Source organism: Pelobates fuscus, chromosome 3, assembly GCF_036172605.1.
Source record: "Pelobates fuscus isolate aPelFus1 chromosome 3, aPelFus1.pri, whole genome shotgun sequence".
In the NCBI taxonomy this organism is placed as follows: domain Eukaryota; kingdom Metazoa; phylum Chordata; class Amphibia; order Anura; family Pelobatidae; genus Pelobates; species Pelobates fuscus.
Genome location: NC_086319.1, coordinates 380,941,990 through 381,086,168, shown reverse-complemented (window position 1 = coordinate 381,086,168; position 144,179 = coordinate 380,941,990). Strand labels below are relative to the sequence as shown.

Here is a 144,179-nt window from a genome sequence, read left to right as displayed (position 1 = left end):
CATGACGACAGTTGTGACACTAGATATAACACTCAGTAGGGAGGGCATTTAACTAACCACTTAACACCTAAACCAATTAATTATGTTTACTTGTTGTTATCTTGAATTTCTTTAGTGATGTAATTATGCCTTTATAAGGGTCTGCGCACCCACTTTTTAACAGATGCCATTAAATTTCCTGAAGTTCTTTCATTTAACCTGAACCTCGTGTCAGTGTGAATTTACTTCTGCGTGCACGCAACTTTATTATTTCTAATTTGGACAGGAACAGATAGTCATTCAAACTTATTGGTTTGCTTAAAAGAATCCTTGACACTATCTAGGTTGAATGTGGGGGTTCTGTTCAGTATGATAGGAATTATGTATTTTTATGTGTTTTTAACTGTTTTTGTAAATGGAGATATTTTCTGTATGCTGGAGATAATTGGCTTACCACACCCAAGCCATGCTTACAGTTGGTCAAAAAGGGACTTTCAACTAACTTTTGAACCACTGAGCCAATTTGTATGATTTTGACATATGTTTATATTTGGAGTATGCTGATTCTGAAAATGTAAGTGAATGTGATGCATACTTTTAAAGTTTTGAATATTGTGTAAAATTGTGTATTTTCCTGCCTGTGATAATTACGTTAGCCCATTGTGTTCAGTAATTATATCACAGGTAGAGGGGAGGATTTTGTGTGTAATTGCTGGGAGTGTCTGAGTGTATTGTACGTATTGATTGGTTGTTCTGCAAAACCCTGTGGACAGTACTATTTGTGTAAAATGTGCATAAAAGCAGAGTGTTGGATTAAAGCTTCAGTTCTACTTCACCCTCAATTTAGAGTCATGTCTCTTATTGGGGGAATAGGCTCTTTTAAGAGCTTGTTTCTGTCGTGCTCTCTGAAGGGGTGGTTATGGTGTCGACTGGAGTGCTTGGAGACCTCAGGAAGCGCTAGGAGCATCCTTCAACGGAGGTACCCAGTCGGGGTGCCAGGTGATCCGTTACAGCCTGTAATGACAAATGCCTTTCTGGCATTAACAGAGATGCTACTCAGCAGCCCTGTGCCGGTGTATCTGAATCCTGCGGCATTTTGAAGGACGCCTCCGCTGCGGATCCATTCCAATTTGTAACCCCACGTACTCCCACGTTAATGATGACGTTGACGTGTGTGCGACGTCACGCAAAGGATGCATACGCACGTTCTGGGGTCAAAGGCCGGTTACGGCTAATTGGATCCACAAGAGGGTTATTTAAACTCACCTATTCCCTTAGCTCATTGCCCTGTCGTGGTTTCCCTTAATGGTTGTCCGAGAGTGTGCTCCTGAGCGTTTATTTCTGGTTATTGACTTTGGCTTCGTTTTGACTTCCCTGTATTCTAGTATCCTTGACTTTTGGCTTTCCTTCATCGATGTGTCTCTGACCTCAGTAAGTATTCTGACTATTCTCTGGTACGTTAAGTCCGGCCATTATAAGGATCGGCAAGACATTACCTTTAGTCCTAGGTGTGATACAGTTCTGTGTGCTGGATCAACTAGTAATCCTGACATTACTACATGGCCATAGATCCTGTGTCAGCACATAGCAGCTTGCGAGAGAAAGCTAGAGGAGAATGATCACCATATGCCCAGGCTTTCAGTACGCTTCTTACTCGAACAGCGCATTTACAGCCTGAGGTTTCTCCGACTATGTAAACTCTGCCTAAAGTACCTCCATCTATTGTACCTCCTACTATCTCCATATCTCCTCCCCCGCATTTTGATGGCAATATTCAAGAATGCCGGGGATTTTTGAATCAAATTGAGTACCACTTTAAGGCCTCATTGGGATCTTTTCCCTCGGATAGAGCTAAGATTGGTTACCTAATGAACCAACTAAAAGCTAAAGCTTAGCGTGAGCCAATCCTATATGGGAGAGTAGTAGGAGTATTGCACACAATTACCTGGAATTCCTTAAAATTTGAACCATTAGGCAGGAAGGATGACGCTTCCACTGCCCTAATGCATATCAAACAAAGGAACCGGTCTATCTCAGATTATGCCATAGAATTTCGCACCTTGGCTTCTGAGATAGACAAGACTAATAGCGGGTTAATATCTGCATTTAAAAAAGGATTATCCGAGACTATTCTGGACGAAATTGCTGCCAAAGATCTGCCTAAAGGGTTTAAATGAGTTTATCACATTTGTCATACACATTGATAACAGACTTAGAACCAGAGAAACTACCAGAAATAGAACCAGACGTATGGCTGGCACCTCGTTTCTCAAGACCTGTTGTTCCTGACCTCTCCGTACAGTCCGAACCCGAACCTATGCATTTGGGGGTCACTAGACTGTTAGAGGCAGAAAGACAATATAGGAGAAAAGATGGTCTGTCTATTGTGCGATAAAAAAGTACCATATAAGAAGAGGTGCTTGTCCCATACATCCAGAAAACTTTCGCACCTAAGAACCCTAGGGGGACAGGTCTTATGTGTAATGGATATGTCCTCTGGGAATTACAAAAATAGATTCCTCCTTGATATTACGGCCAATTGTAACCAGAAGAACTTTTCATGCAAAGCCCTGATGGACTCAGGTGCGGCAGGAAACTTCATTGATGTACATAGTGTCAAAACAATTCTATACCTCTCTCTCAACAACTTGATTACCCACAAAACCTTGCCTCCATTGGTGCCTTACATAAGGAAGACATAACATTCCAAATAATTGCTTCTCCTTCATATTAGGATTTCCTTTGCTCATTAAGCACAATCCATATTTACTGGGCAAAGGGGGAAATACTGGAATGGGGTAAAGACTGTACTGAGAGATGTATGTCACCCATTACCAAAAGAGTGGGCATCGTTTCTTTACCCACTACTACGCCTCAGGTCTCCGAAGTTCCCATACAATACTGGGAGGTTAAGGAGGTATTCAATAAGTGTCAGACCGATATTCTACCTCCTCGCAGATCTTATGACTGCTCCATAAATCTGCTACCCGGCGCTATGCCTCCCAAGGGAGCAGTGTATGCCTTATCTCCACAGGAGAGTAGAATAATGGATGAATACATCCAAGATTCCCTAAGTAAGGGCCACATACGTAAATCATCCTCGCCTGCTGGTGCAGGTTTCTTTTTTGTATCTAAAAAAGATGGAGAATTACATCCATGCATTGACTACAGGGCATTAAATTACCATTAAAATTGCATATCCCATTCCCTTCATTTTGAATTGTTTGACAGACTCCAGGGTGCTAAAGTCTTTACTAAACTTGACCTCAGGAGTGCATACAATTTGGTAAGGATTAAGGAAAATCATGAGTGGAAAACAGCATTTAACACTAGAAATGGGCACTATGAGTACCTTGTTATGCCCTTCGGGTTATGCAATGCTCCGGACGTGTTCCAGGACTTTATTAATGATGTACTCAGTGACTATATTTATTCACTTGTCTTCGTTTACCTGGATGATATCCTTATTTATTCCCCTGACCTTCAGACTCACCACAAACATGTCAAACAAGTGTTGCAAACTTTACTTAAAAATAAACTTTATTGCAAACTGGAAAAAATGCATATTTGACCAGACTGAGGTACAGTTTTTTGGGCATAACATTTCTGCCTCTGGTTTTCAGATGGATCCTCATAAACTAGAGGCTGTTCTACATTGGCCATTGCCCAATGGACTAAAAGCCATCCAAAGGTTTATTGGGTTTGCTAGTTATTACAGAAGATTTATTAAAGGGTTCTCTTCTGTGATAGCCCCATCACCAATATGACACACAAGTGGGCTAGCAGTACGATATGGTCTAAGGAAGCTAGAGAAGCTTTTGAACTTCTTAAAAAATATTTAGCTTCAGCCGACATTTTGGTACATCCTGACACTAGCAAAACCTTAATACTGGAGGTTGATGCCTCTGAAACTGGGGAGAGGGCTGTTCTTTCTCAGAGGGAGAGTCACGATACCCCTTTGCATCCATGTGGGTACTTCTCTAGAAAGTTGTCTCCTGCTGAGCGTAATTATGATATTGGCAACAGAGAATTGTTGGCCATTATACTAGCACTTAAAGAGTGGTGACATCTTTTAGAGCAGGGGTTCTCAACCCAGTCCTCAAGGACCCCCGAACTGTCCAGGATTTAGGGATTACCCTGCTGTGTCTAGTGTGTTATTAGGGGGGGGGAGGAGGGACACTTTAGACACAACAGGGTAATCCTTAAATCCTGGACTGGTAGAAGTCCTTGAGGACTGGGTTGAGAACCCCTGTTTTAGAGTGTTCCAAGGACCCCCGGCTGATGATTACTGACCACAAGAATTTGGCTTATATAGGAGATGCTAAACGACTGTCTTCTAGACAGACTAGATGATCTTTGTTCCTGTCTCGCTTCAACTTTTTTACAACTTACAGACTTGGTCCCAAAAATTTGAAAATGGATGCCTTATCTAGACAGTTTGACACTGAATCAGTACAAGAATCACCTGAGTGTATCATTGCTTCCACTGTTCTTTCCTTAACATCCCCTCTGTTTGGTGCTATAATGGAGGCCCAGTCTCAGGCACCATGCAATAAACCACTAGATAAATTATTTGTTCCGTTGACTGAAAGAGAGAATGTCATGAGGGTGTTCCACAACAACGTGACTGCTGGACATCCAGGCATTAATAAATCCATATCCGCGATCCTGAGATCATTTTGGTTGAATTCTCTCAGTAAAGATGTGTAAAGATGTGTCAGGGCTTACCTGAGTTGGGAGTCCGTCAGGCAGAAATGTATGCTCACCCTTGCAAGTAAACACAGGCTGAGGTGGTCAGGCAAGAATTCACCTGGCCTGTGACTCGGTGCACGGGGGCTGTGCAGGATAATTCTCCAAGTCGCAGTACAGGAACGGATAAAGCAGGAGAATCATCGTGGGTAAGCCAGAGGGTGCCAGAAATCAGGATTACCGAGAAGAAAGACGAGGTCAGAGGATGCCAGAAGTCAGGATATAGGGAGTAACAAGCCAAGGTCAGGAATCAGCAGGAGCACACTGGAACACAAACAGCAATACTGAACCAGAGTCAAGGAACTGGCACTGCCTTCTGGGAGAGGCAGTGTTTTATACCTGGCTAACGAGACCATCAACATCAGGTGTACCATGAGAGACAGGAGAAACTTTAATGCATGTCCAGCCCCCAGTACTGGATACTGTCAGGGTATTTATATCGGCAGACATTTTGTGCTATGATAGAAATACAAAGTGTATATTCTGAAGTCAATTTGAACAGACCAGACTCCATTTTCTTATTTTCAAGTTAACAAAAGACACAAGATTTCTATCCCTTCTGTAAAACTGACCGCTTTACCAGAGCTGAATGGAATGTGTAGTATAAACAACCTAGAGATAAGACATGAAGACGGGGGATGGACAGACTGTCTAAAATGCTAATGGAATAGAATACATTCTTAACCCAGACATAGGTGACAGACGATTAAATAATTAATTTTACTTTCTATATGTACAAAGTCCCATTGTGAGTGGAAGTTGAAACTTAGTTCACAAACTGTCATATTAGGAATTACTACAGAAAATGGAGACACATAGACTGAGAAAGACCCTTTGAAGTGAAAGGATAAAATAAAATATAGTAACCATAAAGATAATGAAAATGACGTCAAAATAGCCACCAGGAGGCGTGGTTTGACCGCCAACGAAGATGGCCGCATAGAGCGAGTGCTCCGCACCCCGGCGCTCAAATATAGCACTGTAACCCGCTAATATCCCGACAGAGGAAACATATACCTTGCCCCAAACACCACGACAACTCCACAGGACAAGGGGTCCGGATGTCAAACCGCAGACTGACGAAGAAGAGCTCGAAAGAAGCCATATCAGTGGCGGACATGTTGTCTGCACAGAGGCCTACAGCGCGTGGGGCGCCTGCGGCCGCTAGCCCTAACTCCAGAGACCCCATGGAGCGGACCGGACAGGGGAACCCACCCTCAGAGGCAACATCCAGAGACATATTGCAGTCCCTGGCCGAAGTAAAGGGCTACTTAGCCGAAGAAATAAAACGGACGGCGGCAGAGGTAAAGGCCGAAATTGCTGCCATAGGCGCCCGCACCAGCCACGTGGAGAAAAAACTAGAGGCGGTAGTGGAAGCACATAACACGGCGGCAACCCTAACAAACAAGCTCATGGCACATGTAAATGACCTGGAGCTGGAAGTTGAAGACATCGCAAATAGATCGCGGCGGAACAATCTGCGTGTCCGAGGCCTGCCGGAATCCATTGAAGAAGCAGACCTCGAAAAGACCCTGATTGACTGCTTCAAATTAACGCTGCCAGACATTCCTGACCACCAGTGGGTGGTGGATCGTGTCCACAGAGCGCTCAGGGCCAGAGGCCCGAAGAACAGCCCGCCACGAGATGTCATCATGCGGCTACATTTTTACAAAACCAAGGAGGCCATACTGCGCCACAGCAGAACCCAGGCCTACGAACCTGGAGGACATACAGTTCAGATTTTTCAGGACATTGCACCGGCCACCCTCCTCAGAAGAAAGGCATGGAAACCGGTCACAGACGTACTGAGAAACAACGGTATCCGATTTGCATGGGGATACCCCTTTAAAATCCTTGTTTTCAACGGCCCTAAACCGGCTGTCCTCCACGCAGCGACGAATATTCCCGCCTTTTTTGCAGACCTGGGCATCGAGCCCCCACCGGACTTTCAAGCCCCGCCAACCACCATGGACACACTCGCCCTGTTTGGGGATGATGAGGAGGCAAGGGGATAAATGAGAGCTCTGCCCGAACATGCCGGAGCCAGCCCGGGAGACACACGCAAGTTGCAACTAACTATACATAAACACAGTGTACTTTGCACACTTTGGGGACTTACCAGACTGCATGGTTGATAACGCATAAAACTAATGAACATTTTGGTTCAGTCCAGGTTACCCGAGTTTGGGGAGTAATATGTACGGTAATGGGAAATGCTAATGTGATATGTGGGGTAAGGGGTAGGAGGGAGGGGGGTGACGAATGGGGGTGAGGTGTTACATACTCAAAACACACAAGGTGCCCACACATAGACCGTAATGGCAGGGGCCTGAGTCACCGGTGTTTGGGATCCCTAGGGTGGAGACAGTCGGGGGTGGAAAAAAGACGGGAGGGGAGTAATGTAGCATTACTGAAACTGCCAGTTCACGGGAAGGTAATTCACAATGGAAAGCTGTACGTATAATGATACAGAGAATGTGCCCCTCCACCAGTGCAAACAGGGGCTAAAGTTTTGCTTACACCCCCCCCTTTTTTCTGCATTGTATTAAGTACACCCCCCCCCCCCCAACCCATTAGATGCCAGCGAAGAGTCCCTCTGACTAGGATGGGGACAAATGCGTGGTATCGGTAAAGAGCAATCTGTTTAGGTAATAGGCAGGAGGGAGCAAAGAGGAGTAAGCTGCTATACTTTTAAAAATGACTACAGTTTGGTGCCCTGCAGCAAAACACCGGAGGTAACGCACACACATACCACTAGGGAAGGTCAACACCACCTATGAAAAGAAAATCCCCAAAAGTTAAAGGTTGCTGGAGAGGAGAAAGAATCCGACCTCCAACCCACGTTAACCAGAGGTGTGCCCATACAACATAGTATATGGCTCATTTGCCATGGTAAACCATAGAAAAAGTATGTATGAATAAAACAAAAAAACTTTAATAGATCGTTACATAAAGGTAAACAGACAAGAATAAAAACTGTAAAATACAGTGCTATCCTCTGAGAGTCTAGGTTGTAGATGGGGTCTAGATGCTATTATGCAGATAAATGCAGGAGAGCTTTGAGCAACTTTCTAGTGTAGAAATAATAATAATAATACGGATAGTATAGGGATAAACCCAATTTCTCAGGTAGAGAGTTGCTCCTCAAGGTAGTGGAGACAGAGACAGTGCCCTTCCCGGACTCACTATCCTATGAGATCAGATCGGACGTTAGCTCCTCCCCTCTCTGCTCCGTGGCGGCCTATGATTGGCCGCATGACGTGGGAGAGGTGTGATTAGCCCGTTTAAAGTCCGGCAGGGTCCAGGTATGCCTTTGCTTTTGATAAAGGCGCCACATAGCGCCGAAACGCGCGTCAGCAAGGACGCCAGACTTTAGGCTGTACTAATTTATGATGCCACTTCTAGGCTCTTAGTTAGCCGTTTTTACCTCATTTATTTAGTTTTTTGTTCCACGTTTTGGGTTTTTTTCCTCTCATGGGCTTGGGGTACATGATGGTCTAGTCAGTCCTTATTTGGCATGATCGATTTACAAGCAGATGTATCTATAGTCAGGGGAGTTATGAGACAGGAGAGTTAGGGATTCTACTAGCCTGGTTACCAAAGGTGAACCTCTATCTATTTCTAAGCTAACCTTATTTAACTCTCACTTTAGAGCCACTTACTACAAAGGTGGCTCTCTAGGTACCACTAACTGTTTGCCCATACTAGCCACTCTGTACCAAGGTGGTCTTTAGGGCATGAGTAGCTGACTGTTTATAACCTTCGGACAGGTATAAGGAACTTGACACTCCTTTACCAAGAGTTTAATTTGATTTAATTTAATTTAAACCTTGCATATGTATATATTTTTGAGTTGTCGCCTTTGCCTGACCATCCTATACGGTTTTGTCATCTACTATACTTACCAGTTAGTTGGTCTACTATTGCCACTGTGGCCACAAGTATATGCTTTTCAGGTGTTAGACTGTATGCACTCTAGATTAAAAGTTAACTGATACATTAACATAGTATTAATCTAGGGTTGCCTTCTATATCTGACCCGACTGCGTGTGGGATAGCATGCTTAAGGATACAGCTTAGATTTAGAGGCCCCTATAGGCGCACTCAACTTTGAGACATATACTTCGTGTCTCATATATTATTTCAGGGTTGCCCCCACTACTGGCAGCACCTGTTCTTGTAAGTTGCACTCTACCTATTAGTAGATATCCCGTACTGTCTCTGTCTCCACTACCTTGAGGAGCAACTCTCTACCTGAGAAATTGGGTTTATCCCTATACTATCCGTATTATTATTATTATTTCTACACTAGAAAGTTGCTCAAAGCTCTCCTGCATTTATCTGCATAATAGCATCTAGACCCCATCTACAACCTTGACCCTCAGAGGATAGCACTGTATTTTACAGTTTTTATTCTTGTCTGTTTACCTTTATGTAACGATCTATTAAAGTTTTTTTGTTTTATTCATACATACTTTTTCTATGGTTTACCATGGCAAATGAGCCATATACTATGTTGTATGGGCACACCTCTGGTTAACGTGGGTTGGAGGTCGGATTCTTTCTCCTCTCCAGCAACCTTTAACTTTTGGGGATTTTCTTTTCATTTATCGCTTTGGGTTATGCCCATTTTGTTGCCCATCTAGTCCTATTTCTGTGTCTTTAGGATTGGACTTTTGTCTAATCCTTCAGTCACCTTTTTCTCTCAACACCACCTATCTAGGTAGGATAGAGGCAAGGGTTGAGCACCGGTACAAACTGCCATAAACAGAGGACTTCATGGCTCCCCCTTCCGACGACCTGTTAAATATCTGTATGCTCAGTCGCTACCCATCTCCCCCTATGAACCAAGCTTTAGAATATCCTTGAACGAATGACTTAAAGAACAATATGCGCCCCCCTCTAATGCCTGACATTATTCTCCTTGATTTCTCATAAACTGGAGAACATAACGAGGATGAATTTCTTCCTATAAAGTTCAGGTGATAGCTTGACCACTGCGATAAAAGTCCTCCTCCCAGTAGACTGCACCGCACAGATCACCAGGGATATATAAAGTAAGCCCGAATACAGTGCTCAGTATAGAGTGTCACCATTTACCATGCTAACTCAGGTATTACAACAACTCATACAGCCACACCACCTAGAGAAGAAATGGCAGAAATAGTAGAAAAGACACCTCAGGACTTGACTAGAAGGTTATATTGACGACAGCAAATGCACGTCAATGGTAGTGGGACGATAGGTTGCCCTGCCCCCCCCCCCCCCCCCCCCCCCCGATGTGCGCTAATAATTCAGGATTGGTAAAGCCTCCATATTTGAGTGTTGCCGGGGTGCTCTGCGGCTGAGTTTCCCCCCCGCCAGAGGTGATTCCCTCGGTGCGGTGGATGCCCACCCCCAGATCTCCCGGCGAACAGTAAGACCAGGAGGACTTGAGGTACGAACAAGATATAAGTGTTTGTACCAGTTTAATACTGTACAGTTAATTGTTACGTTATTTTATTTTATTTTGTGTACTTTATTTTGTGTATATAATTGTTGATTGACTCTCAATTCTCCTCCTTAACCTCTCTCTTAACCTTTTTCTCTCCTCTCAAGGGGAACAGAGACCTCCCTTTGGCCTACCTACTCCCCCCCCCCCCCCTCCCCCCCCACAACTGCGAGGTGAAACACCCGGTGGGCCTGCTGCTGGGGACCGCAATCCTTCCCGACTCGCCTTCCCTTTACAGGAGGACGTAACTCAGCGGACGAACAAGGTACACTAGCACCACAACACCAGCATGGAACTAAAAATCACCTCACTTAATGTAAACGGGCTTAATAGCCCAAACAAAAGGAGGCTTCTCTTCCGTGAACTTAGACGACAGAAAACGGATATAGCCTTCATACAGGAATCACACCTGCCCCGCACAGCTACGACACAACTAACTAACCACATATACACTAGAGCATATACGTCCAGAACACTATGTAAAAAGAACGGGGTTGACATTCTTATACACAAAAAATGTCCGATACACGTCACGAAGGTGCAGAGTGACACAGAGGGCCGGTACGTGATTCTGTCAGGCACGCTACATACGAACACCTACCATCTAATTAATGTATATGCACCCAACACCCCGTGCAAAGCATTCTGGTCCAATCTAGAGACATTAATCCAACAGCTCCCTAGAGGGATTTAAATCTTAGGAGGGGACCTCAACGCAACGCCGTGTCCTGCCTCAGATAGAGGATGGGGGAGCACCCTCCCCAGGTCACAAAATAGAGGGGGACAGGATAAACTCCTTCACACTTTCATGACGCAGACAGGCCTACTGGACCCCTGGAGGATCCAACACCCGAGCGAGCGAGATTATACTTTTTATTCCGCGGCGCATGCCACTTACTCCAGAATAGATTTATTCTTAGTTAACCAACTAGCCATGCCAACCGTCAAAACCTCAGAGATAAATCTTATCTCCTGGTCCGACCACGCGGACATCGCACTTACACTTAAGATGCCAGGCCCACGTGCCCCATGGAAATGGAGACTAAACGCCTCCTTACTCAAAAACCCCCAGACTAAAGAAGCCATACACCAAGAGATAACTCGCTACTTTCAGGAAAACTGCTCCCCAGAAATCTCTCCCACAACGTTGTGGGCGGCCCATAAACCAGTGATTAGGGGGATATTGATCAGAACGGCAACTTTCCTAAAAAAGGAAAAAACTAAACAGCTTCTAGCCCTCCAAAAATCACTTAGAAAAACTGAGATGCAACACAAACAACAGGCGACACCTCGCACCGCTGGGGAACTCACTGACATAAGAAGACAGATTAGAGAATTAATGCTGGATGAAGTAAGCAGGGACATGGTCCATACAAAACGTCTATTTTATGAAAAAGCTAATAAAATGGACACATTACTGGCAAGAGCCCTCAGACCAAAAAGGACAGTCACCAACATTACATCCATCAAAGACACACAGGGACAAATTCTGAACAGCCCCACCGACATTAATAGGGAATTCACCACATTCTTCACAGAGATCTATAACCACTCCCCGGCACTCACACGGGACAACAACGCATACATGGCGCAAATTAACGACTTCTTACAGAGTGCCAAACTACCGCACCTGCCGGTAGAGGCCACAGCTCATTTAGGGGAACCTATCGAAATAGCCGAGGTCAGCAGGGCCATAGCGGACCTCAAAGGGGGTAAAGCCCCAGGCCCGGATGGCTTTGATGGCTCCTACTATAAAACGTTCCAGGACCAACTCATACCATATATGGCCGCAATGTACAAAGACTGGACAGAGGGGGACGCACCCAAAGCGGACCTAACCACGGCAGACATAGCCCTCATCCCCAAACCCGACAGAGACAACACCAATGTAGCAAATTACCGCCCCATATCCCTGATAAACTTTGACTTAAAAGTGTATGCAAAAATCCTGGCCATCAGACTCAACTCAGTACTGACTGGACTCGTGCACGCGGATCAGGTGGGATTTGTCCCGACCAGGCAACTTTACGAAAACACAAGACGCGCAGTGGACCTGATATGGTGGGCAAACAAGACCCGAAGGCCTTCTCTGATTCTTTCTCTGGACGCGGAGAAGGCCTTTGACAGAATCCAATGGCCCTACATGTTCGCAGTCCTGGAGAGGCTACAGCTACCCCCTAGATTCATACAGGCCACCCGAGCGCTTTACGCGGCCCCCAGAGACCAAATCTCTCTCCCCGGTACAGCCCCTCGGCCCTTCGATCTTAAAAACGGTACCCGTCAGGGTTGCCCCCTCTCCCCCCTCTTGTTCATACTTGCACTTGAACCCCTACTGCATATGATCAGAACAGAGAGGGGAATTGAGGGCGTCAAAATCGAGGCTGAGGAATTTAAAATCTCGGCATATGCGGATGACGTGCTGCTTACAATCACAGACCCCACAAAATCGATCCCACATCTTATCCGCATCTTAAGTGCGTACCAACTAGTGTCCGGCTTTAAAATAAACATGGAGAAGTCGGTGGGTATGCCCCTGGGCCTCTCCGACGAGGAGATCCGGTGGCTGCGACAAACGACTAACCTAAAAATCAGTACACAAGCCATCAAATACCTGGGAGTCAAACTCACACCAAACTACGCGGACCTATATGCCGAGAACCACCAAAAGTTGCTAAACACCCTAAGACAGGACCTAGATAGGTGGCACGATAGACCCATTTCATGGTTGGGTAGGCTGCACACTATTAAAATGAATCTCATGCCGAGACTGCTGTTCCTTTTCCAGGCGTTGCCAGTGGCAGTCTCAAAAAACAACCTACAACCACTCCAAACAGCAGTAGACAACTTCGTATGGGCAGGGAAAAGACACCGAGTAGCAAGACATACAATGCACACTCCCAAGAGCAAAGGAGGTCTAGGCCTGCCTAACCTCCATCTGTACTACCTTTCGGCTCACCTAGCACAGATAATCGAATGGCACTCACCACCTGACAGACACAGATGGGTGGACATAGAAACGCTCCTAATGAGAACAGACTTGCCGCAATTCTGGATATGGGTACCAAAAGCTGACCAACCCGACTTGCACACTACCTGCCCGGCTATCTTAAACTCCATCAGAATCTGGAACGCCACGGCTCATAAATATGCACTCACATACCCCACATCACCCCTGACCCCATACCTCCGAAACAAAGCGTTCCCCCCAGGAATGTCCCCAAGGGACTTCCGAGGCCTGGAAGACACGGGAATCCAACGCTACTGCCAACTATTTCAGGCTAATGTATTCCGCACAATACGAAAACCTGACAACCCTGGCACCGCTAACCACAAAAGATTACTTTAGATATATGCAGCTTAGGGACTTTGCCAAAACACCTGCGGTGGCACAAGCAGCCAACCTCCGGCCCACCTTCTTTGAAACACTCTGTGTGTCTGATGAATCGCGTACCGGCCTTATCACACGTCTCTATGTCCAATTAAGCGCACCCACAAAGAACACACAAACACCTTCCTACATCCTGCAGTGGGAAGCAGACCTCAATCAAACACTGGAAGCAGGGGAATGGCAGGACATCTGGGAGGCGGCAGCCAAGTCCTCCATCTGTGTGGTACACCAGGAACAGTGTTACAAGACACTCATGAGATGGTACACGACCCCTGTGCAACTGAACAGAATGGGTAAGACACCTACAGACACATGCTGGAGAGGGTGTGGGGAAAAGGGGACCTATCTGCACATGTGGTGGACATGCCCGAGACTTACCCGGTATTGGGATGAGGTGGCCAAACTCTTGACAACAATACTTAAACGACCAATAAGACCAGATCCATGGACATTTCTAATAGCCAAACCGATAGACACACTACCCAACAAAGACCAAAAGCTCCTAAACAAAATAACTCTAGCAGCCAGGAGGGCTTTGGCACTGGTGTGGCTCCAGGCAGACACCCCACACATGGAAAAGGTAATACAAAACATTAAAGAAGCATGTCTCATGGACAGGCTGACAGCTCAGGTCCGGGACACATACCCACGCTTCCTCAAAGTTTGGGAACCGTGGGAAGAATACTCAGACCTACAAAGAGGGACTTGAACCCCCCCCCCCCCCCCCAGCAGCAGAGCCCACTACACCACGAAAGGAGCGCGCCTCTAGCAGCCCATGATTAGGCCTCCCATATCAACAACGGCCCGAGACTATACTCGTACCTCTAGTAGTAAACCCCCCGTGGCAAAAACTCAGCGCGCAGACCCACATACCCAACAGCAAGTGGGATACAGGTGCTAAATATCCCAGTAATTTGTAAAGCCAGGGAGGGTCTCACCCCGTCACCCCCCCCCCTCCCTCCCACCTTAATTTCCTTCCTTTTCTCCTCTCCTACCCAGCTACGTCTTCAACCTTCTCTTTCTCTTTTTTCTTTTTTTTTTTCTTCCTTTCCTGAAAGATGATCAACAAACATGTAAGGAGCAAAAGTTTAATATGAGTTGAACTAATAAATGATAAAAATGTCAGCTGATGGGAGTGCTGGTCGGCATTCATACAAACCGACTGTGCAGACACCAATACTAACTGTCTATATTTGGCTTCTGCGTAAGCAATGAAACTTTGCCATGTAACAACAATACTGTATAAGCAATGGACGGTTTCTGCGCAAACCGATTAAACTGCACAAGACGTGTTCTCGCATTTTCTGACAAACCAAAAATAAAGAATAATAAAAAAAAAAAAAATAGCCACCAGGAAAAGTTAACTCTTTCCTGGATAGGTATGTTTAGTGGGACAAGACTGCCATCTAGAGTCCAAATACTAAAATGGTTATCTAGAAAGGAACCACACCTACAGCGTTGTGATTGGTTCATAAGCCACTGATGAACAGAGAAAATTTACCTTTAAAAAGTTAAGGGGAAAGGGGAGAGAGGTCATTCAAGGATTCTGGAGATTCGGAGAGATGCAGAGAGGGGGCAGATGAATGCAAAGAGTCGGAAGCAGGTTAAGGAAGAAAAGACAGAGAAACATTCCTTGACACTTAGCTACCTGAGAATATCTGATGAGAAAATATCTACTTAACTGGTAAATATACTGACTTCGGGGGCGTGGCCGGACCGTGCATGAGAGCAGACGTGTAGTCTCAGAGCTCCGTGCCCTCGGCCTATACTAACAGCTAACAAAGCCTGCAAAAGAGCCCTCAATGGTCCGAACAAAGAGGCACCTGCTCCTGGGTACCCCTCACACCGGCTCCCCGAGGAACAGTAGAGGTACCTTAGACGATTTTGTGTCCACACCGTCGGACTCTCGCTCCGCCGGGCCTACTGCAAAGATGGCGTCGGCTTCCCCTGATGCAGAAAGCGCGGGAGCCCCCTCCGAAGACGGAGACCAGACAGATGCGCTGACACTGATCCGGCAAGAACTCTCCCGGATCTCGTCCAGCATGCTCACTAAAGCAGACTCTACCGGGATGCAGAAAGAGTTCCGCGCAGCTATGCGGGAAGAGATCGCCTCCATGCGCACCGAGCTGACGGCAGTGGAGGTGAGGGTTGAGGCCCTTGAGACAGAAGCGGAGGCGAGCCGGTCCCAACACAGGTCCGCTGAGGTTGCCGCCACAAGACAAGGTAACCTCTTACTCACACTGAGACGGCAGGTTGAGGACTTAGAGAACCGGAGCCGCCGTCAGAACATCCGCATCCGCGGCCTACCTGAACCGGACTCAACGCCGCTGTCTGAGAAGGTACAGGCCCTGTTTAGGCAGATCCTAGGCCGCAACTGCCCAGAGACTATCCAATTCGACCGGATCCACAGAGCCCTGGGCCCCCCGAGGCAAGATGGGAAACCCAGGGATGTGCTATGCTGCCTACACGCCTATAGCCTGAAAGACGCACTAATGGCGGCCACCAGGGGCTCAGACACCATATCGTTCCAGGGCGCAAACGTGGCGCTGTTCCAGGACCTCTCCGGCCTGACCTTAGACGCTAGGAGAGCACTTCGGCCCATAACGGCTATACTACGGGAGAAAAATGTGCCCTACCGCTGGGGCTTCCCTTTCAGCCTGCAGATTCGACAGGGCAATAACTGGCTGCACATCCGATGGCCGGACGATGTGGCCCCCACACTACGGGCGCTACACATCCCCTTCGTACGCACCCGTAACTGGCTTCTGGAGACACCACTGGCACCCAACCGGAGGCGAGATACGGGCAGCCCACCGCCAGACACGCGGAGAGTGAGAGATTCCCCTGCTCGGATGCTTGGAGGCCCGGCGGGGTCTGAGGAGTGACCTCCTACTAGAGCCCCGAAGAGGACTACTACTGAGGTACCTGGGGTGGGCATCGCGGTTGACCATAGTGGGCAATAGTCAGTAGGTTGGGAGGTGGGACTGAACCTCGGACACTGGCCTAAGGTGACTCTGCTGCTGCCCCCCCCCCCCGTGCTGATCTGCATCACCATGAACTTGGGACGCTATCCAGTAACTAAGCTCACCCCCTCACCCCCCCCCCCCCATATTGATACCTTTGGGTTAGCGTATTTATCAAGCGTCAGCCCCTCCCTGGGATTTGGGTGGGGGACTGGTTTCCAGACAACGCCACCCGGATGGGACTCGGGTGAACTGGCTAAACGATCTAACTTGGATGTTGCTTTTGGGGTGGCTTGGGTAGGGGAAATGAATGAGAGTAAGAGGTAGCAATGGGATCAGTAACATAAGATGTGCTTCGAAGCCCGGGGGGTTGGGGGTTGGAAGACTGGTCAGCTAGCCGTGAGTTAGGCCTCCTGCCCTGTAAAGTGTCAACCGAACCCAGATTAGTACCTAGACCTTAGTCCTAGTTTTGCTCAAATTAGACCGGCCGAGGGCCGGACGTTGCAGTTAACGATACACTAAATTTTTTCTTCACACTGTACCACATTTACACTGAATGTACTGAGTATAACTGTACGGTTTCTGTGTACGACCCCGAGGACAGACTGCGGGTTACAGACGGGAGGACCGCGGGCGACTGAGTCACTTAAAGGGATTGGGGACTCAGACCTGTCGGACGCCTTCCACACAGTCAAGTCCATTCACTTTTGATAGCGGTTAATCCGCTATTCCCTGACCTCCCTCCCTACCTCGCTGACCCCCCCCCCTTCTTCCCCCCCCCCCCTGACAGTTGCCCTACCCTTCCCCCCCCCCTCCCCTGACTGCATTCCTCCCTCCCTCCCCACTCTCTGAACCTACCCCCCCCTCCTTGTCGGCTATGGCGGGGAGCCCGGGTGGGGGTTTCGGCCCGGCCCCCCTGCGCCTCTGGACCAACAATGTGAGGGGCCTGAACACCCCGGAAAGGAGGTCTCATTTGCTCCGGTCCCTGTGGACGGCTCGGGCCTCTATAGCGTTCCTCCAGGAGACCCACTTTAAGGGTGCTGCTCCCCCCCCCCTGGGGGACTCGAGGTTCCCAACTGGGTATTTCGCAAACCACCAGTCAGCGAAGAGAGCAGGTGTGGCAATTCTTTTCGCCCAACACATCCCGTTTTGCTGCCTGGATACGAAAATAGATCCGAACGGGCGCTACTTATTTCTAAAGGGTACAATTGCCGATAAGAAATATACGCTGGCCACGATTTACGCCCCGAACTCGGGACAACACCGATTTCTCTCAAAGACCCTCCAACTCCTAGACCAGTTCCGAGATGGACTACTCATTGTAGCTGGGGACACAAATGTCCCATTAGACCCACGTCTCGACACCTCTAGAGGTTGCAGCTCGCACTCCGGTCTTTGTATCCGGACGGTCGGGAAGGCCCTGCGAGATTCGGGCTTGGCTGACGCTTGGAGAGTGCTCCATCCGGAGGATAGGGACTACTCGTTTTACTCACAGGTCCACCACGGTCACAGCCGCCTGGACTATATCCTGATTGCTCAGGAATACCTGCACCTCCTTCTGACCTGCGACATCCAGACGACAATTTGGTCAGACCATGCCCCGGTTCTAGCCACGCTGCACTCACCCTTGTTTAAACCAAGTGACAGACAATGGAGACTGAATGAACAGGTGCTTGGGGATTCAGTTGTGTGCACAGACACAAGAGAAGTCATTCGGCGCTACTTCCTGGAGAACCCGGCTACAGACACTTCTCCACAAGTTCGATGGGAAGCTCACAAATGTGTCCTCCGCGGCCACTTTATTAAGACCTGCACAAGACGCAAACGGGAACAAGATCACGCACTGAAGGACCTACACAAACATACAGCGCAGCTGGAAATAGTACACAGAGCCGAACCGACTGAAGACAATCTCCGCCCCCTGCTAGAGGCGAGGAGGAACCTACGTTCCCTCTTGTCCCGGAACCTGACGCACACACTCCGCAAATCCAGGAGATTCTTCTATGAGAACTCAAACAAATGCGGTCGCCTGTTGGCCCGCATGCTCCGCAAGAAACGGAGGCAGTCCCGCATTACTCTCCTGCAGAGGGCTAATTCGCCCCCCGAACGGAGGCCACAAGCCATCATGAAAGAATTTGGAGAGTTCTATGCGAAACTGTACAACCTACCGAAGGAGGTAGGAGCGGAGGCAAAACTTCGGAGACGTGCCGACATTCGAGAATACCTGGAACAACATCTCACCCAGAAACTCACGCAGACCCAAGCCGAGGACCTGGACGCCCCCATCACCCTAGAGGAGCTCAAAGGAGCCCTTAAGGCGGCAAAAGCAAACAAGGCCCCGGGTCCTGACGGCTTCCCGGTGGGATATCTGCGGACATTTGAAGAGCTGCTCATGCCCGAACTACTGACAAGCCTTAATTCGTTGCTGGATGGTGGGAGGTTCCCAGAGGATACTTTGATGGCCACAGTAGCGGTGGTCCCCAAAGAGGGTAAGGACCCCACGTCCTGCGCCAGCTATCGCCCTATCTCCCTCCTTAATGCGGACCTTAAGCTTTTCACGAAGATCCTGGCCCGCCGTGTGGGGGAGGTTGCACCAGATCTGGTGCACCCGGACCAAACAGGTTTCATCCCAGGACGCGAGGCGAAAGATAATACGACCAGAGCCCTCAATATTATCCATTCCGCTAAAACCACCTCCCGAGGGGGCCTCCTGCTCTCCACCGACGCCGAGAAGGCTTTTGACAGAGTCGACTGGCAATTCATGGAAGAAACCCTCCAGGCTATGGGTTTCGGCCCCAACATCCGATCATGGATAGCAGCCCTATATACGGCACCGAAGGCCCGCCTGAGGATTAACGGAGCACTATCCCCTGCTTTCCCCATCAGCAATGGCACGCGGCAGGGGTGCCCCCTGTCCCCCCTCCTGTTTGCCCTCACGCTAGAGCCCTTTCTGGCGGCGGTCAGACAGGATGGGGGTATTACGGGAATAATAGTAGCCAAATCGGAACACAAAGTGGCCGCTTATGCGGATGACTTGCTCTTCTTTATCGGCAATCCGATAGTCACGCTTCCCAACCTGCTACGGTCCTTTCAGACGTATGGAGCACTCTCCAACTTGCGCCTGAATACAGAGAAATCCGAGGCTCTGCCCTTGGAGCTCCCCCCCGGCCTAACAACCCATCTGAGAGCTAACTTCCCATTTCGTTGGTGCACGCAACGCATTAAATACCTCGGCATCTGGCTGATGAGTGATCTAGCAAAGATGTACACAGAAAACTTCCTTCCCCTCCTACGGACACTGGCCGCGGACATGAAAAGATGGGGGGGATCCTGTATATCATGGTTCGGGAGGATAAACGCGGTGAAGATGAACCTCCTACCGCGCCTCCTATACTTGTTTCAGACGATCCCCATCAAAATCCCCAAAACCTTCTTCAACGAGATGTCCACGGCCATCAACCGCTTCGTCTGGGCCTCGGGAGTAGCCAGACTCCGATACACGCACCTGATTAGACCAAAACGCCAGGGTGGGGTGGTACTTCCCTCGATTCAAATATACTACCAGGCAGCTCACCTCCTCAGGGTGATAGAATGGCACGTGCTGGACACTGATAAACAATGGGTTAGTCTAGAGCGAGCTGCTTCCAAGGAGCGCCTGCCCTGGATTACCTGGTTGCCAAAACCCGCACAGACTAAAGAAATCCGGTCTCACCCACTCATTGGAGCTACCCTACAGATCTGGGCGACTCTACGGTACAAGCTCGACCTCACCACCAACCCTAATCCGCTGACCCCAGTGATCTTTAATCCAGAGATAGCCGGAGGTTTGGCCCCCGGGGACATCGTCGGCTTGGGTAACCCGAACGCCCCATGTCTTGGCGACTGGTGTGCGGACACACGTCTGAAACCTTTCGAGACACTAACCTCCTCAACACCTCCAACGGTGCTAGCCCGTTTCCGATACCAACAGATCCGACACTACCACAGCTCCCTCCAGGGAAAGCAACTACTATTCAGGAAAAAGACGGGCTTTGAGACCCTTTGTACGGAGAGTCGACATCTTCCACGAGGTATCTCCACGCTGTATTCCATGATATTGCAGGCTACCAGGCTCCCCCCTGCGAGATACCAATCTAAATGGGAACAAGTCACGGGGACTACCCTCTCTGAAATGGAATGGGAGAAAATACACGTCCTCGCCCATCAGGGTACGACCAGTGCGAAACTTCAAGAAACCAATTATAAGCTCATGACGAACTGGTATCGGACCCCCAATAGGCTTTTCCAGATGGGGTTGCTGCCATCGGCTAGGTGCTGGAGATGTGGAGCGGACGATGGCACGGACCTACACATCTGGTGGTCTTGCCCGCCCATCGAGGCATTCTGGCGTCAAGTACACGAGAAACTACGCGAGATCCTTGACTCCGACATACCACTGCAACCCCTACCGATGCTACTCCACCACTCCACAATGCCCCTGGGAGCTTACAAGAGATCTCTTACGCGACACTTCCTAAACGCAGCCAAGAACCTCATTCCCGCCCGCTGGAAATCCACAACAACCCCCACCATAGCTAACTGGATGGAAGCAGTAGAAGAGATATACAGTATGGAGAGCCTCACAGCTGACCTACAGGGGACGGCGGAAAAGTGCGCCCGGCTTTGGGCCCCCTGGATCGAATACATGGCTCGTGTACCGGCGGGTTCCCGGAGACGTGGGGCTGAATAGACGGGAGTGTGGGTGGACTCGGGTTGTTGGGCTATGGGCCGGGGTGTCGCTGGCGGACCCTCCCCCTGGTTTCCTCCCTGCTGCTGCCGACCCTCTCTCCCCCCCCTGTAATCCCTCCCCATCTGCCCTATACTACCTTGCCTAAACAATAGTCCCCCCACTATATGGCCCTCTGACCTAGCTAAGGCTACGGATGTAACATACTGTATACAGACGACGAATCTACCCGCCTTCACTTGAGCTGTATGGACCGAGGTGCCTACCCACTCCACCGGGCACCTAAATGACGTTGACAAGACCTGACAAGGGACCCTTGACCACTCAGACTTACCCCCGACCTGTATCTCTCTCCCTCCCCCCCCCCCTCCCCCCCATAGGGGGACAGACAAAGCCCGACTAGGGACAATATAGTTGCGGAGTTGCGCCGGTTCAGGGCATCTCCAATTAGGGTTTCAGTAAGGTGGCAATACCAACATTGGAATAGGCGATTAGTCGACCAAGCTAACATATACTTGGGCTTAAGTTTGAAATTATCTAAGAAAGCCGAGTTAGGTGGCATATAAGACCTATCAAGCAATCTCTGTGATATAAGTACGACCCCCTAAGCTGAAAAAAAAAGGTCCTGTGTACCCCACCTGACTCTGAGCGACTAAGCTGAGCCTCCCCTTTACAAGACGAGGCTGAAAATCCCCGGTTGGGTCTCCTGTTCCCTCAATGTTGTGGAGAACACCCAACCCGCTTTGTTCACCTATTTCGATGTACTACCCCCACTAAGTATGTATGTTTACTTATTTTCCCTTATAACTGCTTATATGTTTGTAATGTTATAATGTCTTGATAAAATCTAAATAAACACTCAGATTGTCAAAAAAAAAAAAAAAATATACTGACTTCAATTAATTAATTAAAATTAATAGCATGATATATGACTGGATAAAATCACGATCAGATTTCAATATTTAGAAATCTTAATTACTAAAGAATATATATATGGTTATAGCATCCCATCTGCAGCTGGGATTAATAATAGCCATTAATGTATTTATGTGACATATCACATGTTAGCATATCGTGACATTTATCCAGCTGTATTGATTTGCTCTAAAATAAGATAAAATATCTGTTAGACAAATTAATTAAATTCTGCTTATATAACATAGTAAGATTTTCTCTTAATTGGATGGATAAAGGAAGTGGCTAATGGACTGGTTAAATGTTATTTTATTTAAAATTACACAAGAGTAGATCTTAAATCCCTAGAAGAGGTCTAGCCAGCATTGAAAGGGTTATTTCTAACTGCCAGCTAAGTTTTATTGCTTTACGCTGCACTGTTTTCTGTGTGAAACTTTTTCTCTCTCTCTGTGAAAGACAGTCATAAATCTTCTTGACAATTAAGACGGTCTTAGCCATTGGGAAATGTTTTTATGTTACCATTTGTATTGCATACTCATGTTATACTGAATTTCCCTTGATTATTGTTACGCATGTTACTCATTATTATTATTTAAATTGTTAAAAATAAACTATTTTTATAACAATTGTGATTTATTATATGATATACATTTCACTTATAACGATAAATGTTCTTTGGGATCTGAGAATTAAAATAGTGGGTAATTCTCATCTGTTTAATATTATTATCCCATAAATATCCCCACAATACAAGACAGTGCTGGATACTGGCATTACTAAAGCTGAATGGTGGCTCAGAGGTAACATAGCAGCCCCAGGACTGCAAAGTACCCAGGTTCAAATCTGCTGCTGGGCACTCCTGGGGCAACCTCGTTTGGCACTCCGGAAGTTATGGTGGGCACCGTGACAAGATGTTAAGGAATATGTGTAGGCATGTTCAGTTTGCGCAGTTTCTAAAGTATCTCATAAACTTCCATGTGGATTGTTGCATCCTCTTCCAGTACATAGTGTTCCATGGTCACATTTGTCCATTTCATTGTAGGACTTCCTAGTTCTAATGGCTATGCCACCATTCTTGACAGCTTTTCCAAGATGGCTCATTTTATTCCACTCAAAAAACTGCCATCCTCTCAAGACCTGGTTCTTATTTTTATACGAGAAATTGTCCGACTACATGGCATTCCTCACAATATTGTATCTGACAGAGGTTCTCAGTTTGTGTCTCGGTTTTGGAGGGCTTTCAATAAAAAGTTGGGCATTGAATTGTCATTTTCTTCCTCTTACCACCCCCAAACCAATGGCACGGCTGAGAGGGCTAACCAGTTATTAGAGTTATATCTGCGTTGTTTTGTTAATAGCACTCAAGATAATTGGTCCGAATTACTACAATGGGCCGAGTTTACTAGGAACAATGCTAACCATGACTCTTCTGGTCACAGCCCATTCTTTGTTAATAACTGTCGTCATCCTACTGTCCTGACGGCTGTTTTCTCTGACACAGCTATCCCTGCTTTGGATGACCACCTTGCTTCTATTCGTGATACTTGGACCAAAGTTCACTCTGCTCTCAAAACTGCGGCTGATCGTTTCAAGTTTAATTTAGTTTAAGTGGGTGAGTGGATGTGGTTATCATCGCGCAAAGTCAAACTGAAAGTTCCTAGCAGACCAGGTGCATTCATCAGATCTGGCAGCACAAAGGGTACCTACTACCTACACAATATTAGACAATATTAGACAAAAATTGGATACAGCTACAAGCATCTGGAATAAATATAAGAAATACATAGTGTGATACAGTTTACAAAATTAATACTGCGCTATAATATAATGCACTCACAGGAGTTAGGTAGAGAAAGGGCTCCAAAGGTGCCCCCCCCCCTCCCCCACCCCCGATGGGCATGGGGGGCTCCAGAGGTTGCTTTTTTATGCTGTTTGATGCTAACTGTTTATTACTGCTGATACTTTGGTCCCTGAGGAGGTCCCATACACTAGGGATGAAACGCGTAGGACCTACAGCTTATCTCTATTTTATGTTTATCCAGTTTTGTTTTATTCTAGTAGAAAGCTGCTATAAGTGTACCTGTCACCTGGAGTCCAGTTTTTGCCTTGGAGTGGATGGATCCAGTAAGGGCTTGGAGCCCCCATGCCCGTCGAGGGAGGCACCTTTGGAGCGCTTTATCTACCTAACTCTCGTGAGTGCATTATTATAGCGCAGTATTCATTTTGTAAACTGTATCACACAATGTATTTCTTATTTGTATTCCAGATGCTTGCAGCTGCATCCAATTTTTTTGTGTACACATATTGGTTGTCAAGGGGTTACTACCTGGGAAGTAATCCAAGGGAAGCTGTCTAGTGTTAGATAAGTATAATTTATAATGTATTATTTTTATTTGTAACCACCCTAGAACTATTTATTCTGAGTGGAAGTATTATTGGGTTCAAATGTTGTGGCTGATCAGTGTATATTGTACACACAGATAAACACTATATACCCAGACATACATTGCACACACAGATATACACTGTATACCCTGTTATATATTGTACATACAGAAATACACTGTATAATGTATACTCAGCCATACATTGTATGCACAGATACACTATATACACAGACATGCATTATACACACAGATACACACTGTATATCCAGCCTTACATTGTACACACAGATACACACTGTACATTGTATACCCTGTCAGAAATTGTACACACACAGATACACACTATATACCAAGAAATACATTGTATACAGATACACACTGTATACCCATACATACATTGTACACACACAGATAAACACTGTATACCCATACATACATTGTACACACACTGATACACACTGTATACCCATATATACATTGTACACACACAGATTCACACTGTATACCCATACATACATTGTACACACACAGATACACACTGTATACCCAGACATACATTGAACACACAGATTCACAATGTATACCCAGACATACATTGTACACACACATATGCACACTGTATAACCAGACATACATTGTACACACACAGATACACACTGTATACCCAGACATACATTGTACACACACACACACACACACATATATATCCTGTATACACAGACATACATTGTACACACCCAGATACACACTGTATACCCATATATACATTGTACACACACAGATTCACACTGTATACCCATACATACATTGTACACACACAGATACACACTGTATACCCAGACATACATTGAACACACAGATTCACAATGTATACCCAGACATACATTGTACACACACATATGCACACTGTATAACCAGACATACATTGTACACACACAGATACACACTGTATACCCAGACATACATTGTACACACACACACACACACACACACACACACACACATATATATCCTGTATACACAGACATACATTGTACACACCCAGATACACACTGTATACCCATATATACATTGTACACACACAGATTCACAGTGTATACCCATACATACAGTGTACACACAGATATACACTGTATACCCAGACATACATTGAACACACAGATTCACACTGTATACCCAGATACACACTGTATACACACAGATACACACTTTATGCCCAGACATACATTGTACACACACACAGATATACACTGTATACACATACATACACTGTACACACCCAGATACACACTCTATACACATACATACATTGTACACACACAGATACACACTGTATACCCAGACATACACTGAACACACAGATTCACATTGTATACCCATACATACATTGTACACACACAGATACACACTGTATACCCAGACATTCATTGTACACACCCAGATACACACTGTATACCCATATATACATTGTACACACACAGATTCACAGTGTATACCCATACATACAGTGTACACACAGATATACACTGTATACCCAGACATACATTGAACACACAGATTCACACTGTATACCCAGATACACACTGTATACACACAGATACACACTTTATGCCCAGACATACATTGTACACACACACAGATATACACTGTATACACATACATACACTGTACACACCCAGATACACACTCTATACACATACATACATTGTACACACACAGATACACACTGTATACCCAGACATACACTGAACACACAGATTCACATTGTATACCCATACATACATTGTACACACACAGATACACACTGTATACCCAGACATTCATTGTACACACACAGATACACTCTATATACACATACATTCATTGTACACACACAGATACACACTGTATACCCATATATACATTGTACACACACAGATTCACACTGTATACCCATACATACATACATTGTACACATACAGATACACACTGTATACCCAGACATACACTGAACACACAGATTCACACTGTATACCCATACATACATTGTACACACACACTGTATACCCAGACATACATTGTACACACCCAGATACACACTGTATACCCCCAGATGCACACTGTATACCCATTTATACATTGTACACACACAGATACACACTAGATACACAGACATACATTGTACACACACAGATACACACTAGATACACAGACATACATTGTACACACACAGATACACACTGTATACCCAGACATACATTGTACACACACAGATACACACTGTATACCCAGACATACATTGTACACACACAGATACACACTGTATACCCAGACATACATTGTACACACACAGATACACGCTGTATACCCAGACATACATTGTACACACACAGATACACTCTATATACACAGACATACATTGTACACACACAAATATACACTGTATACACAGACATACATTGAACACACAGATGCACACTGTATACCCAGACATACATACACACACACACACACACACACACACTGTATACCCAGACACAGAGAACATAGTGTACACAGATACAAATTGTATAAACAGAGAACTCTCTATACAGTGAATCCTGGTTTCACCCAGTGGAAGTATATCCATTTGGGGTTTATTTTTACATTTACACCCAGCACCAGCGCTATGAAACAGTACGTGGGCTGCGATGATTCTCTCAGTTCTTACTGCTAGGATAACTTAATGAGTACATTTATTGCACTTTAACCGAATCTGCTGCATATCTGCTAATTAAAAATGTATTGGATTCCACATACTTTAAATGCTGTTTACATCATATTCTTTGCAGAAGGACAGTGAGTTATTTGTTAAATAATATATTTCCAATGCTGACCCAAAAACCAATAATGCCCTTTGTACTGTTGGGATTATCTATGGAAGTGCCAAAAAGATTATACAGGGTATTGGTGTTCGTGTCCAGTGACTATGTAACCATTTTATCATCACGCATTGATTTCACCTGGTTTTAGGCAATTTTTGCTGCTAATGGGCAGGGAACAAACGAACGGAAGCCGGAGACCTCCTTTCGTTATGGAATTCGTAGTCTGCAATAATGACTAACGTTGCATGTTTCTGAACTACATTTCCCAAAATGCTTAGCCAGCCTAATGTTCATGTACAGCTGGTGGGACAGATTTCACCCTGATAATGCTGATTCTGCGTATAATTTCCATTCGTGGACCAAGTTTAAACATGATGGAATTCAATAAATAATGTATTTAGACGGTCACATGTGCATGACAGATGTCGCCCACAGAGCTGACCTGTGATCACGTGATCAGCATCCACCCATGCATTTAACATATATTGGATAGTGCACAGCAAGTTCTGTAGGGGAACGTTCTGTTCCTCCACACTCTCTGTATTGTTCCTCTCTATATATTACGGAGTGAGAAAATACAAAGTGTATGTGCAGAAAGCTGTGAAATAAAACACAAAAACCCACTTGTGTTTATATTGTCCTTCTATACACTGGGAAAAAAATGCAAACAGCAAATCTTACAAATTGTGTTTTAAAGCATAGTATTGTGTTACCAAGTAACTCTTGAAATCAATAAATTATATATACCAACGTATTTATCTTAATGTGCTAATACTGCAAATTAACATGAAAACCGAGATTTAATACAAAAATAAAATAACATGCGACCCTCTCCATCAAATGAGAAGTCTATTTACCTCCAATCTTGCTCCACCTGTCTGCCCTACCTAGTACATCCTACCCTCCATCTCGGGGTCAGTGACGCCCTCTGCAGACCTACACCTCCTCAACACAGTAAAGGAGGAGACTATATTTAAAAGAAGAAAAACTACCACAACAAGAGTACATTAAATTAGAGGGGCAAAGGTTTAAAAATAATATCAGGAAGTATTACTGACGTGGTAGAGGTTAACACAGTGAGAGAGATGCTTGGGATAGGCATAATGCTATCCTAGCTATAAGATAAGGCCAGGGACTAATGAAAGTATATAGAAAATTGGGCAGACTAGATGGGCCGAATGGTTCTTATCTGACGTCACATTCTATGTTTCTATGATGGGGCAGCAGCTTTCTGCACACAGAGCATTATTGGCACACCCTGTGCAAGCCCTGGATACACTCACTCCCATAACACCACCAGCTGGCTCACCCATTTTCTGGTGGGGTTAAATATATGTATTCTTGTGCCTTTTGAGTACCCTGGAAGCTTTGTTTCCAGCACAAGAAACCATCACTAGCCCCTAGCAATGTGAGCAGTGGCAGGAGTTACAGTAGGCTTCTTAAGCTCCTACACAGGGCATGGATGTTTACCAACATCAGGGCATGATGAGACCCCCTTATTCTCCTGGCCAGAGACCCAAAGTAATAATGGCATATAGCAGGAGAGGATTGATAATATGTCCCAGGGAGGAGGGAGGTATCTGCTACCCACACAGCTTATTCACTGGGACTACACAACTAGGGCTGCCTTGCTAACTGCCTTCCACATACCCGAGAGGAGAGAAGACAAAACATTGCACTCCGAGCATAGTCCTAGCCCAGGATTGAGAGGAGCATAAGAGAATAGCTCAGTGTGTCTGTGGAGCACATATAAAAAGATTCGGAGAACCTATGGCTTGCGTGCCAACAGAGCGGCTTCTGTGTGTCAGCTGTGGAATGCATGTCATAGGTTCGCCATCACTGGTGTATATACAGATGAATAAAATATTAATTTAAAAGCGTGCATTCACAATTAAATCTGACTCTGAATACAGAATCAGGTTGTGTTCCGCCACACCTCTCTGTGATAGGGACTTCACTTTGGGGGATCCTCAAATAAATAAGCAGAATGGAGCAGCAGGCCAAGGGCTATCATAAAACAATATTTAAAAGGCTGTATGGAAGCCTACAAATAAAAATAAAAGCAATTGAAGCAAATATGAAGACGCCACGCAAAGCCTTGAAGACGCGTTTCGCTGCTCCACCACAGCTTTTTAAATCAGCACTTTTGGGTTCCTAAAATGTTCCTCTATTCGGATGTGTAGTGGTCATATTCTCCTTCCCACATATAAAATAACACTGGGACAGAGCAATCCCTAAATTCATTTTTTGTATAGAATGTCGTTAGCTGTTTCAGTGGGTAATTTTTATTTCATTTTTATTTTTATTCTGCATAACAGGAACAATGTAGGAATATTCTCAACAAATATGATAAACACAGTGTGCCAGTACATTTTACCTTACAACATAATGCAAACCTAAAATGACTACAAATCTTTATTTATTAGTGCATAAGGATTGGAGGGGTGGGAATTTTCTTTTTTTTTTTTAATAAGCTTTATTCGTGTTTTAATTAGACCATATCAGCTTCTTTAAAAACAAAATAGAAAAATGAATTATATTAAGTGATATTAGATACTATCTTGTGATCCTTATTCTAAACAAAAGAAATGAAGCAATGAAGACAATATTGACAAAAACAGTCTAAATAACCTGTTTGATGAATGGTTCTAATAGCGTGCTTAATTAATTTTAAACTTTTCTTCTTACATTCTTGTATATAAATAGCTGTCTCCAATATTATTGTGTAACTAACCAGTCTCTTTTCACAAGCCTTTTACATAGATACATGTCAGAAAGTGATATAGTGTGCTTTCATCCAAGATCCATCTCACAGAACACATCCGGTAATACAGAACATACAAAACATGTGTTAGGTAATAATATGTAGATGCAAATACACATCATATAGCATCAGATCACCCTCCTCTCTATTCCACTTGAAAAAATACAACAAATTAAAAATGATCATATACTATTCAGAGAGGCTAGTAAAATACGGTAACCCCAGAGGTGCTGGTCAAGAAATATCATTATTTAAAAAATATATATATATATATATATATATTTATAATGTTCTAACTGTCCCTATGTACAGTGTTGTTTTCTTTCTTTTTTTTAAAAAAAAATATTATTTTAAAAGTTATACATAAGGATAAAAATTGACTTTTTATCCATATCTATGATCTGTAGGTTGGAAAAAGATGTAATACCTTAAAATCTACTGCCATTCGCAAGCTCCATAAACCTCTTGGTACTGTCTAAAACCTAGCTCTTTCCCTCTGACACTGCTACCCCTGCCTCACTATCTTATGGTGGGGGTGGGAATGTTTTAACTAAATTAGGTAGGGTAGGAATGTAGTGAATCTTTAAGTTGGATACACTGAGACCCAATGGCCTAAACGTGGACTTAGAACTTCATAACTTCTTATGAATTCTCTCGATCATGTTTAAAGTTATATATATTAATTTATTATATTGTTTTATTAATGAAAACAATATGATCTATATGGATTATCTGCCCCGTGACCTTTTTCAATGTGTTTATATTACCAACTTTCTATCAACCAATCAACTTGTGTTTTTGTAAAATATATTTCTCATATACATCATGTTTTCAGATACTTCAGAAAAGTGGATCGCAAAAAAGAAACCCTTCCTAAACACTGAAAAAACTGTCACAATGATCTTTGGAACAGTCCTGTCCTAATGTGTTTTATACCCCACCTCCTATAGACTGTAAACTCGTTTGAGCAGGGCCCTCTTCAACCTATCGTTTCTGTAAGTTTTCTTGTAATTGTCCTATTTATAGTTAAATCCTCCCTCTCATAATAGTGTAAAGCGCTACGGAATCTGTTGGCGCTATATAAATGGCAATAATAATAATAATAATACCTAAATTTCACAAATTACACTATTCTCACGTATCCATCAAAACAGTCCACTCTTTCAAATACCTGGGTATGTTGTTAGACCCCATTCTATCTTTTGGCCTCCAAATAGAAAAACTTGCATCTAAACTTTATCCAAAACTAGGTGCCCTGTACAGAAACAAATCCTGCCTAAGCCCTACAGTAAAGGAAAAGATTGTACAGCAAATGCTGATGCCAATCATTGATTATGGGGATGTAGTATATGCACCTGCACCGCAATCCCACATTAATAAATTTAACACATTGTATAACTCGTTCTGACGATTTGTGCTACAATGTAATTACAGGACCCACCATTGTAACATGTTAAAATAACTAAACTGGCTGTTACTGGAATCCTGACGCACCCTTCATCTTTCCAGCCTTGTGTTTAAGAGCTTTTCTGGGAAGCTTCCACCCTACCTTAGCAGAATGCTCTCCTCGGCTGTTCCCACCTCCGACCTATAACCTCCGATCCAGTACCAGCACTTTATTTAGTCTACCTCAATACAAAAAGAAAGCGGCCCGATCCTCCTTCGCCTACAGAGCACCGCAATTATGGAACGACCTCCCGCACACTTTCAAATCTTCCCCAAGCAAGAGATCCCTCTCTACATATCTCAAAACAGAATGCACGTGTCATGGTTGATTATATATTTCCTACCTGTTCTATGTTAAATTTTGTATATATTGTGTATTAATACTGTTTTTGTATTTTATTGTACACTATTGTATCGATGCAATGTTTTGTGGACCCAGGACATACTTGAAAACTAGAGAAATCTCAATGTATCTTTCCTGGTAAAATATTTTATAAATAAATAAAGATAAAATGTGGCATTGGCTCTACCAATGCATCATAACACCGGGAATAGTGTTTTGACATTCCCCTGGCTGACCTCATGTACATTGACACCCCAGAGATCTAAACACAGAAGAATGGAGACAGGACAAACGTTGACTGAAATAGCAAAAATTGCTTCTATTGCTTTTTTTTATTTGCAGGCTTGCATGCCTACAAATTATTTTTGATAGCCCTTTGCCTGCTGATCCAGTCTCCTGCATTTAAGGGGCCGTTACCTTTTAGTCTGCTGTTTTATCACTATCTGTACTATTGGTATATTTCAAAATTTTTTGAGGAACCCCCAATGTGGTTTCAATATCACAGAGAGGTGTGGAGGAACCTCTAAGACACCAACTCCGACTGTATTCACAGAGAGATTTATTTGGCTCTGAAAATTGTGAGTGTACACACATTTATATTTTTTCACCCGCATATGCCGTCTACACTATGTTTTGTATTTTTAAAAAAAAAAGGTTTTACACAATACCATGCTTTTTATTTCAATGTCAGGTTGTGATGTTGTAATTTTCCTCCCAATAATTATTCTGCAATTTATTGACTAAACATATAATGAAAATGTAATAACTTAAATAGTGAATTAACATTAAAAGTAGGGATTGTCAATGGGTAGTTTAAGCCTGGCAAAGCATCTTGGGAGTTGTAGTACTCCAGACTTAAGCTATGGTTCTCGGCCATAGAGACTGTCCTTCCAGCCTCATCAGTGTAAACACTGCCTTTTGTGAAAAAACGTTATGTTTACAATTCTGCCTAACTCCACCTCTAGTGGCTGTCAATCACACATCTAAATGCTTCCAATAGACGTGCATTGACTCGATGTATCTCTGTAAGGAACTGCTGACTGGTGCAGCGACTTGCTGTGTGTGTACACTACTCTCCCAATGCTTCACTATGGGGAGACAGAGGATTGGCTCTGATTATACTTTAGCAACCACTATAGCTCTTAGAATACTTGTTTGCATTCTTAATGCTATATTGTTACTTTAATGGTGTAACGGACCGTTTCAGCAGACAAGGGGTTAAAATCCGTTTAGGCGATATGCCCCTTTCTGAGAGACAGGCACAGCTACTGCAGAACACCAAACTCCTGAACTGGATACAAAATAGCACTCCAAACTGGAACCTCACAAATAGCTGCTAGCAGACGAACAGGAAAAGCAGACATCAGCTTACACTCCTAGCAATCAATCTCCAGCAGCATACAGTGAATCCCCCCAAGAACGAGACAAGGCACACCCAGCCTGGTTTTTATTACGGTTGTGCACATACAGGACACACCAAGGGGGAGGCATAAAATAACCAATCAAGTAACAGTACAACCCACACATCCCCTCCCCTCAGATAAACAGTTAACATAATTATTACATACAGTAAAAATACAGTTTCCACACATACTCTGTAACTTTAAAACCATACATCACATTCACATAAAAAATACATATCCACAATCAATCCATTCAGGGGAACAACATATTAAAAATTGGCATGAATCAGACCAGGGGTTCAAAAGTTAGTAAAAGTATCTTTAGGGCCCTGGCTGGCAGCATGGCAAAATCTGGCTCACACCGGTTTTACAGAGGCCTCTATCCTGGAGACAATGGGGGGAAGTAATCCAATTATCCAGGGATAGAGGCAGACTCAATTGAGCACATGGTTACACAAAGACAGTAAAACACTTTAAAATACATAAAGTTACTTTTTATACATAACACACAGACATGTAACATATCCCCAGATAGCTGGGATCTGAACGCACAAAACTACCGAATAGTGCGCAGATCCTATTCACACAGTTCAATTGCCATGGAGCTAAAGTCTTTCCCATAGTCTTTCATTATATGAATAGGCTCCATGGCATAGCTATCTGGGGGTATCACCGCTCACACAGGGCAAGTACCGAATGGCCCCACTGTGTTTAAAGGGCCAGAATGAGTGACATGCACTCTGTTAGGGCCGAATACGTTTTTTAAAAGGGCCCAATCTCCCAGGGACCATAATCACATGGCAAGAGGCTGGCAAGCAGGGCACTTCGTCACACATCTTCCCTTTGGGGGGAAGACTAAACAGGTACCTGACCTTCTGCTGGTCAGTACCTAGGTTAGTCGGGCAGCCCACCCACAGTAAACAGTTCACAGAGTAACCCCCCCACAATAAATGGTACTGGCCTGTAGGTTCCAGGTTGTAGTGGGACAGTTCAGCCTCCTCGGTCTCCCTGGCACAGCTAGGCAGACAGCTGGGGTTACTTGGGGGGCAGAGGCCAGCGGCGCTCTGCTCTGCTGCCAGCTCTTCCGCTGGGTTAGCCTGCGGTAAATCAGGCTCTGGACCAGGAAAAAAGGGAGGGCAGAGGCTAGCAACACTCTGCCCGGATGCCAGCTCTTCAGCTGGAAGGGGGTCAGTGGGTATCGTAGGCTCATCCACTGCCCCCAGGACCTGGTCGGGATGTAGCAGGGGAGAGGAAGGCTTGCTTACCTCCTCCTGGTATCCCTGCGGGGAAGGTTGGGGATCTGGACCGCCCGTTGAGCATCCCTGTAGGACTGGCACAGAGACTGCGGTCCCATCTGTGCCAGTGTGGTTAGGGTTGTTTTCCCCCTCACCCGGTATCTCCTGCTGCGGTGGGAGGGGGAGGCCGGCTGCCCCCACTCCCCAGGACGCTGGTTGCTGTAAGGTGGAGGGATCCACCATCACCTCCTCCTGGAACTCAGGCTGCCGCTGGGAAGAGAGACCGGTTGTCTCCTCTACCAGTGAGATGCACTGCCGCTGGGGATCTGGGCCGGGTACCCAGCATCTGTAGGGCCGGTGGAGAGACCTCGGTCCCATCTCCACCTGCCATCTGTGTGTGTCTCCAGGACAAATCTATGAGGTCCACTACCTCAGGTACCCATGGCTGGTGGAGGAGAGGGAGGCCGGTTGCCTCCCCTCCCCAGGACGCTGGTTGCTGTAAGGTGGAGGGATCCACCATCACCTCCTCCTGGAAATCAGGCTGCCGCTGGGAAGAGAGAGCGGTTGTCTCCTCTTTGGCTAAACAGCCCGGTCGCTGGGGTGCAGGACCGACCATCCCTACCCCCTGTGCTGTATTTGCAGAGACCACGGTCCCATCTGCACAGTTGTGGGGCTTACTGTCTCCCCCTGGTACATTAAGCTGCCGCTGGGGAAAGGGGGTAACCAGCTCCTCTCCCATACATACTTCCAGCCGCGGGGGAGGGAGACCGACTGTCTCTGCTCCCAATACAGAGTCCTGCTGCTGGGGAAAGGAGACTGGGCTCTCTATTCCCAGTAGGACACTCTGCCGCTGGGGAATGGAGACTGGGCTCCCAATTCCCTGTATATCACACTGCCGCTGGGGATCTGAGCCGACCGCCCAGCATCCCTGTAGCTCACCTTGCCACTGGGAAGGGAGGACGCTGCTCTCCTCTCCCTGCAAGGTACACTGCTGCTGGGGGACAGGACCACTTGTCTCTGCCCCCTGTAACTCAGCCTGCCGCTGGGGAATGGAGCTTGGGCTCCCAATTCCCTGCAATACCGGTGGAGAGACCTTGGTCCCATCTCCACCTGCCGCCTGGGGTTCCTCCCAGTAAATCTCAACAATATCTTCCCAGCTGAATGGGTCTGGAACTGGATCTGTCACCTTGCTGTCCTGCTGAATCTTCTCAATGGAGTGGAAGAGACCTCGGTAGTCCTGCTCCAGTTCCCACTCCATGGTTGCTAGGTGAAGCAGGTCTTGCCCTACCTCATGGGTGTCATCCCAGTCATGCCTAGCCTCCCTTGTGTAGAAAATGTCCTGAAGTCTGGTCTGCGCAGGGCTCCCGAAGTCCGTCTCTGCAAAGGACTCCCATAACAAGCCAGGACCATCAAACTCCTCTCCCTCTGGCTTGTCATGCTCGGCTGTCCAGGGTATATACTGTGCCATATACCACCAGAGTGCCTGGTAGGCATCTTCCAGCCAAATCTCCTGCCATACTCAGAGCTCCAATTCCTTCACCCATTCCTCCAGGGGCTGCTCTCCCAGGAAGGGTATCCGCAGGGCCACTTGCTTCTGCAAACGCTGCTCTTCACTGGGGAGACTCTCACCCCGCTGGTATTGTACATTATCCAGGGCCTGGTACCAGATGCTTTTCCTTAATGCATCCCAGCGATCCAGGTCCTCCTCCTCGTATAACACTGCTGGTTCCATTCTGTTGCTTTTAGAGTCGCTGTACTGGGACATGCGTTGCCCCCACTTGTAAATCCAATGAAATGGTGTTTCCTGTAGCTGTCCTTCTGGCTGTAGGAACGATCCCGCCGCTTGCCACCAATTGTAACGGATCGTTTCAGCAGACAAGGGGTTAAAATCCGTTTAGGCGATATACCCCTTTCTGAGAGACAGGCACAGCTACTGCAGAACACCAAACTCCCGAACTGGATACAAAATAGCACTCCAAACTGGAACCTCACGAATAGCTGCTAGCAGACGAACAGGAAAAGCAGACATCAGCTTACACTCCTAGCAATCAATCTCCAGCAGCATACAGTGAATCCCCCCAAGAACGAGACAAGGCTCCGTGTTGAGGGTCAAGCAGTGGTCTGAGGTGCTGGCACACCCAGCCTGGTTTTTATTACGGTTGTGCACATACAGGACACACCCAGAGGGAGGCATAAAATAACCAATCAAGTAACAGTACAACCCACACATCCCCTCCCCTCAGATAAACAGTTAACATAATTATTACATACAGTAAAAATACAGTTTCCACACATACTCTGTAACTTTAAAACCATACATCACATTCACATAAAAATACATATCCACAATCAATCCATTCAGGGGAACAACATATTAAAAATCACACAGGTTTTACAGAGGCCTCTATCCTGGAGACAATGGGGGGAAGTAATCCAATTATCCAGGGATAGAGGCAGACTCAATTGAGCACATGGTTACACAAAGACAGTAAAACACTTTAAAATACATAAAGTTACTTTTTATACATAACACACAGACATGTAACATATCCCCAGATAGCTGGGATCTGAACGCACAAAACTACCGAATAGCGCGCAGATCCTATTCACACAGTTCAATTGCCATGGAGCTAAAGTCTTTCCCATAGTCTTTCATTATATGAATAGGCTCCATGGCATAGCTATCTGGGGGTATCACCGCTCACACAGGGCAAGTACCAAATGGCCCCACTGTGTTTAAAGGGCCAGAATGAGTGACATGCACTCTGTTAGGGCCGAATACGTTTTTTTAAAAGGGCCCAATCTCCCAGGGACCATAATCACATGGCAAGAGGCTGGCAAGCAGTCCTCTCCAGACCCAAGTGGCGAAAGGCACTCCGTCACAAATGGGTATTGTTTTTGTCCCTTTATCTATTTTAGGTATAAGCGTCTATTCACCCTGCATTGTATCTGTGCCTTTTCTGCATAGTAGATTGTAAGCACTGTAGCAGAGGTGGCTCTCTAATTAGGTGGTTTAGGCGGCCGCCTAAGGAATCGCGCTGGCTGGGCCTTTGTGGCCGCCTAAACCGCCTCAGGGCAGACTGTGTCAGGTCCTTGGTCAATGACCGAGAACCCGACATCAGGAGGGGGCCCGGCGGCTTGCTCAGTATGCTGCCGGCTGCGAGGCCTCTCCTGTCTGCCCGGCCAGCACTCGCAGACACTGGTCTGCAGCTCTGCAATGTGCAGACCATGTGTCTCACGAGAACTGGCCAATCAGAGCATTGCAGCAGGTTACCATGGCCCTTCCCTCTCACCATCACCCCCCCTTCCTCTTACTATCACCCCCTCACTCTCACCATCACCCCCTCCCTCTCACTATAAACCCCCTCTCGTTCACACTGTAACCCCCTTCTCCCTCTCACCGTCACCCCCTTCTCCCTCTCAATGTCACCCCCTCCCTTCCTCACACCACCACCATCCCTACCTCACACCATCACCTACTCACACACAGGATCACCCGCCCACTCACACACAGGATCACCCACCCACCCACACACAGTATCACCCCCTCACACACACAGCCTCCCCGGATACACTGTTAGTATCTCCTCACACTGTCACCCCTCCCCACACTGTCACCCCCACACTGTCACACTGTCACCCCCTGCCCACACATTGCCAACCCTCCCTACACTGTCATCACCCCCATACACTGTCAGCCTCTTCATGCATCCACACTCACATTAAGCCCTCCTAATCCTGTTAATCTCACCCCCTCCAAACTCACCTCTCCTCACTCGTCCCTCCTACCATGCCACAATTGCCCTGACACACTTACCTCCACTCGCTCTGTCACACTCCCTCATCAAACCATGTCATACTCCCTGTCCCTCATTCTCTCTCACAACCCGTTCATTTACCCCCTTAATCCTGTCATGCTCTCCCTGCCACTGGTACCCCTTTACTCACCTTATCACAGTCACCAGCTGAAGACATTCATCATAGACGCACAGTCAGGAAACATAGCTGTGCCATAAACACAATGCACAAAGGCTACAGGCAGACCCCATACATACAACACACTTCAAGCAGCTACCCCATACACATACGGTCCCAGACAAAAACACAAACATACTCACAGAGACATACATTCACACACACACACACACACACAAGGATACTCTCTGTCAGACACACTCTCAGGCACATACACAGGTAGACAGTGCATCAATGTATATGTGACAGTTTGTCTCACTTTTTGTTAGTGGGGCCTCATGTTTGAGTTTTGCCTACGGACTCATAAAGTCTAGAGCCGCCTCTGCTCTCTAGGTCAGGAGTCCTTGTTTCCAAACCCACTGTGATCTCTCTGGGTTGCCATTTCTGCAATGCTAACAGGTCAGATTGTGCATGACTATGACATCCATCAAAACCCTTCTGCATGTAAGCAGTAAAACCTTTTACAGCCTGCTTGGCTAGTGGTTTCAGCCCCCTCCCTGTTTTATATATCCACAGGCCTCTCTTTAGCTAATAAAGGAATTCTTACCCATCACCCCATAATCCATATTGATGTAACCATTTAACAGATGTCAGAGTAAGGGCAACAGACTACAGAGAAAGGGGCAGAGAGCGGGTCGAGAATGGGAATGCATATATGGATATTATGGATATAAACCCTTCATGTGCTTATCGCTTCTAAAAAATGCTGTCTAAACACCCAGCTCTCAAATAGTTAATAGCTGTGCATTTAATAAGGAAATGCCACAATGCTTTATATGCCCCAACAATTGAACATAAAAATAAAATCTATCAAGGATCCAGTGTGTATTACATCACCGATTAACCCCTCGGGGACAAATAATATTTTATACACAATCATCACAATCTGGGACGGAATGTCGGGCCACCTTTTATCAAGCGATACATTGTATTTCGATATAGCATCTTTAAAGTATGGTTTATTATTGGCCAGCTTGATTAAACTTCCAGGATTTTTATTCTTTATTTATTTATTTTTACATTAAATGAGTATTTTTGGGTAAATGAAAGGGGAATTGCACATTTTACCCCAAAGTAGCCGAATTAGAAAATAAGTGGAGTTGGAGATTTTTTGTAATTTTATTTTTTGCAGGTTTGCCCTTTTGGCCTACAATTTGCAATTTCCTTGTCAATCCTCATTCCAGTTAGGTGAATAATTCCCATCTCTGATTATCTGCCTTCCTTGCTCTGTTTCAGTGGCTGCCTATCCCTCCACCTGTGACCTGTACACACCTCTCTCTGTCAGATGTCCCCAGGCTCTGCTTACTGGCCTAATGAATCCCACTACCCCCACACTACCTCCTGCCTCCCCCATCTTCCTTTTATCTCCTCTTTCCCAAATGAATCTTGGTTTCACCCAGCAGTCCTCCCTCGTTCATTTCTCTCTGTCACTACGTCCCGTTTAGCTCTCCTTTCTCCCCTATATTCTCTCTAATTCTCTTGTCCTTGTGTGAAGTCTATAGAGCTGTCCATTCTATCCCCCTCCACCCCCCCCTCTGCCAGGAAAAGGTAGCCCAGCCTCTGCTCTATGTATTAAAGTATAACTGTCTGCCAGTCTCAATCCCCTCCCTCTCTTCTCCTCCCTCCGTCCCTTCCTCCCTCGCTGCATCTCTCCCTTCCCCTCCCTGTCTCATTCTCCCTGTTCTGCGCTCACCATATAACATGGATGATTCGGGGATTATTAGACGCAGGAGGCTGCAGGTACAGTCATTGCTCCTTTTTTCTTTGATCAACTCCTCCTCTCTGTCTTTGTCACCATCCCTCCGTCTTGTGTGTGAAATGTTTTGCAGGGTTTCCTCAATGATCCATCATTACTCTCTCTCAGCATGCCTTTACTGTATCTCTGTATAATGCTAGCACTCCCCTCACCCATACTCTCCTTTCAATTTTTCATTTTTCTCACTCACCCTGTCCTTGCTTCCTTTCACATATTTTATAATAAAAGTGTACATCAGAAAATACTACTGGATCACACCGAACTGAATCGTAATGTATAATGGGAATGACTAGATAGCAGCAATTAGCACTCACTATATGTTTTCCTTTGATATGTCCATTGTGTATAACTGAAATGTATTTGTGTACTACATATATAACTCCTCCTATTACTCCACTTAACCTCGCCATATAACTCCTCCTATTACTCCATATAACCTCTCTCTATAACTCTTCCTATTACTCCATATAACCTCTCCCTATAACTCCTCCTATTACTCCATATAACCTCTCCCTATAACTCCTCCTATTACTCCATATAACCTCTCTCTATAACTGCTCCTATTACTCCATATAACCTCTCTCTATAACTCCTCCTATTACTCCATATAACCTCTCCCTATAACTCCTATTACTCCATATAACCTCTCCCTATAACTCCTCCTATTACTCCATATAACCTCTCCCTATAACTCCTTCTATTACTCCCTATAACCTCTCCCTATAACTCCTCCTATTATTCCATATAACCTCTCTATATACCTCCTCCTATTACTCCATATAACCTCTCCCTATAACTCCTCCTATTACTCCATATAACCTCTCCCTATAACTCCTCCTATTACTCCATATAACCTCTCTCTATAACTCCTCCTATTACTCCATATAACCTCTACCTATAACTCCTCCTATTACTCCATATAACCTCTCTATAACTCCTCCTATTACTCCATATAACCTCTCCCTATAACTCCTCCTATTACTCCATATAACCTCTCTCTATAACTCCTCCTATTACTCCATATAACCTCTCCCTATAACTCCTCCTATTACTCCATATAACCTCTCCCTATAACTCGTCCTATTACTCCATATAACCTCTCCCTATAACTCCTCCTATTAGTCCATATAATATCTCCCTATAACTCCTCCTATTACTCCATATAACATCTCCCTATAACTCCTCCTATTACTCCCTATAACCTCTCCCTATAACTTCTCCTATTACTCCATATAATATCTCTCTATAACTCCTCCTATTACTCCATATAACCTCTCTCTATACCTCCTCCTATTAGTCCATATAACCTCTCCTGCTATGACTCTATATAGCCTCTCCCTATAACTCCTCCTATTATTCCATATAACCTCTCTATATACCTCCTCCTATTATTCCATATAACCTCTCACTATAACACCTCGTATTACTCCATATAACCTCTCTCTATAACTCCTCCTATTACTCCATATAATCTCTCCCTATAATTTCTCCTATTACTGAATATAACCTCTCCCTATAACTCCTCCTATTACTTCATATAACCTCTCTCTATAACTCCTCCTATTACTCTATATAACCTCTCTCTATAACTCCTCCTATTACTCCATATAACCTCTCTCTATAACTCCTCCTATTACTCCATATAACCTCTCTCTATAACTCCTCCTATTACTCCATATAACCTCTCTCTATAACTCCATATAACCTTTCCCTATACCTCCTCCTATTACTCCATATAACCTCTCCCTATAACTCCTCCTATTACTCCATATAACCTCTCTCTATAACTCCATATAACCTTTCCCTATACCTCCTCCTATTACTCCATATAACCTCTCCCTATAACTCCTCCTATTACTCCATATAACCTCTCTCTATAACTCCTCCTATTACTCCATTTAACATATCCCTATAACTCCTCCTATTCCTCCATATAACATCTCTGTATAACTCCATATATCCTCTCCCTACAACTCCTCCTATTACTCCATATAACCTCTCTCTATAACTTCTCCTGTTACTCCATATAACCTCTCTCTATAACTCCTCCTGTTACTCCATATAACCTCTCTCTATAACTCCTCATATTACTCCATATAACATCTCCCTATAACTCGTACTATTACTCCATATAACCTCTCCCTATAACTCCTCCTATTACTCCATATAACCTCTAGCTATACCTCCTTCTATTACTCCATATAACCTCTCCCTATAACTCCTATTACTCCATATAACCTCTCCCTATAACTCCTCCTATTACTCCATATAACCTCTCTCTATAACTCCTCCTATTACTCCATATAACATCTCCCTATAACTCCTCCTATTACTCCATATAACCTCTCGCTATAACTCCATATAACCTCTCCCTATTACTCCATATAACCTCTCTCTATAACTTCTCCTGTTACTCCATATAACCTCTCTCTATAACTCCTCCTATTACTCCATATATCGCCCTATAACTCCTCCTATTACTCCATATAACCTCTCCCTACAACTCCTCCTATTACTCCATATAACCTCTCTCTATAACGTCCTGTTACTCCATAAAACCTCTCCCTATACCTCCTCCTATTACTCCATATAACCTCTCTCTATAACACCTCATATTACTCCATATAACCTCTATCTATAACTCCTCCTATTACTCCATATAACCTCTCCCTATAACTCCTCCTATTACTCCATATAACCTCTCCCTATAACTCTTCCTATTATTCCATATAACCTCTATCTATAACTCCTCCTATTACTCCATATAACCTCTATCTATAACTCCTCCTATTACTCTATATAACCTCTCCCTATAACTCCTCCTATTACTCCATATAACCTCTCTCTATAACTCCTCCTATTACTCCATATAGCCTCTCCCTATAATTCCTCCTATTACTCCATATATAACCTCATATTCCTCTATTAATCATTATAACAGCCTCAGAATTGATAATGCCTTTCTGAGCTCATGCAGGAATATAGTGCTATGTGCACAGATTACCCATTCCACTTCTCCCTCCTTCCTGCATCTGTTGCTAGGATACCATTCCATCATAATATATAGCTCAGAGATACGTCTCTTCCTGTCTGGTGCAGGGCATTCTGGGTCTCATATTTTGTTCTGCATTTGCAGAGAATTATGGCATTTGTTTTGATTTACTCTGCGTATTTGCAAAGGAGTCTGGGATCTGTCAGCTTGACCTTTGTATTAATTTGTGTTTATCATTTATTCCTATATCAGTACAGATTAATTCAGTGTATGTGTGGCATTTAGCAATAAATATACTGGGACTACGAGTATCCATTCGTATGATTATGTCAATCTTTTACCCTACATAGCTATAGCTTCCATCACGCCCAGTCACAATTTGAACGATTGAACATTATTGGAGTTGTAACCAGCAGCAGTAAGATTGACAGAAAATGAGTATTTCGTGCACAAATCATTTTTAAGTTACGCGCTTTTTAAATCTTAAAAGTGAAGATTATTTCTCATTTGTGGTGCATTTAATTACTTTCTATAATTGTTTTTTCTTATGGACCTAGAACCCATTTTAAACTCTAATTGCTAAACAGTACATGGCCATCTTGTTGAACTAGGTGGACAGGTTAGCAGTCAGCTGAAGTAGTTTGTACTAAAAGGTGAACTCTAACGACCACTATAGCTCATTGGCGTAGTATTGTTACCATGAATCTTTGCATGAATATACCTCTATTTTCTGTGAAAACACATTCAAGCACTTATTTTCACCCAAAACCCAGCACGGCTGCCTGTTGTAAATAGCGCAGCATTCCCTTCTGCCTCATTCGTCTAACTCCATCCAATTGATCGATGATAGGCAGTAAGTGCTTATGGAGGGTTATTGATGTCTCAAATTTAAAATAATAAGGTGGATAAGTAGCTACAGAGAGGCTGGGTTTTTGGAGCTATGGAGAGCTATGTTTTGTGAGTGTGAAGACCCAAATATTTATAGCACTTTAAACACCTAAATGAGTTATAGTTGTCATGGTACTTAGAGCATCCCTTACAGGTTTATCAGCAGTAGAGTAAAGGTGTGGATACCAGCGTCAGGTGTAAAGTTCTAATTTTTTCATCGTGTTGATTAACCTTCCACTAAATTCACAGACTAATACATTGCTTGATTACTTTAGGAGTTTTTTTATTTTTATTTCAGTACTTACTTCCTCTCAAGCTTAACAGATCCACCATAAAAGAGGGTTTCCAGTCAATCGTATCTCCTACCCCCTCCTTTGCAATAAGCCTTTCTTAGAAACACTTTCCCCAGTGGGGCAATCCTACTGCATGACATCATCCCACTTGCTTTACTGCCATAGCATCTGTGTCTGAACACAGTGACATTAGTCACTGTTTCTAAACTTCTTTTGAATATGAAACGTTCTTTAATCACAGCAAGCATATAGCATGCAACATAGTTGCTGTGTTGGAGAGCTGGAGATTTGGCCATAGAAGGATTCTCCTGCTCTCACCTGTCACTCATTTGTCAGCATAGCAAGAGATCTATGCTGAGATTTGATTGACAGTTGAGGGATGGGACTAGATTTCTTTTTTTTATTATTATTATAATTTTTGGAAATGCATGTTATCAGTTCTACTAGTAAAATCCATAGATGCATTCTCATCCTCTGTCTTCTAAAACAAGCCCTGTGTACCATGACAGCTGCACTTTAAGATTGGGAGAAAATAGATAACATAATTTGCAAAATAGATAATATAATAAATTGCTAAACGCAATAGGTATAAAGTATAAAACGGTTCAAACATTTCAAAGAAAGCACCGTGGATAAAACAGCAAAAATCTTCAAAGTAAGAGGTTTTAGCTGAAATCTATGGGGCTTGGGGGACATGAAAGAGATATATCATTATCTAAAGCCCCCCTTTCCTTAGCAATGTAATTTTCCTATCTCAGCTTTTGGCTGATGAAGGCACACAAAGCCAAAACGTCTTTAAACTTTTAAAGGACAAGAGACTGCTGGATCACCCAGAGATCTTCTCACTGTGCAGTGGTTGAGGAGATACCTGCTCCTGGTGAACCCATCACTTGTGATGAGGGACAGATAACTGGAAAAGGAAAGATATGGCAAGAAGATTATAGAACCATGTTTTTCAATATTTTGCCTTTAATCATCACATATAATACTGACTGTAACGGATCGCCTGGCACCCCGACTGGGTACCTCCGTTAAAGGATGCTCCTAGCATTTTCTGAGGACTCCAAGCACTCTGGCAGACACCACAATCACCGTATCGGAGAAGCATATGAATCCTCTCAAGCCTCTGAATGCTGTAGACAGTTGAACCATACGAATAGGTTTGCACTCCTAGCAGTCAAACTGGAACAGCATGCAATAAATCCTCCCCCAATAATGAGACGACACTTCACTTTGAGGGTTAAACAGGAACTCTCGACTGGCACATCCAGCCTGGCTTTTATTACAATTGCACACTTACAGGCCACACCCAGGGGAGGCATAAAATAACCAATTACATAGATGTTACCTCCCACACATCTCCTCCACTTAACCCAATTATACAGTACACACGTTTCCCCAATTCCTGGATGTACCCCAAATACATAAGATACACCCCTAAAACAGGTATCCCTGATAGCCCTGATCTGGGTGAGCAACATACTCAAAAATCACCCAGATCGGACCAGGGGTTCGGGAGTCAGGCGCAGGCAAAGATTTGACCGACCGCATGGGTAAAGTATCCGAAAACAGTTCCATGCATTTTGGCCCTGCGGTCGGTCACAGAAAAGGACATAAAAACATACGAATGGCCTGGGTTATGGAGCCTAAGGGGGATTCCAATGAATCCCCTAGTTCATGGGATTCTTTCTACCGAACGGCGGGTCGTTCGGTAGGTTCCACACGAAATACTGGAAGTCTGGAGGTCTCAGCGGTGTTTGCCTAGTCGAGTGTCCGATTTTAGTTCCAGACACTCGACGGCAAAACACCGCTGTTCGGGAGATAAAGATGGCTGCCGCCACGTGTTCGTTTCCCGAATGGCGGCCACCCAGAGGACAAGGACCACACTGCACTGATTGCCAATTACACGTTTGCAACATTGTTGCAAACGGTAATTGGAGGCACACTTATTCCTGGGTGGTATGGCTGTTCGGTAGTTTCACTCAATATAATGGACCGAACAATCAGAGGAATGCTGCATACATATCCCAGGTTAACCGAACACATAAATACACACATAATATTAAAGACAGTATACTGTAATATGCTCCCCAGTCTTAAAGGGACAGTATTCCCAAAAAGTCCCAATATGTCCATGGATGATCCTAAAAGGGCCAGCAGCAGCAATACAGAATACCACATGCCCAAATATAGTCCAAACGTGCCAATTGTCCAGGGGCCATAGTCAGCAGGTAGGAGGCTAGCAACCAGGCTTCTCCAGTCCACAGTGGCGCGGTTGGTTCCGCCACACTGACATTAGTTACTTTCAATTACATTAACACACAATAGGAATATATTCTAGAGCAGGGGTGCCCATAAGGAAAAGCCCCAGATGTTTTAAAAGTACAGTTTCCATGGTGCTTCGTCATTCTAGAGGCATGCAAATACATGCAAAGCATCTAGGGAGTTGTAGTTCTACAACATCTAGGGATCTACATTTTGGGCACCCCTGTTTTAGAGTTTCTATCTGTATGAAAAACTTAGAAGTAGCAGCACCCCTTTTTTATCCTTTAAAGAAGCTTAACTTACTAACTGTTCATTTGTTTTTATCAAAGCACCATAACCACCTATGCTCACAGTGGCTAACACCTGCAGCAATTTACAAAACCCCTATAGCTATAAGTTTGACCCCATCAAACAGATGGTAGAGAGGTTTTACTTCCTCCATGCCATCCAAATGATAACCATGTTCTGAATATGTGGGCAGGGCACGCTGGTCAGATGAGTGCTGCACGAGTTACTAGATCTCTGCAAGTCACGTTAATGTTCATTTGGTGGTTCTGCCAGTTATTGCGTACAGCCTCATTCTTAAAACTATGTAGGCTGATGCCAACCGCATTATGGCTACTACCAGATTAATGAGTGTGGCGGAACCCGCCTCGCCACTGGGCATTGGAGGGGCCTGGCTGCCTGCCTCCTACCTACTGACTATGGCCCCTGGAAAATTGGTACGTTTAAAAAACTATATTTGGGCATGTAATAGTTTATATTACTGCTACTGGGCCTTTAAGGGCCATCCGTGGACCTATTGGGACTTTTGGGATACTGTACCTTTAAGACTGTGGAGCATATTACAGTAATACTGCCTTTAATCCTTTAATATCATGTATGCATTTATGTGTTCAGTTAACCTGGGTTATATGTATGCAGCATTCACTGATTGTTCGGTAGAATCCCTCCATTCAGTATATTGAGTGAAACTACTGAACAACCAGACCACCCAGGAATAAGTGTGCCTCCAATTACCGTTTGCAACAATGTTGCAAACGGGTAATTGGCAATCAGTGTAATGTATTCTTTGTCCTCTGGGTGGCCGCCATTCGGGAAACGAACACGTGGCGGCGGCCATCTTAAACTCCCGAACAGCGGTGTTTTGCCGTCGAGTGTCTGGAACTAAAATCGGACACTCGACTAGGCAAACACCGCTGAGACCTCCATACTTCCAGAAATTCGTATAGAAACTACCGAATGGCCCGCCGTTCGGCAGAAAGAACCCCACAAACAAGGGAATTCATTCAAACCCTCTCCAGGCTCTATAACACAGGCAATTCGTCTGTTTTCATTCCCTTGTCTGTGACCGACTGCAGGGCCAAAATGCATGGAACTGTTTTCGGATACTTTACCCATGCGGTCGGTCAAATCTTTGGAACCCTATATCTCCCGAACCGTTTATCCGAATGAACTGATTTTTGGATATGTTGTCCCCCTGAATAAGGGCTTTAAAGGTGTACCCCCTGTTTTTGGGGTACATCCAGAACCTGGCTAAAAATGTGTACCGTATAATTGGGTTTACTGTTATCTGAGGGGAGGGGATGTGTGGGTGGAACCATGTATGTGATTGGTTATTTTATGCCTCCCCCTGGGTGTGGCCTGTAAGTGTACAAGTGTAATAAAAGCCAGGCTGGATGAGCCAGTCCAGAGTTCCTGCTTAACCCTCAAAGTGAAGTGTCGTCTCATTGTTGGGGGAGGATTTATTGTATGCTGTTCCAGTTTGATTGCTAGGAGTGTAAACCTATTCGCATGGTTTTTCCTATTCGGATGTATACAGCATTCATATGCCTGAGAGCATTCATATGCTTCTCCGATTCGGTGGTTGTGGTGTCTGCCAGAGTGCTTGGAGTCCTCAGGAAACACTAGGAGCATCCTTTAACGGAGGTACTCAGTCGGGGTGCCAGGCGATCCGTTACATTGGTGGCAGCGGTGGGATGGCGTCCTAGTGTGAGGTAAAGCAGCTCAGAGACACTGTTTGGATTTACAAATTGAGGGCAACGCTAGCAGTCGTGCAGCGCCCCTGGGAGCAGACAAGTATGGAAGGTTCTGGCTCTGGAGATGATTGGCTGGCCGAGGTGAGGCAGCGAGTGGCCGAGTATGGGGATGATATACCCATGGAGACACGCCGGGTGATCTGGAACCAGGTCATGGCCGAGCGAAACACAAGGCTGGACCGAGAATTCCGGTTGGCAAAAGAGAGGAAGTATGCTCAGCAGCAGGAGCGTTACAGCAGCCGAGTAGAGGCTGCATCCGAGGAGGTTAGCCGTCTTTCCCTGAGGCGGCGGGAGGAACCCGAAGTGGGGGTCCTCATAGACTGGTCCTGTGAGGAACCACAACAGGCAGGTAGAGATGGGACCAAGGTCTCTCCACCGGGCCCACCGGGATGCTGGGCAGCCGGCCCAGATCCCCAGCAGCAGCCAGAGTTGCCAGGTGGGGAAGCAGGTGGCCCTTACTCACAAATGTTGAGGGGCCTCACGGATTGGTCCTGGGAAGACCCACAGATGGCAGGTGGAGATGGGACTGCTGTCTCTCTACCGGCCCTACAGGGATGCTGGGCAGTCGGTCCAGATCCCCAGCGGCAGTGTGCGTTACAGGGAGCTGAAGGTGCCGTTCTTGCTCCCCAGCGCCAGTCTATGGTGCAGGGAGAGGAGCCTGTTATCCCCTCTCCCCAGCGGCTGAAGGTGTGTAAGGGAGAGGAGTTTGTTATTCCCTCTCCCCAGCGGCAGCGCAGCTCACCAAGGGGAGACAGTAAGCCCCTCACCAGCGCAGATGGGACCGTGGTCTCTGCGCCCAAGTTACAGGGAGCTGAAGGGGCCGCCCTCCCTCCCCAGCGGCAGTGTGATTTGTTGGGAATTGGGAGCCCAGTCTCCATTCCCCAGCAGCAGAGTGTCCAGCAGGGAAGAGAGAGCCCAGTCTCCTTTCCCCAGCAGCAGGACACTGTATTGGGAGTAGAGACAGTCGGTCTCCCTCCACAGAGTATAGAAGTATGTAGGGGAGAGGAGCTTGCTACCACCTATCCCCAGCGGCGGATCAGTAATGTGCAGGGAATAGAGAGCTCAGTCTCCTTTCCCCAGCGGCAGTGTGTCCTGCAAGGAGCAGAGACCGTCAGTCTCACACCCCCGCAGCAGGACAAAATAATGAAAGGGGAGACAGCTGGTCCCCCTCTCCACCAGCAGAGAGAGTGTCCGGGAGAGGAGCCGGCTAACCCCTCTCCCCAGCGGCAGTTTACCGTCCAGAGAGAGGAGCTTGTTACACCTTCTCTCCAGCAGCAGCCTAACCCACCAAGGGAAGATGTTAAGCCCCACAACTGTGCAGATGGGACCGTGGTCTCTGTGCCCAAGTTACAGGGAACTGAAGGGGCCGTCCTTGCTCCCCAGCGGCAGTCTACGATTCAGGGAGAGGAGCCTGTCCTCCCCTCTCCCCAGCGGCAGCTTAGCACACCAAGGGGAGACAGTAAGCCCCACCACCGTGCAGATGGGACCGTAGTCTCTGCACCCACACCACTGGGGATAGGGACAGTCTGCCCTGGTCCCCCACAGCAAGGCAAAGTATTGGAAGGGGGAACAGTCGGTTTTCCCCTACCACAAGAGAGGGTGTCGCAGGGAGAAGAACCTATTACCCCCTCTCCCCAGCGGCTGAAAGTGTGTAAGGGAGAGGAGTTTGTTACCCCCTCTCCCCAGCGGCAGCTTTGTTTAACCAGGGGAGAAGAAACCCTGGGTAATTTTTCCCCAAGCCATGGACCTACAACTGGGCACAAGTGGCAGGGGGCCATCTGGACAACTACACCCTGTGAGAAAGGCCAGCCGACTATCAGAGCCCCAGACCGACTGGAGGTCTGGAGTCTGGATAGTCTTAATGGGAAAGGGGAGAAATGTGGCGGAACCCGCCTCGCCACTGGGCATTGGAGGGGCCTGGCTGCCTGCCTCCTACCTACTGACTATGGCCCCTGGAAAATTGGTACGTTTAAAAAACTATATTTGGGCATGTAATAGTTTATATTACTGCTACTGGGCCTTTAAGGGCCATCCGTGGACCTATTGGGACTTTTGGGATACTGTACCTTTAAGACTGTGGAGCATATTACAGTAATACTGCCTTTAATCCTTTAATATCATGTATGCATTTATGTGTTCAGTTAACCTGGGTTATATGTATGCAGCATTCACTGATTGTTCGGTAGAATCACTCCATTCAGTATATTGAGTGAAACTACTGAACAACCAGACCACCCAGGAATAAGTGTGCCTCCAATTACCGTTTGCAACAATGTTGCAAACGGGTAATTGGCAATCAGTGTAATGTATTCTTTGTCCTCTGGGTGGCCGCCATTCGGGAAACGAACACGTGGCGGCGGCCATCTTAAACTCCCGAACAGCGGTGTTTTGCCGTCGAGTGTCTGGAACTAAAATCGGACACTCGACTAGGCAAACACCGCTGAGACCTCCATACTTCCAGAAATTCGTATAGAAACTACCGAATGGCCTGCCGTTCGGTAGAAAGAACCCCACAAACAAGGGAATTCATTCAAACCCTCTCCAGGCTCTATAACACAGGCAATTCGTCTGTTTTCATTCCCTTGTCTGTGACCGACCGCAGGGCCAAAATGCATGGAACTGTTTTCGGATACTTTACCCATGCGGTCGGTCAAATCTTTGGAACCCTATATCTCCCGAACCGTTTATCCGAATGAACTGATTTTTGGATATGTTGTCCCCCTGAATAAGGGCTTTAAAGGTGTACCCCCTGTTTTTGGGGTACACCCAGAACCTGGCTAAAAATGTGTACCGTATAATTGGGTTTACTGTTATCTGAGGGGAGGGGATGTGTGGGTGGAACCATGTATGTGATTGGTTATTTTATGCCTCCCCCTGGGTGTGGCCTGTAAGTGTACAAGTGTAATAAAAGCCAGGCTGGATGAGCCAGTCCAGAGTTCCTGCTTAACCCTCAAAGTGAAGTGTCGTCTCATTATTGGGGGAGGATTTATTGTATGCTGTTCCAGTTTGATTGCTAGGAGTGTAAACCTATTCGCATGGTTTTTCCTATTCGGCTGTATACAGCATTCATATGCCTGAGAGCATTCATATGCTTCTCCGATTCGGTGGTTGTGGTGTCTGCCAGAGTGCTTGGAGTCCTCAGGAAACACTAGGAGCATCCTTTAACGGAGGTACTCAGTCGGGGTGCCAGGCGATCCGTTACAATGAGCAGTTCCATTCATCAGGTCTGGTCAGTGGAACGTCAGCTGAGAGTGTGTTGCTTAATAATGGCGCTGCTGAAATGGCCATAAAATTATATATTATAAGCCAAAATAAACAGTACCAGGGTCCGCTGGGTGACACTTCCTATCCCTTCCCTTCAGTCCTGAATTCAGAAAGCTGCTATTTAGTGATGTACCGAACTGTTAGTTGGCGAACAGTTCCCGGCGAACATAGCATGTTCGCGTTCGCCACGGCGGGCGAACGCATGCGCGGTTCGATCCGCATCCCTATTAGTCATCATTGAGTAAACTTTGACCCTGTGCCTCACGGTCAGCAGACACATTCCAGCAAATTAGCAGCAGACCCTCCCTCCCAGACCCTCCCACCTCCTGTACAGCATCCATTTTAGATTAATTCTGAAGCTGCATTCTTAGATAGAGGAGGGAAAGTGTAGCTGCTGCTCATTTGATAGGGAAATTGATAGCTAGGCTAGAGTATTCAGCTCACAGTGGATACTGTGCCAACTTGCCCAGTGCCACCACTCATATCTGGTGTCACAATAGCTTGCATTTAAAAACAAACAAATGTTTTCACTGTAATAGATTGAATAGCAGTTAGTTGTCTGCAAGCGTCTGGGTGTCAGGCCTTCAGCGTGTACTCTGCCAACTTCTGCCAGTCCACTTTGCCACTCATATCAGGTGTCACAATAGCGTGCCTTTTCTAAGAAAAAAAGTTTTTCACTGTAAGCTAATAGCAGTCAGTGTCCTTCAAGCGTGTGTCAGGCCTTCAGCGTGTACTCTGCCAACTTCTGCCAGTCCACTTTGCCACTCATATCTGGTGTCACAATAGCGTGCCTTTAAAAAGAAAAAAGTTTTTCACTGTAAGCTAATAGCAGTCGTGTCCTTCAAGCGGGTGTGTCAGACCTTCAGCGTGCACTCTGCCAACCTCTGCCAGTGTACTTTGCCACTCATATCTGGTGTCACAATAGCGTGCATTTAAAACCAAAAAACTTTTTTCACTGTTATAGATTGAATAGCAGTTAGTTGTCTTCAAGCGGGTGTCAGGCCTACAGCGTGTACTCTGCCAACCTAACGCCTTGCCCAGCGTCTGACAGCTGGCTTGTCTGAACTATTAGCCCGCCAGCTTTTACCATACAAGCTGGTGGAGTCTGAGGCGTTCAAAAAAATTGTGGCTATTGGGATACCGCAGTGGAAGGTACCTGGACGAAATTTCTTTGCACAAAAGGCAATCCCCAACCTGTACTCGATTGTGCAAAAGGAAGTAATGGCATGTCTGGCACACAGTGTTGGGGCAAGGGTCCATCTGACCACTGATACCTGGTCTGCAAAGCATGGTCAGGGCAGCTATATCACCTACACTGCGCATTGGGTAAACCTGCTGACGGCTGCCAAGCATGGAATGCGTGGCTCTGCAGAGGAGTTGGTGACACCGCCACGACTTGCAGGCAGGCCTGCTGCTACCTCCTCTACTCCTCCTACTCCATCCTCTTCCATAACCTTCTCGGCTGAGTCCTCTTCTGCTGCTGCGTCTTGCTCCACATCAACGGCACCCCCCCCCAGCTCCCAGGTACTATTCCACATCCCGGATACGGCATTGTCACGCCGTCTTGGGGTTGACTTGCTTGAAAGCAGAGAGTCACACTGGACAAGCACTCCTGTCCGCCCTGAACGCACAGGTGGAAAAGTGTCTGACTCCGCAGCAACTGGATATCGGCAAAGTGGTTTGTGACAACGGAACAAATTTGTTGGCGGCATTGAAGTTGGGCAAGTTGACACATGTGCCGTGCATAAGTACACAGGCTTACAGGATGTCCTGAAGCAGGCCAGGAAGGTGTGTGGCCATTTCAGGCATTCCTACACGGCCATGGCGCACTTTGCAGATATCCAGCGGCGAAACAACATGCCAGTGAGGCGCTTGATTTGCGACAGCCCGACACGTTGGAATTCAACACTCCTAATGTTCGACCGCCTGCTCCAACAAGAAAAAGCCGTTAATTAATATTTGTATGACCGGGGTGCTAGGACAGCCTCTGGGGAGCTGGGAATTTTTGTGCCACGTTACTGGACGCTCATGCGCAATGCCTGTAGGCTCATGCGTCCTTTTGAGGAGGTGACAAACCTAGTCAGTCGCACCGAAGGCACCATCAGCGACATCATACCATTTGTTTTCTTCCTGGAGCGTGCCCTGCGAAGAGTGCTGGATCAGGCCATAGATGAGCGTGAAGAGGAAGAGGAAGAGTTGTGGTCATCATCACCACCAGAAACAGCCTTATCAGCATCGCTTGCTGGACCTGCGGCAACGCTGGAAGAGGATTGTGAGGAAGAGGAGTCAGAGGAGGAATGTGGCTTTGAGGAGGAGGAGGAAGACCAACCACAACAGGCATCCCAGGGTGCTCGTTGTCACCTATCTGGTACCCGTGGTGTTGTACGTGGCTGGGGGGGTAGAACATACCTTCATTGAGATTACTGAGGAGGAGGAACGGGAAATGAGTAGCTCGGCATCCAACCTTGTGCAAATGGGGTCTTTCATGCTGTCCTGCCTGTTGAGGGACCCTCGTATAAAAAGGCTGAAGGAGAACGACCTGTACTGGGTGTCCACGCTACTAGACCCCCGGTATAAGCAGAAAGTGGCTGAAATGTTACCAAATTACAACAAGTCGGAAAGGATGCAGCATTTGCAAAATAAATAAAAAAGTATGCTTTACACAGCGTATAAGGGTGACATCACAGCACAACGGGAATCTAACAGGGGAAGAGGTGAAAGTCATCCTCCTCCTCCCACGACCACGCCGGCAAGGACAGGACGCTTTAAAGACGTGTTGTTGATGGAGGACATGCATAGCTTTTTAAGTCCTACGCATCGCCACAGCCCTTCGGGATCCACCCTCAGAGAACGACTCGACCGACAGGTAGCAGACTACCTCCCCTTAACTGCAGATATCAACACTCTGAGGAGCTATTAACCCCTTGACTACTGGGTGTGCAGGCTTGACCTGTGGCCTGAGCTATCCCAATTTGCGATAGAACTTCTGGCCTGCCCCGCTTCAAGTGTCCTGTCAGAAAGGACCTTCAGTGCAGCAGGAGGTATTGTCACTGAGAAGAGAAGTCACCTAGGTCAAAAAAGTCTAGATTACCTCACCTTTATTAAGATGAATGAGGGATGGATCCTGAAGGGACTGACAGTGGGCGATACATTCGACTAAAAAAGGCCTGATGAGATGAGCTGCCTTGGGCTAAAAATGGTCCACACGCTGCTGTATTTTAGCTCTGAATGCCGGTTGACTTGCGTGACTTAGGGTTCAAGCTGCAATGTTTTAGGGCACTTTCTGCCTGGGAAACAAACATCAATTTTTCTGGCCGCTGCTACAGCAGCGGCTGCAACAATACCTAATTTTTCAGGCATGTGTACATGCCTAATTTTTCGGGCCTCTGGTGCTGCACTGTGACTTCAAAAACCAAACCAAAAAAAAGGCACATAACAGGGATTAAACTGATAGGAATAGTACTACTTAACACACCACTCCTATCTGGTGGCACATTAGATTGCACGCGCAGTGCCCCAAATTTGAAGTAGGAGGACCGACCAAGCATCTTTTTCCATCTCCCGGTTCCTAAAATCGATGCCATTTACACGTCCCCTGATAGGGCGCCAGCTCGTTATTCTCTTGGGCGCCAGCTCGTTATTCTCTTTTTCACTTCACTAGGGACACTTTACTGCACTATGGGCACTTAGACCCACTCTTTGTCTTGCACAGTGTTATTCCTAGCCAGCATCTGTGATGGGAAATCAGGCAGTCATCTAAACGTTTAGATTGAGCTTTAGCTTAGAACACCCTTGAAGGTGTTTAAGGAGATTAGGGCTAGTTTAGAGGATTCTTCTTAGACCTCTCTGAGTCTTTATAGCCCTTCTACCTATCCAGCATTTCTGGAAACTAGCTAAGAGAAAGGGTGGCTGTGTGTCTGTGATACATTTAACTTTCTATCACCTTATTGACACTTTATCACTCCAGTCTCCATATTCTCTGCCTATACCCATCTATTTAGAGGGAATTTCCTTGCCCCTGCCAATATTATATAATAGGTAATAGTATTACCATTATTACACAATTAGCCCCTGTAATACGCGTTTAACTCGCAAGTTGGAATAAACTTGGAATTAATAATAACATTAGGAGTCCACACTCCTTGCTTTCGGCAATTCAATAATATTTATTAAGAGAGGCTAATTAAACAAATAAACAATACATATACATTTGAAATAGGTTAGTATATATTGCTACTAAAAACTAATCATTGACTCAATGGAAAGTAGGCTAAATTAACATAACAAACAGGCATAGACACATGATACAGTTACCACTCCATCAATCAGCAGCTCAGAGTAAGAGAGAGAGGGTGTGTATAGTGGGGAGAGGGGAGAGAGAGAGAAGGTGAGGAGGGTGAATTGAAAAGAGAGAGAAAATGTGCTATTCGCAGGGCTTTAAACAGGTTAGCCCCTCCTTCTGCTGGACACACCTCCCTTAGTCAATCCCTTAGGATGTAACAGAACCAGAGTGCCTCCTGGGGGAAGGGGGATTGCACTGGAAGGGAATGGAGGAGGAGTTTATCAACAACCCAACTGATTTTGCCTGGTGAAAGGCCATGTGCTTCACAGAGGACTCCATTATTGCCTAAGGGTAGAATGGGGGTTTGAATCCCTGTATTAGAACACAATAACACTTCATTGGCATACAGTTTGGCTGTTAATCACATCCCCCCACTTATTAAGGCCCCTATAGGGGAATGAGTATAGTATCCCTTTGTTATTTATAAATGATACAATAAAGACTTTTGGCCATTACTCAATTTACTTTAACAAAGGGTACTAACCACGGTATCAGGAAGCATCACTCTGCTTTCCCTTTCTCCCTCTATTATACACCTATGTTCACTAGGATTTGTAGGTATCACTTTATTATAGTTGTCTAACCTTTTCCTATGCCAGTTTTAGATCTCCTTCTTGGGAGATTTTTTCTTTTTTCAGTTTATTAGCATACTTTCAAGGACCCTTGGTGTTGTACGTGGCTGGGTGGAGGAAGAGACCTTCAATGACATCAGTGAGGACAAGGAACGGACATGGCTAACTTGGTATCCAACCTTGTGCAAATAGGGAGTTTGCGGTTGTGCAAATGGACTGTTTGCGGTTGTTTGCGGTGCGTTAAACGGGGAGTTTGGTCTGTCACTGTGAAGCGGGTGTAACCCTTACACTACCTGATCGATACAACATCATACAGTAGGTCCCCCCCTCATTATTTTTATGGCCCCCACCCACCGCTCACGGGTGGGGGCGGGCGGGAGGACAGTAGCCCCCCCATTGTGATTTATGGCCCCCACCCACCGCGTGAGTATAACAATGTTTGACATTTAGTGAATATTCCCTATTCTGCCCTGTGTCAGTGTGTATCAGGGTCTCTGAGGACAGGTGTCAATCCATATCTGCCAAGTGACCCTATGTAGGGGGAACAGTCCCTATTCTGCTCTGTGTCAGTGTGTATCAGGGATCCTTAGGATAGGTGTCAATCCATATCTGCCAAGTGACCCTATGTAGGAGGAACAGTCCCTATTCTGCTCTGTGTCAGTGTGTATCAGGGTCCCTGAGAACAGGTGTCAATCCATATCTGCCAAGTGACCCTATGTAGGGGGAACAGTCCCTATTCTGCTCTGTGTCAGTGTATATCAGGGTCCCTGAGGACAGGTGTCAATCCATATCTGCCAAGTGAGCCTATGTAGGGGGAACAGTCCCTATTCTGCTCTGTGTCAGTGTGCATCAGGGTTCCTGAGGACAGGTGTCAATCCATATCTGCCATGTGACCCTATGTAGGGGGAACAGTCCCTATTCTGCTCTGTGTCAGTGTGTATCAGGGATCCTTAGGATAGGTGTCAATCCATATCTGCCAAGTGACCCTATGTAGGGGGAACAGTCCCTATTCTGCTCTGTGTCAGTGTGTATCAGGGTCTCTGAGGGCAGGTTTCAATCCATATGTCAAGGTGTCAATATGTCATGTCAGGTGTCAATCCATTTCCATTGTGATTTAGGAATGTTAGGTGATTTATGCCCTTTATGGATTAAAACCAGACTCTGCATCAACTGTGTAATTTTCCATGGGAGTTTTGCCATGGATCCCCCTCCGGCATGCCACAGTCCAGGTTTTAATCCCCTTGAAACAACTTTTCCATCACTATTGTGGCCAGAAAGAGTCCCTGTGGGTTTTAAAATTCGCCTGCCCATTGAAGTCTATGGCGGTTCGCCTGGTTTGCGAACGTTTGCGGAAGTTCATTTGCGAACTGAAAATTTCGTGTTCGCAACATCACTACTGCTATTAGTGTTGTGCAGGGTCAGCTCGTTGGCCAACAAGCCAACAGCAAACAAGCCAAATCCTGCACCATCCGGCTTAGCTCAGACAGAGAGCTTCCAGCTCTCATTGAAGTAGGGATTGGCCTAATGTCTTTACTGAGTGAGTTTTAGTATACACATTGAAATGGACATCATTGTAGCCATTACAACTTAAAGAACCACTCCCAACACTTAAAACACTTTAGCTTGCTGTCAATCACACAACCGTTCTGTTACTTCCTGGTTTGGTTAGCTCAGTGGAGCTAAACTCAAGAGGCAGCAATTGCCCAGAGCACCTGCCTTGCAAAGACTTTTCATTGAGCTGCATTGGGAAGTCTGACATTGTTATAAGTATAAATTCTGCTGTAGCAATGTGGCTGAGAAGGGGACGGTCTAGGAACTGTTATCAGATTTGTCACACAGAGCTGTAATGGTGATACTGCCTAGAATATCACTTTAAAGGCCATGTTGGTTCAGAAAACAACTTTCTGCTTTGTTAGAATCTCCCTGTGCATATTTTACTTTTTATCTTCAGGCAATAATTCCCAAAGGGGGTCAAAACTCCTAGTTTTCTCATGGTTCACAATTAAAATGTAGAAAACCTTTTCTGCTTAGTTTTACATTATGTTAATCATTTTTTTCTGTCTGCAAGTTCTTCCCGAGGAAGTAAAAAAGTGCAGACTTTCCTACTTTTCTTGTTTTGGGCATGACAATGTGCATATCCCTAGCTATAACCCTGATTTTACTGTTTTCATCTTTAAGCGAAACTGTGAGCCGTATAACCTTCACAGCATCTTGTAGTTGTTATGGTGCTGCGAGTCCATGTGTGATATTTCTGATTTTCTGTTAAATTATTCAGAAAAGATTTCACAAAAAAAGTGGCTTTCCTGGTACCTTCTCTGCAGGAATCAGACATCAAAATGATCAGCTCAAATCTTTCCAATCTTGGATGACACGGATTGGCTGAAGAGCACCACCCACGAACAGTTCAGCATTCTCAGCCAATCATTGTCATGCAAGGTTAGACAGATTTGTGACGATAATGCAAAGGTGTCATTTCTGCATTACCAGAGCAGCAGGTGATGGGCCGGGTAATATGTGCCAACTTTATCAAACTGTGCCCATACTAGGTGGTGCCCATAGACCTATAGCACCGCAAGGATTTGTAATATTTTTGATACTTAGAGTTCCCCTTCAAGCTACTCTAGACTTATACCAGATATCATAAAATTGTAACATTTAAATATTTTCATTCTAAAAAGCTTGTGTGTGCAATCTCTTCCAATCGACTAAAAGCAGAGCGTATTCTTGTTTTACGGCCTCTATTCTGCAGAGCGTTTACCCAGATGTCAGGGAGTCTGGAGGTGGCCTGTCTGACTCATACACACAATGCATCAAAGAAATGCTGATTAAACAGTGTTTACAGTCAGTCAGATTATAGAGGAATTGCTTTATAAAAGAAAGCACACACTTTATAAAAGATTTTTATATTATTGCAAATCACCTCCAAAAGTAATGAATGCAGGAAATCTTGGTTTTATGTTAATGGAATAAATATTCCATACTGTAGCCATTTGTGAAGTGAAGGATAATATTTTAAAAATATGGTATTATCCGTGTTATGTCGATTTAGAAACGCTGTAAAGGGGACCTCTTATGAAGCACCATACTCATAGATTTTGTGTTTATGCCGCCACATTTTTTTTAAAAAAAATAGCTTCCTAAACTCTTTTTATGCAAGATAATATTTCAGGGACAAGAAAAAAAGAATCACATAATAAAAGAACATTAGAGGGAGATTCTGGGCATGGTAACATTGTCTTGTAAGGTTTTGTGTGTGTGCCCTGTTTGTAGTATTTATGTGTGTGGCTGTTTGTTGTATTATGCATTTCTATGTGGACAGTTCATGGTATTTGTCCTGGTGTATGTGGGCTGCCTGATGTGTGAAGTCTATGTTTTGCGTGCGTGTTGTCTCTGAATGTATGTGTATGTGAGTTGCTTGTAGTATTTGTGTGTTGTGTGTCTGTGGTGTAGCATGTATATGTTGTCTGTGTGTGGAACTATATGCATATGTGGGCTGTTTGCTGTGTTATGAATGTTTGTGGACTGTCTGAGGTTTTCTGTGTGTGTGCTGTCTGTGACTTTAAGGGTGTGATGCAGGCTGTTTGTGATATTGTGTGTATGTTACCAGCGTATTCTGTTATATTTGTAAGTGGGCTGTTTGATTTATTTTGTGTGTGCTGTGGGTATGCATTTTTACTGCTTATAGTATTTGTGTGTGATGAGGGCTATTTGCGGTGTTGTCTATGTGGGATATTTAAGGTGTTCTGTGTGTAAATGTTGGCTGTCTGTGATGTTTTGTGTATGTGAAGGGTGTTTGTGGGGCTTTGTTTATTACTGTTTGCAAGGATGTTATGGGGGCTATTTATTGAAATACCGAAACCGGCGATCCAGTGGTGGAATTCATAGTCTGCACCATCCATGGGTGCAGACTTTTTTTGTCTCTCTCCTTGTTCTGGTGCTTTACCAGTGAGATGGAACATTGCCATTTTAACCCATGGCAATGCACTGAATCACGAGGAAGTGCCCCTTGTGGTATCTACACCCGGTGGATGTGCACAGCACAGGCTCCCTTGTGCTTGCTGCGCTATTTTGCACTGGGCTGGCTGTGGAAATACTTTGACCGCCTCATCTTGCCCATTAGGATCTGCAGTCTTGTGTGCCGTGCAAAGGCACCCCCATGTGCCATAGGTAGCCGACCCTTGGCCTAGTTCTTTGTTCACAAATCTCACACATCTCAGTGTGGATGGTCCTATTTGCACGGAGGATGTAGTATGTATAGATTTGACGGATTGGGGTTGCTGACATTTGAAGGTGTGACATTCTATATCCTTGCAACCTCCATCAGTATGAGAGCATTCACAGATATCTGTATGATGCAGACTCTATCTCAATGACTCTTTTGTTCCCAATGACAACAGGTATTTTATGAATGTCATGATCACTTTCTTATCTCCCCCTGCGGTCACCGGCAAAAACCTCCGGGGACATTGTGCATACTGTAAGCCAGTAGCCTGGTCAGCCTTAGATACTGCAGTCCACCGCACAATATCTCAACAATATGGAGCAGAATTTATTCAGTAGACATCAAATTGTAGAGAACAGAAACTTGAATTTGAACCTTTAAGCAATAAAAAGTTTAAATAATTATCTACTGCGGCTCTACTATTTTTGCCTGACTTTAGGAAATGTTATTTTATTATATTTTTATAGAATTATAAGCCTATTCCAAAAAGTTCTCTCCATAGTACAGCCGAGTATTCTGTTTCTCTAGCCCTGTCAATGACCCATAAAGATAAAATGGTGAAAGCTTCAGCACTCCTTGAGGAACTGTGAATTGTTATTTTGTTTCATATTCCATGAGTCATGTGCTGCAATATGTTAATGTGTTAGCAAATGCTTCCCATTAGTACAAATCTGTTGTCCATTTTTAAAGTGTATTAATAATGTTTTGAGTGTTAAGGTTTATGCCATTGGTGAGCTAAGAGCTCAATTTGTGGTGTGAAACAAATTCCACACTGGATCACATGCCAAAACACATCCACCCATAGATTCTACTCTGTTCCTCATGTATAATATGACAGCTGTCTGTTTCTACCTGCACTACACGGGCCTATTTAATGTAATTTAACATCTGGTGGAAACAGCTATCTTAAAAATTCCGAACCCTGACAGTAGATGCTGACCAACCTTCTAACCAAACATAAAGATCTGTCCAAGATTCTAACCAAACATAAAGACCTATCCAAGATTCTAACCAAACATAAAGACCTATCCAAGATTCTAACCAAACATAAAGACCTGTCCAACATTCTAACCAAACATAAAGACCTGTCCAAGATTCTAACCAAACATAAAGACCTGTCCAAGATTCTAACCAAACATAAAGACCTGTCCAAGATTCTAACCAAACATAAAGACCTGTCCAAGATTCTAACCAAACATAAAGACCTGTCCAACATTCTAACCAAACATAAAGACTTGCACAACATTTTAACCAAACATAAGCACCTGCACAACATTCTAACCAAACATAAAGACCTGTCCAAGATTCTAACCAAACATAAAGACCTGTCCAAGATTCTAACCAAACATAAAGACCTGTCCAAGATTCTAACCAAACATAAAGACCTGTCCAAGATTCTAACCAAACATAAAGACCTGGCCAACATTCTAACCAAACATAAAGACCTGGCCAACATTCTAACCAAACATAAAGACTTGCACAACATTTTAACCAAACATAAGGACCTGCACAACATTCTAACCAAACATAAAGACCTGTCCAACATTCTAACCAAACAAAGATCTGTCCAACATTCTAACCAAACATAAAGACTTGTCCAAGATTCTAACCAAACATTAAGAACTGTCCAACATTCTAATAAAACATAAAGACCTGTCCAAGATTTGAGCCAAACATAAAGACCTGCCCAACATTCTAACCAAACATAAAGAAATGTGCTGCAGCTCCTGCAAGTTTACGCAAAAACAATTGAATCCTGCTGAACAGAACGTGTGACCTGACTTCTTCTGGATCCTGGGTGAATCGGGACATTGAGCCCCACAAGATGACACCTTTACCGAGGTTTTACGCTTCGGTCCTGACCACCCAGCTAATGAGGCCTACACACGATGCGGACATGGGGGAGACGGTCGCTCTCCCACCGCCCCAATGCACTCTAAGGCACAGCTGGAGCCACCGTTCCCCCCCCTATGGACCGGCGGGGGTTATCCCGGTCCCCACAAACCTGGCACACAAAGCTACATGGCCTGCAACTGATCACCGAAGCTGGGGCCCTGAGTGCGCTGAACCCAGCAATATGGTGGCTACAAAATCTAGGCCCACACTTACACAACCCCAACCTTCAAGCCTGGACCTGATTTTCCAGAAATTTTGGGCACGCCTGGAACAACTCCTCATCAAGTCCTCCCCTGCCCACAGAGCAAAAGAAGAGGTAAAGGTGAAGAGGAGACGGAGCTGACAAATCCAGGGTAAAGCTCACCTACGCCCGAAATGACCGCTGTATACCCACCTAGGCCGGAGGCCCTACAGAGGTTTCCTCCAAAGCTTCAGCCACAACGCCGGAAGCCCGCCCGCCAAACACCAGGGCCACCTGCAGCGCCCACACAGGGAAAGACCCGGCTCACATAGATGCCCGAGTCTGTGGAACGCAGAAGCCGACCCGACATGAGGCCTGGGGCCGGGGAGAGGTCCCTCCTCCCTCACAACCGGTCACCAGCATCTCACAACCTGTCAGCAGCATCTCACAACCTGTCAGCAGCATCTCACAACCTGTCAGCAACATCCAGAGCTTGCACGCTCCGACCGCCACACGAACAGCCAAGGGAATTGGCTGAAGCAGCGCCTCGCACACCGGACCCACACGCAGACATCCGAGCACCTTACTAGGACTGACAAACGGAAAGGACTACAGAATTGCAGCTGAGTATCGTCCATTATACAAGCGGACACTGACTCTTAGTAACCAAGTCACTTGACCCATAGTCGCTACTTACCAAAGCACGCTAAGATTTATATCCTGAGACTCCTCTCCACAACTAGGCTATACTCCTCTCTTTTAGCTCAGGGGAAACTCAGCCTGTTATCTAACCCATTGAAGACCACTTTACCGGTAGTTGCCTCGACTATAATGCCGTGTGGGTGCTCCTAGTTTATAGCACTCAGGTGCACCTAGCCAGCCATACCTTGCAAGCGAGTTATACCTTTGACTATCCTCATGTAAAACTCAATTTCTTATGTTTATGCAGTACTCAGTAGGCAAATGTTTAAATACTCAGAGATAGATCTGTTGCATGCATCACTCGAATTTTGCCTTACATATACATGTGCCAGCACAGTCATTCTCTAGAACCTCTAAGTACTTGTTCTTCTCACAGTCTAGCTAGTTTTAATCTTCTACACTCTCTTTTATTTCATTTAAATCTTCACCAAAACTGTTATGTAATTCCAGAAAACAATCGTTAATCTTTCTACTTAGACTTGTGCATATAATCCCACTATACCTGAGATCCTTCATGTCAGCACATAGACGTACACACAGTATATTGTTGAACCAAACTTGTTATAAATATAAAAATGTGCAAACGCTCATGCCACTACCTAACTCTTGTGAACCTTTGAAACACGCTGTTGTGGCGAATGTGATAACCTGTAACCACCTGCACAATAAAAATAAAGAATTTAAAAAAAAAAAACATAAAGACCTGTCCAAGATTTGAGCCAAACATAAAGACCTTGTTTAACATTCTAACCAAACATAAAGAAATGTGAAAAATTCTAACCAAACATAAAGAGATGTGCAACATTCTAACCAAATACAAAGACTTGTTTAACATTCTAAACCTGGTCAAGTCAGGACAAGAGGAACTGTTTATGCTCTGTGCTGGAAGGAGTAGAGATTTTTAAACTTCTATGGTAGCGAAAAGGTGCAACATTTTTCTTTGGAAGAGGAGTGCTTAGAGGAGCTGTCTACAGTCCTGACTCTGTCACTGCAGGAGACACAGTGTCAAATTGTAAACCATCACAAAATGAGGTACTGTGTACAGTGTTCAAGGAGCTGTCCAAAGTTCTGATCAAGCAGACAGAGAGCTGCTTAATATTGTATACCTTCAATATTCTCAACCAGCAGCCAGGGAGCTCTCCTGAGACTGGAGCCTCCAATAGTGTCCTTTAAATATCTTGAGCTTGCAGCTGGTATGTAGTGATGTCCCGAACGGTTCGCCGGCGAATAGTTCCTCGTGAACATAGCTTGTTCGCGTTCACCACGGATGGCGAACATATGCGATGTTCGGTCCGCCCCCTATTCGTCATCATTGAGTAAACTTTGACCCTGTACCTCAGGGTCAGTGTTTGTGTTTATTATACATTATCCTCCATAGCCAGTAACCTGTGTTTATTATACATTATCCCCCATAGCCAGTAACCTGTGTTTATTATACATTATCCTCCCATAGCCAGTAACCTGTGTTATTATACATTACCCCCCATAGCCAGTAACCTGTGTTTATTATACATTATTCCCCCCATAGCCAGTAACCTGTGTTTATTATACATTATCCCTCCCATAGCCAGTAACCTGTGTTTATTATACATTATCCCTCCCATAGCCAGTAACCTGTGTTTATTATACATTATCCCTCCCATAGCCAGTAACCTGTGTTTATTATACATTATCCCCCCATAGCCAGTAACCTGTGCTTATTATACACTATCCCTCCCATAGCCAGTAACCTGTGTTTATTATACATTATCCTCCCATAGCCAGTAACTTGTGCTTATTATACATTATCCCCCCCATAGCCAGTAACCTGTGTTTATTATACATTATTCTCCCATAGCCAGTAACCTGTGTTTATTATACATTATCCCCCATAGCCAGTAACCTGTGTTTATTATACATTATCCTCCCATAGCCAGTAACCTGTGCTTATTATACATTATCCACCCATAGCCAGTAACCTGTGTTTATTATACATTATCCCCCCATAGCCAGTAACCTGTGTTTATTATACATTATCCCCCCATAGCCAGTAACCTGTGTTTATTATACATTATACTCCCATAGCCAGTAACCTGTTTATTATACATTATCCCCATAGCCAGTAACCTGTGTTTATTATACATTATCCTCCCATAGACAGTAACCTGTGTTTATTATACATTATCCTCCCATAGCCAGTAACCTGTGTTTATTATACATTATCCTACCATAGCCAGTAACCTGTGTTTATTATACATTATCCCCCCATAGCCAGTAACCTGTGTTTATTATACATTATCCTCCCATAGCCAGTAACCTGTGTTTATTATACATTATCCTCCCCATAGCCAGTAACCTGTGCTTATTATACATTATCCCCCCCATAGCTAGTAACCTGTGTTTATTATACATTATCCCCCCATAGCCAGTAACCTGTGTTTATTATACATTATCCCCCATAGCCAGTAACCTGTGTTTATTATACATTATACTCCCATAGCCAGTAACCTGTGCTTATTATACATTATCCCCCCCATAGCCAGTAACCTGTGTTTATTATACATTATCCTCCCATAGCCAGTAACCTGTGTTTATTATACATTATCCCCCATAGCCAGTAACCTGTGTTTATTATACATTATCCTCCCATAGCCAGTAACCTGTGTTTATTATACATTATCCCCCCCCATAGCCAGTAACCTGTGTTTATTATACATTATCCCCCATAGCAAGTAACCTGTGTTTATTATACATTATACTCCCAAAGCCAGTAACCTGTGTTTATTATACATTATCCCCACATAGCCAGTAACCTGTGTTTATTATACATTATCCACCAATTGCCAGTAACCTGTGTTTATTATACATTATCCCCCCCATAGCCAGTAACCTGTGTTTATTATACATTATCCTCCCATAGCTAGTAACCTGTGTTTATTATACATTATCCCCCCCATAGCCAGTAACCTGTGCTTATTATACATTATCTCCCCTATAGCCAGTAACCTGTGTTTATTATACATTATCCCCCCATAGCCAGTAACCTGTGTTTATTATACATTATCCTCCCCATAGCCAGTAACCTGTGTTTATTATACATTATCCTCCCCATAGCCATGGATCCCCCTCCGGCATGCCACAGTCCAGGTGTTAGTCCCCTTGAAACAACTTTTCCATCATTATTGAGGCCAGAAAGAGTCCCTGTGGGTTTTAAAATACGCCTGCCTATTGAAGTCTATGGCGGTTCGCCGGGTTCGCCCGTTCGCGAACATTTGCGGAAGTTCGCGTTCGGAAAATTTTATGTTCGCGACATCACTACTGGGATGCTGTCCTAAGTCCTGATCCTCCAATATTCTAATCATGCAGCTGAGGGATTGTGCTGTGATTTGGGCCAGAGTTAAAGGATATGTTCTGTGTTCTGAGCCAGGAGCTGGAAAGCTGTCCTGATATCGGAGACACCATAGAACACCGGTAGGCAACCTTCGGCACTCCAGATGTTTTGGACTACATCTCCCATAATGCTCGTACAGCCACAATGCTGGCAAAGCATCAAGTCCACAACATCTGGGGTGCCGAAGGTTGCCTACCCCTGCCATAGAAGAACAATGTTCAGCACCATCATTCAAAATATGCAGCAATCAGTGTGTAAAATGATTTTCCTTGAGTGTAATATGATGTTAAAATAAAAAATGGAAATATCTATAAATATATATATATATATATATACAAACCACGATTCCAGCACTCATGGTCCCTGGTCTTTAGAATTCCCCGGTGCTAACTCCAGCCATAATACAGGAATGAAGACGAGTGCACTCTGGGGTCTGTAGAAAGTATAGATGCTTTTATTCAGCACAAATCATACATCGACGTTTCAGTCCAACCGTCTTGAGAAAAGTCCTGTTGGACTGAAACGTCGATGTATGATTTGTGCTGAATAAAAGCGTCTATACTTTCTACAGACCCCAGAGTGCCCTCGCCTTTATACAGGAAGTGCAGAATTATTAGGCAAATGAGTATTTTGACCACATCATCCTCTTTATGCATGTTGTCTTACTCCAAGCTGTATAGGCTCGAAAGCCTACTACCAATTAAGCATATTAGGTGATGTGCATCTCCGTAATGAGAAGGGGTGTGGTCTAATGACATCAACACCCTATATCAGGTGTGCATAATTATTAGGCAACTTCCTTTCCTTTGGCAAAATGGGTCAAAAGAAGGACTTGACAGGCTCAGAAAAGTCAAAAATAGTGAGATATCTTGCAGAGGGATGCAGCACTCTTAAAATTGCAAAGCTTCTGAAGCGTGATCATCGAACAATCAAGCGTTTCATTCAAAATAGTCAACAGGGTCGCAAGAAGCGTGTGGAAAAACCAAGGCGCAAAATAACTGCCCATGAACTGAGAAAAGTCAAGCGTGCAGCTGCCAAGATGCCACTTGCCACCAGTTTGGCCATATTTCAGAGCTGCAACATCACTGGAGTGCCCAAAAGCACAAGGTAAGACATGGCCAAGGTAAGAAAGGCTGAAAGACGACCACCACTGAACAAGACACACAAGCTGAAACGTCAAGACTGGGCCAAGAAATATCTCAAGACTGATTTTTCTAAGGTTTTATGGACTGATGAAATGAGAGTGAGTCTTGATGGGCCAGATGGATGGATTGGTAAAGGGCAGAGAGCTCCAGTCCGACTCAGACACCAGCAAGGTGGAGGTGGAGTACTGGTTTGGGCTGGTATCATCAAAGATGAGCTTGTGGGGCCTTTTCGGGTTGAGGATGGAGTCAAGCTCAACTCCCAGTCCTACTGCCAGTTTCTGGAAGACACCTTCTTCAAGCAGTGGTACAGGAAGAAGTCTGCATCCTTCAAGAAAAACATGATTTTCATGCAGGACAATGCTCCATCACACGCGTCCAAGTACTCCACAGCGTGGCTGGCAAGAAAGGGTATAAAAGAAGGAAATCTAATGACATGGCCTCCTTGTTCACCTGATCTGAACCCCATTGAGAACCTGTGGTCCATCATCAAATGTGAGATTTACAAGGAGGGAAAACAGTACACCTCTATGAACAGTGTCTGGGAGGCTGTGGTTGCTTCTGCACGCAATGTTGATGGTGAACAGATCAAACCACTGACAGAATCCATGGATGGCAGGCTTTTGAGTGTCCTTGCAAAGAAAGGTGGCTATATTGGTCACTGATTTGTTTTTGTTTTGTTTTTGAATGTCAGAAATGTATATTTGTGAATGTTGAGATGTTATATTGGTTTCACTGGTAAAAAATAAATAATTGAAATGGGTATATATTTGTTTTTTGTTAAGTTGCCTTATAATTATGCACAGTAATAGTCACCTGCACACACAGATATCCCCCTAAAATAGCTATATATATGTATATAATGTCAGTGTAAACCAAGAATATAAAATAATCAGCTCACTATCTGTAGATGGATGGTAATAGATTACTATCTGTTCTTTACCTACTTAGATCCACCGTTGAGCTGGCTTTATCTCTTCCCACCGGGGTCTGTTCCTAGTTGAGTTCTGTTACTCTCAATTGCATGTTACTTTCTCTGACATTTGTACTTTGTTTACAGTACTGTCTAACCTAAGTGGCATTTTCAGTGTCAAAACTTAAAGAAATTGAGACCTTTTCTACTACCCCTACCCAGCGGCATTCTGTGCTTCCTGACACTCAGTAAATAAAAGTGAACACATTAACATTGATTTTTTTTTTTTTACCTGGGTAGATGAGAAGGTCCAGAGTTTCCCTGCCAGGCCCAGGTACCAAAGCCTTATGATGTGGTATCCAGAATAAAGTGGAGGGTTCACTCGATTTGTCCTTCCTGCTCCAATCTCCTTTTCTTCTCCTTCATTTGACAGTCTTCTTTTCTTCTGACACTGTCTTCTATATTTGGCTCCTTATGCTCCTTTACCTTTCTGCTTATTTTGCGCCCTCTTGCTCCTTTCTCGTTCTGATTCCTTTCTGCTCCTTGCAGACCCTTTCTGCTCCTTCTTCTACTTTACCTTTGTGCTCCTTCTGATTCTTTCTGCTCCTTTACCTTTGTGCTCCTTCTGTCCCTTTCTGCTCCTTGCAGACCCTTCCTGTCCCTGCTCCTTGCATACCCTTCCTGCTCCTTGCTACCCCTGCTCCTTGCAGACCCTTCCTGCTCCTTGCTGCCCCTGCTCCTTGCTGACTCTTCATTTAGCCCCCCCCCACACCTCACTTGCCTAATCTATAGGCTGCCCCCCCATGCCTCACTCCCCTAATATATATGCTGCTGCCCCCCCTCCATGCCACACTCCCCTAATATATAGGCTGCTGCCCCCCCCCATGCCATACTCCCCTAATATAGAGGCTGCTGCCCCCCCTCCATGCCACACTCCCCTAATATATAGGCTGCTGCCCCCCCATGCCATACTCCCCTAATATATAGGCTGCTGCCCCCCCATGCCATACTCCCCTAATATATAGGCTGCTACCCCCCCATGCCCTACTCCCCTAATATATAGGCTGCTGCCCCCCCATGCCATACTCCCCTAATATATAGGCTGCTGCCCCCCATGCCATACTCCCCTAATATATAGGCTGCTGCCCCCCATGCCATACTCCCCTAATATATAGGCTGCTGCCCCCGCCCCCATGCCTTACTCCCCTAATATATAGGCTGCTGCCCCCCATGCCATACTCCCCTAATATATAGGCTGCTGCCCCCCCATGCCATACTCCCCTAATATATAGGCTGCTGCCCCCCCCATGCCTTACTCCCCTAATATATAGGCTGCTGCCCCCCATGCCATACTCCCCTAATATATAGGCTGCTGCCCCCCCCCATGCCATACTCCCCTAATATATAGGCTGCTGCCCCCCCCATGCCCTACTCCCCTAATATATAGGCTGCTGCCCCCCCATGCCATACTCCCCTAATATATAGGCTGCTGCCCCCGCCCCCATGCCTTACTCCCCTAATATATAGGCTGCTGCCCCCATGCCATACTCCCCTAATATATAGGCTGCTGCCCCCCCATGCCATACTCCCCTAATATAGAGGCTGCTGCCCCCCCATGCCATACTCCCCTAATATATAGGCTGCTGCCCCCCATGCCATACTTCCCTAATATATAGGCTGCTGCCCCCCATGCCATACTCCCCTAATATATAGGCTGCTGCGCCCCCATGCCATACTCCCCTAATATATAGGCTGCTGCCCCCCCATGCCATACTCCCCTAATATATAGGCTTCTGTCCCCCCATGCCACACTCCCCTAATATATAGGCTGCTGCCCCCCATGCCATACTCCCCTAATATATAGGCTGCTGCCCCCCCCCCATGCCATACTCCCCTAATATATAGGCTGCTGCCCCCCCCATGCCATACTCCCCTAATATATAGGCTGCTGCCCCCCCATGCCATACTCCCCTAATATATAGGCTTCTGCCCCCCCCATGCCATACTCCCCTAATATATAGGCTGCTGCCCCCCCATGCCATACTCCCCTAATATATAGGCTTCTGCCCCCCATGCCATACTCCCCTAATATATAGGCTGCTGCCCCCCCAATGCCATACTCCCCTAATATATAGGCTGCTGCCCCCCATGCCATACTCCCCTAATATATAGGCTGATGCCCCCCATGCCATACTCCCCTAATATATAGGCTGCTGCCCCCCCCAATGCCATACTCCCCTAATATATAGGCTGCTGCCCCCCCAATGCCATATTCCCCTAATATATAGGCTGATGCCCCCCATGCCATACTCCCCTAATATATAGGCTGCTGCCCCCCCATGCCATACTCCCCTAATATATAGGCTGCTGCCCCCCCATGCCATACTCCCCTAATATATAGGCTGCTGCCCCCCCCATGCCATACTCCCCTAATATATAGGCTGCTGCCCCCCCATGCCATACTCCCCTAATATATAGGCTTCTGCCCCCCCATGCCATACTCCCCTAATATATAGGCTGCTGCCCCCCCATGCCATACTCCCCTAATATATAGGTTGCTGCCCCCCCATGCCATACTCCCCTAATATATAGGCTGCTGCCCCCCCCCCATGCCATACTCCCCTAATATATAGGCTGCTGCCCCCCATGCCATACTCCCCTAATATATAGGCTTCTGCCCCCCCCCCATGCCATACTCCCCTAATATATAGGCTGCTACCCCCCATGCCATACTCCCCTAATATATAGGCTTCTGCCCCCCATGCCATACTCCCCTAATATATAGGCTGCTGCCCCCCAATGCCATACTCCCCTAATATATAGGCTGCTGCCCCCCATGCCATACTCCCCTAATATATAGGCTGATGCCCCCCATGCCATACTCCCCTAATATATAGGCTGCTGCCCCCCCAATGCCATACTCCCCTAATATATAGGCTGCTGCCCCCCCAATGCCATATTCCCCTCATATATAGGCTGATGCCCCCCATGCCATACTCCCCTAATATATAGGCTGCTGCCCCCCCATGCCATACTCCCCTAATATATAGGCTGCTGCCCCCCCCATGCCATACTCCCCTAATATATAGGCTGCTGCCCCCCCATGCCATACTCCCCTAATATATAGGCTTCTGCCCCCCCATGCCATACTCCCCTAATATATAGGCTGCTGCCCCCCCATGCCATACTCCCCTAATATATAGGCTGCTGCCCCCCCATGCCATACTCCCCTAATATATAGGCTGCTGCCCCCCCCCCATGCCATACTCCCCTAATATATAGGCTGCTGCCCCCCATGCCATACTCCCCTAATATATAGGCTTCTGCCCCCCCCCCCATGCCATACTCCCCTAATATATAGGCTGCTACCCCCCATGCCATACTCCCCTAATATATAGGCTTCTGCCCCCCATGCCATACTCCCCTAATATATAGGCTGCTGCCCCCCCAATGCCATACTCCCCTAATATATAGGCTGCTGCCCCCCATGCCATACTCCCCTAATATATAGGCTGATGCCCCCCATGCCATACTCCCCTAATATATAGGCTGCTGCCCCCCCAATGCCATACTCCCCTAATATATAGGCTGCTGCCCCCCCAATGCCATACTCCCCTAATATATAGGCTGATGCCCCCCATGCCATACTCCCCTAATATATAGGCTGCTGCCCCCCCATGCCATACTCCCCTAATATATAGGCTGATGCCCCCCATGCCATACTCCCCTAATATATAGGCTGCTGCCCCCCCATGCCATACTCCCCTAATATATAGGCTGCTGCCCCCCCATGCCATACTCCCCTAATATATAGGCTGCTGCCCCCCCATGCCATACTCCCCTAATATATAGGCTATTTTTACCCCCACCCCACCCAGGGCCGTCTTTAAGGAGGGGCAAAAGGGGCAGCTGCTCTGGGCCCAGTTACTCCTGGGGGCCCTAGGGCTGCTGCCCCCTGCAGCACCTGAGGTAATCAGGGGCCACAGCCCTTTAATACTGCTCCGGACCAGGCCCTGTAATATGGGGGGGTGGCTGAATACATACTCACAGCTAGACCCCTCACACACTGCCCTGTGATCCCTTTTCTTCTCCGTGGCATGCTGGGAGGAAGTGAGGTCAGATCACTTCCTCCTCAGTGCCGCTGGGGAGGAGGCACACACCACAGGAGGAGAATACAAGCATTGTGGGGGAGAGGGACTGAGAAAGCTGATGGCAGACTCCCATCAGCCTGGGCCAGCAAGCTCTCACTGGACACCAGGGAAGCCACCTTTCTGTACCCAAAAGATAAGGAGACAGGAGGGTGGCTAAATATTGTTTGTTTTTTTGTTTTGCTTATTTCTGATATCCTTTTTATTCAAGTGTTGGTGTTTGTAATGTAACACACAGGGAATAAGTACATGTTAAAAATCCTAGAATAACCTGACAGTTCCCTATTAAATATAAATTTAAAAAGTATTTATTTTAGTGTTATCAAAGGCTGTACACCATTTCCAAATGTCACCTTTGCCAATTCTGGACCAGGGTATGTAAGAACAGAGTTGAGACATTATATTGGCCAAGGTTGCTGGGAGTTGCTGTCCAAGAGCTGCTAGAAGCCAGAGATTAAAATATGTAAATGTACACATATATGTGTGTGTATCTGGCTGTGTTTATGTCCTTATGTGTATCTGGCTGTGTGTCAGTGTTTCTGTGTGTATGTATACCTCTGTATGTGTACGTGTGTCGGAGTGTGTGGTGTCGGAGTGTGTGGTGTCGGTCTGTGTGTGGAGGGGGTGTCGGTCTGTGTGTGGAGGGGGTGTCGGTCTGGTAATGCATACATCCCAGCATTTTAATGCCAACACAAATACACTCCTATATTCCATCTCTAGCACTGTACACATATACACCCCTGCATTTATACCTTTATGTATGTGTGTATCTGAATGTGTGTACATACCTGTCAGTGTGTGTGTATCTCTGTGTGTATCAAAGTGCTTGTATCTGTGTGTCAAAGGGTGTGTATCTGAGTGTGTGTGTATGTGCCAGTATGTGTCAAGGTGTGAGCATGCGTCAGTGTGCTTATGTGTGTATCTGTGTGTTAATGTGTACGTGTATAAGTGTTATAGAAATCACACAACATGCAAACAAAAACATTACATACAAACACACCAGTTTGCTGAAACCCCAATACTACACACAAATGTACATATGCATTTAAAAGACAACAATACATCCAAACACCCCCCTGCATGCAAATACAAACATTACATACAAACACATTCCTGTATTAAAACGCTAAAATTATATACAAACACCAGCTCTACACACAAAAGTACACCTGCATTTAAAAGCCAACACTACAGACAATCACACATCCCTGCATTCAAATACAAATACACCCCTACATGCACATATACACTCTATACAATAACATGCTGACATTCAATTGTACAAACACTGCTCAAAAATACAACCCTGCAAGGATGGTAGATCCCCAGCTGGCATAGCATTGCAGGAGTTATATGACAGATGGAGATCTATCTTTTCTTTACTCTTGTGCTACAGGGCAGGCCTGAAATTTTATTTATTTTTTGCACCAAGGCACTCTCTACATTAGTTTCGCCTCTAGGTTGGGGTGGAGGGAGTGATTGCATGCCCAGGAGGCCCAAGCAGATGCTTGCCCAGGGTCCAATCAATATTAAAGACGGCCCTGACCCCACCCCATCCCTCACTTACCTGATCTGTAGGCTGTCTCTGAAATTAAAAGAAATACAGTATTGCCAGTGGAACACACATATGCTAAAATAAACCAAGAGATTCTTATACACCTTAGTGAGTACCCTTCGCCCTCACAACAAACAGAATATACATACAATATAAGGTGGAGTATCTTCTTGTTTAAAACGAATTTAAAACAACCTAGAGATAAAGCAAAAAAAACACATAATAGTGCAATATTGTCTAAGTCTCCTATAAACGTCAGGGAAGTATGTGGAAATAAACTCACAAGGCAGGAGCCTGTAAAGTAAGGCTCAATCTTCCAGCGTTGTGGGATTTAGGTTCCCACTCCCTTCTTTCTACTGCCCAGAGGTGATGAATAAGGTGATGTCCTCTCACAGGTAAGTTGAAATAGTAAAAAGTGCTTTATTGGTAAAGTGCACAAAAAGTATAAAAATCACAAGACCTTACGGTTAAAGGAAATCTTGTAGAGATTGTCTCTGCCTGCATGTGTTGCTCCCCTGCGGTTAAAGGACCACTCTAGTGCCAGGAAAACATACTCGTTTTCCTGGCACTAGAGTGCCCTGAGGGTGCCCCCACCCTCAGGGACCCACTCCCGCCGGGCTCTGGGGGGAGGAAGGGGTTAAACTTACCTCTTTCTCCAGCGCCGGGCGGGGAGCTCTACTCCTCCTCCTCTTCTTCCTCGCGACGTCATCGGCTGAATGCGCATGCGCGGCAGGAGCCACGCTCGCATTCAGCCGGTCGCATAGGAAAGCATTCATAATGCTTTCCTATGGACGCTTGCGTGCTCTCACTGTGATTTTCACAGTGAGAAGCACGCAAGCGCCTCTAGCGGCTGTCAGTGAGACAGCCACTAGAGGCTCTGGAGGCTGGCTTAACCCTCAGAATAAACATAGCAGTTTCTCTGAAACTGCTATGTTTATAAAAAAAAAGGGTAAAAGCTAGCTGGACCTGGCACCCAGACCACTTCATTAAGCTGAAGTGGTCTGGGTGCCTAGAGTGGTCCTTTAAACTCAGCAGAGAGAAGCAGGGATAGATGCAGCTTCCTGTCCCTGTCTCTCTCCATACACAGCGCCACCTACTAAATAGGGCCCTGGGTTGAGGCACCTGTGACATATATATATATATATATATAATTGCTTATTTGAACCCTATATCCATCCATTAGAGCTGGTAAATATCAGTGACACAGAGCACTGCGTACACACAGCAGGAGTACGGAGAGGGAAAGGTAAATGTTGCCAGGGTTTGTTAGCCAGGAAATTAAAATTACTGTAACTGTGAAAGAAAATTCCATAACCATAGGCAATAGCTGAACTCATCACAAAAGGGTATTGCACAAAGTAATTGCAAAGAAAGATCAAAGACAATAAATCGTGAAATAAATGCCAAAGGAAAAATGTATATTTGGAGGAAAGAACAATATAAATCTCTACCAAACTGGGCTGAGGAAGATGAACGAACGTCTAGTCAATAATGTCCAATAAAAGTGTGTCTTTTGGACCCGGGGATGCATACGCTTTATTATAAAAGAATGGACCTCTGGGCAATGCACATTCTTCAAATGGCGAGTTCTGGTATTGTAGGAGACAACTGAGCAACGCAGAGTAGAGACAGGTGCTGATTGAACTTTACGTCCCTTGATATGTCAGACAAAATGTTATGTTTGTCTCTGAGAAGCAGTGTGACCTATAAAAGAATGCAGTTAAATAGTTTCAGGCATATGTCGACACTTTTGCCTCCTCGAAAGACAGCCCTGGAAGGATGTACCGCATCCTCGGTAATATGGAGAGTCAAACAGCCCTAGGAAGGAACTACAAAGTTATCTTAAACCACTTCATCAATATGGAAAATCGGGGTTTCTCACAGAAAGAAAGCAAATATATTTAACAAAAATTAGATTGTTTTAAAACGTTTAAAGTGAGTAAGAGTCATATCAGTGCTAGGTTTGAATAGGCTCCCCAGTACAATGGTGTATACTTACTATATATTGTATAATGGTGTATATTGTATAATGGTGCAAATTATATAGTGTATAATGGTGTATAGTGTATAATGGTGCAAATTATATAGTGTATAATGGTGTATATTGTATAATGGTGCAAATTATATAGTGTATAATGGTGTATAGTGTATAATGGTGCAAATTATATAGTGTATAATGGTGTATAGTGTATAATGGTGCAAATTATATAGTGTATAATGGTGTATAGTGTATAATGGTGCAAATTATATAGTGTATAATGGTGTATAGTGTTTAATGGTGCATATTATATAGTGTATAATGGTGTATAGTGTTTAATGGTGCATATTATATAGTGTATAATGGTGTATATTGTATATTGTATAATGGTGTATAGTGTATAATGGTGTATAGTGTTTAATGGTGCATATTATATAGTGTATAATGGTGTATATTGTATATTGTATAATGGTGTATAGTGTATAATGGTGTATATTGTATAATTGTGTATATTGTATATTGTATAATGGTGTATAGTGTATATTGCATATTGTATAATGGTGTATATTGTATAATGGTGTATATTGTATATTGTATAATGGTGTATATTGTATATTGTATAATGGTGTATATTGTATATTGTATAATGGTGTATAGTGTATATTGCATATTGTATAATGGTGTATATTGTATATTGTATAATGGTGTATAGTGTATAATGGTGTATATTGTATAATGGTGTATATTGTATATTGTATAATGGTGTATATTGTATATCCTTCAAAATATCATTGAAAATTCACTTCTTCGGGAAAGCATATCAATGAAACTGTTAACTACTTTCCCTCCCTGCGCCCTTATTCAGCTCCTGTAACTGTCAAAAATAACCTACTAAGCCCTCAGTGAATACCTTTCTAGCAATTTACTTTGTTACCCCTACTTTACCCTTTGTGTCACTTTACCCCACTCCCTCTAGCATGTAAGCTCATTGAGCAGGGCCCTCAACCCCTCTGTTCCTGTGCGTCCAACTCGTCTGGTTATAAATACGTATCTGTTAGTCCACCCATTGTACAGCGCTACATAACTTACTGGTGCTTTATAAATAATAAAATAATAATAATAATAATATAGACAAAAAACAGCCACTTTTACCCGAAAGTCAAAATCTGAAAGTCAGCTATACAAGGCTAAAACAGGAACAGAATCTGAAAAGTAACTGGGCCACTAATAAAATTCCCGGGCAAAGTTCAAGAGTAAAACTCCAGAGTAAGCTCCTAGTGCAGCGTGTGTGGGCCAGATCTAAGGATAGAATTTTTCACCAAAGTTCTAGTGTAGAACATCTGGGCAAGGTCCTACTGTAACATTACAAGGGCGATCCCTAGTGAAAATGCTATGCATGACTCCACTGCAGGATGCCAAGGAAAGATTCTACTTAGTGGAAACTGGCATGGGGAGTAGGGGCAGGGGACTGTGACTTGACACATCCGTCTGCTGATTAAAATAACAGGAGGATGTCCATTGGAGTACTGTAGGAGTGAGGAAGCAGGCAGGAATTGTGCATGGCTCTCCCTCGCCCAATATTGTGTAGCCTCTGGCATGGATTGGTGACCCACAATCTCAGTGTCCTTGTACCCTGTGGACAGCAGTATCTGACGTTAAGCAGCCTTCCAGACTATTGTGTATTTGTGTGGCGTCCCTGAAGGTGACTAGAGCTGACCTCACGTGCTGCTTGTCACTTGTGTTAATGAAACTGTGGGAAACAATCTGTGTCTCCTCGGGAGGAACCGATCTCAATGAGCATTCTGCCGCACTGATCAGGTCACACCGAAGGAGGCTGCAGGGATATATGATGTCACACTCACAACGCCTGTAGACTCTATGTAACTAAAACATATATAACGAGTTGTGTGACCAGGGCCATCCACACAGAGATCTGGGATCAGAAAAGCATTTCTTAGTACTTGCCCCCTGGCCAATGGTTGCCAGCTGCCGCTGGTGCAGATTGCCCAGGGAAGATCAAGCACAGATTGTGCCTTTAAACACATATCGATACTTATCTAGGTAACAGTTTGGTACCCAGACATGTGCATGTAGCTTCCATCCAGCGGCATCACTAGTGGGGTGCAGAGGTTGCTGAATGCAGCAGGTGACACCATCAGAGGGGGTGACAGGCATTTCAGTCCTTATGCCCACAAGAAGCCCCGAGCACCGAACCGCTAGTTCTGTGCTGTGCTCTCCATGCCCAGTCTGCTCAATGAGTTTGGGATGGAAGTTGCCAAGATTCAAGGAGCAGATAATGCAATGATAGGAGCACTACATCCCCTACACCAATATACTACATCCCCTACACCAATATACTGCATCCCCTACACCAATATACTGCATCCCCTACACCAACATACTGCATCCCCTAACCCAATATACTGCATCCCCTAACCCAATATACTGCATCCCCTACACCAACATACTACATCCCCTACACCAACATACTACATCCCCTACACCAACATACTACATCCCCTACACCAACATACTACATCCCCTACACCAATATACTGCATCCCCTACACCAACATACTACATCCCCTACACCAATATACTGCATCCCATACACCAATATACTACCTCACCTACACCAATATACTGCATCCCCTACACCAATATACTGCATGCCCTACACCAAGATACTACATCCCCTAATCCAATATACTGCATCTCCTACACCAATATACTACATCCCCTAAACCAACATACTACATCCCCTACACCAATATACTGCATCCCCTACACCAATATACTGCATCCCCTACACCAATATACTGCATCCCCTACACCAACATACTACATCCCCTACACCAATATACTGCATCCCCTACACCAACATACTACATCCCCTACACCAATATACTGCATCCCCTACACCAATATACTGCATCCCCTGCACCAGGGATAGGCAACCTTTAGCACTCCAGATGTTGTGGACTACATCCCCCATAATGCTCTTACACCCATAATACTGACAAAGCATCATGGGAGGTGTAGTCCAAAACATCTGGAGGGCTGAAGGTTGCCTATGCCTGCCCTACACCAATATACTACATCCCCTACACCAATATACTGCCTCCCCTACACCAATATACTGCATCCCCTACACCAATATTCTACATCCCCTACACCAATATACTGCATCCCCTACACCAGGGATAGGCAACCTTTAGCACTCCAGATGTTGTGGACTACATCCCCCATAATGCTCTTACACCCATAATACTGACAAAGCATCATGGGAGGTGTAGTCCAAAACATCTGGAGTGCTGAAGGTTGCCTATGCCTGCCCTACACCAATATACTACATCCCCTACACCAATATACTACCAATATACTACATACACCAATATACTGCATCCCCTACACTGATATACTACATCCCCTACACCAATATACTACATCCCCTACACCAGGGATAGGCAACCTTTAGCACTCCAGATGTTGTGGACTACATCCCCCATAATGCTCTTACACTCATAATACTGACAAAGCATCATGGGAGGTGTAGTCCAAAACATCTGGAGTGCTGAAGGTTGCCTATGCCTGCCCTACACCAATATACTACATCCCCTACACACACTCAATTAATTCCACCTACTCACAAACGTACACTGCCTCCCGTGCACACAAACACTCCATCCCCTACAAACACACTGCATCTCCTGCCTGCTCACTTTACTATTGCTTTTACATTCAGTGATATAACAGAATTATGATCAGCGAGTATCATTAGACACAGATCATTACTGCCACGACTCAGATCATTACTGCTACGGCAGAGATTATTACTGCCATGATTTTAGCAACTTACTTTTCTACCCCTACTTATACCCTTTGTGTTACTATACCCCACTCCCTCTAGCATGTAAGCTCACTGAGCAGGGCCCTTAATCCCTCTGTTCTTTTGCATCCAACTTGTCTGGTTACAATTACGCGTCTGTTAATCCACCCATTGTACAGCGCTATGGAATTTGCTGGCGCTTCATAAATATGCTACATTACTACCTCGGCACCGATCATTACTGCTGCGGCACAAATCATTACTGCAGCTGCATAGATCATTACTGCTATGACAGATCATTACTGCTACGGCACAAATCATTACTGCTGCGGCACAAATCATTACTGCTGCGGCACAAATCATTACTGCAGCTGCATAGATCATTACTGCTATGACAGATCATTACTGCTACGGCACAGATCACTACTGCCACGGTACAGACAGATCATTACTGCCACAGCATAGATCATTACTGCTATGGTACAGATCATAACTGCCACGGTAGAGATCATTACTGCTACGGCACAAATCATTACTGCTCTGGCACAGATAACTACTGCCATGGCACAGATCCTTACTACTACAGCAGAGATCATTACTGCCACGGTACAGACAGATCATTACTGCTATGACACAGATCATTACTGCCACGGTACAGACAGATCATTACTGTTACGGCACAGATCATTACTGCTACGGGTACAGATCATTACTGCTACGGGCACAGATCATTACTGCTACGGGTACAGATCATTACTGCTACGGGCACAGATCATTACTGCTACGGCACAGATCATTACTGTTACGGCACAGATCATTACTGCTACGGCACAGATCATTACTGCTACGGGTACAGATCATTACTGCTACGGGCACAGATCATTACTGTTACGGCACAGATCATTACTGCTACGGCACAGATCATTACTGCTACGGCACAGATCATTACTGCCAAGGCACAGATCATTACTGCTACGGCACAGATCATTACTGTTACGGCACAGATCATTACTGCCAAGGCACAGATCATTACTGCCAAGGCACAGATCATTACTGCTATGGCACAGATCATTACTGTTACGGCACAGATCATTACTGCTACGGCACAGATCATTACTGCCAAGGCACAAATCATTACTGCTACGGCACAGATCATTACTGCTACGGCACAAATCATTACTGCTCTGGCACAGATAACTACTGCCATGGCACAGATCCTTACTACTACAGCACAGATCATTACTGCTACGGTACAGACAGATCATTACTGCTACGGCACAGATCATTACTGCTACGGCACAGATCATTACTGCTACGGCACAGATCATTACTGCCAAGGCACAGATCATTACTGCTACGGCACAGATCATTACTGCTACGGCACAAATCATTACTGCTCTGGCACAGATCATTACTGCCAAGGCACAGATCATTACTGCTACGGCACAGATCATTACTGCTACGGCACAGATCATTACTGCCAAGGCACAGATCATTACTGCTACGGCACAAATCATTACAGCTCTGGCACAGATAACTACTGCCATGGCACAGATCCTTACTACTACAGCACAGATCATTACTGCTACGGTACAGACAGATCATTACTGCTACGGCACAGATCATTACTGCTACGGCACAGATCATTACTGCCAAGGCACAGATCATTACTGTTACGGTACAGATCATTACTGTCACGACACGGATCTCCTTCCTGTATTCCAATGGCACAGAACATTTTTTTAAAAGTACAGAGAGCTTTTCATTAATGGGACATCATTTTCTAAATTAAATATTTTTACTGGTAGTACTTTTACTTATAGAGTTCCAACATAAGAGAAGTTGTGGTTACAGAAAGTATAATATCGAATTTCATAAACTGGCAGCTACGTAATACACTTTTCTATTCTATACGCAGTAATGTGACATGTAAATGACCAGCTTACATGGTGTGACTTGAGACTGTGACCTGTGTGGGTTCCGCATTGAGTATTGGATCACACAGCTTTCTGATTTCTCTCTCTATTTACACTGTATCTTGTATTCTATATTTCTGGGAAGCTCGTACAGCGCTTCCATTTATTTTTTTCCCATCTATCTTTTATCGCCTTAGTAACTGTGCTCTGCCTGCTCTGGAGACTGGGGAATCGGGGAATAGAAGAGAATTATAGAACTCTCATATTGCTGCGTTCGTCACCAAGCAGCGCTAAGCGAGCAGATTAAATTAATATCCCTGCTGGTACGCCAGCCATACTCACTAAATCAATAGGGCTATATTAGAAGCATCAAGCAAAGATTAAACAGTCTGGAATGCAAGTTTTACAAATATATTGCACATAACTGCTTTGATAAAACTGTAGGGGGATAAGTAGAAGCTATTGTGTTTTACATGCAGGTTTTCACATAGGTGTACTTTATGTTTGATAAGTTAGACTGGTATTTATCAAATAGCTTGAATTTGTGGGAGTGGTCAGGGGACATTTAAACTACTCCCACTCTCATTACTCCTGAATGCATTGCTGTCTACTATGGCTTTTCAATTATTCCAGTTATCTCATAGGGCTACCCACTCAATCAGTCGAGGTACCCTCAAACTAAATTGCCCGTGCTTTCTAGATATTGGCCACAAGAGATATATACACACTCGACATGTGCAATTCGTTTTGGTCCGAATTTAAATTCGGACGAATTTCATCAATTCGGACATTTGGATGCTTCCGAATGTCTGAATTGCCGAATTTCGGAAGTGCCGAACTGAACCAAAGAAGTACCGAATTGCCGAAGTCCCAAATTGTCGAAATGCCAAATTTCTGAAGTATCGAACCGAACTGCCGAAATGAAGAATTTCGGAAGTGCCGAACCGAACTGCCGAAGTGCCGAATTTCGGAAGTGCCGAAGTGATTCGGATTTCTGAAAAGTGGCAAAACAGGAGAGGGAGGGAAAAAAAAGGGAATGACGACAGGAAAATATCCCTAACCTTAACCCTACCCCAAACCTAACCCTAAACCTAACCCCAACCCTAACCCTAGTAGGGTTAGGGTTGGGGTTAGGGTTAGGCTTAGGGTTAGGGAATTGCCAAAGTCCAGAATTCCCAAAGTCCTGAAATTTCGAATTTTGGAAGTGACGAACCGAAGTGCCAAATTGCACAAGTCCCGAATTGCTGAAGTCCCAAATTTCGGAAGTGCGAACCGAACCAAATGTTTTGCCCATGCACATCCCTAATACACACCCTAGAACTCGACTACATAATGTATTTGGTCCTGTCTAATCCCAACGTGTGCCGATGCTTTAATGACAAATCCTTTTCTAACTGAACTTTAACATTTAACATTCTAACTGAGGCCTGTAGAGTCTGAGATGTAACTCTTGGTGTTTTTTAAAAAAAATTCTCTGAGCACTGCAAGGTCCGACCGTGGCGTGAATTTGCTGGGACGTCTACTCCTGGGAAGATTGGCAACTGTCTTGTTTTCCATTTTTGAATAATCTTTTTGAATCACGGTAGAATAATGGACTTTAGATTATTTGGAAACCCTTCCCAGTTTGATGGGCAACAACAATTGCTCCTCTAAGATCATTGCTGATGTCTTTCCTCCTTGGTATTGTGAATGCTCCAGATCAGCAAAGTGCTAAAATGTCTGCTTTTATAGAAGTGGTCCCATTTGCTGATAATCAATTAATGAAGAGCATTTGATTAGCAGCACCCATCTGCTACTTTGCCTCCTAATTCCCATGGGAGCAGTAAGAGTGTACTTTGTATCTCAGATACGGCTTCTCAATTTTGGCTTTATTTTTGTTAAATAAATCATGACACAGTGTAATATGTCGTGTTCATCTGAGGTTATATTAACCGAATTTTAAGACCTGCTAAGGAACAGATGATTGTTATCATGTCCTGATATGTAAAACCATAGAATTCAAAGAGTGTTCTGTCTTTTTCCTATGACTGTGGCTTCCTATCCTATATAATACACACAGTCATTATATAACTTCCTATCCTATATAATACACACAGCCATTATTTAACTTCCTATTCTATATAATACAAAGTCTCAGTGCTGATATCACACAGTTACTATATAGCTTCATATTCTAAATAATACAATGTCTCAGTGCTGATATCACACAGGTACTATATAGCTTCCTATTCTATATGATACAATGTCTCAGTGCTAATATCACACAGTTACTATATAGCCTCCTATTCTATGTGATACAATGTCTCTGGGCTGATATCACACAGTTACTATATAGCTGTATAATACAATTTATCTAGGGTAAATTTGAAAAGCTTGTGTTGTGGACTAGATGATATAAGATATGGTCCTTAGAAGTTACTGATCCATATAAGAAAATGTCTCTGTGTGAGATACATACATTTCTTAGATGTTTATCTGTTTTGTTCGATATGATGCAATGTCTATACTGATATACTTTTCCTAGTTATTTATATTCCATATGATAACATTTATCTATGGTGATTTAATACGATTTCCGGACATTGATATCCTATATAAAGTAACATATCTGTGCTGATTTAATATGTTTCTAGGAGTTTATGTCCCATTAGATAAAATATATCTGTGCTGATGTTTTATGGTTTCTAGATGTTAATATACCATATAACGTAATATCTGTATGGTAATATGATATCGTCTCTATATGTTAATATACCATATAATATAATATCTGCATTGTAATATGATATAGTCACTGTATGTTAATATTCCATATAATATAATATCTGTATGGTAATATGATATAGTCTCTATATGTTAAAATACCATATAATATAATATCTGTATGGTAATATGATATAGTCTATGTACGTTAATATACCATATAATAGAATATCTGTATGGTAATATGATATAGTCTCTATATGTTAATATTCCATATAATATAATATCTGTATGGTAATATGATATAGTCTCTATATGTTAATATACCATATAATATCTGTATGGTAATATGATATAGTCTAAGTACGTTAATATACCATATAATATAATATCTGCATGTTAATATGATATAGTCTCTATACGTTAATATATCATATGATATAATATCTGCATGGTAATATGATATAGTCTCTATATGTTAATTTTACATATAATATAATATATTGATCCTGATATGATATGGTCCCCATATTTTAACATTACATATAATATAATATATTGATCCTGATATGATATGGTCTCTATGTGTTAACGTTACATATAATACATTGATCCTGATATGATATGGTCTCTATATGTTAACGTTACATATAATATAATACATTGATCCTGATATGATATGGTCTCTATGTGTTAACGTTACATATAATATAATATTTTGTTCCTGAATTGATATGGTCCCTATATGTTAATATTACATATAATATAATATATTGATCCTGATATGATATGGTCTCTATATGTTAACGTTACATATAATATAATATATTGATCCTGATATGATATGGTCCCTATATGTTAACATTACATATAATATAATATAATATATTGATCCTGATATGATATGGTCCCTATATGTTAACATTACATTACATATAATATATTGATCCTGATATCATATGTTCTCTATACACTGCGTGCAGAATTATTAGGCAAATTAGTATTTTGACCACATCATCCTCTTTATGCATGTTGTCTTACTCCAAGCTGTATAGGCTCGAAAGCCTACTACCAATTAAGCATATTAGGTGATGTGCATCTCTGTAATATGAAGAGGTGTGGTCTAATGACATCAACACCCTATATCAGGTGTGCATAATTATTAGGCAACCTCCTTTCCTTTGGCAAAATGGGTCAAAAGAAGGACTTGACAGGCTCAGAAAAGTTAAAAATAGTGAGATATCTTGCAGAGGGATGCAGCACTCTTAAAATTGCAAAGCTTCTGAAGCGTGATCATCGAACAATCAAGCGTTTCATTCAAAATAGTCAACAGGGTCGCAAGAAGCGTGTGGAGAAACCAAGGCGCAAAATAACTGCCCATGAACTGAGAAAAGTCAAGCGTGCAGCTGCCAAGATGCCACTTGCCACCAGTCTGGCCATATTTCAGAGCTGCAACATCAGTGGAGTGCCCGAAAGCACAAGGTGTGCAATACTCAGAGACATGGCCAAGGTAAGAAAGGCTGAAAGACGACCACCATTGAACAAGACACACAAGCTGAAACGTCAAGACTGGGCCAAGAAATATCTCAAGACTGATTTTTCTAAGGTTTTATGGACTGATGAAATGAGAGTGAGTCTTGATGGGCCAGATGGATGGATTGGTAAAGGGCAGAGAGCTCCAGTCTGACTCAGACGCCAGCAAGGTGGAGGTGGAGTACTGGTTTGGGCTGGTATCATCAAAGATGAGCTTGTGGGGCCTTTTCGGGTTGAGGATGGAGTCAAGCTCAACTCCCAGTTTCTGGAAGACACCTTCTTCAAGCAGTGGTACAGGAAGAAGTCTGCATCCTTCAAGAAAAACATGATTTTCATGCAGGACAATGCTCCATCACACGCGTCCAAGTACTCCACAGCGTGGCTGGCAAGAAAGGGTATAAAAGAAGAAAATCTAATGACATGGCCTCCTTGTTCACCTGATCTGAACCCCATTGAGAACCTGTGGTCCATCATCAAATGTGATATTTACAAGGAGGGAAAACAGTACACCTCTCTGAACAGTGTCTGGGAGGCTGTGGTTGCTGCTGCACGCAATGTTGATGGTGAACAGATCAAAACACTGACAGAATCCATGGATGGCAGGCTTTTGAGTGTCCTTGCAAAGAAAGGTGGCTATATTGGTCACTGATTTGTTTTTGTTTTGTTTTTGAATGTCAGAAATGTATATTTGTGAATGTTGAGATGTTATATTGGTTTCACTGGTAAAAAATAAATAATTGAAATGGGTATATATTTGTTTTTTGTTAAGTTGCCTAATAATTATGCACAGTAATAGTCACCTGCACACACAGATATCCCCCTAAAATAGCTAAAACTAAAAACAAACTAAAAACTACTTCCAAAAATATTCAGCTTTGATATTAATGAGTTTTTTGGGTTCATTGAGAACATGGTTGTTGTTCAATAATAAAATTAATCCTCAAAAATACAACTTGCCTAATAATTCTGCACTCCCTGTATGTTAACATTACATATAATATAATATATTGATCCTGATATCATATATGTTCTCTATATGTTAACATTACATATAATATAATATATTGATCCTGATATGATATGGTCTCTATATGTTAACATTACATATAATATAATATATTGATCCTGATATGATATTGTCCCTATATGTTAACATTACATATAATATAATATATTGATCCTGATATGATATGTTCTCTATATGGTAACGTTACATATAATATAATATATTGATCCTGATATTATATGGTCCCTATATGTTAACATTACATATAATATAATATATTGATCCTGATATGATATGGTCCCTATATGTTAACATTACATATAATATAATATAATATGATATATTGATCCTGATATGATATGGTCCATATATGTTAACATTACATATAATATAATATATTGATCCTGATATGATATTGTCCCTATATGTTAACATTACATATAATATAATATATTGATCCTGATATGATATGGTCTCTATATGTTAACGTTACATATAATATAATATATTGATGTTGATATGATATGGTCTCTATATGTTTACGTTACATATAATATAATATATTGATCCTGATATGATATGGTCCCTATATGTTAACATTACATATAATATAATATAATATGATATATTGATCCTGATATGATATGGTCTCTATATGTTAACATTACATATAATATAATATATTGATCCTGATATGATATGGTCCCTATATGTTAACATTACATATAATATAATATATTGATCCTGATATGATATGGTCCCTATATGTTAACATTACATATAATATAATATAATATATTGATCCTGATATGATATGGTCCCTATATGTTAACATTACATATAATATGATATATTGATCCTGATATGATATGGTCCCTATATGTTAACATTACATATAATATAATATACTGATCCTGATATGATATGGTCTCTATATGTTTACGTTACATATAATATAATATATTGATCCTGATATGATATGGTCTCTATATGTTTACGTTACATATAATATAATATAATATGATATATTGATCCTGATATGATATGGTCTCTATATGTTAACATTACATATAATATAATATATTGATCCTGATATGATATGGTCTCTATATGTTTATGTTACATATAATATAATATATTGATCCTGATATGATATGGTCCCTATATGTTAACATTACATATAATATAATATAATATAATATATTGATCCTGATATGATATTGTCTATATATGTTTATGTTACATATAATATAATATATTGATCCTGATATGATATGGTCCCTATATGTTAACATTACATTACATATAATATATTGATCCTGATATCATATGTTCTCTGTATGTTAACATTACATATAATATAATATATTGATCCTGATATGATATGGTCTCTATATGTTAACATTACATTACATATAATATAATATAATATATTGATCCTGATATGATATTGTCCCTATATGTTAACATTACATTACATATAATATATTGATCCTGATATGATATGTTCTCTATATGTTAACGTTACATATAATATAATATATTGATCCTGATATTATATGGTCCCTATATGTTAACATTACATATCATATAATATAATATAATATATTGATCCTGATATGATATGGTCTCTATATGTTAACGTTACATATAATATAATATAATATGATATATTGATCCTGATATGATATGGTCCCTATATGTTAACATTACATATAATATAATATATTGATCCTGATATGATATGGTCTCTATATGTTTATGTTACATATAATATAATATATTGATCCTGATATGATATGGTCCCTATATGTTAACATTACATATAATATAATATAATATAATATATTGATCCTGATATGATATTGTCTCTATATGTTTATGTTACATATAATATAATATATTGATCCTGATATGATATGGTCCCTATATGTTAACATTACATTACATATAATATATTGATCCTGATATCATATGTTCTCTATATGTTAACATTACATATAATATAATATATTGATCCTGATATGATATGGTCTCTATATGTTAACATTACATATAATATAATATATTGATCCTGATATGATATGTTCTCTATATGTTAACGTTACATATAATATAATATATTGATCCTGATATTATATGGTCCCTATATGTTAACATTACATATAATATAATATAATATAATATATTGATCCTGATATGATATGGTCCCTATATGTTACCATTACATATAATATAATATATTGATCCTGATATGATATGGTCTCTATTTGTTAACGTTACATATAATATAATATATTGATGCTGATATGATATGGTCTCTATATGTTTACGTTACATATAATATAATATATTGATCCTGATATGATATGGTCCCTATATGTTAACATTACATATAATATAATATAATATGATATATTGATCCTGATATGATATGGTCCCTATATGTTAACATTACATATAATATAATATATTGATCCTGATATGATATGGTCTCTATATGTTTATGTTACATATAATATAATATATTGATCCCGATATGATATGGTCCCTATATGTTAACATCACATATAATATAATATAATATAATATACTGATCCTGATATGATATGGTCTCTATATGTTTACGTTACATATAATATAATATATTGATCCTGATATGATATGGTCCCTATATGTTAACATTACATATACTATAATATATTGATCCTGATATGATATGGTCTCCCTCTCTATATGTTAACATTACATATAATATAATATAATATATTGATCCTGATATGATATGGTCTCTATATGTTAACATTACATATAATATAATATAATATATTGATCCTGATATGATATGGTCTCTATGTGTTAATGTTACATATACTATAATATAATATATTGATCCTGATATGATATGGTCTCTATATGTTAACGTTACATATAATATAATTTAATATATTGATCCTGATATGATATGGTTTCTATATGTTAACATTACATATAATATAATATTGATCCTGATATGATCTCTATATGTTAACATTACATATAATATAATATATTGATCCTGATATGATATGGTCTCTATATGTTAACATTACATATAATATAATATATTGATCCTGATATGATATGGTTTCTATATGTTAACGTTACATATAATATAATATATTGATCCTGATATGATATGGTCTCTATGTGTTAATGTTACATATAATATAATATATTGATCCTGATATGATAGGGTTTCTATATGTTAACGTTACATATAATATAATATAATATAATATATTGATCCTGATATGATATGGTCTCTATGTGTTAACGTTACATATAATATAATATATTGATCCTGATATGATATGGTCTCTATGTGTTAATGTTACATATAATATAATATAATATATTGATCCTGATATGATATGGTTTCTATATGTTTACGTTACATATAATATAATATAATATAATATATTGATCCTGATATGATATGGTCTCTATGTGTTAACGTTACATATAATATAATATAATATAATATATTGATCCTGATATGATATGGTTTCTATATGTTAACGTTACATATAATATAATATAATATATATTGATCCTGATATGATATGGTCTCTATATGTTAACGTTACATATAATATAATATATTGATCCTATGATATGGTCTCTATGTGTTAATGTTACATATAATGTAATATCTTTATGTTGCTACGGTTTCTATGGATTTGTTATAATTATAATTGCCCTTTATACATATGTTTCATTTTTTTCAGCAGGACCTGCCTCTGCCAAGAAAAAGTAGTGGGTAAGTACCCCTTGCATGGAGCCAGGTTTGGTTGTGAATGACAGAAGGCCTGAGAGCACCTCTAGGACATAGCGCTCAGCTCCTGTACAGTGTGATACCTGGCACAGTGAGGGCTCGATGCAGGAATTTAGGGCATGTCTTATCCACAGCTTTATATGGAAACAGAGTGAATGACACCTCTGAAGATTGCACTGCAGATATAGCACCTCACACCTCTAGGACGATAACACTCCTACAGGCACATTCATGTGTGGGCTTAGCATAATAACCTGGCAGGACCTCACACCTCTAGGACTAGACATAGAGATAAAACCTCTAGTACAGACATGGCTTAGAGATAGTTAATTACTATTATGTTGTTTGGTTGGCTTCTGTCCAAAGAGCTTAAAATGGCTGCCCCCTACAGAGATAGGGCAACCCAGGAGATTCAATGAAAACACGTTTACCTATATGCACGCTTTACAAAACAATATACAACACATGTAGTCTTTTACGTTAAAGAATTGCAGGTCATTGTGGGTATTGTAGTTACGTAGTTTAGCAGCTGGCGGACTTAGCTTTTTGTGGCTAGTGGTGTGGTATTTCTAGGGCTGGAAACTGTGGTACAGAAACTGCTTCCTGAATAACCTCATACATAGCAAACCCTCATAACATGTACCCAGAGTGAAGCAGCTTAACTTGTTTAAAAATAAAAAAAAACACTTAAATGATAATTTAGAAGGGAAATAAGATCATATTCACAGATAATCAGATTGCCTGTGAGGGCACATGAGTGAAAACCAAACAAATCGATAGGCAATGTCCCGGGAGTGCAAACAGAACCTACTAAAAATATAGAGACAAACACACAACCTCAGTGTTTTATGAAGGATACAGGTACTTATCGAATTTAACCCCTTAAGGACACATGACATGTGTGACATGTCATGATTCACTTTTATTCCAGAAGTTTGGTCCTTAAGGGGTTAAATAGGTATTTGGTGAGTAGTTTACCTACCCTTATCGGTGATGGCTGAATGTTAACCAGTTCTTTATGAACGTCATTTCCTATGAAGCTCAGCCAGCCTTGTAATGACAAACATGTGGGGCCCCAATCTGAGGTTTACTGACATCTGTGTTTTCTCATTGCTATGGGAGTTTCAGTTCCACAACAATTGGGGGTTTACATTTTGGCCATCCCTGCCCTTTAACCACACTGCTGGCAGAGAACCCAGCCAGATACATAAGGTAGTGTCTGGTGCATATGGACCCCTGTATATACTATATATACCACTTGCACATAGATGGGTATATGCATAATGTGTATATATTTCAATTTGCTCACAAATGTAAAGCACCAATAAGACATGCCGAAAAAACATACCTATGCCACATGCAGCACTGAACTACAAGCATGTGAGACATATACATGTATGTGCATGTTGAAATGTATGCAGGCCTCTATACACATGTAAAACGTATATACACATTCATGGAATAAAATGTATGTGTTTGTTTAGTGTTACACTTCTGTTTTCAAATTTGTGGAGTACATAGAGAATATATGGGGATTTATAAAGCAGAAAAGGCACATATGTACGGCCATGAAAATGCACACACACGCCTGATGCACACTAAATAAACACATGTGCTCAAATAAGCAGCAGACAGACTCTAGAAGTCATAGAAAGTCAAATGCAAAAACACTGCACACGCAGGTAGCATCAGAACGATGTAAACATTCATAAACACACAGCACTAGACACGCCTGCACCCTTCTGCAGCGTCACCGTACAAATCAGCAGCAGCACACACATATACACAGAAGTGGGCACAATCACAGCGCCAGACACATTGCATTGTTAAAGTCAAACACAGTAGCTGAGACAGAGACAGAGACACACACACACACACCGGCACACAGAAGAGCACACATCATTGGGCACACAGCTCACTATCTTTCAGGGATTGCTGGCCCCTCCTGTCTGTAGACACACACAGTAGCGGACACGCACAGAGCAGACACACACACACACAGCACACACACACAGCAGCAGACACACACACCTCTCCATTCCTCAGTGACTGCTGGCCCCTCCTGTCTGCGGATGTCCTTCCTCTCATCCCTCGCTCGCTCTCAGATCCTTTTGATCACCTCTACTCATCCCTTTGCTCTTTTTAATGCTTGATTTCCTCTCCCCGTCTTCTCTGGCACCTTGTCTAATTCTGCCTGACTTTGCCTGCTTCTCATCTTGCTCTCTGTCTGTCATCGACCTGGCTCCCCCTCCATTTTCCTACCATCTCCCCCTCCTCTTTCCTTTTTTTTTAACCTTCAGTCTCTGCACAGACTTGTTCTCCATATCTGTCTCTCTCTCCCCATTCTATATTTTATTCCTTCACTCTGCACGATCCTCTGTGTTTGGCTCCATCCCTCCCTCTCTGACCTCTTCTCTCTATCATTCATTATTCTTCCCTTATCTTTAACCCATTCTCTCATTCAACCTTTCCTTTTGTGGTTTCCCCCATTGCGCTGATTCATCCTTTCAATGTATGCTTCTCCTTTTATTTTGATATCTGCATCGTTCTCTTTTTTTCTTTTTACTGTTGTCCCTTATATCTCGAACAGAATTTCGTTTTGCTACTCTTTACCCATCCCTCCCATTCTAGCCTCCATTGATGGTGTTACATGCCGTGTCAGATGCTATCTACTCACCCTCGCTCTCTCTCCACCTCTTACGATAAATATCCTCCTTCCCTCCATCTGTGATCCCTCCTTCTGGTATCTTCCACCTGTCCGAGGTCACAACCATGTTCAGACGCACCAAGAGGTAACCGATCTACAATGGGAAAAGATGGGAAGCTGGGGTGCGGGGAGCAAAAGAAAGGCCGTTCGGGGGGTTCTCTAAAATTTAGAAGTGGGTTGGTCACAATTAACAAGTGTAGCTATAAATATTATGTGAAGCACGTCACTCAAACAGGCAAATATTACTGACTAATGTATGCGTGTATGAATGTCGACATAACAGTGAACTGTGTTTTATGTGAAACGAGGGGTTCTGGAGACATTGTAAAAAGGAGACACGTTATTTATCTCTTACATTCATTTAATTTGTTAAAGCTAGGTTTAGAATTATGGCAAGGGGTCTGCTAATCTTAGGACAGGACTGGAACAGTCATGTTGCTGTCTGTCTGTAAGTGTTGGGAGTTATACTTCAAGGCAGCAGCTATTTGCAGCCACTGTCCTTAAAGAAACACTCAAGCCACCAACACAGTGTAGGTACATTTGATAGATGTTGAACTCCTATTCATGCTGTGGTTTTCAATACCTTTAGATCTCTTTCATTTTGCTAAAAACAAAACAACAAAAAAACATGAAAAACAAAGAGAAAACTCATTTTGTAGGTTTCTGCAGCGATGCATCCTCTTTTAACAAAATGTGTTCCTGATTTGAAGCGACTCACCTCATCTGACCTCTGATTGGTTGAGCTGAGTACACCGTCAGTACTCAGAGAACATCTAATAAGGAAGTTGCTTTGTGAAAAGATGGTGAGCAGCCAAGGGGGCAGGGTTACACTGCAGAAAAACCTTTTGTGCAACTTTCTGCCATGTGTGGTGATGATGACTAAGATTTAAGAGTGTATAGAGAGAACAGGGTGTGTGGGGTGTAAGACAGTGTAGAGAAAGTGACCAGGAGGTAATCGAGAGTGTTTGGGGCGAGACTGCAGGAAGGAGGAGAGGCAAGAAATAGAGAAACATGGAACAGAGAAACCAGAAGGTTTCAGAAAAGATATTGGATGGAAACGAGAGTAAAGAGGAAGGGTCAAGAAGAAAGCAAAGAAAAGTAGAAAGAGGAGAGTGTATGGAGATCAAATAAAATGGAACACAGGAAGAAGAGCTTGTAATACGACATTGATAAGGCAGATGCACAGTGTGAGACCTGTCTGTGAACCTGGAGCAAGTATTGATTACTGTGAGCAGTCAAAGTTAAGTGGCTTGCTCAGCCATGCCGTCTAGACAGCTGGGTGGAAGAGAGATGCTTAAAGACAGATAGAGGAGACTGGAGTTATAAGACATGGGAATACGGGGGAGAGGAGACTGGAGTTATAAGACATGGGAACACGGGGAGAGGAGACTGGAGTTATAAGACATGGGAACACGGGGAGAGGAGACTGGCGTTATAAGACATGGGAACACGGGGAGAGGAGACTGGAGTTATAAGACATGGGAACACGGGGAGAGGAGACTGGAGTTATAAGACATGGGAACACGGGGAGAGGAGACTGGAGTTATAAGACATGGGAACACGGGGAGAGGAGACTGGAGTTATAAGACATGGGAACACGGGGAGAGGAGACTGGAGTTATAAGACATGGGAACACGGGGAGAGGAGACTGGAGTTATAAGACATGGGAACACGGGGAGAGGAGACTGGAGTTATAAGACATGGGAACACGGGGAGAGGAGACTGGAGTTATAAGACATGGGAACACGGGGAGAGGAGACTGGAGTTATAAGACATGGGAACACGGGGAGAGGAGACTGGAGTTATAAGACATGGGAACACGGGGAGAGGAGACTGGAGTTATAAGACATGGGAACACGGGGAGAGGAGACTGGAGTTATAAGACATGGGAACACAGGGAGAGGAGACTGGAGTTACATAGTTACATAGTTACATAGCTGAAAAGAGACTTGCGTCCATCAAGTTCAGCCTACCTCACATTTGTTTTTTGCTGTTGATCCAAAAGAAGGCAAAAAAACCCAGTTTGAAGCACAATTTTGCAACAAGCTAGGAACAAAATTCCTTCTTGACCCCAGAATGACAGTCAGATTTATCCTTGGATCAAGCAGTTATTACCCTACAGTTATAAGACATGGGAACACGGGGGGAGGAGACTGGAGTTATAAGACATGGGAACACGGGGAGAGGAGACTGGAGTTATAAGACATGGGAACACAGGGAGAGGAGACTGGAGTTATAAGACATGGGAACACGGGGAGAGGAGACTGGAGTTATAAGACATGGGGACACGGGGAGAGGAGACTGGAGTTATAAGACATGGGAACACAGGGAGAGAAGACTGGAGTTATAAGACATGGGAACACCGGTAGAGGAGACTGGAGTTATAAGACAGGGGAACACGGGGAGAGGAGACTGGAGTTATAAGACATGGGAACATGGGGAGAGGAGACTGGAGTTATAAGACACTTATACTTTGCTGCAGAGGGATTTAGATAGACTGGGGGACTGGGCACTCAAATGGCAGATGAAATTTAATGTTGAAAAATGCAAAGTTATGCACTTCGGCGTAAAGAATACACAAGCAACGTATACCCTTAATGGAAGTGAATTAGGGATAACAAGGGGGGCGGGGCCTGACCGCCGAGCAGACTGGTCGCACTAAACTAGAGCTCCGTGTGAAAACCTGCAAACAAGCGACTTAAACGTAATAAATCACACTGAGTTCACTAATCTGGCACAGCAGAGCAGCGATGGCACCCCGGGACTTGATTGGCTGGACCACCGGGCTCGGAGAAGCACCCTGAAGAAGACACAGAGTTGCGGCCTACCAGCTAGTGCAGGCGTGGGAGAGGCGGCCGACTTCCCCGCCTGCGGATCTGCGGGAAAACGCTGCAACGCTCAAGACCCCGTTCACCCCCCCTTGCCGGTGAGGGATATCCCGGCACAATCAATCAATCAAGCGACCAACAAGCTGGCGGACTCTGCATTAGGACGACAAAACTTTCAACCAAACGAGACCTACAGGGCCCAGCCAAGAGGGCGGCACAGAAGCAGCTTAGGACCAAACACACACTCACTAAACCACCCAAGCACGCACTGGAGTTCATTGACCGACTGCGCACCTACCTATGGGCAAAGCTCAAGGCCCAGAGACAGCTTTACAGGCTGGCGATGAGAGAGGTGGCAGCCTGGATACGCCCAGCCACCCGGCGCAAACTGCAGAGCAATCCCCCTCACAAATCCAGACTGGAACGGAGTAGACATTCAAAAAGGCGGGAAACGGTGCCGGGCCCCTCAAACATCGAAACACACGACCTCAAGCCACAGAACAGGACCCGACCTCCCTATCACTCTGCGGTCCTAGCATCCAACGACCGGCACCCAGCGGCAGAACAGCCTTACACTCCCACAGACAGCAGATCGCAGCTGGAAACCTGTCGGCTCCAACAGGACCAACGACCGCCCCAGAGACAGGGCATCGGCTGAGGAAAGGAGTCGACCCGATCAGCCGGATGGCACCCTCATGTGTCCCCGCCGGTACTGTAGACATTTTAGCCACAGTTAAGGTGGAGGACTCCTGAACATAACACCTATACCTATACTAAAAAAAACATCCTTCGGCCCGTCCACCCCCTCTAACTACCGTCCCATATCCCTGCTTCCTTTTTCCTCAAAGCTTCTGGAAAGATTTGTCTTTACCCGTGTGTCTAATTTCCTCAATTCCAACTCTCTCCTTGACCCCCGTCAATCTGACTTCCGCCCTCTCCACTCAGAGACTGCGCTTATCAAAGTTACTAAAGACCTAATCGCAGCTAAATCCAAAGGCCACTACTCCATACTAATTCTTCTTGACCTCTCAGCGGCCTTTGACACCGTTGATCATGCTCTCCTTCTTCAAACTCTTCAATTGCTTGGTCTCTGTGACTCTGTCCTCTTGTGGTTTTCCTCTTATCTCTCCCAACGCTCATTCAGTGTCTCTTTTTCTAATGATACCTCCTCCCCTCCTGTCCCGGTTGGAGTCCCCCAAGGCTCTGTCCTTGGTCCCCTTCTATTTTCTCTTTATACTGCCTCTCTTGGCAAACCCATCTCTGACTGGATGTTCTCCCGCTTTCTGAAACTCAATCTCTCTAAAACTGAGCTCCTTGTCTTTCCTCCTCCTAATACTGATCCACCTCTTTCGCTCTCCCTTCAAGTTTGTGCTACCCACATCAGTCCATCCTTGCTAGCGCGCTGTCTTGGCATCATACTTGACTCTGGTCTCACCTTTGAGCCTCCCATCCAGCATGTTGCCAAATCCTGTAGATTCCATCTTAAAAAACATAGCCCGCATCCGCCCCTTTCTTGCACCAGATACTACCAAGGAACTTGTCCATTCTCTAGTAATTTCCCGCATGGATTATTGTAACCCTCTCCTGATTGGTCTTCCCAAAAGCCGTACTGCACCCCTACAGTCCGTAATGAACGCTGCTTCTAGACTGATTTTCCTCTCTAGTCATTTCTCTCACACCTCACCCCTCTGCCAGTCCTTACATTGGCTTCCTGTATGCTATAGGAGTCAATTCAAGGTACTAACTCACACCTATAAAGCACTGAACAACTCTAGCCCCTCTTATATCTCCTCACAGATCCATAGGTATGTCCCTTCTCGGTCTCACCGCTCTGCCCGTGACCACCTCCTGTCCGTTGTCCGCACCCGTACGGCCAACTCACGCTTGCAGGACTTCTCGCGGGCGGCTCCCTTCCTATGGAATAGCCTGCCTACCGCCAACAGACTCTCCCCTAGTCTTGCATCTTTTAAGAAGTGCCTTAAAACCCATCTCTTTAGGAAAGCTTATGGCCTCCAAGACTAACCCCTACCTCACATGCCTGTCTCTTGCCCTCTCCTAAAGGGCAGCCCACCTTATTTGACTGCAAATTACTGTCCTAATGTGTTTTACACCCCACCTCCTATAGAATGTAAGCTCGATTGAGCAGGGTCCTCTTCAACCTATTGTTCCTGTAAGTTTATTTGTAATTGTCCTATTTACAGTTAAATCCCCTCTCATAATATTGTAAAGCGCTACGGAATCTGTTGGCGCTATATAAATGGCAATAATAATAATAATAATGGGATTTATAAGAGATGGGAACGCTATCAGTGGAGATGGGATTTATAAGAGATAGGAACGCTATCAGTGGAGATGGTATTTATAAGAGATGCGAACGCTATCAGTGGAGATGGGATTTATAAGAGATAGGAACGCTATCAGTGGAGATGGTATTTATAAGAGATGGGAACGCTATCAGTGGAGATGGGATTTATAAGAGATAGGAACGCTATCAGTGGAGATGGGATTTATAAGAGATAGGAACGCTATCAGTGGAGATGGGATTTATAAGAGATAGGAACGCTATCAGTGGAGATGGGATTTATAAGAGATGGGAACGCTATCAGTGGAGATGGGATTTACATACAACAAATGGGGACACAGACAGAGGAGACTGGATTTAAAGGTGATGGTATTTATAAGACAGGGGAACCCGGGTAGAGGAAACTGGAAAGTACAGGAAAAGAACAAATGAGGCAAGCAGGAAATATGAAAATAAATGAACGATAGATACAGTGGATGGAGAAGAGATGGTGACTGACAGCAGGTAGACTGAACAGAAGAATTAAAATAGAGGAATCGGGAGAGTTAGAAGGGATTATAAATGTCCACGTTGTGATTTAGTCGTTACCGGTGCTGTAACGCAGTGGATTATGATAGAGTACCTGTGATATAGGTGTAGGGGTGGTTATAGTGAGGATTTAGTAATGATTAGGTGGTGTTCTGGCTTAGGGGGAATCAAGGTTAGTGAGAGTTAGGGTTCATTTTTGATTAAATTAGATTAGAGATGGCTGCGGAATGTATTTCCCATCATTCAAAGCCAGATCTTGACCAACACTCCTTTTCTTAAGTCCCTCCCAACCATAAACACCCAGAACCTAACTACTTCAAACCCTGCAGACCCTCATCCTTAACGCACCCCTAGATCTAATGTTACGTTCTAATAGTACAATTTAAATGGAGAGTACAGGTATTGGTAGAGACAAATAAATACCTCTATTGCGGGAAGATTGACAAAATTGTAAACAGACGGGGGCAGCTAGCTGAGAGACCAAGAAAGCAGATAGAGCAGTAAGAATGTAGTATAGAGTAATAGATCTGGGAGAGAATTTAAGATGGTAACATTATAAGGAGGTATGCAGAGAATTACAGACGCAGCTCATTGTCCTACAAAGCTTAACAATCTATTGTTCTGGGGATGTGCTGCTCACAGAGAGATAGAATCAGGCGTACTGTGTCTCTCTGCCTCTGCTCGTGTATGTTAGTCTCAGTGTATGTGTGAGTCTGTTTGGACCCAGGAGGTTTGTCCCCTCGAGATATCTGGCTGGAAAGATGTGTATCTGCCAGCTGAGCTGTCTAGACCTTGCAGGCCCAGTCTTGCTGTCTGAGCTAATCGTGCATTTGAGCTTCTGTCATTGTTGTGTTTCTATACGTTTGTATACAGGCCTAGTGGCGTTACGGTTTAGCATCCTCTCTGTCTGTCTGTCTCTCCCTGTCTTTCTATACAAATAACGTGCTTTTCTTTCATAGTTGCAGAAGCAGTAACAGGAAGAGTTTAATACTCACAAGTAGCAGCTCTCCTACTCTTCCCCGGCCACACTCACCTCTTCCAGGCCATATAGGTAAGTTAGAATCATTATAGGGTCTATTCTTCTCATAATGGGGAGTTTATTTATTTGTTTGTGTATTTAGTTTGTCTTCTTGAAGAAAATTAGTAATAAGTAAGTTGGGGTAATTTATAAAAAAAAAACCAACAACAGCCCATGCAGTGCTTGAGACTTAAATGGAATCCTTCCGTTTGCACCCAGTCTCGCAAATTGCACAATTTGGTTTTACGTTAATAAAGTAGGTGAAATAAATGAATTATTAAACATTAATCCCACAGATACCTTGAAAACCAGACAGGGCTCATGTTCTCATTGTCTCACAGTCAGGGCTGCCATGTAAGGGTTAATGGACAGGACATCTTCCTATCACACCGTGTCCCACCATGCTGTGCTGTGAGATGGGAGCTATGTTCACCAAACCACCTATCATCCAATGATATCTGCCCTATCCTATCACGAGCTGGTCTGCAGTGGGTTAGGGCCAGAAAATGATAATGATGTTTCTGACATTGGTAAATACATGATTGTAACTTATACAATGCATTGAATGAGTAGATATGGAGACTGCTGATCAGGTCCTTCACTGGTATATACACACCTGTGTGTATGCCCATCCTAATTATTGATCCTTCACTCCCAGGGGGATTGCAGGAAGTATACTGTTGGGAAGTTGAAGTTGACTCGCTGGGGTCACTGTATAATGTTGGGGAGTTTGAGTCGACTCGCTGGGGTCACTGATAACAGTATAATGTTGGAGAGTTGGAGTTGACTCGCTGGGGTGACTGGATCAATGCTAACAGTATTATGTGGGGAAGTTAGAGTCCACTCGTTGGGGTCACTGGAGGTATGGTAATAGTATACTGTTGGGGAGTTGGAGTCGACTCACTAGGGTCACTAGTGGGATGGTAACAGTATATTGTTGGGCAAATGGAGTTGACTAGCTAGGGTCACTGTACGTATGGTAACACTATAATGTTGGGGAGTTGGAGTTGACTCGCTGGGGTCACTAGAGGGATGGTAACATTATAATGTTGGGCAGCTGGAGTCAACATGATGGGGTCACAAGAGAGATTTTAACACTATATTGTTGGGGAGTTGGGTTGACTTGCTGGGGTCACTGGATCTATGGTAACAGTATACTGTTGGGAAGTTGAAGTTGACTCGTTGGGATCAATGTATAATGTTGGGAAGTTGGAGTCGACTCACTGGGGTCACTGGAGGGATGGTAACAGCATAATGTTGGGGAGTTGGAGTTGACTTGCTGGGGTCACTAGAGGGATGGTAACAGAATAATATTGGGCAGCTGGAGTCAACATGATGGGGTCACTAGACGGATGTTAACACTATAATGTTGGGGAGTAAGAGTCGACTCACTGGGGTCACTGGAGGGATGGTAACACTATCATTTTAAGAAGTTGGAATCAACTCACTGGTTTCACTGGAGTGTTGGTAACACTATAATGTTGGGGGGTTGGAGTTAACTCACTGGGGTCACCTGATCGATGGTAACAGTAAAATTTTGGGGAATTGGAGTTGGCTCACTGGGGTCATTGGATCGATGGTAACAGTATAATATTGGGGAGTTAAGGTTGACTGGCTGTCATTAAGACTTAAGACTCTATAGACTTATTCTGCAGCAAACCTTCCAACTAGTTCTTAATTTGCCAAATATCTCCACCAAAATATATATTCTGAGCTATATTGTATGATTTAGTGATTTTTTTTTCTCCAGGGGGAAGCCCTATGGACAGTCCTCGAAATTTCTCTCCAAGCGCTGCTGCCCACTTTTCATTTGCTTCTTCGCGCAGGTACTGTGAATACCAATTTAGGTGTGTATAGAGATAAGCAATGTATTTAATGTCATGTCATGTTTTTCTTTCTTAATGTCATGTCATGATTTTCTTTCCTTAAGCCCCTTGCATCTTAAAAGGACACTCCGCTGCCCAAAATAAATAAAAATCACTGTTTATTAAATATACCCCAAATGAAATCTTTTAATTTAATTATGCATTTTTTATTGCAGGTATATCTAAAAAACAGTTTGCAAAAACTGCAGATCTCTTGTCTGCAGCCTTTGCAAGCCCTCCCCTTCTAACCCCGCCTAGACTTTATCTGGCTGTCCAATCACAGTCTTCTCAATGCAGCTCAATGAAAAGTCTTTGCAAGGCAGGATCTCTGGGCAATTGCTGCCTATTGAATGTAGCTCCACTGATCTAAACAAACCAGGAAGTAACATAATCTATTGTCTGCTTAAAAGTCAAGGGGTGTAACCAGATTAATTTATAAAAGTGCCAATCTCTTTTGAAATCTGCCCTTTTTCCAAAATGAAAAATATTGGACACACTCTTCACACATAAAGCTTTTCAGCAAGCTAACATGCTTCAATGGTCTGGAGTCTCCTTTTAATGATTATACTCCTTCCCCCTTGCCTTTATTTATATGATCTTTTCTTCCTTGACGAGGTTCTCTATATTTAGATGTCACTAGCGTGTTCTCTTCTCTCCTTGATGTCTGCTGTTTTCCCTTCTGCTTGATTTTATAAAAATGTTTGGCAAATTAAATGGAACTTTAATTATGTTCCACCGATTTCCAAAGATCACACTTCCCATGAGAAATTGGTCCCTGATAGGATGGTTTCTATGGCATGCACAGACACACAAACAAGATGTTGTGATTGGATCATTTATTATAAACTGCATTAAACACTGAGAACTTGTTGCAGATTCTGTGTGAGTCACTGGGGGGGGGGGGGGGGGGGGGGGGGGAATGTCCATTTGTGTTTTTGTATCGAATCTTACCCTTAATTCTAACCTATGAGAATGAAAATAAAAACCCAAAATCATTCAATACACAGGATCCAGCACAGGAAAAACTGCAAATCACTGTGCAGAGACCGTATTGAGTCAATTCTTTTCTTTTTCCTCTTTGTTCCGTTTTTTTTTTTTTCTCTCGGGAATTCTCCGATCGTTTGTTCTTTTGGTGCAGTTGTTCCTAATACATAAAGTGGCAGAAATTCTCAAAGGAGAGTAATATTATAGTCTATTGATTTTTTTTTTTTTGTAAACAGTGTATTGATTTTTAGTAATTTGTGCACATTACACTGTCTTTGTCTGTTGGAAGTCCTACCTGACGTTTATATTTTTAGTCCTTTTATGTTTAAGTGTTTCCCGTTTTCGTTTAGTAGAACAGACGGACGTCGCTGGTCTCTGGCCTCCCTCCCTTCATCTGGCTATGGAACAAATACGCCAAGCTCCACTGTGTCAGTAAGTAGTGCACACCATGAGGGGGCAGCAGTGTGCAAAGTGACAGAGTACTATGTGAGCATGTTTCCCCCTGTCTATCTTGATTACTAAAACCTTTTGGAGGGTTTTATGAAACATACATTAAATGGAAAGTGGACACATTTCTAAAAATGAGACAATTACCGTATTTTCTTTGGTTTCCGTGGTCATTGGCCGAGTTTAAAAACTCTCTCACTTTTCAGATAGTACATATTTATGCAATAATCTGAGTGTTAACTAATTCTTCCATTTTCTCTCTCGTTCTTCCCGTTTTCTTGTTCCTTTTATCTCCTTTTCTCTATTACAGTCCTCATCGTCTTCTCAGGAACGCCTTCACCAACTCCCTTTCCAGCCCACACTGGATGAGCTTCATTTTCTTTCCAAACATTTTGGCAGTACGGAGAGCATCCCCGATGATGATGGAGGCCGTAGGTCACCGGCAGTCAGACCCCGGTCGAGAAGCTTAAGGTCAGTGGTTCCCTGAAAAATTGGATATATAGTAGCTGCGCAAAACAAATTAGAAAAACATTTTTATCTATCACACTTCATTCAGTGTCCCAAAAACATAACACCTGGGAACCCATCTACCTGTCTGTTAGGGTCTCGGTAGGATCCATCTGTCTATCACTGTCCATCTCATACTTGTAGGAACTACATATCAGAGTCAGAAAAGCATTGGTAAACCTGGTATCAATGGTGGTACCCATTCAGTTTATCAGAATTACAAATATGACCCCTTACCGAGTTCGTAACACGAATATATTGGCATATTCACAGAGTGCATGGATCTGTCATATATTAAACTAATACTTTTTTTCAGTCCTGGACGCTCACCTTCTTCTTACGATAATGAGATAGTGATGATGAACCATGTCTACAAAGAAAGATTTCCCAAAGTAAGATATTTTGGTTTCTTTCGTGAATAGTATCTACAATTATTGTACAATTACATAATGGGTAAGAGGTACAAAGAGCTGGTTTACTGTAATAATATGTTACAGGGTAATAAGACACTCAGGAGCTCAGTTATTGTGATGGGATATTAAGCAGTGGTCCACAACCCAGTCCTCATGGACCACCAACTGTCCAGGTTTTGTCAGTATCTCCATTTGAATAAAAAAGGGAAATACATCAATCCTGGGCTGTTGTTGGTCCATGAGGTCTTGGTTGGTGACCATTGCTATATGGGTACTGATTGACTATAACATAATATTATAACTTCTTCTAATTTGTTGTAGGCCACTGCACAGATGGAGGACCGGCTCCGCATGTTCATCTCATCTTTTTCTCCTGAAAATGTCCTCCCACTGGCCGATGGAGTCCTAAACTTTATCCACCATCAGATTGTGGAGCTTGCAAGGGACTGTCTGAGCCGGAGCAGCGAGGGAATGATCACAAGCACTTATTTCTACCAGTTACAGGACAACTTAGAAAAACTACTACTAGATGTAAGATAAAATTAGTGAAGCATGGATGAGTTTATTGAGTAGGCAGATGTATGACTTTCTGGGTAGACACATCCTCCCTTATCAATTTGTATGCAGGCCTGTATATTACATCATATGTACTAATTAACTGCACCACTAGGTGTCACTATAGAGCTAGTGATGACCTGTACATTTTTCCTCCTCTTAGAGCAGGGGTTCTCAACCCAGTCCTCAAGTACCCACTAACAGGGATTACCATGTTGTGTCTAAAATGTGTTTTTTTTTTTTTCTAAAACACCTTAGACACAACAGGGTAATCCCTAAGTCCTGGACTGTTAGGGGGTACTTGAGGACTGGGTTGGGGACCACTGTCCTAGAGGACCGATGACTAAAGACGTTTACAGCTGGATGCTCGATGTTCTGCAAATATCAAGTAACAAATCTGAACATTCCCAATTTTCAGCCAACCTTTTGTTATTTGAATAACCTTTTACCTTTTTTTAATAGCCCATTTTCCTAATTTAAAGAGATACTATATTTACCAAAACAACTTTAGCCTAATTAATCAGTTTTGGTGTGTAGATCATGCTCTGCAGTCTCACAGCTCAATTCACTGCCATTTGGAAGTTAAATCACTTTGTTTGTACAGCCCTAGTCACACCTCCCTGCATGTGACTTGCACAGCTTCCCTAAACACTTCCTGTAAAGTGATATCTAATGTTTACACTTCCTTTATTGCACAGTCTGTTTAATTTGGAATTTATTATCTCCATCTTTCTTAATAACCTTCTAAACCCTGCAGAAGCCTCCTGTGTGTGATTTAATTGAAGTTCAATGTACACAGCAGGAGATAAAAACCTCTAAAGCAAGTTGACATCTGAATGAAAATGTAACCTTTTTTCATGCAGGCTGTTTCAGTCACAGGCAGGAGAGGTGTGACGAGGGCTGCATAAACAGAAACAAAAGTGATTTAACTCATAAATGGCAGTTAATTGAGCAGTGAGACTGCAGGGGCATGATCTATACACCAAAATTGCTTCATTAAGTTAACGTTGTTTTAGTTACTATAGTGTCCTTTTAACCCCTTAAGGACACATGACATGTGTGACATGTCATGATTCCCTTTTATTCCAGAAGTTTGGTCCTTAAGGGGTTAAATGCCCCTTCTTTTGGTCCCTTCCTATAAGTGGCATATTGCACCAAGTCCATTGGGCAGTACCTAACAATGGTACAATATCTGGCATCTCCTCTACCTATGTAAAGGTAATAATGTGAATGAAATTCTACTTTGATTCGTTAATGTGCGTTCACACATTCCTTAGGAGCTAATGAAATCTCCTGGATGGGATCTTTCTGTGTTTGTATGAAGGTTAAACATAATGTTTAAAAGTTAATCACTAATTTAAATTTAATTTTCAGAAGCAAATACATCTTCTGTATGTATTTTTGTGCACTTTAAAAGCTGTGATAAATCTATTAAATCCCATATTTTAACTGCAGGTGTTTTAGTAACTTATATTACCTTAAATTAAAATATTTCTCCGGCATTTAGTTATACACAAATTCAGCCACGTTACCATGAACTCATATTATTCACTGCATTGACTTTTCTATTTACGTTATGCCCTCGGGCAGGTGTAGGATTGCTCGATCGATCTCTTAATGTTATTTCTCAGATTTTTACTGTCATTTCCAGCATTAGCCTGTGTGTTTGAAATCTAATCTCAATGAGAATCTGTTTTATTGATATTGAGGGCAAGCCGGTCCATCATATCATTTTTTTCCCATGGTTTATGTTACTAACAGAGTTATTTACTAAAATGAAAATTCTAAGTGAATTCAAAGTGAATTTTACATTTAAGGCCAGAGTTGCCAATCGGAAATGCTTTCAGTTGGGCTACTCTGGTCTTAAATTTAAAATTCACTTTGAACTGAACCTTGAATTCTCACTTTAGTCAATAACTCTGTGAGAATCGAGTTTCTATGTCTCTTTATCGCTTTTTATAATCTCTCATCACTTCCTAGGCAGTGGAACGTTCCGATGGGTCAGAGGTGGCCTTCATCGCTCAACTCATGAAGAACCTGCTCATTATCATTTCTCGTCCTGCCCGTCTTCTGGAATGCCTGGTGAGAGATGCTCGTATCACTTTACCTTGCTATGATTTGCAATATATATTCTATCTCGCTGCTCCTTTCCTGGAGTTCTGGTGAGCAGATGCTATTTAGCTACATGAAGTCACCAAAGGTGTTGCTAGTGAGTTTTTTTTGGGGGGGTGAAATTACGGATTTAGGGCTCATTACCCTGGATCTCTACAGTTAGAGGAGAGTGCTGGGGATTATTAGTATATAATCGACAGGGGTCATCATGGGCACTCTGCAGCTATGCAGCCCCGTACACAGCAAAATGCACTGTGAGTACGGACACCTTTCTATCATGGCATACATTACGTTTTCAGTAATCTGAGCTACAGTAGCTCTTCTGTGTGATCAAACTTGCTGTTTTGGAGATACTTTGACCTAGTCGTGTGGCGATCACTATTTGGCCCTTGTTAAAGTCACTCAGGTCTTTTCACTTGCCCATTTTTCCTGCTTACAACACACTAAATTCAAGAACTGACTGTTCACTTGCTGCCTAATATATCCCATCCCTTAAGAGGTGCCGTTGTAACGATATAATCAATGTTATTCACTTTACCTGTCAGTGGTTAATGTGGTTCTAACATTGTGGCTGATTAATGTACTTGAAAATAGTTGATATATTGCTAGCAAGAGAAGATTCTGACAAACGATCAACAAGATCAACAAGGAGCAAGAAATAAAATGAAAAAAGAAATTTGAGTGAGAAGAAAGAATTAGGAGAATGAACATTTAATTCTGGACAGTTTAGGGAGGTCTTTCATTTGTGAATTTTTTATATTTTTGTATTTTGGGTAAAGTCATGTGTGAAGTACCGCCTGGCACCCGACCAGGTGCTCCTAGTGCTCACCGAGTACTCCAAGCACTCCACCAGACACCATCAGCACTGTAGTCCCCACTTCCAGCGTTACAGCTTGGCTGGGGTCTCGCCGTCCTCCACCCACCCTGGACCCAAGACCAGGATCCAACTTCCAGTGGGCAAACCTCTCCTACTCCAGAGAGTCTAGCAGGCTACTCTTACAAGAGCAAGTGATTATAACCCAGAGGAGTATAGTGATATAGCAATCCCCAGAGCAGATACAGCTGCCCCCCCCACACATGAGATGAGACTCTATGTTGAGGGTAGGCAGGAACTCATTTTAATGGGACCACAACTGGCCTTTTATGACAGTCCCCATGCAAGGGGCACTCCCCCCCGGACCTGAGAGTAAACCACAGCAGAAACAAATACACAATTACATTGGCTCTCCGATCCAGGACACTCCCACACATAACTAGGTCAATCTCTCCTCTGTACCTGGGAGATAATTGAGTCAAGTACTGTATTATCTCAATTATTTCCAGACACAAAACCACCAATTTTTATAAAAAAAAAAACAAATAACATACAAAATCCCCACAAAAGTTATAACCCCTGATAGAACAGTGCTCAGATCACCTACAGATTGAAGGAAAAGGCCTTATGCATATCTGAGTTTCTGCAAGGTACACTATGGAGGAAACTATCTACTCTTAATACTGGACACTATAATTGTATTGAATTTTAACCACTTGCATACTTTTAAACTATGTATCTCTAACCACCATTTCTTTGTCATTGTATCTTAACTGGGTGTGCAATCTTTAATATATGTATGTGTGTGTGTATGTGTGTGTATATACATATGTGTATTTGTATGTATATATATTTAGATATATATATATGGATGTGTGTGTTTGCGCACACATACATGCATATATTCTGAAGTTTATCTTGTCCTGCATGCTAAGGCTAGTTGCTCCCTGCCCTGCTCATCACTGGTTTATTAACTTAAATGTTATTTAACATTCTGCTTATCTCTAAAGACTTTCTCTGTTATTTTTGCTCCCCCCCTTATTTTATTGATACCCACCCAAATGTCTTGCTTGACCAATCCTCACCTCTTCTGTGCATCTCCATTCCATAGATTTTATTGCAGTCCTTGTCATCGATTTTATTGCAGTCCCTGTCTTCCACAGTCAGAGTTTTAAAAGACCACTTCTAACAAACCTGAACAGTGCTCAGGGTCCCACCCACCCCACCCCAACACCACCCCACCCCATGTTTCTTACTACATTTATAGATAGAATCCCTCACACAACTTTAGATAACTCCAAATAGCAGCTGCAAACACTACCAGTAATGAGCACAATCCACCTTCTTAACCCCTAACACTCAGTCCTCCTTCTTACTTCGGCTCATTCTCCTTTCCTCTAATTACCTACCCATCAGAGCAATGCTCTATACTCTCCTCCTCTCCTTCTCTCTTATCTCCCTCAGAATCAAAATATCTCATTCCACCCACCTCCCTCAACACACTCACATTTACATCAATCCCTCTTTGCTACACTCCCCCCTTCTCTCATCTCAAGCCCTGCTTTCATTTCTCTATTCTCTCTCTCCTGCTCTAACCCAATCTCACCCTAGTCGCCGCCCATATAAAACCCATTCACACCTCCTGTCACTATCTCTCCTCCTACTTCTGGCAGCTGGTGACGTCTCTCGCAACCCAGGGCCCCACACCTCATCTGCTCACACCAAAATAAATAGAAACCATGCAAACCTCCTCCAAATACCCTGCAGTTTATCCAACTCTACCAAAATTCAGTGTGCACTCTGGAACGCTCGCTCCATTTGCACTAACATCAAATCTACAGCCATACATGACCTCATCATCTCTAACTCGCTCACAATATTGGCACTCACTGAGACCTGGCTGTCCCCATCCGATACCGCTACTCCTGCTTCTTTATGTTTCGGTGGTCTACAGTTCTCCCATACTCCTAGACTCGACTGTAAAGGAGGTGGTGTAGGCATCCTTCTCTCCCCTCAATGCACCTTTCAACCTATCCTCCCTGCCCCTGCCCTATCCTTTACTTCCTTTGAAGTTCACACTGTACGCCTTTTTAAGCCCACTCCTTTAAGAATTGCCATCATCTATCGCCCCCCCGGTCACCCTAAACTATTTATTGAACACTTTTCCTCCTGGTTACCCCATTTTATTTCCTCTAGCACTCCCTCTCTCATACTTGGGGACTTCAATATCCCTATCAACAAGCTCAACTGCCCTGATGCCTCCCGTCTGCTCTCTGTAACCTCCTCCTTTGGACTCACACAGATTTCCTCCTCCGCAACTCACACCGCAGGAAACACTCTTGACCTCATCTTCACCAATCTCTGTACCACCTCTGATCTCTCCACTGATCCATTTCCTTTGTCTGACCACCATCTGCTAACATTTAACATCTGCATACCTCATACCAAAATTTCAACACCATCAACTCTCCAACCTCGCAGAAACCTCAACTCCCTCGATCTCCAGCACTTCTCCACCACACTCCAAACACTCCTTTTACCCATCTCAAATCTCAACTGCCCTAACTCTGCAACCTCACTCTACAACTCCACTCTCTCCTCTCAACTTGACATCATGGCACCTCCTACAGTTAAACGCAGCAAGCGCCCCCAACTACAACCCTGGCACACTAAGCTGACCCGTTACCTCCAAAAATGTTCCAGAACTGCTGAACGCTGCTGGAGAAAGTCTCACTCTGCATCTGACTTTGTCCACTATAAATTTATGCTGCGCTCCTACAGCATGGCTCTTTCCTCTGCAAAAGTAAACTACTTCAAAACCCTCATAAGCACACTGTCCCATCAACCCAAACACCTGTTTCACACTTTTGATGCTCTTCTTCGCCCTGTGACTACCCCTCCTTCCACCACCTTGTCCGCCACAAACTTTGCATCTCATTTCACTGAGAAGATCTCTACAATCAGGAAAGAGATCTCTAATCTCTCTCCTTCCCCTATCATTATATCACCCAACCCCACTCCCCCTGCCATCCTATGCACATTTGCACCTGCTACAGCACAAGAGGTTTCTGCACTGCTCCTGTCCTCCCGCCCCACCACCTGCTCTCTCGATCCTATTCCCTCGCATCTCATCCGCACTTTGTCTCCCTTTCTTGCTCTTCCTCTCGCTAGCATTTTCAATCTCTCCCTTTCCTCTGGCACATTTCCCTCACCCTTCAAACATGCAACCGTAACCCCGATTCTGAAAAAGCCCAACCTTGATCCCAACTCCCCATCCAACTACCGCCCTATCTCGCTACTCCCATTTGCCTCCAAGATCCTCGAGAGGGTTGTGTACGCCAGATTGACAGACTTTCTCGAATCCAACTCTCTGCTTGACCCGCTTCAGTCTGGATTCCGCGCTGGTCACTCTGTCGAAACTGCTGTGACCAAAGTATCCAACGACTTAATTGCTGCTAAATCTCACGGCCAATACTCTATCCTAATCCTCCTTGATCTTTCTGCCGCATTTGACACTGTTGATCATCAACAGCTTCTTCACATTCTTCGTAACTTTGGTCTACGGGATACTGCTCTCTCCTGGTGCTCCTCCTACCTCTCCCAGCGATCTTTCAGTGTTTCTTTCTCTGGTTCTGCCTCTTCTCACCAACCCCTCTCTGTCGGCGTCCCCCAAGGATCTGTCCTCGGCCCCCTATTGTTCTCCATCTATACTGCCTCCCTTGGTAAACTCATCAGCTCCTTTGGTTTCCAATATCATTTATATGCAGATGACACGCAAATCTACCTGTCCTCCCCTGATCTCTCTCCGCCCACCTTGACTCGTGTTTCTGACTGCCTCTCTGCTATTTCCAACTGGATGGCTGCTCACTTGCTTAAACTCAACCTGTCCAAAACAGAACTTCTAGTTTTTCCTCCCTCAAGTGCTGCTACTCCTGTTGTCTCCATCCAAGTCAACGGCGCTACTATCACCTCTACCTCGCAGGCTCGCTGCCTAGGGGTTCTTTTCGATTCTGACCTCTCTTTTACTCCCCATGTCCAATCGATAGTCAAATCCTGTCGCTTCCAACTCAAGAACATAGCGCGCATCCGCCCATATCTAACGCCGGACGCGGCTAAGATATTGGTTCATGCTGTTGTTCTCTCTCGCCTCGACTACTGCAATCCCCTTCTGACCGGTCTTACATGTTCCCAGCTTGCACCGCTGCAATCTGTAATGAACGCGGCTGCGAGGCTTATTTTCCTGTCCGGTCGCACCTCCCACGCCTCCACGCTCTGTCAGTCCCTGCATTGGCTTCCAGTTAGATATAGGGCCCAATTCAAAATTCTGTCGCTTGCTTACAAATCCCTACATAATGCTGCTCCAACATACCTATCCTCCCTCATACACAAGTATGTCCCGTCGAGACCCCTGCGCTCATCCCAAGACCTACGCCTATCCTCTGCCTGGATCCCCACCTCTGATGCTCGCCTTCAAGACTTCTCTAGGGCTGCACCTATTCTGTGGAACTCCCTTCCCTCCTCAATCAGACTTTCACCCAGCCTCCACTCCTTCAAAAAATCTTTGAAAACTCACTTCTTCGTTAAAGCGTATCAATTAAACTGTCAGCAGGCTTCTCATCCCCCACCCCATGACTCCTTTCCTGCAACTGTCAAAAATGACCTACCAAGCACTCAATAAACCCTTCTCTAACAAACTATTTAATTCCCCTACTTTAACCCGTTTGTGTCACTATACCCCACTCCCTCTAGCATGTAAGCTCATTGAGCAGGGCCCTCAACCCCCTCTGTTCCTGTACGTCCAGTGGTCTGATCTCAATTATGTGTCTGTTAGTCCACCCATTGTACAGCGCTACGGAATTTGTTGGCGCTATATAAATAATAAAATAATAATAATAATAATAATAATAGACCTGATCTGGGTGACCAACATATGCAGAAATCACCCAGATCAGTTCAGGGGTTCAGGAATTTCCTGGAAGTCATTTATTTGACCGACCGCACACATGGTCCCATGCCCAAAACAGTTCCTTAGAATAAGGGCTTGCGGTCGGTCTAGTTCGGTAGTTTAAAAAGTGAACGGAAACTACCGAACGGAATCCATAGTTCTTGAGCTTGTTTACCTTATTCAGACGAACGATTCCACCGAACGGTGTCTTCCTAAGTGTTATAAAAGCAAACACAGGCGATCAAGTCCAGCGGTGTTCAGGACTTTCAGTGTCCGAAAACAGTTCCATGAACTAGACGACCAAACACCACTGCCTGTTTTCATGCGAACCAGACGGTAGCCACCTCGTGGTCGTTCATAGGAATTGCGGCCACCCAGACGAACACTTAGAACACTGTGGTGGAAATGTTACAAAGTATTAACTAGGCTTAACAAGCTCCAGGGTGGTCTCTGGTTCGTGCGGTTGTTCGGTAACCGAACCATATAATCCCAATTGCACGAACAGAGTCTTTTTAACGTATTTTGGCTAGGTCTATTGCAGGGGTCATAGTCCTGTGGCAGGAGGCTGACAAGCAGACTCTTCCAAAAGCCTATGGTGAGGTTCTGTTCGCCACATCATGGAGGACTGATATGAGTTTGTGACAAAAGTCAGGACCTTAAAGTCAGGACTGTAACGCTCAAATCGGGATAAGTGTGAGGCCTGAATAGTCAGAATATTTAGTAAGGTTTAGGTTTACCGAAGGAACAAAGTTTGCTCAAATTGTGGTAATGTTGCTTCAGAAATGAGACCTGTATTCTGGAGAGGGTGATGTGAGTCATGGAAGTTTTAGGATAGGAAACAGATGGAGGAAGCTGGTAGGGAGGAAAAAAGTTGACCCAGGTGGTTGTAATAGAAAAAATACTAATTGTGTTGTAGAGAAAGTACAGTTAAAATAATAAAACACCAAGAGATTTGCTCATGATGCACACAAATTGAAGGAATCCCACCAATAATACTCAGAAACATATTTTTGAATTGCAGTAAATATTGTATGAGACATGTCTATGCAGTCTGAATATCACTATTTAATCTACAGGAAAATGTCTATGTTATATGTGTTGAATTATATGTAATTACACACCTCCTTTAATTATAAAAGTAAAGGCGGTGTGGGCTCTGATCTCTTATAGCATATTCAAGTCTTATGTACATTGGTTGCAGGAGTTTAACCCTGAGGAATTTTACCACCTGCTCGAGGCGGCTGAAGACCAGGTGAAGGAGGGGAATTTGAAGACAGACATTCCTCAGTATATAATCCGACAACTGGGGCTAACCAGAGACCCCTTCCCAGGTACTCTACCTTCTAGAACTCCAGTCTCTGCATCATCGTACCTGGGAGGGAATCTGACCTGAATCTGTTTTTGTTCCTCTGTTTGACAGAGGTTTCAGCTACAGAGGAGCCAGTGATTGTAGAGACAAGTAATCAAGAGAATGAAGATACCACAGAGGTAAGACAGCTCCAATCTATTTCCTTCTCTCCATTCCTCCATTCCAATGTAACCCTCTTGAGTTTAACATAAGCCAGCCATTTGGTATTTTGGGGACTTAAGAGGATAAAGCTTTTTGCAACCTGGATAGCAATACAGCAGAGCTATAACAGGTGTTTTGGGCATTTGACACATTTTCATGTTCTGCCTCCATGGGCACAATGAGAGAGTGTAATATCTAGATTTGGATGCTTAAAGTTAATAACAAATAGTTATTTTCTTTTAAAAGAGATGAATGCCAGTTTAAAATGTCAGCCCCAGGCAGTGTTGGTGAACATTTTAAGTCCAAGGTCTCAGTCTTCAATGGACACCAAGATATTTGAACATGCCCAGACATCTTATTTTCTTTCCCGTTTCCTCTTTTTCAATTCCCACTTCCATTTTTATGGCCAATGCCCTCATTTCGATTCCTCCTTTTCTCCATTGGTTTTCTTTCCATCTCTTCCTGCATCTCTGGTCCATCTCTGTCCGATACTTGGTTCCTCCATTGAAGACAACTCTTCTCTCTCCTTCTACCCATTCTCGCATTCTCACCATATTGAGATCGGCTCATCCTTCTATCTGAGCTCACCTTATTTTGTTTTTTCTTCACACGCTATTCCCACATGCACTGTCTCATTTCCTATCCCTCTCTCTCTTCCTCTCAGTATCAGGTATCTCCCACTACAATAATTACCCTCTCTCTGTATTATCTTGCCCTCTGTAACTGATCACTCACCACGTCATTTATATTCACCTTCTCTTCTAGATCGCAATCATTGTATTTCAACAGACCCCGTCTAAATTCTGCTAGCCAGGTTCCCCTTGTTCCACTCTCGATGTCAGCATCCCTTATCCCCCACCAGTCCCCATGTACCATCTTCTTCAATACCCTCTACCCAATCAGTTTTGTATGAATAAATAATGTCATAACTCCACCATCACTGGCCTTAGACTAAGCCTTTCTTTGGTTTAATTCTATAATTATAGCGACCTTTCTTTGTCTGTTTCTCTACATCCATCTCGTCTCCCCTTTATTTAGGGAAAAGGAGGGGTAGCATCAAAACCCATAAAACCCCCTGAGGAGTGTGACTTTGAAACTATAAAGCTGATTAGCAATGGAGCATATGGGTAAGTGATTCTCTTCCATTTAATGTAGACTGGCAAGAGTACAGACTATCTATTAAAGGGACACTATAGTCACCAGAACAACTACAGCTTAATGTAGTTGTTCTGGTGAGTATAATCCTTGCCTTCAGGAATTTTCATGCAAACAATGCCTTTTCAGAGAAAAGGCAGTGTTTACATTGCCCCTAGGGACACCTCCAAGTTGCCATTCCTCAGATGGCCACTTTTCATTAGGGGTTTGTAAAGAGGAAAATAAAGATAGATGTTAACTTTCTCAGGTTATCCTAAGAGTTTACGTTGTAAGAGGATAATTTACTACATTGCGATGTCACAAAATGAAAAAAATTGGGGCGTGCGTTTTGTAATTTATTGTTTTCACTGGGAGGCCAGTGACAGGCCAATAGCTTCACCGGTGCAAGGCTTGCCCAGTGCAAGGCTGAAGCCAAGGCCGCACAAGGAGGTAGAGAAGCCTGGAGGAAGGATGGTTTTGGGAGCCCTTAGGGCTTGAACTGTTTTTAAGTGGTTTAACCCATTTAGGTAAGATGGTGCTCAGGACCTTCTGACCCCATAACAACATCATTCCGATGAAGTCATTATGGTGCCCAGAATGTTAAGGAGGAATTACCTATGACATGACATTATCCACCGAGGGCCTGGCCCTTATCAGGTGGGTGTGCAGGAAAAATAATGTGCCATACAAGAAGCCAAACAATTTAAAGAAAAATTGTGCCCTCATGGATTAACATTCATAGCAATGAATAAAATGTAAAGAAATGTATAACTGGTATTCTTTGCAAAGAAAGCGTTTATAAAGTCTTTTAAAAAGCATAACAACACAATCAATTGGAACTTGTAGAGTGAAGGGATCTTATGCGTTTTGCCTGCAAAGACTTATTCAAATGATAATTGCAGCGATTCGAAGGAGCCAAAACAATTTGATTGGCCTATTCAAGAGCACATAGAAAATTTTAATTGGGCTAAATCCCAAATCAGTTGCAGTCAGTGCTCTGTGTAAAGAAAATTGTTGAAAAAAATGCACAAAATAAAAATCAATTTTTCATCACATTTATATGTTACATTTTAAAATAATGCTTTCTGAATCTGTGGCCATGAAGCTAACATTGATACAGTAACAAACAGAGCCATCATTACCATTTGAAGGGCTCTTGACGAGACAAATTGTCATCTTTCCTCTGCTCAAAGGGGTCAAATGGACCCCTCAACCATAAATAAGTTCCGAACACACTAAAGAAGACACATGCACGTTCATACAGGCACTCACACACAACAAATGCCTGTCTACACAGACACTCACACAGATCCACACAGGCACACATACATACAAATTAACACATACATAAAGATTCACATATACACACAGATGCTGACATGTACACTCATAGAAAGCTCACATGCACAGACACACACACATACAATGCACTTTTGTTTTCTCTTCTTAAGGAGTGAGGGAGTCTTCATAGTCCTACCCCCTGTGACCTAGACAGCACAGACGTCTTTGTTGCTCCCCATCTACACGCAGTTGCATACTTGACAAGTAGAGGGTGCTGAGATATGACATCACATCGTGGAACGCGTTGCCTGTTACTATACGACTGCAGACCACATAGCCCACACTGTCTCAGACAGCAGTTAAACCAGATCAACTGTAATGGTTCTGCATGCTTTGATTACTGAAACTAAGTAAAGATTTCTTTCATGAAGGATTTACCCTCAGATAACCCAGAATAATCTTAGTTTTAATTTACTAGCTACTTTGGCTTTAAATTTGAAATTCACTTTGGATTTGCACTTTGGCAAATAACTTTGAAAGTATTTCAGAGCAAAAGATACTGCTGGTTTGAGTCTTCTTTTATTCTCATTTTGGAAGCTGTAATTAGAAACAGAAGATATAATGTTTCTATGACAGATTTTTTGAGTTTTTATTTTTTTTATTTCATCAAATTTGTTTAATACGCTATGAACTGTAACTGGATCCATTTCTCTTTGGTCTAAACATTCAAGAAAACTTTTGTGAATGAGTAAATAGTATAGAAAGATACCATGCATCCTTCCTTTTTTTGTCTTTTGAACCTCCAACTGCCCGTTCGCCTTGATGCTTGGTTTTGGTAGCCCTGCATTCTAGTACGTACTATGCCGTCTTCATGGAGGTAGAGCATGTTAACATGAAGTCCACTGATTGAGGGTCAAAATGCTTGATTTGTGGAATTTTAGTATTATTTAGAAATGTAATCAAATAACTAAGACTCGATCACTCAATACACAGTGTGTCTGCACCACTTATGGATTGGAGATTGACACCTAAATGTATACATTTTTAGTATCTAATACAATGGTGATTAACTTTGATGCTCTCTTGAACATTAAGGAATCTTGGACCGTAATAGCTGGAGTGGCAGAGGTTAGGATCATTGGCCTACTTCACCACAACCATGGCAAATAGCATGTATGATACATTACCTAGTCAGTGGTCATATGTGTAAACATTGAACAGACACAGGTTATTAACTTGGCTTGTGCTACAAATGTCCAGTGGACTTACTATGTAAACACGTGGACTTACTCCAAATGATGCCTAGCTTTTATAATTAATAACTTGGCATTGCATGTCTAGCTACAAGAGGGAGCCTGCCTTCTGTATCTCAGGTGGCTTCCACAGTTTTCGTCAATAGCTCCCACTGTCTTTGAGCTCACTGTGAGATGATCATTTTTCATACAGAGCAGTGTATCTGGTACGCCATCGGGAGACACGCCAGCGCTTTGCCATGAAGAAGATAAATAAGCAGAACTTGCTCTTGAGGAATCAGGTCCACCAAGCCTTCATAGAACGAGACATTTTGACCTTTGCACAGAACCCATTTGTGGTCAGCATGTTCTGTTCCTTCCAGACACGTAGGCACCTTTGCATGGTCATGGAGTATGTAGAAGGTGAGTTTATTTCATATATCTGTATCTATACTATGTATTGATATAGATCCAATGTGATCTTTGGTATATTCAAGGGAGCCCAAATTGTTATTATTTCAAGTGCACTTGGAGAAGCGTGAATTAGACACCAGAAACCTGTTGGTTATCAAAATAAGCCTCTGACCTTTATTTTGTCAGTTGTATTTTTATACATTAAAAAACAAAGTGCTTATTTGCAAATACTCATAGGACAGTAGTAGGAAGGGGGTGAAAGGTTGAAAGGAGTACAGATAAGACATAGGAATGAACGTCATATACATATAACAGATAAGTTCAGAGAAAGAGAAAGAACAGACTGATTTAGGAGAGACAGCTCAGGTGGGGGCTATCTGCTCCCGTAACTAGACATATATGGTCTTAAGTGTCGTTTTAAGCATTAAGCATATCCTGAGTCCAAGTTAGCCAATTTTAATATAGGATATCTAATATGACACCTTTAGGCTTCAACCTTGAAATCAAAGTAAATTTTATCACAGTAAATATTACAACAAACTGTATAAAATACATAAACATTGAAAATAATCTATAAAACTATAAAACATATGCATCATACTTTTCTCGTGTATTTTATAAAATACCTGGGCATTCGTATACAGAATTTAGGCGCGAAACACTTGAATTTAAGACCACTTTGCTTATATAATGTACTGTATATATGTATGTTTTCTTTATTTACATGTCTTTATATCTATGTTTATTTATTTGCAGTTATATTTCCCTTTTCTAGCTGTTGTTCACTGCCTGGCAGAGAATTCTTTGGAATATAGGCCTTGATTTAACTGTTCTGGATGAACGTTTAGAGATAAAGTTTTAAAATTATTTTTTTTCAATATATTAAAAATTTTAAAAATGTATCCACAAATACTAAAACATGTGCAATTCTTTAAAAAAAATTATTAAATCAAGGCCATAAACTGATAACAGCTTGAGAGCCTGTACTGGACCGTCTTGATATATAGCTAGATAACTCTAGATCTATCTAGATTATTTTTTTCGAATTTCAATTACTTTTTTCCTCATACCATTTACTCTCTTTTTCTCTCTCCTTTCTCTCCCTTTTTCTGTCGGGTCTCCATTGGCAGGGGGTGACTGTGCCACCCTGCTGAAGCACATTGGTGCCCTCCCCCTGGAGATGGCACGGCTATATTTTGCTGAGACTGTCCTTGCTCTGGAATATCTGCATAATTATGGCATCGTTCACCGGGATTTGAAACCGGACAAGTGAGGAGGAGTCTGTGTATATACCATATATTTATGTATAAAGAAATAGCCTGCATGTAGTGTATGACAATGTGTTTATCGTTTTCCTAGTAGCCCTCACCCCTTGTTTTGTTCCCTCTATGTCTCTCACACACTTTCTTTCTTCTCTTTTTCCTCTATCTCTTCTCTCAGTCTCCTAATAACTTCGATGGGTCACGTCAAACTGACAGATTTTGGCTTGTCTAAGATGGGGCTCATGAACCTCACCACCAATCTGTACGAGGGACATATTGAAAGTGAGGCCAGAGAGTTTCTGGACAAGCAGGTGACATCCTCTCTCCAGTTTAGGTCAATTTGCTCTGGGGTATATAGATTCAATGTCCTGTAACTTCATTCTGTCAGTTTCCAAGTTCTATACCTCTCTCCTGTCTGTATCATTGTGTGGATAAAAGGGACACAATTAATGTGCCCCCTCCTCTCTCTATCGCCCTGTGTTGGTAGGGGAAAACTCTTTGTCCTATACCTTCCTCCACTTTATGTCACCCTAATATGGGAAAGACAGACTCCATGTCCTTTAGCGTGCTCCTGTCTATGTCACACTGTGTTGGAAAGGGACAGATTCCATGTCCCTTAGCGCCCTCCTGCTCTTGATGAGTCAGAGACCATTTCCCACAATCGCCCTTTGGTCTGTGTCACTTTGTGGAAGGGTGGAAAGGCATCATGATCCACAGACCTTTCTATGTCTTCTAGGTCTGTGGCACTCCAGAATATATTGCTCCTGAAGTTATCCTGAGGCAAGGCTATGGGAAACCGGTGGATTGGTGGGCAATGGGCATCATATTATATGAGTTTCTTGTGGGCTGTGTCCCATTTTTCGGAGATACACCAGAGGAATTGTTTGGTCAGGTGATCAGTGGTAAGAATATTAATCTTCAATGTCAATATCTTCTCACACTGTAGTTGCTCTTCTCTACATTTATATCTCTTGTTTTCTTTCTGTTAATATCCAGATGATATAATCTGGCCGGAAGGTGAAGAGGCACTCCCAGCAGATGCCCAACATTTAATCTCCAGTCTCCTGCAGACTGACCCTTTACTCAGACTGGGAACAGGTGAGACAAAAAAAATAAAAATCCCCAAAATACACTCCTCATATTCACATGAATTCTGGAAGTAAATTAATTCACTCATTTCCCACTACATCCTCATAATAATATGGTTATAACATGTGATAACTGACTAACTTCTTCAGCTTCCAATCTTCCACCATCTCCCTCTTGTATATATTGTTCCACATAATTCCATTTCCTTTTCTCTTCTGCTGCTGTAGGAGGTGCCATTGAGGTGAAGACCCATGGATTTTTCACTGATCTGGACTGGAATGGTTTACTTAGACAGAAAGCAGAATTTATTCCCCATCTGGAGGCCGAAGACGACACCAGTTACTTTGACAGTGGGTACAATAACCTACAGGGCATATAGATACTGGGTCACTATACCTAGAGGTTAGAGGGTTAATGAGGTGCTGAATCTCTCTCACTTTAGCTCGAACAGATCGCTATCAGCATATCAACTCTTATGATGAGGATGATACAAATGATGAAGACTCTGTGGAAATCCGACAGTTTTCATCCTGCACACAAAGATTTAGCAAGGTGGGTCTGATGGTCAGATTTGTCGAGAGATTATAGTAGGAAGCAAAGAGGCAAACGGAAACTGGGAGGAAATGGATCATTGCTGGTTTTGTTAATAACATACAAATACGAGCCTATTTAGCATTAAGTTATTTATTATTATATTTGTTGCAAACAAAAATCTCAGTCTCGAGTGTGTGTTAATTGGAGCAGGTCATCAAATCGGGACAACACAGAAGATCTGCCAAAGACATCTACAGACTTTTTCCTATATCTTTCTCAATCTGTTTTAATTAACGTCTGCAATCTATGTATCCCTTAAAACAGGTTTATAGTAGTATGGAGCAACTATCCCAACTGGAGCAGAAACCATCCACTCCTTCCCGAGACCCTACCAAACAAGAAAGAAGTGAGAGAGGGACCAAGAGAGAGACGTTAGGTGGTGTCACCCTACGAGACCGCTGCTGGAGAACCGTTTCACCTGAAATGTGAGTCAATCTTCAGAAGTGAATGTAAAGGAAATTGTTTTAGGATCGGCAATTTATTTTATTATAAGGTCAGGAAATTGCTTCTCTGGCCAGACGAGTTTTAGTTTATTTATCGATTAATTGCCAGCACGGACGTAGCTTGTACTTTGTGAGTGATGTATAGGGAAGGGTTTAATCATAATATTCTATATATTATTCCACCTTTTTAGGACATTTTTTTCCCAGAACCCATTTTATCAAGTACTTTTCTTTAGTTCCCTATTAAATATAGTCTTGCTAGTAATCATAGAATCATAGAATGTGATGGCAGATAAGAACCATTCGGCCCATCTAGTATCATGGATGGTTACCTATTGCAATGACATCATCACAGAAAATCAGAATCTGCCCAAACAAGCGGGGTGTTTACTGCCTGGATGCTATGTTGCCCAGTCACTCGTTATGTTGTGGTATTCTGGTGGACTGGTCAATAAGCTCGTAGCTTTCTCTCTGTGTATCTGGTTGCATCCTCAATTAGTAGGACCTTATTATGTGAACTTATTGACGTCACAGAGTGGGGTTCAGTTGGCCATCAATTGTCTCATCAGTGAAATCAATCAACGTTTAGCCATCACCAAACCACAAAATCCCTTTAGTCTCTAAAACCTGTCTATGAAATATGTTTCAATTGCTGTATTTCCACCCTCTTACTAAGTGTTCTGCAAATCATTATATTTTGATCATTATTTTAGTGGAGTGTATTTTTTTTATTTGGTGACTGTACCAAAGTTGTGTTTATTCTGTGTATTGCCAGTAAAGTTTTCTTTCATAGTTAATAGTGACTCATAGAAAGGCATTAGTCATGTCCCTTTTTATGCCTTTTGGGATGGGAGAGATTTTTGTAAAGTAGTCTAATGGATATTATACTGTCACGGGTAGAATGGATGGAAAATATCACATTTTAAAATTCTTTAATTTCTGTTATATAAGCAAAGCATTAAAGTGGTACTCTTCGAGAACCGATTCACTGAGTAGATCCACTTCCTCAACACATCACCCTTCCTTCTACACATACCCCAGAATATAATGTACTTGTTAGTTGGATGTCTTTGTGTGTTTGAGATGGTCATCAGATCACAGTCACTTCACCCTTTATAAAGCTCTTCAAAACACAAGTATGGGATGTTTTAGTTTATTTTTTTAAGTATTTGGAATACCGAGTGAAAAGGGCTTTTCTCGCAAATTTTGTAAAGCTGGAGAGATATGGTTTTTACACCACTTGAGAATTAATTATTTAAAACACAAGAGAGAGATTATTCTGTAGGATTATTCACTTAAGTGTGAATTATAAGGTTTAAAAGAGAACGTTTAGAGAATTTGAGGTCAAAATACCCAAACTGGAGAAATTTGCCAATTTAGATTTGTTTTTTTCAATTTGATTATTTCGGACTAAAATATTAAATTAAGTTTGAATTCGCTGTCCTGAGACTTCGACTTTAGGGAATAATCCTGATGGTCATTCCTGTGCTGTTACAGGAAACACTTCTCAGATGCCACAGATGCTGACTCCAGTCCTCCCTTGGCTGCCAGGCGTCGGTTCTCTGCTCTGGTTGACACTGCGCGTTTCGTGGCTCCTCTGGAGGGAGAAGGGGAAAGTAAAATGAAAGGAAGCAGCGGGACCCAACAGACTCAAAGCAAGATTCCACTAGGGGAACTTGAGCCTTGTGAGTGTTCTATATATATATATGACACTATGTTGTCATCAAATTAACTTATTCATTGTGGTTAAAACATTAAGCAATATATTGAAAAGCTAAAGGCTTTTACATCCTTGTATAATCCTCTTTGTGGCGTCCCACACTTATAATTGATGGTCATTAATTCAAATTGTCAACAGTATGTGCATGTGCCATGGGGGGCATTAATCCAAATCTGTTACTTAGACTGTTTGCTTAGATAGTGACTAATCAGAAAACAAAATAGTATTACAGCATTGGGATTTCTGCCAAGTAGGGGTTGAGTATAGGTTAATGGGATTGGGAAGCTATATTGACAAGGGCTTGTGAAAAACATATATTATAATGCTGTGTATTATACCTTAATATTGGCTGATTTTCCGATGTTTACATTCTAATCTTTCTGTGAAATCTGTACCATTTCACTTATTAATTCACTTTTTCCTCGATTCTATTTTCTCTGCCTGTATCCCAAACCTTTCATGCGTTATGCCTTTTCATTAATTATTAATTCACTCTCTCTTTTCCTCCCTTACTCACTGACACTCTGCCCCTTCTACTCTCTGATTCTTTTTTACTTATTCAAACTCTTTCTATATTTCACTACGTCACTCCCTCAATCTCTTTATTCCTAATTTCCTTGTTCCTTCTTACATTTTCTCTCATCGCTCCCTCTTATTCTCTCACTCTCTTCCTCATTTTCTACTCTTTTTTTCTTGCGCTCTCTTGCTCTTCCTTCTCCTTCTCTTTTTTCCTTTCTTTCTCTCTAACCCCCCTCATCACAATTACAGCAGACAAGTCCTCAGACACTCACCACCCTCAGGATTCAGACTCCTCCCCTCGCGCTACCAATGAAATTGTTCTACGAAGAGCTCGACACCAACATCTTTCTGGGGACAGTGAACGGCGTAGAACAGGAGGAAAGGTCATAAAATCGGCATCCACCACTGCCCTCTCTGTCATGATCCCTACAGGTATATGTCATATGTCTTATTACATTTCGAAGAAAGAAGGAGGCTGCACTCAATCATAAAAAACACAGGGTGCTAAATGATTATGGGTTAGCATCCCTTATAAGTACAAGTATTAATAGAAAAGTCACTGGTAAGTCAAACAGATTTATTGGCCACAGCAACGTTTCGACCTGTACCCGGGTCCTTATCAAGCGTTAGCTCTCACTTGATAAAGACCTGGGTACAGGTCGAAACGTTGCGGTGACATATTTTTAGATATCTTCTTAAATATCATGATACACTTAAAAAATAATAATCATGTTCCTAAACGCTATGTTTTATTGTTATGTAAAAAAAAATCAAAAAAAATCTATATATAGATATATAGTAGATTATGGCATAGATTTTAAATTATTTAATATTTACTTTTTTTATATAAACTTTTGAAATGGTTTAATTTTATACAAAATATTTTAATATGTTGATATGTTTTATATATATATATATATATATTTTATATATGATATTTTAAGATTTAAAAAAAGTAATTTTCCATTTTTATTAAAAATATTAAATTTTGATCAGTACTTTTGGAATTATTTTTTACATTGAATTACTTACTAAATTCAATTTAATTAATTGTTTCATCTGACCAGAGGTCATTTTATCCAAATTTTTACCATGTTTTTCAAACCCCGTAATGACAAAATTGACAATTAACAGGAACAAATGTATCTCTGAAAAGTTTCAAAAAGTAGCCTTAGGAATATATATGAGAATCCTACAGTATCTCCGGTGAATGTCAAAATTCTTATGGTGTCAAAGCGAATGGGCAGATTTGAGGTTTAGTGTGTAGATTCTAAGGATGAATGGACAGGGCTTTGTGGTAAATGGAAAGATCATTCGGTTCTCAGGATGAATTAACAGATTCTTAGTGTCTGCAGGTAATGACATATTTTATTGATCTTTGTGGGTCTTGCCAAATAGTCCTAGTGCATAGTCAGATACTTTGGGTGAGTGACCAAACTAGGATGACATTATAATCACACTCATCTAATTATCACATTCAGTCAACCTTTTTCGCTTCCTCCTTAGTTGAGCAGCACAGCAGTTCCCCCCTGGTCAGTCCAATGTCTCCTCGATCTCTTTCCTCCAACCCTTCTTCACGGGACTCTTCCCCCAGCCGCGATTATACCCCAGCAGTTACCAGTCTCCGCTCACCCATCTCCATTCAGCGCTCTGGGAAAAAGTATGGCTTTACTCTACGGGCCATCCGAGTGTACATGGGGGAGAGTGATGTATACAGTGTGCAGCACATAGTGTGGGTGAGTATCTGCAACTATGAGACTGTTGACAAGGACTCAAAGCATAGTCAAACTCCTTGGTCACCCAAGAGAATAACCATGATGTAGGAACTGGGTTCTACCAAAGTTATAATAAAGTTGCCAAGAGTTTTAGATATCGAAGTCTATGCTTATTGCACTCATCTATTCATTTGCAGCATGTTGAAGAAGGAGGACCTGCTCATGAGGCTGGCCTATGCGCTGGTGACCTAATTACACATGTTAACGGGGAGCCTGTTCATGGTTTGGTGCACACCGAGGTGGTGGAGCTTATTTTGAAGGTAAGAACACCTAGTATTCTTTGGGTGATGGCAGGAACAAAAGCTCGTGTTTGCACTGGTCTGCAATGCCACATTGACACTATCCTGCCCTTATTACTCCACATGGTTACCACTTCAGAGCGGAAATAAGGTCCTTGTCACCACAACCCCTTTTGAGAACACTTCAATCAGAACTGGCCCAGCCAGGAGAAGCAGTTACCGATCAAAGATGGCCAGAAGGAGCAAGAGGAGTGTTGCAAGAGAGGGGCAAGAAACGTAAGTTTGGGAATTTATGTATTGGAGAAATGAGAAAGGGTGTTAAAAAGGATGAAGAAGAATCTAGAAACGAGAATGTGAAGTTCTAAAAGGAGCAGAGCTGAGGAAGAATATGATGGAAGGATGTGTGAGAAATGCATATTTAATGACTAGTATCACTTTGTAGTAATTCCTTTACTTGCAGGTGACCCTCATACTGTGTTGAATGGAGCATAGAATGTCTAGGCAATTCTTGATGCTATAGTATTAAATAAACAAAGCAAACAGTACAGCCTATTCATATTTTTATTGATGAGGGTCAGTTTGCTAAAGGCAAGAAATATAATACTACCAGTGCCATCTCACTCTATGATACTAACAAAGAAATCCAGAACCAGTGATTGTCCTTCAGAAAGTTGGGTAGTTCTGCATTGACTAAAAGAAGCAAATGAGGTATGTGGGAAAATGAGAGATAGAGGGAGATTAATGGCAGGGAAAGATTTATAAACAAGAGTGCCGCAAGACAAAAGAAAAAGGATACATTTTCTTTTTCAATATGTTAAATATTCTTTATCTCTCTTTCTCCTCCCTCTTTTTTCATAGTAAAAAGCGAAGTTCACTCTTCCGTAAGATCACCAAGCAGTCAAATCTTCTACACACCAGTCGCTCCCTCTCTTCTCTCAGCCGATCTCTCTCTTCCAGTGACAGTCTCCCTGGGTCTCCAACTCACAGTCTCTCTGCTCGATCCCCAACCCATAGTTATCGCTCTATGGACTCTGCTTACTTAGGTAGGCTCTGCTTAAATCTCTGGCAAACTACAGTTCAGAAATAAGTTATAATATTGGAGGCAATGATAACATTTCTGTAGAAACCAGGTAGGGGATCATATATTGGGTTATAAGGCGTTAAAGGCAGGTGTGTCAGCGAGTGGTGGGTCCAGATTTATTCATGTAGCATGTCTTAAGGGGGTAAGTGGTAAATGTCTCTGAAATGGTAGGATTTGCAGAAAGTAGAGTTATTGATCTGTGATCTTTCAAGGATGAAATGTTCAGGTTATCTTTCACTGCTGAACTATATTGCTAGTAAAATTAACAACCAGGTGCCCTGCGTGTTACCATGGGAGGGGCTATATGGATTGGTCTTCTGCATATTAACATTTTCTTTCTTTGTCTAACTCTTTAGGTGCATCATCTCAGGGCAGTTCCCCTTCTTCTAGCACTCCTAACTCTCCTGCTCCCCCTCCCCCATCATCATCCACTGCTTGTGCTCCCACATCTTCTTCATCCGCTTCTCCTGCCCCGCCATCTCCTCATATCCGTCCCAGCACACTGCATGGGCTATCTCCCAAGCTGCATCGCCAGTACCGGTCTGCACGCTGTAAATCTGCTGGCAACATGCCACTTTCTCCACTTGCTCACACTCCTTCCCCAACTACTGCAGCCTCTCCGCCTCTCATTCCTGGCCACAGTGTGGGCAGTAGTCTTACAACCCAGAGCTTTCCACCAAAGCTGCATCCTTCCCCGCCTGTCTCACGTCCAAGGCCTAAGAGTGCTGAGCCACCTCGTTCCCCTCTCCTTAAGAGGGTACAATCCGCAGAAAAGTTGGGTGGTGGTGCAGGTGGTGTAACACCCAGGAAACAAGAACCAGGAGGAGGAGGAGGGGCAGCAGATGGAGAAGGAACAGAATCTATTGGAAGCAGAACACAAGCAGTGAGGAGAGTAGGGAGGCAAGAATCCCCTAGGAGTCTCTGTGGAGCAGAAAGTCTGCTACCAGATAGCATGGAGAAGCTAGAAGGAGATGTAGGTGTCATCGTATTACAACAGGGAGAAGGGCACAAAGCTGTTGAGGGGAAAGTTCAGGGAGGAAGTAAATTAGGGTCAACAGCACGGCCACCTCCTCCATTCTCCCCCCAGGAATCCCCTGTCTTATCCACCGCAGCAATTCCAACACAGGGTGAGCCATCTCATGCTCTGGTAGGGAGATGCCAGGTGAAGACATTAAGTCCTGTGCAGGAACATGAGGGACGAAGAGGTGAAGGGGAGGATGGTGGAGGTGACATTGACACTAGGAAGGGAGAAAGAGGAGAAGAAGAAGAGGAAGAGGGAGGAGCAATGAAGGAGCGATGGTATTTGGAAGTAGTTGAGGAACTAACTACTGTTGGTAAGAGTCCATCTCATCCTCCCACAAAGAGTGCTCCATGTAGCCTTCCAACAGAATCACACACATGCCAAACATCACCCCAAATTACTAAAAGTAAGGAGGTTGATGTTCACTCCATGAAGGGGGCACTGTGTTCATCTCTGGATCCAAAGCAAGAGCTTTGTCATCCTCCAAAGGGCAGGGTATCAGAGGCTGATCCTGCAAAGGTGGTTGTCCCTTCTACTATCCAGACTACGTCCTGTGAACATATAGGGCTAAAGATGGCGGAAGCTGATCACACAAAGATCAGCCCTAAGCCATCTCAAGTTCTAGAATCTCCACATACTGTTAAGGAAAAGGAGTCAAATGTGGATATTCTAAAGAATCCTTTACTTTGTTGCCCCAAAGTGTCTGACACCTCTAAGTCTGTTCCCTCTCTTCCTGACCAATTAATTGATTTGAAAACCGATGGGATAAAAGAAAGTACCAGTGGCCTAGGTTATGTAAAATGTGAAACCACTGTCTTACAACCTATTCGAGTACATTATGTGAATTTGGAACCAACTAGACTTCCTGCATCTCCCCTTTCTATTGGTGATAATGTAAGAGGAAGTGATATTTCCACTATGGGTGCTCGTGTGCCAGGGCATGTTTCATCTACAGCAGAGTCCGTATCTTCTTTAAATGTTAAAGTAAAAAAAGTAGATACTGACCAAACAAAGATGGCAACCAATATTCAACCACTGAACAGGTACAGTGTCACAGAAACGGATCAGGCTAAAATAAACATTACACTCCCATCTACAAAAGTCTTAAGTGGACAGGGAAGTGACCAGACAACTATGAACATTAACACACCAATAATAAACAAAATCGGGGAAACAGACAAAGGCAAGATGGCTCCTGCCGCATCAACTATCAATAGAGTAAGTGGAGTAGACACTGAGGAGGTAAAAGTAACCAGTGCTGTTCATATTAACCGAACCTGTCTACCAGAAAATGAAAAGACAAAGAGGACCACTGTTGCCTCTGGTGTTAATAGAGCAACTGACCAGACAACAATCACTGCTGCCTCATCAAATAGTGCCAGTAAAGCTGTGGAGGTCCTTGAAAAAATATCTTCTGTTGCACCAACCCTTAGTAAAGATGGTGTGACTGACGGCAACCAAATGAAAGCTCCCTGTGTGCCCTCAGTTAGTAAATGTGTCAGTGGATTAGAAAGTGACAAGTCAAAGTTGACTACAACTTCTTTAACTTTTAATCGGATAAATGAAACTGAAAAAAAACAGACAGGATCCTCTTCTCCCGCTACTATAGAGAATGATCAGCCTAAACTGTCTCCCGTAGCTATTAGGGTAAGTGGAATTCAGAGTGATGCCCAGAGTGGCATTCGTGGTCCTTTGAAATCTCCAAGTTCTAAGACAGTGCCCGCCGTCGCCAGTCAGCACCCGTCATAAGCAACCAGTCGTCCTTATCTGTAGTAGGGTGGAGGCATATTCATTATATTGATAATCTCATAGCATTAACTCTCCGACTCAGGAGGGAGGAAGGAGTAGGGGGTAGATGTAGCAGTTGCCCCCTTCGAAATCCTTATATTGAGCCTTATTGCCCCCCATGCAAACTCTGATGGTAGTGGGGGCTGCACAGGCGTGTATGTGTGTGTCTGTGTGTATGTCTGTGTGTTTGTGTGTTTGTGCTGTGCCTTAATTGTTAATTAGTTGGAAAAGTTACTGCACACACACACTTAGCGCTAGTAACTAAAGAGTTAAGTGGAGTGACACTCCGCAGGTCTGGCCAAGGAGATTTAAAAAAAAAAATGGAGTGACGCTATGCAGGAGTAAGGCAGGAGGACATGTAGGCAAAGCAATGTTCAGCAGGTCTCTGACACGTCCCTTGCATGACATCACCTATGACATCACGACCTTCCCTCCCCCTTCCCTGAGACCTCAGTCTGTGCTCTAAAAAAACTCCTACCAATGGTGCACCTTCAAAGCCAACTGTGTCATCTTCCAGCCTACGCTGCCATCAGCTTGTGCCACGTCCGGTGATGTCACGCCACGCCCGTCTTACCTACATATAGAGCATACGTCTATACATATGGAGTTATATTTATCTGGACGCACTATATATATAGATATATATATAAATATATAAATATATTGTCTATGGGGCTCCACTATTTCTATGCAAGAGGATTAATGGTAATATTAACTCTGTCAGTGCCTGTGGGACCATCTTGGTTTATTGTGGAGACTGCAGAGGTTAATTTGTGAATTACTGTCTTTTTATTTAATTTTGTGTACTTTTATTTAATAATGTCGTTTCCCCATTCCCCACCTTTGCCTCTTCTCACATCCCACAAAAATAAGCCCCTTGCTGTCTTATTTCAATTTGTTTATTTTGGATGCTGTAAAACATATAAAAATAAAATTTTTGAAGTGATGAATTTATCTGGAAAAAAACAAAAATTTTTGTTGAATTCTAAAATAAACTACACCAAACCAGAAACATGAAAATATTAACTACTGGATTGAATTTATCTAACTACGGAAAACATTCAGGTTTGTACACTGAACTGTAAATTTTGGAGATTGAAGCATATTGCAAATTTATTTTATTTTATTTCAATTTTGATTTACAATTTGCAATATCTTTCTCAATTCTCCGTGACTCATAGTTTAGCGAATTAATGGCATTGTGTGTTGTGAACGAAAATCTAAAGATTAAAGCCGAAATAAAACAAATGTTACAACAATTTCCACAAACGATAAATACATTATCGATAAATCTGTATTTTACAAAATAAAAAATTAATTTTAATCATTATTTTAGTATTTGTAACAAAAGGACTCTAATATACCTTAACTGTGAAATATTGGCACTATTTTTTGAATATACAAATGTTTCTTTTAGTAGAGATATATAATTATATTCAGAATTCTGTTCTTGAAACTTGATTTAATATTTTTGGATAAACTTTTATGGTGTTGTTCCCCCTAAGATATTAACACTTAAAAAAATTATATAATATATCAAAAATATATATGAATATATAAAAAAATATTAAAATATTTTTCATAATATTAACTCATTTGAAAGCCGTATCCAAAAATATTAAATCAAGACAATAATCAGAACGCAAGCATTTGTGGACTCCTTTCATGCCAAACTGTGTTTCGAGATTTTGATCTACAACAAAAACCGCCTTTGCCTGATTTGCCAGTTAAAGTTTATCTATGTTTACCTGTGACAATAGAAAGAGAAATATTCTGTATAATTTGAATAAAGTATCGTGAAGTATTCCTCCTGTGTTCATATAAATAAAATGAAACACATATGAATTCTTGGTGAATTCCAAAATGAAACGATAATCTATGCTAATCTATGCTAACACTTGTGACTAGCAGCAAAAAAAAAAACGTAAACAAATTCTAAACTGCATTCCTAATATTTTTAATTCTAATTATTTTGAAGGTTTTAAGAAAATTAGTTCAAGAAATTACATTTTCAGCTGTTTTTTGGGGGCCTTATTTATTTTAAGTAAAACTTTTATTTGTTATGAAACACGACTATTTAATTTGTGTTTTAGCTCTCCGTCACAGCAGGCTGTGTACTGGATTAAGGTTTATTTCACGTTTTTAGTAACACCTGCCCACGTAACTTGTCTGTTGAAGGGTTGTGCCTCATAAGAGAAAGATTTGAGCATATCTACTCAACTCTGGTTCTTTCTCCATAAACACCACCAGAACATTTATTTTTCCTGTGATTCTAGAACCTACAAACCCTGGGAGAGTATAAAACTGGTTTCTAAGCTATAGAGATAGTTCATACATGTTGATATGACATATGTATCTGTAGTGATCGCGGGAAACAATACGTTTTCCCATCAGATATAATTTGCAACTGCAGAGAAAGTGTAGGCAAAGCAACAAGTAATTAATCGCTATTCTGAGTTTGCATTTTTTATTATGTCCAAATGGATACACAAGTCAATGGAGTTCCATATTAATAAATGTAAAGATTCTATCTTTATGAAAAACTGAGACATGGCAGGTCTGATGTAATGCCTTCTATCCTCCACATTGGAAATCTTGCTGTTTCCGTCCCAATGTTATATGTTATTATTGAGGGGTTGAGAAAGTTTTTGGACTTTTGTCTATACGTATACCAGATAGCAATGACTACTTCCATTGATACATCAGTGCTTTATGATGTGAATTTCCCTAAAGCAGCACTTGTCCTCCTTTTTTTATGTCATGCCCTCCACCAAAAAAGGTCTATTTCATGAAGATACGTTTTTATGAAATACTTATATTGAATTTGCTGGAATTTTACTGAAATTCCAATGCAGTCTAAATTTATACTAAAACTAAGTTTGACAAAGAGGCAGAGCATTGTCTATGGAGGATCCCACCTCAAAACAGGATACCCGGCTCACAAGTTCCTCCCTACAAGCCGACCATCTATCCAGGAGGTGTTCCATCCCTATAAATGGACACCAGCACATCCGATAGACAATAGAAAAGGCTGAGGACAAAGGCTACATTCCGAGATTCTGATGGTGTAAGTTTATTCGAAGGTAAGCCACTCCTCAATACAATGCAGCGTTTCAGCTTTCAAGAGCCTTTATCAGAAAGGGATCCCCTAGTCTCACATGATCACCCCTCAGTGTTGTACTCTTGCGTACGTGCGAGCATACAGTGCTGAAGTTGGCTCTTGGCAGCTGAAGCTCCAGGAACTGAAGAGGACCAGTAGGGAGGGCGTGAGGCACAGGTTCTGGTAAGAATAACTCACCTTCCCCTACATCCAGCAGTAAAGTCACTGTCAGATTATTCCACACCCCCAGACAGGGACAGAGCCACTTTAATATGAGCTAACCTCGTCATACCCAATCAGCTGTAATTCTTAATAGACATCTAAAAAGCTGTCTTATCTATACTGCCTTCTCTAACCTGTTTAGGGTGTAAACTTTGCTCCCTCTCAGTTAAACCTTAAGTCCTCTTTATGTTATTGTATGTTCTTGCCTAGTTGCCTTAATTTCCTTTTCTTAAAGCCAACATTGGCCTAAACAGATTCCTTCTGATATTATAGTTTACTGAGTGATTGTTAATGTCTAGCTGATTTGTCTTACGTTTTACGTTGCATAATTACTATGTTAACAATGCCCTGCTCATATAACAATCGTCAAATAAATAACTAAAGAGACCCCCTGGGCTGGAGTCGACTGGTTCATTGCATTATATAGTAAGTACAGCAAAAAAATTAAAAACCAATACATTGACAATAATAATAAAAAAAACTAGAAATTCACATTTTAATTTACTGCATTTGCAGTAAGTCTCTAGGCTTTGTCGTGTTTGCAGTGAGCTCTGCCATCATAAGAATGTGAGTGGCAATCATGATAGTCCTATAAGGTGCTACAACCTTGATAACGTCCTGATTTGACAATGATAGCGGTTAGGTGTAAGGCCAAGACATCACCTGCTCTGTTTGGCTTCCTAAGAACGGAACATTTGTATTGAGAGGTTTGTGATGGATCTTGTGTTCTGCTTTTGTTATATTATACTGGTTTTGGTATTACTTTTCTCAATAAGTGCATTCTATTCACCATTTTTTCCTATAACTTACAATTATTACATGACAGGCGATAATGTAGAATCTACCGTTTGAGCAGACATTCCTTCTCTAAAAGCAGATAACGCTCCTATTTGGACTGATAATCTTATTAAATGGTGGAATTATCATTTCTGAAAATGGATAATCTTCTCTTAGTAATTTATAGTACAGGCATAGGCAACCTTCGGCACTCCAGCTGTTTTGGACTACACCTCCCGTGATGCTTTGCCAGCATTATGGGTGTAAGAGCATTATGGGAGATGTAGTCCAAAATATCTGGAGTGCCAAAGGTTGCCTATCCCTGTTATAGTAAGTTCTTTTCAATAATAATCAATTCCCCGTGTTAAATTAAATCAACTAGCCAATGCTGATTGATTAATCCCGATTAATCCCGTATATCATTCTAAAATGATGGATTGGTTATTTACCAGTCTTAATCTATTGATGTTTTTAAATTTAGAGAAATCAGATTATCGCTAATTTTCTTTCTTCTACACAAAGTCAAGATAAAACACAGAGGTCCGTTTGAGTGGTTTATTGCTGAACATAAACGTGTGGACTCCAAGGGAGACAGTGAATACGAGCCGAATAAGCAAACACCTTTCTCAGCAATTACACAATTTCCTGGTGACACAAACCAACAAATATTACTAAGCAAAATGTATTTTTCCACTTGGCAACTCTTGCATTTAAGCAATCATTGTGAAAAACAAACATGTTTACAAGTAACAACAATCCGATACTACACTCCTGTCCGTACGCTACAAAATATGGCCCAGAATGATATGCTACAGACTCACTGCTTTAGTTACGTCATTCTCACACCTTGCAGTTATCTTGCGTTCATACACCCAGATATTAGAGATCACACACTTAGCAAGTAAAAAACAACAACTTTAACCCCTTAAGGACCAAACTTCTGGAATAAAAGGGAATCATGACGTGTCACACATGTCATGTGTCCTTAAGGGGTTAAAGCAAATGCCACAAATTCTGTTGTTTTTTTTTAACCCTTTAATCTCGCCAGAAGTCCCATAGTTCATAATCCTTTTACACGTTCTTTTTATTGTTTGGCTGTATAACTGTGCAAGAGTCCCTTCATTTTAATTTATTCCTGCATGGCTGATCGCAAGTCGGAAAACTGCTGCCTAAATGGATCTTTCTTTTTTTTTGGGGTGGGGGGAGGGGGGATTTTATGTATTTATTTTCTTCACAAGCTTACATTTATTTGTGTTAATCCTAGATACAGATAGACATGTAAAATATTTAAGAATACATATTTAACTTTAATAACATTGACCATAGAAAGATTTTTTTGGGGGGGGGACTTTTTCTGACATACTTTCTTTCAATTTTCCATTGAACTAGTGGTGATCTCTTTCTGGTAAATGTATTTTTATTGAACAGTTTTCGTCATTACTTTGAAAAACAGTGTGGACTCGCAGGTCCCAACATTCGGATGTTGCAATTTCTATCAAATAGGAGAAGTATTTAGTTTCTTAACATAGTATGGTGACACGCAGGTCACAGATGAAAGTGTATAACAGAGGCATAATGGACTCACAGGTCCGGGATGAAATCTATCTTCTCTTTTGGCGATTTGGTCTTCTCGGTTGTGGTTTAGTTTCTTTTTTTTGGGGGGTTCAACAGATTGTAATATGTTTTCGCGGTATGGATCGTGTGGGTTACGTAGGTCCTATGTTAAATTTGCATAGAGTGGTATTAGTGCGTGATATGTCTATATGGGCACATATGTCGGTGGCTCCTAAGGGTACCGAGGTCCCGGTCTTTAGATTCGTATTCCCTAGTAATCAGTATTCTGTGCGGTATATTTTTGGATAAAGAGTAAGTGACGTGTAGGTATAACTTTAGTGACCTGTGTGTCTGGCGGTTGTGGGTGGTTGGGGCGAGTGGTGTTTGTTTTTAGTGTATGTTGGGCTCTTATGTCCATCTCAATTATCCTCTCCTTCCTGTGTCGTATGCCCAAGCCTTGTGCTCATCAGAGAGCTGGGTTGTTTGTTTGTGCGATGTGAGTTCCTTATAAAGGAGAACTATCCTCGTTCCGCATGCGATCGTAGCTCTGAGATCAAGGTATACAGTCTCTAGGGTAGTAGTGTGTGTGGTTCGTTCTTGGGTCTCCTGTTATCTAGTCCCATCTCGGGTATTGGTGTGTGAGTCGGCTATGGTGGCCTGTGTTCTGTGTACGGTCTGTGTGTTTCCGTTCATCGGGTTCGGGAGGTTATTGCGAGTACAGTATGCTGCTATGTTTCGCGGCTTCATGGGTTGTGTTTGTGGGGTGACAGTATGTGGGTAGTGTGTTGTGCGTGGGAGTGTTGTAGCTGTAGTGTGCGTGGTGCGTGTCGTGTGTTTTGGGGGAGGGGGTCCCCTTAGCTCCCTACCCCGACCGCCGCGTCCCTCCCGTCTTGTCTCGCTACGTACATTATCCAGGGTTGCCATTTGTTTATGTGTTTCGTGAGGGTGTCTCATACGGTCGCGTGCATTTCTTCTGCGAATCTGATCTCTTCTACCCTGTGTAACCATTGCTCCATTGTGGGGGCGTGTGTCGTTTCAAATGGATTTTTCTAACCCCTTGACGTGATGACTTTACAGGGATCCTGACAGCTTATGTTCGGAAATAGAACAAGTGAAGAAATAGTGGTAGGCAAATCAGCATTTATAGGAGATTAAATAAATAGGCTCGGCTGCCTAAAGATGAGCATACACAAGATAACAATGCATTTCGTAAGCAAAAATGGAGTCTAAAAATGTGCTAAAAAAAGGACAAAAATCCCAAAACATTTTGTGATCAGTTGGATTATTCACTGAACACCACATTAGTGACGAACCCTCTAATCTTCACAGAATGTGACCTCTTTTGAGCATTACACAGTTTTGCTTATTGTATACATTTTAAAAAAAATATTTCGATCTATCCATCCTTTACACAGGTTATTATAAGTTAAATTGATTTTAAAATTCCAAATGTAATTCATCTTTATAATTTTGAAATACTGAAAAAAAAGAAAATTGCTCTTTAAATTATTTCGAAAAAAGTATTTTTTTTTAGAATAGGTATACTTTATCTCTGCTAAGTTCTTAAAGGGACAGTTTAGCCTTTTCAGAAAAACACTCTGGGGGTCGGAGCCTGACTGCCAAGCAGACCAGATAAGTGCTGAGCAAGCTCCTGCCTTTGGCACTGTTATTCGAGAGATAATATCAGTTAGATTTCTGATACTAATGCAATGGTACACTTCCTACACAGGAGGACAACTCGGTGAATCTGGTATCTGGTATCTGGTATCTCGGTGAATACCACACTCTTGACTCTCTTCCATCGGATTGCCCAGAACAAGATTTTGTGGCCTACAGGCGAAAGGGCTGGGGAGAGGCAGACGCTCTCCTTGTTAAACAGTTGGCAGTACGGATACAGCATACCTTCTCCCCCCTCCTTCTGACCGGTGGAGGATTTGCTAACATAGCAACGGTGTGACTAAAACTGAGATGGAGGATTTTCTAGATCAGCTATTTTCACCTTCATTTTTTTTTTTTTTTATATAATTCTTTCTTTTATTTAAGGCATATGAGATGGGGTACAGAAGGTAGAGCAGGGGAAACGTATGCATAGGTACATCATGGGATCAATACAACACTAGCATTAATGCAACACATTTCTAGGATTTAGATGCCTCATTTTTATGTTTTGTTGTTTAACGAGGGTGAAACCATAGTAGATTTAGATTAACCAGGGCATCATAGCCCAGTGATAGTGACACGAAGTAAGCTTATATCACATGCATAGTTATACCGTTGATTTGTCAGTGCCTTACGGTTGCTATTTTCGTGACAGCTGAATTAGTGTAAGAGTAACAGGCTAGGTATAGAAGTAGAACAGTGTGTGTAGACTATATAGCGGGCTATAGAGCCGTAAGTCATAGCATGCTAATACATATGGCGTAGGTAAAATTAAAGAGCATGAGTATTATCGGCATACATAACATTACAGGCATAGCAGGTGATAACTAAACTAAACATGCTATATAGTGGGGTCTGAGCATTAAGAGTAAAACTTATGAGGAACAGGCTAAGTAAATACCTGTTCTAGCTGTACAAAGCTGGGCTGTTTAGCTTAAACAAGTGAGAGAGTCTGGTGCATATCTAGCGTAAAAAACACCAGACAAATAGAAAAATATCAGGTTATGAATATGGCATGAAACAGGTGCTCAATAGTTCTCTAACCCCGTGTGTTCAAATTCAGCCACATGTACAGGCAGTTAGGCATGCTTATGTCCCAGTATGGTGTGCCTGGGGCTGTATGAGTAGTCCAGGTAGGTTCATTCAGCCGACACCCTTGCGTGAGGTAGATTCTAGCGTGTCCGCCGGTGTTGCCGCTGGGAGTTGCTTCCATACGTCCTGGGGCTGCGGCCTGCAGGGAGCAGTTGTGGGCGACTGCTTGCTTGTGAGGGTGACTGGTGTTGCTGTCCCAGGGTTTGGTCGCTGGGTTAGGTGGAGTCGTGGGTGGCCTTGGTGTTTTACACCCAGTGGGCGCCTCAGTTGTTCCTTTCTCAGGGCATGCATGCGCCGTTTGTGCTGTGCTTGGTTGTGGAAGGCTGTTCGCTCCCTTGGGGGGTGGCGGGGTACCCGTGGCTGACCTAGCTTGTCTGCCTTCCTGGGGCCTCGTGGGGTCTTTGGCGTGGCGCGCCTGGCAGCAATGGCGGGCTCCGCCACGTGTTTAGTGCTTGGTTTTCTTTGTGACCCGGGGGGCTCCCCTTGTTGATGGCCACCCCCTGTGGGTGTGTGTCTCCGCTGTACCTGTTTGTGGTGGTCGGCTTTGTGTGTGAGTTTGCGCCAGAATCTCTGGATCAGGTCGTCCAGTCGCTGTTCCAACGATTTATGCTGCTCATCTGTCTCCTGCTCGAGGACAGCTGCCGCCATCTTGGAATCTGTAGCTTGGCAATGCGTGCAGCGTTAGCTGTCCCGTGGGGATGTTCAGGTGAGTCGAGCTGCTTGATGACCGGGATAACCCCCTCCGGTCGGGGGGGGGGAAGAGAGAGATTTCCTTGCCGCGGCACCTGTTGAAGCTGTTACCCCGGAGAGCGGCCGTCTCTCCGTGGTCCGTCCTCAGGTAGGCCGCAAGCCCCCTTGCGTCAGGGCGGCTGTGCAGAGGGTCGTAGGAGGTACCGTTTTGGTAAGTAACCCCTCAAGATGCGAGGTACGGTGTGTAGCAGTCTGTGGGGAGTCGTGTTCGGGCGCTGTACCCCGGTTTTCCCCTCCAGACGCGGGAGCTCCGGTAAGGCACGTCTGGACTGCTTGCCTGCTTGGCTCCGCCCCCTTCACCTTCATTTTATAATTCAGAACTCCAGAATTTAATGAATAATTCTATAATGTGCATTCTTTGCACTCTTCCTTAAACCAGTCGATTAAAGGGACATTGCAGGACCCGACCACTTCAGCTCATTGAAGTAGTCTGGGTGCTGTGTCCCTTTTGCATTTAGTGCTGCAATGTAAAACATTGCATTTCTAGAGAACTACAATGTTTACATTGCAGCTCTAAGTCTGCCCTCAGTAGGCGTTTCCGGAATCCAAATGGAACTTTGGTCCGTTATCTGACGCTGGACATCCTCACGCTCTGCATGAGGACTTCCAGCTTCAGATTTTCCCCACAGGAAAGCATTGAATAATGCTTTCTTATGGGGAGGTCTAGTGCGTGTGCGTGGCTTTTGCCGCGCATGCGCATTAGGTCTCCCCCGTTGGCAGAGGATGAGCGTGGAAAGAGCCTGACCCAGCGCCGAGGGACATCGGCGCTGGATTCAGGTAAGTGGCTGCAGGAGGGGGAGGGCTATTAAACCTATAGTGCCAGGAAAACGGCTTTGTTTTCCTGGCACCATAGGATCCCTTTAATTTGACAACAAATCATTTTGCGGCATAGAACCCCTTTCGATTAATTTTTAAACTGGTCGACCAAACTAAAAATGAATCAATGTAGTTCTATGCCGGACAAATCAATTTGGCATCAAACAGATTAATTTAAGGAAGGGTTCAACGAATGCACTTATCTAATATACAGTCATTTCCGAGTTCATATTTGGACCTTGCTCTAACGAAGCACATTATTTCAGAGCTGACCTTTCCATATGATGCCATATGATGTTACATAATAATAAGCAGCTTACATGGGTTACAGGGGTATTAACTAGGTACATTGGCAACAGATTACAGAGGCACTGTGAACTGCACTATCCATGGCTGTCCAGCAGATGGAGCACGTACACTTCCGTTCCTTTGTCTTCTTCTCTTTAATATTAAAGGAATACTATCGCATTAGAAATACAAACGTGTATTCCTAACACTATAGGGTTCTCTTACACTAAATGTCCCCTCCAAATGTAAAATGTACTTACATTTCATCCTGAGGCACGCTGTTCTCCATACTGCCACACCACCTCCGTGTCTGAGTGCGCATGGGAAGCTATGATACTGACATCCACTAATGGTGGACTTAACCATGTAATGATAAATGTGAGGTTTTTTTTTATTATCTGCAGTGTTTCCATTGCAAGGTTAAGTCAGGATGACGGCCACTAGAGTCACTTCCACTGCTCTGACTGAGTAAATCTCCGTCATGTCTCCCCGTAGGAGAACATTGATTGAATGCTTTACTATGGGAAAGGCTCTCGTCGCACATGTTCATTTGGTCTCCAATGAAGAGCACTAGATTGGACATTGATGGGGGGAGGTCATGTTGATGAGAAAGTGAGTGTGATGTAGAGTTAGGAGGAAATGTGCAGAGCAATGAGAATTCTAAAAATTCTAAAATGTAGCAATTGTTTCAGTTTTGGTGAGGCCACCCACGTTTAAGTTCTAAAGAAAGAAGATTCAGCATTTCTTAGTTATTGTGGGTACTGAGAATGGGGGATGGATTTAGGGAAACCACCTGGGTAGCATGCATTTGTCACAGGGTAAATAGTGAGTCTGTCTATGGTAATAGTGAACTCAGACATTGGAAGGGATATTTAAGGGGGGAAAAAGATTGATGCATCTCGATCAGTGTTAATTTTTGGACTAACAATTTTCTTCGACAAACATTTTTTAGATTTAGTCGACTAAAACTAAAATAATTCACATTACTAAAATATGACTAAAACTAAAATGGCTTTTCATTTAAAAGACTATGAATTGAAATTTGCCGCCAATATTAACACTGATCTCAACACATGATTATGACAACGATTGGCCGATGAGCTGTCATGTAGATACACCAGTTAGGAATTCTAAATCTTCCTGTTGTATCTGCGGTGAAAGTGAGGGTGTGGAAAGAGGAAAGATACACTGGTGTGTCATCATCATATTCGGTCGATGATAATTAAAGCTAAAAGATTTTATGATTTGCCCTCGAGAAAGATTAAGGGAAAATAAAAGTGTTGGGGTACCAATGCTGGAAATGTGAGTTTAATAGACAATAAAAGAAGGTTTGAGAGGAACCGGGGGAGAGCCAGACTTCTGTATAAGAAAATAGACATGGTAGAGAGGACAAGAAAGGACATTGATCAATCTTGTCAGATAGTCAGGAATGATAACAATGGAGGAGCCCTATACTTAGCTATGGCTGGACTTCTAGAAGGGGATTTAGAATGAAATTTACTTTGAAAACCACTAAAAGGTCCGGAAATATGTCAGGCATCGGAAGTAACATGCTAGCATCAAGACTAGTAAAATCTGATGTTATTGACCAATATGAATTAAAAAAGCAAACCCTAGTAATTAAAAGAGATTGGAAAAAAAATACTATCTGCCTGGTTAAAAACCAATGTGATTTAGAAGTTGTTAAACAAAGTGTATTTAATTATGACATTTATTGTATGTGATGGATCTATCACTTTTTTTATTTACGGTATTTAAATTGAGCTGAATGCGGACTACATGTTGCATGCTGGACCAAAATATAAAAGTTATATAAGCATTCAGTATTACACTTATATGAGATCTAAACATTGCAAGAGTGGACAGCAACTTACAGCACATCAAACAGATGGGTCCAATAAAGAAACATATAAATATGTTTTTCACAAAGAAAGAAAATAATAATAAGACATCCTATTGACGGCTGAGTACAACAACAGGAATCTCTCTCAGCGGGACCGGGATATCCCCCACCAGTCCAAACCAAGGGAGGGAAGCAAAGCAATTTGGGCAGGGAATAGGCTTCCTCTCCCACTTCGAGTAAACCAGTAGGCCGTAATCCAATCAGTTGCAGGCAACTCCCAACCACAGCAAAAAAAGCAGAAGTGTAGGAGTGTCCCCCAGACCAGAAGTGGTTGAAGAAGCTGTGAGTCTGAGAATATAATGTATTATTTAGGCCTTTCCTTTTAAAAGCAGCGAAGCACTTCCAGCAGGCAACCGGCCTGGTTGGCAGTCAGGCTCCCCCTCCGCCCCCCTTGTCATATTTCTTTTATGTTCCAGCCTTATGATAGAATTGTTTAAACTTTATTGTTTCAACCATTTAACATGACCAACAGATCATGGCAGGGCTGCCCCCTGTCCCCCCTACTATACATTCTAGCACTAGAACCACTCACCACCCTAATATGTAACCACCCACATATACAAGGCATACGAGTCCAACAAAAAGAATATAAACTCACACTGTTTGCAGACGACATCCTACTTACCCTGACAAACCTCAAACTTTCCTTATAAACGTTCACAACCACGCAAGCAGACTATAGCAAATGCTCCTATTACAAACTAAATGTGTCCAAGACACAGGCCATGAGCATTAACCTCCCAGGCGAATGTACAAAAGCACTACAATCAGAATTCCAATATGACTGGTAAACAGACCATCTTACCTTCTTAGGGATAAACTTAACACCATTGGAGCATTAACTCTTTAAAGCGAACTACACCAAACTACAAACACAAGTGCAATCACTCCTCCAGGGGTGGCACAAAAAGTACATCTCCTGGACAGGCTAAGTGGCCACTGTAAAAATGATTATTCTTCCC

At 43.1% G+C, this 144,179-nt stretch overlaps 1 protein-coding gene across 8 annotated transcripts; it reads left to right on the top strand.

Moving 5' to 3' along the window:
• The first annotated feature begins 40,229 nt into the window (after positions 1–40,229).
• MAST1 (microtubule associated serine/threonine kinase 1) lies at positions 40,230–132,010 on the top strand. Of its 8 annotated transcripts, none has more exons than XM_063449573.1 (27): positions 40,230–40,347; positions 91,883–91,914; positions 101,254–101,345; positions 103,063–103,159; positions 104,512–104,593; positions 104,919–105,079; positions 105,432–105,507; positions 105,850–106,059; positions 108,064–108,165; positions 115,156–115,285; positions 115,375–115,442; positions 116,503–116,591; positions 119,326–119,534; positions 120,656–120,794; positions 120,966–121,098; positions 121,524–121,689; positions 121,784–121,885; positions 122,104–122,226; positions 122,319–122,428; positions 122,735–122,895; positions 124,411–124,598; positions 125,405–125,584; positions 126,659–126,888; positions 127,065–127,187; positions 127,306–127,442; positions 128,025–128,209; positions 128,604–132,010. In XM_063449573.1, exons 1-27 carry the CDS (start codon positions 40,309–40,311, stop codon positions 131,015–131,017), a joined length of 5,778 nt encoding a protein of 1,925 aa, XP_063305643.1. In that variant the 5' UTR covers positions 40,230–40,308; the 3' UTR covers positions 131,018–132,010. The 8 variants fall into 8 exon arrangements, with proteins under 8 accessions (XP_063305643.1, XP_063305641.1, XP_063305645.1 ...); XM_063449571.1 differs by having other exon boundaries at positions 40,231–40,347; positions 91,886–91,914; positions 125,402–125,584; XM_063449575.1 differs by having other exon boundaries at positions 40,231–40,347; positions 103,063–103,138; positions 104,515–104,593; positions 125,402–125,584.
• The last annotated feature ends 12,169 nt before the right edge of the window (positions 132,011–144,179 follow it).

Coding starts and splice junctions, on each gene's coding strand:
- MAST1 (XM_063449569.1), top strand. CDS start 40,309: ATGGATGATTCGGGGATTATTAGACGCAGGAGGCTGCAG. Junction 120,795..120,965: donor CGGGATTTGAAACCGGACAA/GTGAGGAGGAGT, acceptor CTCTTCTCTCAG/TCTCCTAATAACTTCGATGG. Junction 128,210..128,603: donor TATGGACTCTGCTTACTTAG/GTAGGCTCTGCT, acceptor CTAACTCTTTAG/GTGCATCATCTCAGGGCAGT.